This window comes from Catharus ustulatus, chromosome 1 (assembly GCF_009819885.2).
Source record: "Catharus ustulatus isolate bCatUst1 chromosome 1, bCatUst1.pri.v2, whole genome shotgun sequence".
NCBI lineage: Eukaryota > Metazoa > Chordata > Aves > Passeriformes > Turdidae > Catharus > Catharus ustulatus.
Genome location: NC_046221.1, coordinates 135576958 through 135721136, shown reverse-complemented (window position 1 = coordinate 135721136; position 144179 = coordinate 135576958). Strand labels below are relative to the sequence as shown.

The following is a 144179-nucleotide window of genomic DNA, read 5'->3' as shown; positions in this document are numbered from 1 at the left end:
ATTGGAAGGATTCCTCTTCTGCATTCTGAATTTAAGAAATCACCATGGAAAATTAAAGCATCTGCTTTCAGCAAAGCAAACCAATGTTTTTTTGTATAAAACCCACTAAACCATCACAGATCTAGAAAGTCCTAACATGATTGACAGTGTACTTAAGAGAAGACAAGCTGGGAATAGAAAAGGTGAGACTTCAAGGGCAATTTAACAAGCAGCAGAAAGACATTTGCATATGTAGTGTCTGAAACAGGAGTACAGAAGTGTAAGACTAGGCAAATCCAGCCATGGTCACTGACAAGCACGTCACAACATTTGGTTTCTGCTTTTTACAGCCCACAAAACACTTCTGTGTGCCCTATTACCAGCTAATGGGCTGCAATGAGAGAGAAAATGCCACAAGCATATCAGAGGATGAGAGCAGAAAATGGATAAAAATCATGACTAGTCTTGCCATAGCAGTTCAAACCTGCTCTTCTTAAGGCACAAGTTTTGCTTGCACTGGACATTAAGATCTTTGTCTCTGAGCCTCTGCCTTTGTGCCTGCATAAAAGGAGAGAGAATCAGCTGTCATTTCAATGCTAAAGTCCTTGGGATAGCAATGAGATGGAAAGAGTCACATGTATATTTGTCTCCAAAGGTTATGTCCTTGAATCATCATTTCATGGTAATGGCCAGGGGTTAGAGAAAATTTATATGTGCTTGTGATCCAGTAACAGATTTTTTATTCTTAAAAAAATATGATGTGTGGATAAAATTCATCTTTTATGTAAAACTGCGTCACTTTAATGATGTATTTTCAGAGATGAATTTGCGTCTACTCATTTAAATCAGACGAGCAATTTTAAATAAAAAAATAAGAACTGGTAAATAAAAACATCTGGTAGATGATTAAGTTCCACATATTGAGCTTTTAATAGGAATAGCCGATATAACTCCAAGAGAGATCTTTCATGTAAGAATTATTTATTTATATATGGCTCCTGAGCAAGAGTGGTAAAGAAACATGGAGGAAGACCAAAGCCTCTGTGAGACTTCTTTTACAGTGGGGTTGAAATGTGATTCTTCTTCATTCATTCCTCTTCTTTTGACTGTGATGTGATTGCAATTTTCAGGCAAAAAATTACAGTCAATTCCCTCCATATTTTTATACTTGGTGCATCTAAATTAGATGCCTATGCTGCCTTTGTGTAAGTGCACTGGTAGGGAAAGGGGAGGGAAGATTTCAGACCATCCGGTTTTCATCAGAAGATCCCTGGGAAGATTTGGACACCTCTGACCTGCCACATGCTGAAGGCACTTCATCTGTGGGATATGTCAACTTGAGAAGTGAGGTTGTTCCCAATTAGAAGTGACTGTGAGTATGACAGCTTGCACACAAGAGGTACTCTCCCAGTAAAAACACTACCATGAACAGTTTGGTTCCATCAAAAGCACAAAAATAAAGATTTCCAGCTGATCAGCAAACTGAGCAAGAGACCTGAGAGAACCTTTGTTATTCCTTTAGTGTGAAAAAAGACCCTGGACTACACCCAAAGGTGTGTGAAACTGCCAACATGCTCACTGTGTCTGTGTTAATTTATACATCCTTACCTTAAAATACACTTTGGACATTTCTAATTATGGAAATCATATATCTGTACTAACATGACTTATTTTACTAATGTTCTGCACACTATCAGAAAGTGGAAGGCGTTAGCCCTGGTGAAATGCAAGAGAGCTGATGATCAAGGTCTCTGCTGGATGAGCTGGCTGTGCAGCACTTCTGTCAGTGAGAGCCAGTGAAGGGCTTTGTGTGCCTGTGCTGTGGGTGCATGAGGTTGAGAAAAGTTCAAGGCAACAGCATCACAAGGATTTTTATAGTCCCAGACCTCCAGAAACCTCTGTCAGCAAGGACTGACATCCTATCTGCCTTCCCTTCTCCTTCTGCTAGACAAGGGCATGAGGGATAAGGATGTGCTGGAGTTGCTTCTCCTGGGCTGCAGTCGCACTGCAGCACAGCAGAGATGCACTCGTGACACGGCTGCTGAAGCCATGGAGATGCAGATGTCCACACAGATCATACAGAAGCTGAAGCAAGCATCACTCTACTGCACTAGAAACCTTCTTTGGAAACATTTCTGGGAGTGACATCTTATTTTCATCAAAAGTGGATGCAACTTCATTTCAGTAGGGCAGTCTAAGCCAGGGTGAAAAAAATGTTTTATACAATTTTTCTCTATTGTCTTTGTCTGGCAATGCTATCCCAAACTGACAACTTCACTTGCATTGCCCTTTCTCAAATGGGAGCCTGAAAGGCTTTTAGCTGTGCATGTTCTTGATTATTTTTATTTTAAGGCTTCTATCCTCCAGACTCTTATTTATGACAATAGTGACATTAATTATAACAGAACTGCCTTACTTGCATGATTAAGAACTACTCAAAGCTTTATCAGATTGTGTCAAAAGGCCCAAAGTAGAGAAGACTGTGTAAGCCAAAAGTTTGTGGACTTTAACACTTTCCTCACTTTTAGGCAACTAAATCACACCATAAATAAATAGACTAACAGGAAAATTAAACAGCCTGAGTGTAGCAAGGGGGAATATTTCAATAACAAATATTGCTACCCATATACCTCAACAGAATGTGCTAAAGTAAACAAAATGATAGCATAATTATAGTCATTCCAGTTATGTTAATTAGGCTATATACACGCTTCATTGATAAGCAACTGTGGTGCAAAGAAGTGCTGTAAGCCTGATATTTCCTTGGTTAGCAGCTTTGTTGTGCATATGCTGCTGTTATCATCTTAGTTGCATTAATGCAGAGCAAAAAAAACCCCACAGCCCAGACCTAAAAATAATAGCAATAGTAATGCTATGTGTCAGGACAGGCTTAGTGCAAGGCTCAAGCTGAACAGCCCAGTGTGATGTTTCTCTCACTCTGAATTCAGGTTCCCAGAGAAGACTGCCAGCAAGACTTCCCAAGACAACATCCCAATAAATGCAAATACACAGCAAACATCACAGTTAGTTGTGCTCCACAGAGGGAGCCTTTACACCTGTGTTTTGCTGACTCTGTAGCTATAATTTCTCAACACTCTGCAAGGTGTTTTGGATTGCAGCTGCTCAGAATTTAACATCACATCTTTTTTTTTGGAAGTATCACTTCTTTTTTGTGTGTAAGGATTGGGGGTTTTTTTCTCCCTGAAGTGTAATTATTTTACAAAAACTGCTGTCAATTTCTTAAAATAATTAACTTTTGTGTGAAAAAAAATCTTTTAATGGGAAGAAATATGGCTATGCTCATTTTTGATGATCTTTTATGGAGAATCTAAAATGAAAAAAAATTGAAAATGTTCAGAAACTCAACAGAGAAGAAAACTGCATAAAACAATTAAAAATAGGATCAACAATTTTGACAAAATGTTTTATAGCTGATAAAGGACTCAGTTTTTAAAACAAACAAAGAAATATTTAAGCATTTGCCTCTTGAAATAACCTAGGTTCTCTATCTGTTTCAATCTTAAACATGACCTGTGACACTTCAAGTCATTCTTTCTATTGATTCAATATTTTTAATTTTGAACACTTCTGATTGTTGAAAAGAATCCACCAACTTTGGTATTTTTACCAGTTTCCCTGTGTCACTAGACTTTTGCTACTGTTTGTTTGGGCTGCTACTTCTGCAGTTTAGGTATATCTCTACTGTGCCAATATTATGGCATCCCCAATGGTGTCAGCAATTCTGACAACGTGTTGCAGTGCTGTGCCATGGAGATACTCCTGCTCAGAGCTGCTCTCAGGCTTTCTCCTGCAGTGCCACTTTGCACTCTGTCCAGGCACAACTTTAGTGGAGAATTAGGCCCAAAATTGGAAATATCAGTGAAATAGATAAGATCAGGGCAGGATCACATTGGAATACAAGCACTTGGAAGAGGCTGGAGAAATCAAAAGATTCATTTTGAGATGCAGTTTGAGCAAATGAGGTTATATTTTTACCTACATCAGGCAATTTCTCTCTCTGTTCTGCTGGTAGGAGTCATGACCTCTGTGTCTTGGCCTCTTGACTACTTTGGAGAGGATACTGCTGCTAGTCTCACTTACCACCAACATTCAAAAACATTTCAAACCTTTAAAAATTTATGAGACTAGTTAAAAAAATAAAATACCCATACAAAAATAATTATTCATGGTCCAGTTTTATTTTCTTCAGCTGCTGATGTGGCTATTACATTTCAGAGTAATTTGTGTTTCATCAAGGAACAGCGTACCCCAAGTAAATGTCCCAGCTCACTCAGTTGTGACAGCCAGCTTTAGACTCAGTGTTGCACGGAAAAGTTTGTGGCACAGGAAACAAACATGACAAACCATCCCCAAAGGAAGATAGTTAAAGCAACTTTCAGAGACCTTGGTGTTTCAAACATTAAATAAAAAGAATTACAAGCCTGAAATAAAACATACTTTTGAAATCTCATTTTTTGAAATCTCATTTTTTCCCCACTCCTGCAGATTTACACTCCTCTTAATGGCTTGAAATAGTCAAGAATTAAAGTTTCCTGTCTAAGCATTTGATCAGAAATAGCATATACAGATAATGCCAAACTCCTATGTCCATTTCTTTCACTTTGAGAAGTAGTAAAAAAAAAATCCTGATCTAAACAATACCTCCAGAAATAATGAAAGACCTCTCCAAATTCTACAAATAGTGATGTTGAATTCTGCAAGACCTTCACCTAAGATTTGCTGAATACAAAGAACAACTTTCAAGAGAAACTCAGTAATGCCTTTCCATTACTGCAAGACTGGAACTTAAACGTGCATGTGGAATTTTTCACAATGTGTTGTGTTTGTGGTTTTAATTATCATCATAAGCGCCAGAGTTAATCTGTAGTTCAACATGTGAAAATGTTTATGTAGTTTTACATGCTGGCTTGGTAACACATACAAACATTTAGGTTTAAAGGAACATTGCGGGTTGAGTCCTCGTCACTTTATGAACCCTTACGTCAGCCATCTGGAGTTCCTCCCCAGCTCTTTTGCCACCTGTGACTCGGCCACCCAAGCTCTTTCTCCTTCTGACCTCACCTCCTGTCGCCAGCAAGAGAAAGAAACCCTTCTCTGTCCAAACACAGAGGAGAAGCAAGGATGAGAGACTCAGACAGAGGATTTCTATGGTGCTGAATCCAGCAGAAATCAGTGTATAAGGAGCAATTCTGAAATGGTCATGCTCTTCATAAATGGTTAATGCTGGAGATGGATTTTCCCCAGCACACAAAGAAGACCTTGCTGGAAGGGGATCTTCCTCTTCCCACCTGCTTATTCCAGCATATGCATGGCAGAGGGGCAGAAAAAGCATGGCAGAGAAGGGTGCAGAAGGGTAAGAAAAGTCACCAAGCACAGGCGCTTCTTCATCAACCCAAAAGCCACACATTGCACTGTGGTGCCAAGTCCAGGATAACCTGGTCACCATCCCATGTGAATGCCTAAAAGTCACATTCTTTACCCCCAGCCAAGGGATGCTGGCTCTGTCAGAGCATTCAGCTGATTATGACTGAACATCTGAAAGCACAGATTATTACTTTACAAAGGGATCACACTGAAGAAATACAAATTCCAATACTCTGAGTGATGTTGCTGCGATAGAGAGGATACTGAGGCACATCAGCAGATGTGCACTAAGAAGAGAGTGGGTTCCTATGGATCCCAAAGCAATGCTGTGAGATTGTGACATCTCTGTGCTTTTGTCTCTGGGGCTGCTCCACAGATTAACCTGCAGGACCAGATCTGACTTTCCTCTTCACCCATCTTTTCAAGCAGGAAAACCTGCTGCTCATCCTGAGCCCAAGAGGTCCATTTGTTGTCTGATGGAGGGCAGTTATGAAGAAGTATGACTAGAAATATTAATAAAGAACAAACCTTTATAAAGTCTGTCAGGTAGCTCTCAGCAAAGCTACTGTGCTCTGAGTTTCTCATGTTGGAGCCTTATGAAGAAAAAATACTGGTACTGACTTTCACCTTTTTTCTCAAATGCTCCTTTCCTTCTGAAAACAGACATAGTAAAACTACACAGGAACTGAAATTATTTTTACTGCCCATTTCCAGTGGTCTTCTAGATAAACTGAAAATAAACTGTAAAGAAAAATTGTTACAGAAAAGAGCATTAAAAAGTAATACCGCTAAAGAATACAACAAATTGAGTGGCAGCTTTTCTGTTTTTAGCAAGGAGTCATAAGCTTTGGAACAATCAACTACTTGTGCATGATCAGCTCAACTTCAGTACAGAGTTTAGTACATTTTTTTACTCAACAGGTTTGATGAAATCCTTGTTCTTTCTTAAAATTACAGTAATTTCACGAATACAAGCCGCACCGTTTTGACCAAAATTTTGCTCCCACACCGGAAATGCGGCTAATACTCAGGTGCGGCCAATATGTGAATAATTTTCTGACATTTTCAACCCCGGGAGTGCAAACCGAGTCAGTGCAAACTGCAAAGTCGAGCGCCTGCCAGTAAAACCCTGCATTTACGCAGTTGTTACAAATTGGTTACTCTGTTGCGTGGCGGGTGGAGCTGCTCTGTGCAGGCAGCACAGGGGGTGGGGAAGGTGGGGCAGCTCCCTCCTGCTGGCCTCGCGGCCCGAGGGGAGGCAGGGGCTCCGTGGTGCTGGCCCCGCGGCCCGGGGGGCTCCTGTCCCCGCGTGCCGCTGCCGCAGGAGCGGGGTGGCTCCATCCCCACCTCCCACCACCGCCGCAGGTGCCGGAGGGCTCTGTGCCCCCCCTGCCACCACAGGGCAGTGCCAGGCCGGGGCAAGCGAGCCCAGCAGCAGCGGCAGCCAGCCCCGAGCAGCCCCACCGAGCGGCAGCGCCGAGCTGGGCACCCAGCCCTGTCAGCAGCCCCGAGCCTGCACGGTTGAGACGAGCCAGTAAACCCCGCCCTGCCACGGTTCTGTTACTATTTGACAACTTTGTTGAACGCGGGTCCTCGCTGCGAACGACAGAGCGGCTTATACTCAGGTGTGGCTTATTTATGGACAAAGAACGAAATATTTGCCAACACCCGGCGATGCGGCTTATACTCAGTGTGGCTTGTATTCATGAATTTACTGTATTCTGTGCCAACCATGTGAGGAGTATGCTGTGTATGGCACAGCCAGTAGTAAACTATGACACATCAATAGAACTTAAAAAGCAGCCTCAGAATCTAGAAGGCCAAAATGCTTTGTTTTATCACAACGGCAATACCAAGCTGCTTAATACCTCCATGTCCCTTCCAGCATCTCTCTAAGGCTCAGATCATACATGGCACTTCAAAATGAGATTGTTCCCACTCAAAGGCGTTCTCCTAAAACACTATTCATTCAGACCCAGACAGACCAAACCACTTCCCTGAGTATCACAAACCCTCCTAATAGCCCTGATGTGATGAGAAAGGCAGCATAAACCTAAATATTCATGGAAGTTTGTAGAGGGCACAGTTTAAACAGCTGTGAAGAAGCTTATTCTGTATATGCATCAAATCAATACCAGTCTTCGGTGTGTGAAAACAGGAACATCTTCATTCAAATCAAAACTAGTTAACACATCAAATTCATTCTGCTTCCAGATAAATCACACATTTCTAGATCTGTCTCTCATAACATTTTAGAAGTACTCCTTGGTGAGAATGCAATAAATAAAGATTGTGCACTACTGTGCATGTGTGTGTGTGTGCTCAAAGCAACTGTATATTAGTTTCAGGAAAAGATTTGACTCTCCTTATGCATCCCTCCTGATTCCTTCATGGTTGATACGGACATATCAATGCCATTTCTTGGAACAGTTTATTCTAAGTTCCTCTTTCATTGCAGCCAACAGGCTATTTATTGAGTAACTCACTGTAGCAACAACAACATTTATTATGAGTCTGTTATGAGTCTAAGGTGATCCCACACACACCTTTTTTTTTTTTTGTCTTTTGCTAACAAATAGATGAAATAATAATCCACCAGAAATTGATGCTATTTTTACCACAGAAGGCATCCCTTTCATTCAGCAGTTTCACTTGGACAAGGACTAATGAGGGCAGCACAATGCAAAGAATGACAAAAAGCCCGTGGGGAATTTTCTGGGACATTTTAAAGCTTCTAGATGCTCAGAGTCACCTGCCAGCAGGTATCACCGCACAGCAGAGCTGGCAGAAGTGTGTGCTAATGAAGACCCCCCAGCAGCACCCTCAGCCACAGCACAGTCACCTTTGCTGGGCATTTCAGAGTGCCAGCTGCAGGAACAGCAGCCCTGAGGCTCAGGCATGTGCTCCCTCCCACTGTACCACAGCAGCCCTGGCAGAAAAGAACTGGCATGGGGGGACAGAGGGGATTTTTAAATCAGCACAGCAGCCTTCTGCTCATGTGGGCCAGCACATATTCATCATTGTATCCAGGGGACAGGGCCAGCTGGAGGAACAGGAACTCAGCTAGGGGGTAGGTAAAGGTGATCACCTCGTAGGCTTCCCAGCAAGATTCAGGAGAAGACCTGTATGAAAATCCTTGAAGACATTTGGTAAAATGTGTGTGACTGCTTTCTTAGGGATCAGCTCTGGACCTCAAATACTATGTGGTTCTAAGGAAGGCCACAATGACTATTATGGAGCTGAGAGAATTGTTCACATCCAGATGTGGCTGGCAAATACCCAGCCATTCTGGCCTTTCCTTTCAAATTAATACAAGTGTGGGATGTTTCACATATTAAAGTCAGGCATCAGCTTCCATGACATGCACAGGTCTGGCTGCACTGTTGGGTCTGCACATACCATCATCGGGGATCTCACACTATTTCTTCATTAGCACTTTCTATGTTAGACAACTGTTTGGGATATAACTTAATATAACCATAATATCTTACAAAGAATCTCCCAGCAGGTGAAGTTGCCCAACCACTGGAGGTACTGAAGGAGAGATGAGGAGAGGATCCAGCTCATCCTGGCAAAGTGTCATCCTGACACTTTGAAAACAAATAGTACATTGTTGTAAATGTGTTGGGAAACAACAGAGTGAATGATTCATGGTGAGTCATTTCTTGTTGCCTCTTCAGGAGAGGAAGGCAAAGTGTTTTCTTCTTTGCTGAGCCAAGCTAGACTAAATGGGTCAGTTATGGCAGCAACATCTTGTGGTTCCCAGTTAATATGGCCTGACCCAGGGCAGCCATTAGTTGACAATTTATATTTGTACACTAGAAGTTACAATACCATTTAACTGGCATTCTTTCCAATTTGTTAGATTTCAGGTCTTGCTCAAATAAATCAATCTGGAGGGTGCAAACTCTGTAAACTCAGGAGGCATTGGTTCAAGACAGAGTGAGAGATGGAGAATCTCACTTTTAGTCAGACATCCAAATATCTTCTAAGAATATTTAATTTATTGCCTGCAGTGCAACTGTTACAGAGAATTTTACTCTAAGTAAAGAAAAATTAAAGGATATTAGTGCTATCAGAACACAGAGGGTGAGAATCGATGGCAAGCTTCTACATGGGCTGACAAAGACCTGGATTTCCTCTACGTTTGAGCAGAGATAGGGGCAAAACATAATCAGTACCATCCAGTTAAAAAGTCCTGCCTGTGGGAAGAGATGTTTAATATACCTTTGCCCTTGCAAGTATTTATAATATTTCTGATGTTCAATTAACATGTTATCACCAGCCACTTCCAGATAGATTTAAATTTCAGAGCACAAAAAATACTTTATTATGAAAGTAAACTTCTAACTGCATGCTGCAGAAAAAGCAGCAAAATGTTTCTGCTCTCAAAGCTCATGTAAGAATTCTTCATGGGAAAGCTTACAAGAAGTATACCACCTCTTGAAACAACCTGAAACAGATGCTGAACTACTTGAGGTTTAGTTCCTCCAGGCAATTTTTGTTCTGTAAAGTAGCACAACCAGATGTCGCTACCTGGAAGGCCTTCAACATCCATTGTGCTTAACATAATGTGAAGATGACCAAACATTATTCAGAGCTGAAGACTAAATGCTGCAGAGAACATAATTCACATATTTCAGTATGGTCTTCTCTGCAGAATCAATGTTTGGAAGGTGACCTTTAAGGCACATGTGACTGGTACAGCTGAAAAGTAAAGTGTGGCTCCACAATGCTCCATAATCAGAAAGGAAAATACTGCAACAGAAGACTTCAGTGGAAAAAGTGCTAAGCCTAAGTGCTGGAGAATTCTGAACTCCAAAGTTACTCCTCCTGCACTAATAGTGTAATGTAATGTCATTGTCTAATTTTTTTCACTCCCTCCTAGGAAGAGGATGCAAGATCCTCCTGCATGTTCCATGTTCCAAATAGGGCTATTTATACATCTACACATAATGCTTTCACAGTAACTTTTGGGTTTTTCTCAGTTGCATTTTCCAATAACTGAGGTGCAAGAAGGTCTTTTCACCCCAATCCTGCTTAGAGTCTGATGATACTTCAGAACAGCATGCTTCTTTCACAGATCTAACTTTAGTATTTAAAGGAACTGCAGAAAATTAAGATTTCCTGTGAAAAATTCTCCTTTTGGAATTTAATCTCCAATCTAATTTTTATTTCAAGTAATAGCAAATCATGGAAAAAAAATAATTTCATTGTACAAATCACTGACTCGAAATTATCCCAAATGCAGCCCTAGATACTCTTCTATCATCTTGAAACAAATCAGAAAAAAAAATGCAAGAGGCACAAAAGAAAGTTTTAATATTCTAAAATCTTATTGAAGAAAATAGAAGGTCCATTTATTTCCCTCCTTGCTGATTGAAGTTCAGGGGTTAGCTATATTCATATACTACCTATTCAAACTGACTTTATTTTAATTTAAAGAAAAATTGAAAACTCATTTTTTCTAAGCCAACCACTTCAGGAGAGTTTGTCAGGCTTTCCAAGAAGTATCTGCTATGTAAAATCCAAGCATGATTCAAGATTGCAGGACCTCAGAAGAAATCCACTGACAAAGAGCTGCCTGTTGTAAGGACACCAAGGTTATTTTGTTTGTCAGAAGAGTGGATGGAAGTACAACCTCATTCCCATACAAAACAGTAGAATGCATGGTGTTGTACTTCCTGCATGCCACAGCAAGTCTCTGCATTGGTCATTTCCTCACAACTTATTTTTTCTAAGCTATAAAAAATGCTCCGAAATAAAACCCATGCCAAAGGCTCAGAACTGAGATGCAGTAATGCACAGAGCAGAAATCAGGGTCAATACTAGAGAAGAATATACCACCTTAACTGCAGCAATGTTTAATAAATGGCACTTCTAAAATACAGCAACTGAATTCTACCGGTGTTATTAGTAAGCTGTCTCCTGTACTGAAGGAATGAACAAGGACAATATTGTTACTTATAATTCAGAGCTAGCTTGTATGAAAAAGACATGTGGCATCAGGAAAATGTAATTAATTTGGTGGTGTAAGCCTTCATAAATTATCAAGTATTCCCAATAGCAGTCCTGCAAAACTTACAGAGAACATGAGCTGCCTTTAAATTACTTAGTTTGCTTGCTACCAGAATTCTTTTAAGGTGGTTAGATACTGACACAGTGTTAAAAATGCTCAAACTATTGCAATGGCTGACATATTGAGCCACCTTTAATTAAGACCATAATGTTCCTTTGGGCCATACCTAAGACAGTAATCTGTGTCCAGAGGCTGTCACTCTCTTCTCTAATGGACTACAGCACACAAAAATTAATTATAGGGGAAAGGTTGCTGCTCCAACTGGGACTGGAGATTCGAAGGCAAACGTTTTGCTGTTGATCAAAATGAGTAGCTCCTTTTGCAACAGCTAATACAGTTTCTGCCACATAGCACTTAACCCTCTCTTTCAGCATTAATATGAGCAAATTTGTTGCCCGAGGGAAAATTTTTTACATTTTTATGTATTCATTCATGTGTTCATTATGATGCCATCACTATTTTGTCCCTCCAAAAATCAGGAACAAAACTTAATTTGAAAAATTCAAAAGGAAACATCAGAGATCTCAGCCTCAAGATTCTTGTAAGCCTATGTCAATAGAAAGAGACAACAGCTAAACAAAGATTTCAAAATATTTTTAATTCTTAGTGTTTAAATTTTTAAACATAATTATTTAGAACCTGACAATGCTTTTTTGTTTGCTTTCAGCAAATATTCAATGGTAAACAATTTTATCAGAGAGGTTGCTTGCAGAAACAGTAGATTTTAAGCAAACAATATAAAATATTAGTTAAAAGAGAATTTCAAATCATGGATAGTACTGCCCATTGCCCAAGGCTGTTAATTTTTTGACTCTCTGAACCAGAGAAAGCAAAGCTGCAGGAAACAGAAAGAAAAACATTCCCTGACAAAGATACCTTCATGGTAAACTACATTTACTTGTGTTTATTAAAGAATCCTCTTGTGTTGTGAGCTAACCACAAAGATTTCATAAGGCACCATCAAACTCACTGAAATATTCTGCTGGGTTAAAACACATCTGCACAATGTTGACACTGTGTTTGTTCCTGCCTGCAAGAGGAATGAGGGAGAGGGAAATGTGAGTTATTGCAAATATTTAAGCTGAAGCAAGGGGTTAGAGATGGAGAGGAAAAAGGCATAACCTAAGTAGTAAGCTTGAAGACAAATTGCTGACTAAAAGGAGGAGACAGCAATGATTGTCTTGACACAGGATGGCCCACGCAATTTTTCAACAAACAATCATCAAAATTCAGAGCAGCGACTGCCAGAACATATCTGCAGATCCCCTCCTCCAGCCTCAGGATACAGGCAGCTCCCATGAACCTCAGGGGAAATCTTTCAAGCACCAGTGTTCCCTATTTCAGTAACACCTGAGATGATTAAATGAACAATGAAACTCAGCTGTAAATTTGCAGCAAGGTTGCAGTCTGCAATCTGAATAGTATTAAGAGGAATGAAATAAAAATGAAACCAATGCTCACAGGATAATGTAAATCAGATGCAAATAAGATTCCATTTTATTTGTCTTTTCTTTGTTTCTTTCTAATAGTCACATATTTAGCACATGAAGTGCTCAACATTTAAAACCCAGTGACTCCATTATTTCAGGAGATTTCTTGGGGGATAAGGACACAGAAAGTTCCCATTCCCATGAATAAAATGAAACCATATCTTTGTGAATAAGTTCAAAATGCAAGTTGGAATCAAATATATGAATACAAAATGACAAAAATACAATTCCTGTTGCCAAAAATCACAGTAACAGGCATTTGTCTATCAGGGCCTTCTTCACAAAAGCAATCTCAGTGTGGGCAGCATGGTAGAGTGCTGTAGCACCCTTTTTTACAAGCTCTTTGCCTGTTATTTTCAGCTCACACAAACACATATGTGTCATATATGTATCAGTGATGCATATACCATGTATCCTCATTTTGTCTGATCAAACTGCCTGCAAAGATATCCTAATCAATATCCTTTAAAGAGCAAGCTAAACATGCAGCATGTGTCCCTAGGATCTTAAGGATGTTGGTTTCAGGTTTGGTTCTGCCATCAAACTATGGTACTGATTTGGCCCAATTCCTCAATGTCAATAAACCAGCTTCCTATAAACCACCTATTTCCTGTATGGAAATATTCCACCATTCATTTTTTTTTTCTGAGCTGCAGTATAATTTGCCTCTCTAACAGAAGCCCAGCCCTTATGAAAGCTACCTATTCATCCACTCATACATCTGACCTGTAACCCTGAAGATAACGGCAAACAAAAAAAAGTCAAAGACCAAAATACCTGCAGAATCTCCTAATGTCTCTGTGGCATCATGTACGTTCTTCAGCCCTAGTAAAATTGTTTTGAAGCTAGCACTCATTTTTCAACCTGCTCCAGGCCAGCCTGACACAGTTGCCAGGATCACGCTGGAAAGTGTTGATGGGAGTTTGTGTTTTGGTAGACATACTGCTGCAGCAGAGGCAGTCTGTCTCATATTTCCTTACTTTCAAAACTAACCCCTCCTTTAATTGACCTAAAAGCATTAATAGCTGAAGAAACCAGCATGCAGCAAAACTGCTCTACATTTCTGTTCTTGTTTTCAGTGTTTGAGTAACAGACAAGACCACATAGCCAAGACCACATAGCCAGTCCTTCAAGTCCTTCAGAGCTCCATCACATCACTGGCTCATGGCATAGGCAGACATGACTGTGGAGCAAACATTGCACCTCTGTCTCAAAAATTCACTCTTTAACCCCAGTACATAAACTTTCTTGGTAAGGTGTAATCTGTTCTAGGACAAACACAAAAGCAGGCCCTTGGTCTACGTGGTGTTTTTTCACTCAAATAGCCTGAACAGTCGGAGGCCAACACAAGTGCTTTAAGAATGCCATGAAAACCTCTCCCAGAGCTTGTCAGATCAATATCAATAACCAGCAGGAAAGATGTTTGAACTGAGAAAATTGGAATCAAATCTGGTATGATACTACTTTAGTCTTTGAAGGAAAGTGTACAGCCAAGCTGGAAGCCAGGAGAGAGAACACAAACTTCAAAGAAGTTCAAAGGAACTTCTCTTTTTTTTCACTACCACTCTTGGCTCAGCTATGTGTTTCTGCCAGAACAGATTGTTCTGATACCTTGAAATGTGCAATGGCATCATCATATGCAGAACTGGTCTCTGTCAACTGTACACACCAATAAGTACCAAAATAAACAAAATATCTCAGAAAAGCAACGAGCTCCATCAGTCTGTACTCTTCTTGTCTTCTTAGTAGGCTGCCAGAAAAAAAGAATCCCAGACACAAAAAATACTTCCAAGCTTCTCTATATCAAATCTTTTGGGATTTGTATCTTCATCTATTATCCCCAATTGAAGAAATAAGGTAATAATGGAAAAGACCACCAATCTATTTCATTAATGTCCCAAGTGTATGAATACACTTTAAAATTGCTTTTCTCCTAGAGCCAAATAGCTGAAAATCCTGCTTTGATTAATCTTTGCCAGAAGTGTTGCTCAAAGTCAGCCTTTTTGATTAGCCCCCAGCACAGGAGAATAGCAAGGTGAAGTGTGAGCAGAGACACTGAGAAAGAGTGTGTGCAACAACAGCCCAGGTAGCTGGTATCAGCAGGGATCAGCATTCCTGCTGCCCAGCCCTAAGGGAGACTGCATGGCTAAAGAGCTGCTCTGGTCGGGGGCAGAGATAGAACAACTCGGGCCAGGCTCTACTGGGCTGCCAGGAACACTGGAGCAGCAAACAGGCAGCTCCTTCTGCTGGTTATTCCCCATGCAGAGCTGCTTTTCTTTGTGCCACAGGTACATCCTACTTTTCCAAAACCTTTGTATCACCTGATTCTCTCATTTTCCTGGTCTTGAATTCTTCCTCCATACTTTTTATTGAGTTATTCAAAAAGCAGGGATAAAAGGGCTCTTTCAAAACTTAGAAGGTTGCTGTGAGATTTAACACAGGCAGAGAGTTTGGGCTGCTCTAGATAGTGAAGTTAGAGTGGAAGAGGGATCTACCACCCATTATCACTAACATCCTATTTCTTTGTCATTACCGCTTAATTATCTTGTCTTGTTTATTTAAACAACAAGGCAATTAAGAGGCATTGTCAATGGAACAGAACCCTGGCACAGGCGAGTGGTCTCTGCTGTGAGATAAATACCAAGATATTTAACAAGCAGCAGCATAACACAAGAGAGATTGTTTCCAAAGCACTGGGCAGTGATTGCTCAAAAATGTGTGCCATTGCTACTGCAGGATACCTTACAGTCCTCCTAATAGTCATTAATTGCTGCTGGGAAGTCCCTTGGTACTTTCTCTTGATATGGTTGTACCTTGTGAATATACCTAAAATACTCTGCGGGAGTTTGGCATTACCAAAAGAATGCTGTAAATATCAAATGACGCAAGCCAGAAAGAACTCAGAAAATAACAAATGGAAGCAGCAGTGACTTACAACAATTATTTCATTAGAAGATTGCTTATGGAGCCCATGGGATGGGGTAAAGGCATTGTTCTATCTCATCAGACCAACAATTCATCTAATCCAGTGGCTATTCTCTGATAGCACCGAACAGCAAATTGTTCAAGGTGCATAATACCTTTGCACCAGGTAATGAAAGAACAGTATGCCTGTAGAAGGTTCTACCCAAGATGTAGAACTGGTGTTTTCCATCCTGAAGTAGCAAGAATGACTTGTCATTTCATTGTTTATTTTACTGTAATCATGCTAACCGCTTTCACAGCTTGATTTTTTTTGAGTAATTTTCATTTTGTCTGGATTTGCATCAAATAAGAGTGGAAATTTGCACCTAGTAGATCACCTTTGGTAAGCACAGAATACTTATGGGAGAGGAGCTGGTAGGTGTGAAGACACTTTAAAAGGGCTAAAGGGAAGGAAAAGAGAAGGTCTGAGGTTTTAAGAACCTTGAGAGAGAAGCAGCTGAGAGCAGGTAAGATGAGGTAAGAAGGTAAGATGTCCATGGGCAGCTGTCATGGTTTGACACTGGCCCAGCACCAGACACCCATGAGAGTTTCTTGCTCACCCTTTCCTGCCACAGTTGGTGTCCTGGTTTAGGGGACAGTATTGCCAGAAAAGAAAAAGCCGAGAGTATTTTTCCCAAAATGGAGAGTGAAAAATTCCCTCCCTCCCAGTTTGCTATAATTTGGAGATTAAGGAACTCTCAGGCAAAAGGTATGGGTTTAGGAATAACAGTTCTTTACTGTTATATATCTATATATAGTCTTGTATATCTACAAGACAAACAAGAACAACATCAGCTATGAACAGATCAGTGACAAAACAGAACGAAACTCAGTCTCAGTCTTTTGTCCAGTCAGGTGCCCTCTTCCTCCACACGGTCCCGGTGGAGCAGGGGCGGAGTGGCTTTTTTTCTCAGTCACGGGAACTGCAGGAGCAGGCAGGCGGCACCGGCAGGGGGGTCCCAGGTGGGAGAAGGGAGAAGGAAAAGAAACCTCCGCTCACCGTTTGCTTCCCGGTTCTCAGTGCTGTTCTCAGAAGCAGGAAGCTGGAGCAGTGTCGGAGTGCAGGGCCTGGTCACACCACGGAGAAAAAAGAAATTCTCTCCTCCGCGTTCGGGCCGGCGAGCGCGAGTGGCTCCTCACAAGGACAAAGCAACTTACAGCTATTCATCCCCACCCCCTCTTTTGTCTTGAGTAATTAGAAACCAGGAAGTTGCCCAGGCTAGGTTGCTTTGACATGCTAATGGGAAAAATTTTCTCCACTGAGGGAAAGAGTAAAATCTCCCCCAACAGTTGGGTAGAGGAGAGAAAAAAAATTAACAAATGCTTCATGAGTTGAGATAAGAACTGGGAGAAACACTTCAAGGGCAAAACAGGTTCAACTCAACATTGCAAAGTGAATTTATTACTAACAGAATCAGAGGAGGATAACGAGAAATAAAAGAAGCCCTCAAAACACTTTCATCGCTCCAGCCCTCCTCCCCACTGACAGCACAGGGAGACAGGGGTGGAGGTTTTGGTCAGTCCATCACTGAGATTTTCTTCCACTGCTCCAGGAGAGAAGTCCTTCCTCTGTGGGGCCGTGGGGTCCCTCCCATGGGACACAGTTCTCCATGAACTTCTCCAGTGTGGGTCCACTCTCACAAGCATCACTACTCCAAAAACTGCTGCAATGTGAGTCCCTCCCATGGGCAGTCCTCCAAAACTGCTGTGACATGGGTCACTCTACCCCGGAGTGCAGCTGCTCCAGCCTGGGACCAGGGCCCCTCTCTCCATTGGGTCTCCCACTGGACCACAGCCTCCTCCAGGCATCCACCTGCTCTGGAATGGACACCTTCCCCATGGGCTGTGGGTGGATCTCTGCATCCCCCATGGATCCCCATGGGCTGTGGGTGGATCTCTGCATCCCCATGGATCCCCATGGGCTGTGGGTGGATCTCTGCATCCCCCATGGATCCCAGGGGCTGAGGGTGGATCTCTGCATCCCCCATGGCTTCCCATGGGCTATGGGTGGATGTCTGCATCCCCATGGATCCCCATGGGCTGTGGGTGGATCTCTGCATCCCTCATGGATCCATGAGCTGTGGGTGGATCTCTGCATCCCTCATGGATCCCATGGGCTGTGGGTGGATGTCTGCATCCCCCATGGATCCCATGGGCTGTAGGTGGATCTCTGCATCCCCCGTGGATCCCCATGGATGCAGGGCACAGCAGCCTCACTGCAGTCTCACCATGGCCTGCAGAGGAATCTCAGCTCCAGTTCCTGGAGCAGCTCCTGCCCCTCCTTCTCCACTGACCTTAGTGTTGCCTCACATGTTCTCACCTCCTTCTCTTCTCTGATTAGGAATAAAAAACCTGTGACTTTGTATTGATTTTCTTCTTAAGTATGTCACCACAGAGGTGTTACCAACCTCTCTCACTGGCTCAGTTTTGGCCAGCAGCCTGTCCATCCTCAGAGCCAGCAGGGATTGGCTCTGCTGGACATGGTGGAAGCTTCCAGCAGCTTCTCACAGGAGCCACCTCTGTGGCCCCCACTACCAAAACCCAGGCCATGCAAAACAATACAGGAGCATTTCAGATACTCACTCTGAAGCCTACCTTCCATCCTTGCACCAGCCTCGTTCTCTGCTTTGTTGATGGAAAGGTGGTCTTTGCAGGAAAGGGTTTTCACTAGTCTAGTGGAATAATGCATATTTGTGGAAATTATTGAAAAGAATGGCCTGAAGATTCCTTTTCCAGTTGTTTTTAAGGGGTACAAAGTTCATGTTCTGGGTTTATGTCCATTTCTGTATGACTACTTTAATACAACAGAAATAAAAGCAGACTACTCTGTGGGTTAGTGCTTCAAAAATGAATGTATTTATTTATTGATATTTTTAAGTGCTTACTTTTTCCTTGTTGCTCTCTGGGACCAAAGGTCCATCCCTGGTAGAAACACAGCACTTATGAGACCAGTTTTGAGCTTAGAAAATACAATTGTAGAAATGGTGCACACTTTGGAACAGAAACAGAGAATAAGAAATGGAGCAGAGGGCCGGAAGGAACTGGGAGCTACCAATAAAGAAGCCTAATTTGTTCTTTAATACTGTTTAAATATTCTACCTATAGTTGTATATTTTCTTTTTTCATCACTTTTCTCAGTGATTCCAAACACTAGGGAAATACTGGTGTTGATGTTGCATAGATTATTATGACAAATACCACCACCACTTCTTCCTCCTCTCTCAGATAAGCGAGCTCCATTGCTTGATTATCTAAAGATCATGTACAGCTCAAATTATCATTACTTATTAAATCAAATTTGACTCAGAAAAATAATTAAATGTTTAAATTAAGGCATTCTACTTTGTCACACAATTGGGGTTTTGCTGGCAAGGATATGGAACAGTTGTTAATATTGAAAATGAGATGAAAGATGTTCTAAATTTATCTCCCCAACATTTCCATTCAGCATAAAAATGGACGTTTGACAGTAACACATAGTTGTTGAACCAGTGAAAATCATTTCTGAAATGAAGTGATCACACACCGTTGAAAGTAGTCTCACACAAACCTGGAATCATTCAGGGTGGAATAGATAAATTTTCATTCACCTGGGAGCTGTATTTTAGCTGCCTTATGGCTCAAATAAAAATGAACAATTTTCAAATGAATATAAAAATCATACTTAAAAGACTTCAAATGCAAAGTATATATGTATTTTCCAGCATCCATATATAAATTAATATGTACCATCTGGGTTACATCTGGTGATATTAAAGTGTTGTCTCATGAGCAGAATAGGTGTGAGAACCATGAAGAAAAGCTGAGCAGTTCTGGCACTTACTGCAAAGGAGACAGCATTCATATGTAACTCCAAAAGTAAACTGCCTTGTCCCTTCACTGCTGCTGCTTTTAAATCTCTGTCTCACTGCTTTTTACCCATATTTTTCCCTTTATTTTCATTTTGTTTGTGCTCTAGGTCCAGCTTTTGCAGCAGGCCTTCAGTCACATCAGGGAAATCCATGGGTCTTACATTTTCCATAGTGCTTCCACAACGAACCTCATCCTCTTCTCACCATTCTCTGAAAATTCTGCTCAGCATACACCGTTGGTTCCTCTGGTTGCCTTCAGCTGCTCAGTAAGCCTTCCCAGTGGCCTGGCTTTCTGTATTCCATTATTTTCTTTAAAGACTGTTACCCATCTGGACCTCACCTTCCCCTCCGTCTCTTCTGCCTCAAATTAGCCATCTTCCCCAAACCATATGTGTAGCTGCTTCCTTTCTTTGCCTGATCTATGTGGACCCTTAACATGGGCACTCTGAGGGTTCCCAATGAGCAATTGTTTGGCAATTTTTGTTGTCTCCTAAAGCACAAAGCACCCCAAAATTCTCAGCCCTCTCATATCACCAAGAAATCTCCAAGTACTTTACAAAAGGCTGTACTATGAATTCAGCACATTCTATAATCCCAAAGTAAAAACTGAAGACAAAATTAAAGAAGTCTTCATTACTGATTGTAAGAGTAATCTACATATGACTGTCCACAGTGTGGAAAGTGCAAGATAGAAACATGGAAAGGTGAAAGGATTACCTGATGTCTTGCTATGGACCTCAGATCCTGAGGGATGGTAGACTATACTACATCTCAGAAGTCAGTTCTACAACTAAAAGAGAAAAAATGTATCATCCTATTTTTTTTTGTTTTAAGAGAGAGTCAGATGAGGTGTTAATTTGGTAACATTGATCTTCCCATGAAGCAAGGGAGTGAATAAGATGTCTTTTTCTCCACCATTTCAAACCAATTCTTTGCTTCTGTAGGCTACACAATCACACTGTGAGAATGGTCTTTTGCCATGTGCTACAGACAAACCTACCCAGTCCAAGAAAACCTGCACATTTTAGAAGAAATGTGTGTAAAAGCTCTATGCACAAATAAAATCTCAGCCACTCTATAATTGAGCAAAGTGCAGGAGAAGATGCCCAACTTCTGATTTACCATGTGTGAAATTTTAGTACTACAGCACAAGTCCTCACATGAGCAAGGGAAAACAGCACAAAATTACTCACCTGAAGAGATTAATCTCTTTCCACACATAAATGAAAATTACATCTGTTTCTCTGGCTTTTCATATAGGGTACATTCATCTGTAGGATCTGCTCTAACCAATGGATCTTCAGGTTCCATGTGCAAGAACTTAAACATGTAAAAAATGTGCCTAGAAATGTGGAGAGAAAGCCTCTTTTAGCTCTGATTCACCAGACACTAAGATATAGACAAGTCTGGCACGTGTCTCTCTGCAATGCATGTGGCAGGCCCTGGGCTTTCCCAACATGCTGAAGCTTTGGAGATCCTGTTTGCTTGCTTTAGGTCCTCTCCCAGGAGCAACACTTAAAGAGGGAAATTGTTTGTCTTTAACAACTCAAGATACTATGCCCTTTAACTTACTTGATTAAGCAAATGAACACAGAAGTAGATTTTCAGACTGGCATTAACTGCCTTGAATTACGTCAAAAGGCAGGTATCTCTGAAGTTTTCTCTGCAAAACACATTACATAAAGACACAGTGACAGCCCAAATTGCTTCCCAACACACCTAAATGCATCAGATAAAAGGAACAACATCTTCACTGCATTTTATGCTCAAGTCTTGCAGTTGAACAGAGAGACTCATCATTGTTATGGACCAAGGACTGGCCCCAGTGCCTTTGCTGCTGTTCTCAGCCCAGAACTGGCATCTTCTTTCCACACAAGACAAGTTATCTTGAATTTGGGCTCACTGCCAAGTTATCTTGAATTTGGGCTCACTGCAACAGAAAGGGTTAAAATTAAAGATGTCTCTTTCACTTCGATGAACTATGGTACAGGTGGGAAAGTTACAATATTTTTTATTTTACTTTTAAACGAAGCGTTAAAAAATCTGCCAGGCAGAATATTTTTTCAGCTTTCTTTCCTAACCCTAGAGTGGCTGTAAAACCTCAGCAGTTAAAAATGTTTTCTCTGGCTCCAAGTCTAATGCATCCATAAAAATTACATTTTAAATAAAGAAAACATGTTTTGTTCCAGCTCCAGAGTGGCTCTAAGACATTACATATTTTCTAAAAATGCATTTAATTCTCATTTAAAAAATCCTTCAATACACCATGACTGAATAATTTGTTGAAAACTCTCTATGTGTTCTAATCTTCAATTTATCAACCTTAAACCAGCATTTTGGGATCTGGTAGAAGAAAAGCCTTAGATTGAAAGCCTTTCATAGTTCCCCCAGACCACATTTAGTTCATGGCCTCTCTGGGGATGTCTGGAGCTGGATTTTGTGTTCTGTGAGAAGTAGAGCTCCCTTGTTTTAAAGTCAAGTCCAGATATTTTTCAGAGAGCCTGAAAAGGTTTGAGACCTCACTAGGAGGACTAAGAGAAATGTCACCAAAGACTTCTGCTCTCTGACTAAAGCTGTGATTGTCCTTCTCTGAGCAGAAGGTGGGGGGTCTCATGAGATATGTGGCTCTTTCAGAAAGGATCCATCCTAAGAAATTAACTGCATGGTTTCCATTGTTCCTTCCAAGCTCCAGTAAAGGCTCCCTCTTCAATCTTGAGCAAGTCACTTAACCATTTTCATTTCATTTCCTTCTTTGCAGAGTGGGAAAACTAATTTTTACTAGCCTTAAGGCATATCGTGCAGAGATCAATTCTCATGCTTTCAGCAGGCAGCATTTTGCAAATGCTGTTTTAATGGAGCTGCTCTGAGTGAGGACAGGGGAGGAGAATGGATGCTCAGATTGCCCATGAGGAGAGGTTGTCAGGGTTTGCATTGCACAGAGCCTGTGCCCTCTCTCCCTGATGGTCCTTGAGCTTTACTGTGTCCCGCTGGAGGCAAGGGGCAAGGATGAAATTAGGAGTTAGAGGGGAAGAGCTCCCTCCAAGGATGGCTATAACTGTACAAAGCTGTTTTCTGCTTTGTTCTCCATTTCTAACTCTTCTAAGGGCCTTTAAAACTTACTCTCTGAGACATTGCATGCATTATGGATTGTTTTTCCCTTACTCTCCCTCCTTGTTCTTGCCAAAATATTCTTCTGTAAAATTCTCCCACAACACATCACAGGCAGCTTGGGCATTGCCTATCACTCACAATCATGTTGACAAGGTAACCATCATCCCACTCTGCTCCTCAGATAAAACACATCCCAACCAGCACAGGCTCTGGTACACAGCAGCTTCATGTGGGACTTTGGAACAAACATTTGGGAAGGGACTGATGAGAAGAGTTGCTCAAAAGAGTACAAGAAATCATCGGAATATCTTTAGGTTCAACCAGCCCCTTCCCACTGAAGCTGACTGGGAGTATTTTGTCTTTGGGTTCCAGGTCCAACTTATCTTCCTGACTCATGCCATAAGTCAATGAGGGCTGTGGGATTAAAACTGCTGCCTCACAAGAGGTAGCTCCACCACCAGCCCCTTTGAGCTCAGAGCACAGCAAAACATCCCAGGCAGCCTCTGCCTCTCCCCAACCAAGACACAGGGCACACACGGCCAGCAGCACCCTGCTTTCAAAGGTAGACTTGCTGCCCACCACTCACAGAGCTCAGCCAGTTTCCTGCTCTTGGAGCTCTTCTGGGCACTCCTGGAAATGGTCTGCATTTGTCTGCAAAATTTCTTAATAACCTGTATATATATTGAAAATAAAAAGTTGCCAGCAAGAGCAAGTGGACTACTGCCATCTACAATTGGAATATAGCAAAAGGCATACATCTTTATTTTTTTATATAAAGTAATTTTAATTTAATGCCTGGAAGAGCCTGCTGTCATCTTCTAAGATTCTCAGTTCTGCTTAGTATGAAGTGTTATAAACATAGTTAAGCAGAATCTGTTTATGTTGGAAGTCTAAGGGAATAAAAATATTTTCACAGGTCTGCTAAAAAAATGCCATGGTCAGCTCTGTCTAATGCTAAAGAGCACTGATCTTAGTGATGGCCATAAAAACCACAGTCTCTATTTAGCACAGAGGAGCTGGAATACTTATTTCTTCCCTGAACAAAGGACTGTCACATTCTCTCCAAAATAATGAGCATTATTTATTCATATAAAAATAATTCTAGTTAAGTGCTGAAGGAAGCCATCGCAAACATTGTCTATTAATCAAAGATTAGAGAGACAGCTCCCAGTTATCACAGTACTGTTTTGTTAGATTCCTGATTCCTGCATCCTAACCAGAAGCAGCACATTGCCACCTTTTTGCTAGAGGTGACTACAAGAGCTGAAGGATTAAAAGACCAGGGTGGTTTTGTGAACTGTGGACAGGGGACCCTGCATTTGCTGCTTCACCTGACTGGCTGTTTACGAGATCTCAGCAATCCCCCCGCTGCCATGGGGCAGGGTGTCCCTGACATGAACACAACCAACGGCAGTACCAAATGTTGCCACTGAGAATTAATTGTCTTTTGTTGCATCAATTTAATGAACTGTTTTTCAGGGACATCTGGCTTCCCTGCCCGAGGGTGGGGGAAAAAGGTGGACTCCTGAGAAGCCAGGAAAATACTGCTCTTCAGCACATTTTGTCTCTAAATATTCCTATTGTTATTCCTTGCTGATATGGCCTCACTCTTCACTGCTACATGTTTTCTTCCCAATCTCCTCCCACATTCCTCATGTTCACACTACATTACACTACAGAGTCCACCCAAGGCTTTTCCCTGGTTTTCATGATCTCTGCCAAGCTCTTTGTTCCTCTAAGAAGACCTCACTACAGCACATAAGAACTCTGACCAGGGTAGAGTGATTCTTGCCACCATTTCCTGCATTAGCATAGAGGACCAGTGTGTCTCTAGAAGTGGGACCTTATTTTTACTAAATGGCCTGTGAAAGCATTTCCATTAGAGATGGTTTGGTGTATTAGAACTAAGTGGACGGAACAGAGTGAGCGTTTATTTACCCAGGAAAATTTGGATCAGACAGCACATCTGGTTTTCATTGATATCCTCAACTTCACTAAAACAAAAAGAGTCCAGCTGAGTTAATAGAGACTCAAGGAAGGCAGGTGGTTGACATGATTGCAAGAGAGTTGAAACAGGACCAGAACACGTGCATCCTCCGAAGTTTCAGTTCAGGTCATTCCTGGAAAGCATTTTAGCATCCACTTTGTAGGCCTGAATGAGTAAAAGGATTGCTTGTAAGTGGGTACTGCACAAAGAATCATGTTGTTTCTCTGAAACATTTTTGTTTTCTTCCTTTCTTAGCAAATCTTAGTATCAGCTGGGTCAGCCTAACCACTGCACAAGTCTGAGAAATCCATGAGCCATTTGCAGTGGGTATCACTACCACACTCAGCTTCATGGCAGACACATTGGATAGACCAATGATAGACCTGTGTAGAGGCACAGGACATCCAACTCAGCTGTCAGTGCTTGGGAAGAGTTTTGAGAGGGATGAAGAATGCTAGGACTCAAGCCTGGCTGTAAGCTTTGTTCTGAAAGCAGTCACTATATGCAGTATTTGCTGCTGCAGCTTCAGGAAACAACAGTTACAAAGAAAGAAATTTTCCCTCAGTCTGATAGTGCTCACCACTGTCCCCAGTGATACAAGACCTCAGGGCAACAAAGTCCTTCCATTTCTAACAAGAAACCTTGTTTAAAGGTTGTTTAAACCTCCTTCGTAATGTGGGAGATGTGTCCTGCATAGTCTGCACAGTGGGCCCTGTGCCAGTTTTTCCTGGATATCCCACTAGATCTGGAAAAAAATTCATTGAGGAAACAGAGATGCTGCCACAGGAAAAAATATTGGGACTGGCAGGGACTGTTCAACATTTTTCTCAGACACCAGGTGCTTTGGAATGGTGTTTTGCACTTTCTATAGGTAGCCTTATGCCCTTGGCAATGTAATTAAGTGAGAAATAAAAAGGTGCTCCTGTGTATGGGCATATGTGCCTATTTTGCTGGCTGTGCTGGCTGTGCTGGGCAGTTAGCCTGGTCCTGAAACTTTGGGCCAGGACCAAGTACTATTTTGTGATTGGTGCCATCAAGCTGATATTTCAGTTAATATTTTTCACATCAGCTAAGACTTCAATGGAAGAGTCAAAGAAAGAACTAAGGCCCCTTGATCCTCAGTCCCTGCTCTAATAAAGGAGTGATTAACATTACAGTTCATTATTACTTTCAATTTCACCTCCCATATGAAGATAGAGGAACTGCAGTACTAGCCAGAATCCTATTTTCTGCCTGTCAGTTAAGCAAATGAAGTCCCAAGACAGTTTGACTCACCTTCATATATAAAAGAAAATTCTTTATTCCAACACACCTGTATATTTCTTAAAATGTGTCTTTATTCTGAAAACTGACTGTCAAAAAGTTGCATCCTTTCACTCAATTATCTATTCCCTGTCTGTATATTTATCCAATGTATTTAGTACTAAAATGAATTTTTACAACATTTTTTTCTTTCACTTGCTAGTGTTGACAAAGGTATGACAAAAAAGCTGGTTTCCATTTTGGCTCATATGTCATCAAAAGAGTTGTTAAATGCTTTTCATTTCCAGGACCAAAATGTTGTCTCATCAACTATTTGCAAACTCAGAGGAAAATTTATTTGCAAAGGTTTAATTTTGAGTAGAATTTGATGCAATGAAGCTCTAATGGCAAAGCTGTATGAGCCAGAAAATGCACAGCTTGACTTTCAGATCCCAAGCTGAGTCTGCAAGTGGAGATGCTTCTAAACTGAGAAAATGTCATTCAAGTCACTCAGGCACAATAAATGTGAATCCCTCACCACCTTTTTTATGGTAAAGAACAGGCTCATATGAACACTAATGGAGGCCTAAGACACTGATGGCTACTTCTGCATAACCAGGGTATCATTTAATGACAAGACTCAAAGAAGCATTGTGTAAAAATTGTCAAGCTCAATACACACAAATGGCCAAATGTGTTTTCTTCAGAGCAGATCAGCTGTGGTGCACCAAAAATGCCCTATTTTTCCAGCTCTACCAGTTTGTCTAAAGAAAAATTACTCCCTAGAAATCTTCCACTGGGCTCTCTCATGACTACAGTGATATTTCTACTTTTGCTTAAGAACTCATCTGGAGAGCCAAGTTCTAAGAAAACCTTAGGGAGTGATGGCCATAAAAATCTCTGATTTCATGTGAAGGATAGTGAAGTATGCCAGCCAACCAGGAGTTCAAGTCTGGGTGGCTGTTCTAGGTGAAAATAAGTACAGCAATGTTCACTGAAGAAAATGACAAAAATAAATTCTGTCAGCTAAAAGTGCTCAACAACATTTCCAATTCTTTATTCCAATTATTTATTCTCTTTACCAGTGTGACCTGAAGATTATTTTTGAAGCAAATCTGTATTTAGAATCTATTCACTCAGTTTTTCTGCGTTAGGTTCTTCCTCCAGGCAAAACCAGCCCAAATAAAGCAGCTGACACTGTTCTTGTTTACACAGGCAAGTACTGGGTGTCTTGAGTCTCTTGGCCTCCAGGAATGCTTCCAGGCAGAGCCAAGCTGGTTAAACAACCGTCTGAAGAGTCAGAGATGGAAGGCAAGAAGGTAAGGGTAGTCTTTGATAACTGGGAAGCTCTAATTGTTGGGAGAACATTTTGTTCTGCTATTATTTGTTGCTCACCACTGTTAGGCTGTTGCCAAGGATTGAGTTCACCCGTGCTGTAGCTTAATAATCACTTGTGTTCTGTGAGTCGAATCACAGAAAAGTTTGGGTTGGCAGGGACCTGGACATATTCAACTGGGTCGGGGTGCTCAGAGCTGCCAAAGCCTGACTTTGAATGTGTCCGGGATGGAGTATTTATCACCTCTTTGGGCAACCTCTTAGTGTTTCAGCTCTCATCACAAAAGATTAATCACTCTCATCTTCCTTATATGTACTCCGAGTCTACTGTCTTTCAGTTTTAAACCTTTGTCTATCTCAGCATGCCCTACTAGAAAGTCTGTCCCCACCTTTCTCACAAGCCCCATGTTAGTAATGAAAGGCTGCAGTAAGGTCTCCCTGGAGCCGTCTCTTCCTCAGGCTGAACACCCCCTACCTCCTCAGCCTGTCCTCATAGGAGAGGTGTTCCATCCCTCTGATCACTGCTCCTCTCTGGATTGCTTCAATAGGTCCATGTCCTCTACTGAGGACTCCAGAGCTGTGTGCAGCATTCCAGGCGGAGTGCCATGAAAGCAGAGCAGAGGGGCAGAGCCACCTCCTTGACCTGCTTTAGATGTAGCCCAGGATAAAGCTGGCTTTTCTGGGCTGTGAGCACACATTGCTAGCTCGTGTCCAGAACGAATATCAAAGGGTACTTCAGATAGATGCTTCTTGATGCCATATTTTTAAACAAGCACATTAAATAGAAAGAATTAAAGGCCAGCTCTGAATCTTGTTTAATTTACTGTCATCTTGCAAATTGACAAAAGATTTCTTCAAAATTGTCCCATAGTAACTCAATTCAGCTGTCATGCAGTCAGTTACAACTTGTCCTATTTTTTGCATAATTAATTTCCCCGAATATTTTGATTTCTTACAAACATGCCAACATACTAGTGTTACTGTATTGCTGACATATTTACTTGTTTCAAAAAACTATATAGAGTTCCTGGCTGGTTTATCAGTAATTTCAACAGAATAGGAGACAAAAGTGACCCCTGTATCTTCTAAGTGCTGTGTGAGGTTCTAGCACTCATCTCTCATTAAATTCAATGATACTCAAGCTAAAAGCATGAATAGTTCCCTCTCTTCACTGCCCTCTTACCTACAGCTAAAAGAAAGGCAAGCCTGTGATCATTCTTTTCTTCAGGTAGCCCATGTTAACCTGAAACTCAGTAAATAAAGTTATTATAACCCACTCTTTTCGAATGTTAGTCCATGCAGCACAGCGCTCTTTGTTCAGCTTTCAGGGACAGTGAGAGAAGTACTCTTGATGGATTTGTTCACAGTCTCCACATGGTTGTCAGTCCTTCAGTGGTGATCTGTTATATATGCTGTGAATGACAGGCACTTTACTGCATATGGATGCATGCAACTAGCACTATTTAAGTGGAGCCTCAAATTCCTCAGCATTTTCTAAATGACCACACTTCATTTAAAAGAATTCCAAAATCGATCAATGTTCTATAATAAAGAAAGAATATCTATTAGTATAAAAATAATTTCTCCGTGGGGCGTGTTTTGTTTTAATTTTTTAAAATTCCGTGTATAAAAAGGGATCCCAGAGAAATAATTACAGTAATTTCATGATTATAAGCCGCACCTGATTATAAGCCGCACTTTGGGTTCGGACCAAAATTTTAGTCAAAATGGTGCGGCTTATAATCGTGAAATTACTGTACCAATCTTCACCTGACAGAAAAACTACATGCCCTTTAGCCTTTTTTTACTGCCCTTTTAACCAAGGTCTTCCCTTTCCAACAATTGTTTTACACCTACCTAGGAGAGGAAGTGAGAGGTCCCCCTTTCCCTTGTGTTTTATTATTAAACAAGTGGACACAGAGGCTCAGAGGGATGAGCTCTGGCTCAGAGCAGCCTCTTAGCCCCCTGTAAGAAAAGATAAGCAGTCACTTTGCAGCTGATGTTGGAGGCAACTCTGACCTATGCTTTTCCCAGCTTGCTTGCCCAAGACTATAGAGTATGAGACCTGAGCTCAAAGAACATCTCAAAGTGAAGGGAAATCTCACCTAATCAAGCAGTTTTCCTCTTTCTCACCCCTTTTCAGCAACATTATTCTGTTAATGGCTGTATTTAAAATCTGTTTTGCTAATTCTGTAGCCTGCATATAAAATAGTGAATAATACTGAGTGAATTAGAACTGAATTATTCTAGTGCAAAAGCAGAGTTGAAGCCACTGGTTTTCGGCAAAAACTGAGCAGGAAACCTGGAAAAGGAACACAGAAGGCAAGTTCTCATCCCAAATCCAAAATATAGCACTATACCAGCTACTGTGAAGAAAATTAACTCTATCCCAGCCAAAACCAGACAACACTCATTTCAAAAACATAGAGAGGTGATGCTATGCCCAGCAATTAAATAATTAATCACTGGAAACCTTAATAAGAATGTGTTCATTTCAGTTCAGAGTAGATGCTCAAAGGCAACAAATTATAATTCTCTATCCCACTCACATCCCTTTCATGATTACTATACTGCTATGGAACTTATGCTAAGGATCAGTGTTTTCTGTTACCACAACTTTTAAAAAACCTTCTTAAACCTAACAGAAATTATGTGTTGGTTATGAAATGTGAATTTCTGGATTCTGTTATATAATCTCCAAAAATACTGATGGTAAACAAACAAGAGAGCCACATGAAGGAACTACAGCAGTAAACAGGGAAACAATTAGTTTACAATGTTTTCCTCCTGATGGTAAGAGCAAAAAACTTCCAATACTAAGGAGGAAGTATCTGTCATTAATATAATCTTTCATGTGCCTGACTGGATCTGAACTGATCTGGAGTAGAGCCCCAGTGTCACATTGCTTTTAAGAACACGGGAATCCTGGCTGCCCTGAAAACAACCTGAAAACAACAAAGGTGTTAGCAAGAGTGACACAAACACCAGAGGAAAAGCACTTTCTGCTCAGGTTCTTTTCTTGGCATTTTTGTTCTCCCAAACATTTTTCCACAAGTCCATATCCCCAGACCATTATTGCCCAGAAATACAAGAAAGAATTGGATGTTGATATGCTTTTCTTGCCTATTCCCTCCTTCATTCCTTCTCTTCACTCAAATAGCTCATACTATTGAATTAGAAATCAGTTTAAGGCAAGCTTTTGTCTTGCCTTTCTAGAAAACATTTTTAAATGGATAGCACAAGAAGAACCACTCTAGTCCTCTCACCTTTATAGAAAATACATTGTTCCCTCCAACTTTTCAAGTCGGTGACAGTGGAGATTCATTTCCCATACATTTTCACAGTGATGAGTAACATATATAAATCCATGGCTCTTGAATTTTACTTCTATCTTAAGGTATCTGCCATGTATCATCCAGATTCCTGGCAGAACTGGAAGCAGATGCTTTGGAAACCATTTGAATTTCAATAAAGGAAGGATCCTTTATTTGGTTAATAGATTATATACAGATTTCAGGGGTTGAATTGGAGTTATAAACCATAGAACTTGAGGTAACAAAATTCAGCTTCTTCTTCATTCAGAGACTTTCTGAAAGATCTTGAGCAAGCAGTTTAGTCTGATATAGAATGTAAGCATTTCGAATATCTTTAAGGAAGTGTGTCTAGCTTTTTCTGTTCTTTGGGAAGTAGAATCATCTCACAGCAGCATTCATAATTAAATTCTCTAAAGGTACAGAAGTGTCCAGATACTAACTATACTGACATCCCCAAACATCTTGTTGGAGCCTCCTTTCCTTTTCTGGGACAGTATGTGTAGGATAAGGAAAATTTTTTCTTCTTCCTGGCTACACTTCCTCTGAGTGGTATTTAATGTAATCTTCTTGGAAGAGTAGTCATTTACTGGCTCATGAGAAGTGTCTTCTTTTCCTACAGTCTAGACCCAGTGGGGCAGAGGGGCACATAAGATCTGAAGAGCTATTATATCTTTTACAGAACCTGACAAGTCTCCCATTGTACATATGTACCTCCTTCTACCCTACCAGTCAGCACCACTAACCATAGCACCCACTTGGCCACTTTCTTCACAGGGCTTTTTTCAACACCTGCGGGAATCTGTGTTCTAAAACCTCTTATTGTTTATTGTTGCAATGCCTGAAAATCTGACCAACTCAGCTTGCCACTAATGCCTTTTGCAGATGGAGAGGGACAGGCAGCAAATACAAATCAAGTCTTACGACCAACAGTCATTAAATAGCTTAAAAACACCCGAGTTTCTAAGATGTTTACAAATTGCAAGAGGAACATTTTGCAGAATAAAACTGCAGTCCTGGAGCTTAATACTCACTCTACTATTTCATTAGTGCTCCTGTTTTATATTAGCGTACTGAGCAATTTGTATGCGTCTATGGACCTTTTAGTAACACAGACCCAAAGCAATTGCCAAATGTTATTCGGGGCTGCTAATACGTAACAGTTCTAATGAATAATGTTTTTGTTAAGAATGTGGCAAACTGCTATTTATTCAGATGAATTCCAACCAACCATAATGCCTGGGTCTTACTTCTAAGGCATGAATGCAATAATTACCAAACAGTTCTAAAATACAATTTGTTAACTTGGAGGAGATTGTGAGATCGTGACATACATTTAAAGTCTCCCCAAAGGTGCTTTTGGTCATGTTTTTTTTTCCCCTTGTGTCTTCATTTATGCAAGCAGGATCTACACTTACTGAATCCACCAGCTGAGTGTCTCCACATGCATTTCTGCTGCATGCATCAAGATTCAATGACTGAATGTAAAGCAACCAATAAGGTTACACAAGATAAAGGAGGAAATTAATTTTAAAAACTGTCAAACTCTTTTTCATTTTTAGATTGAGGCTAAAAAGTAACTTACAGTGGTTTTGAAAATATCCTCAGAATAAGTCCCAGAATCAGCAGGTCCTTTAAGTTAACAAGAAGTAGCAGCAGAAGCAAAGGTTGTATATTGGGATTGAAAGCCACACAGTTTGCTTATGGGCTCGGGGACAGACCTGCACAGAGCTGCCAGAATCAAACACAACCATGAGCATCAGGCTGAGCCTGTGGGGGTGGGAGAAGAACAAGAACAGTGTTGTCATTGACTAGACAGAAGCAAATAAAATACAATATCCAGCAATTGTATATTTATTAATTTTAAGTAAGCATATTCAAGGTTGATGTCATAGTGTGGCAAGTAGATTGACAATTAATTTTAAATGTTATAAAATTATGATTGAATACTTTTACTGGAGATTAACTAGAACTAGCACTGACCAATGTGATCTAGAATAAAGCAGGTGAGCTCAAAAAAAGAATTACTGAAACTAACATATTACTGAGGAACTAACATTGTATAAGCATAAAAATATGCTGGACACTGGTCTAAAAAGTTTTAAATCACATTGTTTAAATCTAAATCTTATCACATGAACCTGAACAACTTGTATCACATTGTATGAATTTCCCATCAGTCAGGACTGTTCAGGACATATACTTTTCTTCTGTCTCTCTGCAGAGTTTCTGCTGAGCTTGCAGAGTTGCAGACATGTTTTATGCTGGCAGAGACTTATAAGCATTTCAACTTATGCACTGATAAGTGCGGAAATTTGCAGCCTCATAGCTGGGAGACAGATGATACTGCAGGTGCATTAGTACAAATATAAATGCCACACTATTTTTATCATGACTCATCTGGGAATTTAAAAAAGAGGCAGTCTTCCCTCCTGCAGCTGAGAAAGGCCAAGAAAAAACCTCTGGAGAATTCAAGCAGCTGGGCTGGAGAAACATTTTGGTTTTGTGCAACTTGTAACTTCAAGCATTTGGAAAGCACAGTAAATACAGAGATAGGGGAAGGAAAAGACTTGGGCATATAACTAGTTAGTAAAGGAAGAGTGTTCCAGATGCAAGGATGGGTAGTACTTCTCTGCAGTACATCTCTGAATGTTCTATATAGCCCTGAGCTTTTCCATTATTACTGCAGAGTTTTTTAACATTAGATGAAATGTTAAAAATAGATTGGAATAGCTTGTCACACAACCACAGAAGGCAATTAAGAGTTGAGGATGGCAGAATCTACTTAATGGAATACAGACATTCTGTGGCTGTGATCCTGATTATGCTGAAGCCAGCTCTCCCATCTTGGGACACACTGGAAGAATTTGAGTTCTAAAAAAGTGCAACATTTTTTAGGGAAGTCGTGTGTGTCTGTGTCATGAATCCTTCTCCTAATTGTTCGACATTGCTCTCTCACAATCCATTAGATCAGCACAAGTGAGGGCAAGTAGGCAGACAGATGTGGACAAGAGGCTGGTGGGAAGAGGGCGGAGACTTTTTAAAAAGTTGTGTCTCTTTAAAAGTGCTATGCGAAATGGCACCAGGGAAGACCTGATCTGGAGAAAGGAGATCTCTGCATCCCCCTCCAGGAAAAGGGCAATGATCTAGGCTTATCTTGGAGAGTCTGTGGCTCAACTTATCCTTTCTGCAATGAACTTTTGTGGCAATCCACTGAGTTAGAGAATGTGGTCCTTACCAGAAGAATAAATGGTCTCATGGTGTCCAGCTTTGCAAACCAGAGTTCACCCAGAAACAGCTGTGGTCAGAAGAGCAGAGTGGAAAAAATACTTAATTTTAGCAGAAAGGGTCAACTTTTGTGCATTGGTTTTGTATATGTGTGCAAAAAATTATTTTCTCAGTCACATTTGTACAAACTGTACATTACATGTATTAGCATAAACTTGTCAGAACATTTTCTTGCTGGTATTTTAAAATGGAAATTAATTTAAAAAATCAAAAGGAACAATGAGAAAGCTATTTCTGATAACATTTTTCTCTCTCCCTGTGAATACACTGCATGGACTGGGGCTCCCTCACAACCTGTCATGCCCCACGGCCCCAGTCAGGGACAGGACAGGACAGGACAGGACAGGAGGAAGTCTGGGCAGACCCAGCCCTGAGCCTGTATGTGGCATTCTTTTACATCAAAAATATTAATTTAGTAATGCCTTAGATTCCCTAATTTAATAAAGGCCAGGTGAATTTGGGGTGCAGATCTTGCCCAGGGAAACACCAAGGATGTCTATTTTGCCTATGAAGGTGTGACCTGCCCCTCTGCACACCCGCTGCACAGGTTTAGCCCTCTAATGAAGCAGCCACATTGTTTTCATCCTAGAGGATCCCACTTCAGTGTTCCCCATTCAGCACACAGCCAGGCACTACCTCAACTACTTTAGCAGACATCATTCAAATTAGATATAAATCACATCTTCAGTTCTCATTGAGCTCTTTCTGGTTCTTCCACATGCATTAAAAATGCCTGTTATATGGAATTCCTGCCACCCCTACAATTTAACCTCTGAGGAACTGAGTCATGTAAGTGCAAGCTTCTTCCTTTGGATGAACACTGGAGATGACGAGGTCCTGATACTTCAGATGATGCTGCAATTTTTAGCCCATAACCCATTCTCTCATGGCTCTATCAGTTCTACCTTTGTGAGCACTTTGCTTCTCTCTTAGCCTGGCCTTAAGAAATTTGCACTAGGAGACCAGAAAGCAAGGAGCAAATAGGTTAGTGAGTCTCAGCGGAAAATAAAGTTTTATGTGGCTTGTCTAGCATCACAGAGGAATCCTGGCCCATAGGTCTAGCTCTCTAAACTTGCATTTCATTGAACTGGCATGAAGTAATTTCTTTGCTGCAACACATTCAGTCAGATTCCCAAATTCATTAATAAGGGTTTTCCAGGTGTTGGCACCCTTCTTCACTACAGCATCACCTGAAACATCTTCAAAGTGCACACATAGTGCAACAAAATAGATGCAATCTTAATATATAAGTTTTTAACTTTCAAAGGCTAAAAACTCAAAGTTTTTTTTTTTTTATTTTGAAAGGCCTAGTATAATTTTAACATGTCTCATACAACAATTTTAAGTTGTTAAATAAATCCTTGTAAAATCTGCTTTCTTTGGTAATATGCATGCTATTATTATGTTCCACAAGCAAATTAAATGTGAAAGACCAATTATACACTGCCTTTTATGTTAGTGAGTACTTTTCAAGTGTGGGAAGTGTAATAAATACACTTCTTTCCGAGAGAGGATTTTTAAGTAGCAGTTTTTTACATCCACTCCATACTTACATTTCCTTAGTAGCAATGACTGAGAGGAGCTCAGATGAGACGAGTCAGGACCTATAATCTCAAAGACAGATTTCGCAATCTTCACCCTCTTAAATGTTCTTTCTTCAGTTGTGTCCAGTAAGACAAGAAACCTGAATTTGTGAGGTATAGCCATCTGATGAGTGAGAGATTTGACACAGGAGGACTCAGGGCTTCTTGGTATCACCTACACCAACAAGAATTTAAGACTTGAAATGTGAGTCTAGTCAGGACTAATAAATGGATGTAGAGCCCTGGGTGGGCTCAGCCCCATTGCAAGCAAGGGAAATGAACAGCTGGTGCCTACAGAAATGGCAAGAGAAGGTGCAGCAGGTCTGGAGGCAGGATGGAGACCCTGCCCTGCAGGGATGTCCCTGGCACCCTGCACACAGCACGCATGACCAAGGAGCCACGGGGAGTGCTCAGCTCCTGACACCCCATCTGCCAGCAGCAGGGTGGGGCTGTGGAGTGAAGGAGGTGCTTCCTCCCAACATGCCAGGTGGGAATCAACACCTGCACCCTCTCTGAAACAGTTCCTCCTTCTCCATGCCACGGTAAAGTTGTACACAACATGGAATATGCAGAGTGACAGCAGTTGGCAGCTGCTTAAGCCCAGGCAACTATTTCATCATTAGTCTGAGTGCACAGTCATGCAAACTGATCACGTTTATTGCTGATTTTGTTTATACTTCTGTGTACGAACGGGTTTTCAGCCAAGAGTAACTCCCTTGTTCAGACCCAACTCATTTGCAGCAGAAGTGATCCTCAACCCTGCTGCATCTGTGTGCACCCTTGCGAAAACAGAGGGTGGGTGGCAACAGCATTGGGAGCAGTGCCAATCTTGCCTTGCCAGCATGGATGTATACTCTAAAATATCCAGAGATACTGTACACAGACAACTGTGGTAAAAAGGACAAGCAGATGTGATTTACCTAATTGATGGCCTAATTTAGATCTGAAGAAGAGGTGGGTGATTTAGTGCTGTTGGAAAACAAGTTATTGAAAGGATTGAAAATTGATATAAAAGGTCTCAGTGGTGTTTAATAAACAGAATTCACTCAAAAATGTTTTTAAGTGTTCCAGACCTCATTTTCTACAACAGCTCTGCCAGACTACGATCACCACATTCAATACAGAGCCAAGAGAGCACAGCTGGGGTGAGTGGGGGTTGCCACTGTTTTCTTGCTCTCCTCTGTTTGATGTGATGCCTGTCCCTTAGACTATGGCATTAGTCAGTAGACAAAACAGTGTGAAATACGTCTCTCACATCAGTGAAACTCCCACGTTCGTTATAACATGTTTTGTTCAGTAATTTCCACTCATTTGCATTTTTAACTGCTTCAAAACAGGTCACTCTGGGCTGGATGGGGTTTAAAGAGCAGAGAATTGGAAGGCTCAGGCCTGAAGTGAGACTCTTGGAGATTACCTCCTCCTTCTATTTGCTAATTTGCCACTTTTTCACAACTTTTCTGTTTCCCACAAAAAGAAAATAAACTGCTGGATCTTCCACAGTGTTGTCAAATTCTAGCCATCAGTCATAAGGTGATGCTGCACCATGAGGGAAACCAGATCAGGCCAACCTGGGTCTTAGATTTCTAAAACAGATATTTGGGCAGGGGAGGCTGGGAAGAAAAAACTTCTGCTTACTTGCTTGGAAACTCATTAGTTTTTTTTTTTCAAAGATGATTTTAGATGAGTGAGGAGCAAAGGCAACGCGTAGGTGACAAGGATCTTGCACAGTCTGAATGACTTAGCAGTTTGCCCCACAGGAAAGGAAACCCTTCAGTCCAGGGAATCACTGGAGATGGGATCGCTGACAGAGCTACCTTTGAAGTCAGCTTTGGTGCCACAACTGGGTAAACGGAGTGAATGTGAGTGACAGCAAATCTGGCTGCCCATGTAAAATGATCCTACTTGCAAGTCACCTCTCATTTTGTATCTGGATAGCTCATCAAGCTGTGTCATGTTCATACCATACTTGTGTAGAGGAGAGATCCCACACCTGTGGGATACTGCCTTAGTCACCGCCAGCAAAGAATGGCCACCTCTTATCATTTAAGAAAGGGAGATTATTAAAGAATCTGGTTTCCTAAAAATAGACTCTGTAGGTGTTTTGCAAATCCAGCTTCCCACACAGACACAAAGGGTTTGATCCTTCTGGATTGATTCAATCAAATCTGACATGGACACAGGGATTCAAAGGTAATTAACATCTTTTAAAAATATGAGAAGTTAAGGAGAGAGCTTCTATGAGACAGCCATGTGAAAACAACCAAAAGATCTATTCTGGAGAGAGACTTCAAGATTCTATTGTTACGGGGGGAAGGGAGTGGATATGGGGAAAAAAAACCCAGTAAGCAAGAAAAAATTTTCCCCAAAATGTCAATCAAAATAACACCTTCTTAGATACAAATTCAATCATAAGACATAGCACAGTAGAAACTCTGACTCCAGTAGCTCAAATGTTCACAGGATATCTTATTCTCTGTGGGAATCCTTCATCTTTGAACCTGTTTCCTCCACTTGGACAAAAAAAAAGTGTTAATGATCTTCCCAGTACAGTCCTTGCCTTTAAAGACTTGGGGATTGTTGCAGGAAGGGCCTTGAAAAGAGTGAATGAAAAATGTTTTGCTGATGGTTGAAATTAGTTGTGGTTTAGAGTGATTTTATTTTAGTTTTATGACAAAGTCTGAAATACTTAGATGTATTTCCTTGTACAATTGTATTGGAAAATGAAATATAGTAAATCTATGAATAAGCATTATCCAGTTCTTATTTTAAAAGCCTATAGAGATCTAGCCCACAAAAGAAATGAGCACAATATCACTGAGTGCTGGACTTTGTTCAGAGTTAGCTGAAAGAAAAAAAACCATAATGAGACCTGCTAGCTTAAGCAAGAAGAACATTAGTATCCAGCCAAAAATACTATTTCCTTCTCTTCTGCACCCTGTTTATTTCAGGAAACCTGTGAAGTTCTGATCTTCCAAAATGTAGCCTGTGTACTTCTGAGGGGAGAGAAGTATGCAAAACTGTTGATGTGGCTTCATCGTGGGTTTTGAAGTGAACCAAGGTGTTTATTTTGTTCTCTTGCTATTTGTACCCAGTTGAGAACTGACATCATTCAGCACAATAGAAATGCCACTTTCCAGATGATTAGAAAGATTCAAACAGGAAGAAGGGTTTTTGTTGTTGTTGTTGCTGTTGTGTTGGGGTTTGTTTTTGTTGTTGTTTTTTGGCTTTTTTTTGTTGGTTTTTTTTTGTTTGGTTAGTTGGTTGGTTGGTTCTTTGTTCTTGTTCTTTTGTTTTTTGGGAGGGTTGGTTTCTTGGCAGGCTTTTCTTGGGTTTTATTTTTTTAAGACATCAGTTACTGATTCAACATACTCTTGATACAGGAGAAAAAGGAGCTGGGAAAAAATATTTATGAAATTTTCAGGTATAGCTAGAGTCAGGAAGGGACTTGGCAGCTATGTCTACTCCTCTTACTGTGTTATCTTGGAGGTGTCTGAGGTACTGAGGATACTAAGTGCCTGACACTGGGAATTGCTGGGATGCCATCAGCACCAAACAAATTTCTTTCTCTGAAGTTCTGGCAGAACTCCCAAGGAGGCAACAATCAAGCTCCTGTGGACTCCATGGGTTGGTACCAATGCTCCACTCCAAAAACCAGGGTTTGATCCTCCAGTTTCTGCCACTTAAAACCCCATGAAATCTGCTTCTTTTCAGCCATCACTCTTGGCTAGACTATGAGTCAAATTTAGGGTTTTTCATCCAAGCTCTTAATTTGCTTCCCCAATAACATTGGAAGCTCTAAACATGTGCTCTGGATCCTTTTTTATTGACTAAGACCTCATATATATTATCATCTGACACATTGCACAGCTGGGCACACATCTCCAATGCGATCTTCTAGTCCAGCCAAAGCGTATCAAAAAATCAATAGTAACTGTCCCTTCTAACCAGAACAGCTTTCCACACATCGACAAGATCACCAAAACCAGAACTCATTGGATCTTAAAGCCCTCAGAGTGCCCATTTGCTCAGATTTGGAGAGATTTTGAATGGTGCAGGTCATATTGACTGAAGCTGTGACTGTCTGGACAGCAGAGGATTGAGGAGGTATTAAAAGGAACAGCCCTATATAAAAAATATAACATTTAAAAAAAACAACCCCTTATTTCTGCTGGAAGTCAAACTAATTTCCTCCATGCTCATCTCCAGTGAGAAACACTCTGGAATTTTTGCTCCTGAAACGCTAACTAGCCTGCTATAAGAGAAAGCCCAGCTGACTTTGAAGTGGTAAGTATCCTTAAATTTGCTGCAGGCTTCGTTACCCCTGAGGGTCCTAAGGCCTACAGATTATTTTTATTCATTTAAAATGAAGTAGAAATTAAAAAAAAAATCAATACAGCTGCAAAAAAAGACACTGGAGAGTTTTGTAACCCCCTCACTCTCCCTGTGGTGTTTCATCTTCAGCCTAACGGAATCTCCCTTATCTTTTCTTCTTCAGAAAATTCTGCTTTCATTCAAAGCAAAGAAGAATTTGACACATGGTCTGGAAAAGACAAAAAATATTGCTGCCATAACTGTGTCTGTTGTGAATTAGGACTGTTGGTGTGTTTGTTTGCATATTCTGCCAGCAGTGTATATGGAGAAAAGCTCCAATGAAAGTGCTGTCACAGAACAACTTATTACTGCACCACAGGGTATGACTGCAGCAAAGATGCTGTGTTTCACCAGCCCCAGGAACACTGCAGTGGAGACCATGAGTTACACTTTGTCACACAAGAGGAGTGTTTAGTTGGTAGCCTGCGCTGAGATTCGTGCTTCCACGTCTTCCATGCTGCTACTTAGATTTTAGCCCTGCTGAGGCTACTGAAGATGCATCTGCCACACTTCTGTCAGACACCCAGCTAATCTGCAAGAGTAGCACAGGTTAACCCATGGCAGCATAGGTTTAGTGTTTGGAGGCAATTTTCCTTGCAGTTTGTGGAAACAGGAAGCTCAAGGAATAAGTATCATCCAACCAACTTGCATCAATAGATGAAACACCGTAACCCTGTTGTTCAGCCTATGGTTACCTCTGTGCTATTCAGCTAAATATTCTCCAAAATATTGAAATATTTCTGGGAAATGTTTGTCACCACCTGTTTAGTTTAGGTCCTACAAACCCTTCTTAATCTTTATACATTTTCCCCACATTTCAAGTGTATTACCTCTCATGGCAATGAGATGTCATTGGCATGGGAGAGCTCAGTGGAATTCATAAAACCCTTACTTAGGGGCAATTATAGATTCCATTTATAAAATAAAAAGTCATTTATACTATGGTTTGTCAAATAAAGAAAGTGTTTATGGGCCAGGTTTGGATCTGGTGATGTGGGTGGGAATTTTGCTACTGCCTTGAGTTGTATCCAGTATGGTCCTTATGCTGCACACCATATGTCTCGCTAACCACCACACAATCCCTCACCCCAAACTGCTACCTCCTCTACTTTTTTGGAAGAACATCTATGTAGACAGATTCATGCAAAGTACCCTCATTGTTTATAAAGAAGACTAAAAGCATAATTATTTTTAGGAGTTCCTCAGTGATAGGAAAATCTAGATTTCAGAGATGCCAGATGATCTAGTCACTGATTTCAGAAAAAAGATTTCTGCAGGTACTGCACTTTCTTCTGTTTCATGTCTCTGCACCCGCCTCTCACTGACTCCTGGCTGCCATTTTAAAGAACAGTATGGAAATTATTTCAGACATGTAGAAGATGGGGTGTGATTCAGTTCGAGATCTCAGTGGGCTGTAGGGATGAAACTGGCGATTGTGAAAAGTCTTCCTACACATTTTCCATATATTTTGCATGTCATCCCACAAAACGAATGAAAATAGAAGAGTCCATTTTACCAAAGCTGTGAGAAGAAGAGTACAGAAACCAGAAAGGTGAGTAAAATATGCCAGAATGCCTCCATAAACCATTCCAGAAAAACCAGGGAGCAGTCATCTTCCATACACAGTATTTCTTAAAATCTCTGCCACTAATGCAATTCCTTCATCATGTATCATGTGCAGTGTGCTCAGGATAGAGAAATAATTCAGAAAGAACAAAATAACTCCCTAAGAAAATGCAAAAGTCTAAAAGTGGAATCAATAGCCATGGTAATTTAAAAAACTGAATTTGGGCTTGTGTGAACAGGCAGATCAACATTACTGGAGTTTTGAACAAGGTACTTTTGGAGGAGATTTTAAGCAAGTGAGGGAGTTGCCCCATGTATTGCAATGAAAAAAGACTTGGATAAAATAAAGCTGATATATTGATTTAAAAGGTAATTTCTTCATGACACCCTTTTACACTACACTATCTGGGTCATTATGGAACCTAACAATCCTGTACTGATAGAAAGAGTATCTTAGACACATGGAAGTGTGTGAAGAAAGGCATCAGGATGACCATGTGAAAAGGATTTTATTCTGCAATGCCCTTAGACAAAAAGCACTACCTGAAGCACACTGAGATCTTAAAGCCTCTCTGAGCTAATTTCCAGCATCCTACTGGGACATCTAAGATGGGGAACTCTATATATGAAGGCAACCAAGGATCTTATGGAGGGATCATATTAAACCTCAAGAAGCAGCATGTGTTTGTCAAGATCCAGCTTTGTGGTTGCAAAGGGTGCTAAATTTTAGAAATTCAGTGCTAACTAGGGAAGGCTACAAGAAGTTTTAATGTCTTACATCAACTTTCGCCTGAACTCTATTCAGCTCTGCCTGACTCTATGCAATATGGGACATATTGATATGTGTCAGTTCTGTCTGGAGGGATGTACCAAAAATATATCAATCTTGGTACATGATGAGACTGAATTGAATATTAAATTGTTATTCTACATAGGCAACACATTGCCTAGATTGACTCACACATACAAAAAGAAATGTCTGACTTAATTTCTGTGCTTTTTATGTCATTTTTGTGCATTTCTGTAATTTTAAGAAGAATCTGGTCTACTTTCACAGCTGAAGTCTGTTTCTTGTGAAAGAGGAACAGTGACATCCTGTGGTTCAGCTACAGTAAAAACATATATTTTATCACTACCCTTTCTTGGATGTATTTTCTCTTTTTCGATATAACTTTACAAGAATAGAATCTAAATTTTGGCTATGAAAAAAAGAAGGGAATAGATAGCACTTTACTTGGCCAATAATTTTTCTGTATATGTGGGATTACAGGCATGAAGAAACTGAAGACATTTGATAAATGTGACATTTTAGCTTCATGCTAATCAAAATAGAGTTAAGTGATAATAATAATAAAAGAAAATAACTTAGAAAAAATATTCAAAAATAGGTATGAAAAGTGGTTTTTGAAAAACAAAGTCTCATCAGGCCTAGGATTTAATCCTTTCTTTCATAAGCACCTTTTGGTCTTTGGAAATACTTTGAGTATTCCTATTACCAGAAAGAATTCAAAGGAATATATTATTCAGAATATGATGGCATGTCTCCAGCTTAAGCTGAGAGCACCCAGCAAATGTAATAATAACTAGGCACAGCATGTTTTGCTTAGCATACACTATGTTATTTTGGTCATTATGGAACTTCTGATGATCCTGTACTGATAGAAATAGTGTCTTTAGACAGAGCTGTAACATGTTCAGGTAATGTACTGAAAATTATACTAAGAGAACTTTACAAAGGCCTTGCCATAGTAACATAATAATTTTCTGTAGAAGAAAAGAACTTCAGAACTCCTCCCCTTTGGCATAAACTTAGTGTCATGTACTGGTGACATCCTGAAGAACTTAAGACTCTATTTTCTTATGAGAAGTATGAATTACAAAGATTGTTTCTGCAGTCATCTTCACATCAGGCTCCCACTCTAGATTTTCTTCCCAATATATTTTGCTCTATTTGCACATTTATCAGTTGTGAGGTTGTCCCTTACTTAAAATTAGTTTGCTTTTATTAAGATTCTCAGAGACAGCCAGTGGAGCTGTTACATCACAGCTCTCCAGTTTCTACCACAGCTCTTGACTGTGGCAGCAATACAAAGAGCAAACATCCTCCTGTCCCGACTTCTCAAACACAAATGGCCGAGTGGATGGGTGACAGTGATGAAGAATGAAGTTGGAATAGAAAAAAAACCTGTTCAGACAGAAAGGCTGAAATGTGTTTTCTTGAGCATAAGTGATTTTCTCCAGGGCTTCAATTTCACAACTTTTTTCCCCTTCAATGCAAACAACCTCCAAAGGCAGGAATGTGTTTATAGGAAAGAGGACACCTTAATGTGATGCTGATGTTGCACATGACGCAGACATTCATGATGGAAGACAAGAACGCCAAGCCTTAAGCTGTAAAGAAAGCATTGTTGACAATACATTGTTTCTTACCTTTCTTATCATTCAAGAGGTATGAACTCAGATATGCACTGTTTTTTAAATATAAAGGGAAAAAAAGTAAATCCCCACATACAGCACAGAAATTGTTCACTGTAATTGCTAATTTCAGAGACAAAAGAATACACCATCTAACATTTGCATGTATTTCATTATGTTTGACTGGCATATGGTGATCCATAAGCTTGCTGCTAATATAGAGCCTGTGTTTTTTAATTAAATTGGTGGTCTTAAAAAAGGTACCTAGTCTCCTGAGTAAGGTATAATCTTTTCAATTTTGAATATTGCATGGTCTCACACCAGCACTGCAGTAGTCCTAAAATTGCTTCAGCCTCTAGAAGTTACTTCAGAATAATTTTTAAATATAGGCTTCTAAAATTGTAGTAAAGGACAGAGCAAAACTATAAGCAGGGATTTCCCCAAAGAAAAATGAAACAAAGAACAGCGCAGGCTATAATTCAAATTGTCAATTAGATTTGACTCAGAGGAGTTTGAAAATTAAGTTTTTAATTTCTATATATTCCTTCCACTAATCTGTTTGTGAACTTTAGACTGTCAGCTGAGAAACAAAGAGAGAAAAAATAGACTCTTTTGAACCAGAGATTTAACAACTCCCCCAGGTCACAGTGCTCATTATAAAGGGAATGAAGTGCTGGTTCTTGGGCAACAGAGCAAACATCTGCATCCTGAAACAAGCCAGGTGCTCTAAATCAGGGCAAAACCAAGGCAGCCCAAGCAGCAAAATCTGAGCATGTCCTCTGTCTCTCCAGCCTGCCTGAGTCCCTGCTATGATTGTATCTGCAGCTGCAGCGACCTCCCAACCGAATAAGCACACCTGGAAACACTGATGGGCAGCAGCTGTCTGGCACCCACAGCGAAATTCCCAGCAGGCATCAGGTGTTTGCCTGACTTTTCCTAGGGGAGCTGGATGCATGTGCACTGTGCAAGCTTTAAAATGTCATTGTTAGTTTGTGTGTCAGTGAATAACATTTAGGTCTTGAATTGAAATGACAAGGGAAAGAAACATTCTGCAAGAGGTTCTGCTATTGGCAAAAATACTCACTGCATTTTTATTGTGAATTTCCTTTCTGTAAATCTTTCAAGCTTCTCTCCTTGTGAACAATAAAATTTTACCTTACAAACAGCTGAAAACTGCGCACACCTATAAGCAATGCATCATGTCCTTTATATTCCCTTTCCCAGACTGCTTTACCAAAGTACAGAATTGATTTTCACACATTTCTTCAAATACTTCTGTTTACATGAACTGCTTATCTGCTCTGCTCTTCCAAGTCTGCCTTTGCTCATCAAAACCATATAGTGCCTGCTTCCTGACTCCTAAAATGAAGAGAAGCTTTCAAGAGAATCACTCTAGGAGATGCCTATTTACACAGGGTTTGTATACCTATATATTTTTTAATATCAGCTGTGCACATGTAGGAGTATTCACATCCCTGCAGATACTCTCATGAACAAAAGCTTTCACACTTGAATGTTTGCAAGCCAAAGGCAGAGCAAATGCCACCAAAGGCTGCTTTTATGAATGGGGATCATGTGGTTTTATTTTACTCCGAAGGTTTATGCATCTGGGAGCTATGTTGCATTGCTTGAATGGTACATTTTTGCTTTGATATGATTTCATTTTCAGCTTGGTCCAGGAGTCATGTATTAAACACTTTCTTTCAATGGGTGAAAAAAAGCAATGGTTTTGCTCATACAGTACCATGTCCCAGTCCATAAATGCACAACAGGTACTTTACAGCTTCTAAAAAATCACCTTTTGGGTAAATCATATGAAAGAAAGAACATTCCCCATGTGTCTGGGTTGTCCCAGCTATGTCCTCTTTTTACCTCCATAATGAATCTTAGGATGTAGGAAGTCCAAAAGCAAGCAGAAATCCCACACTGTGTACATGTGTCATTTGCCTGATTCCCCCGGTAGTTTATAGACTGTGCAGATGACAGTGCAAACGCAGTGTGCACTGGATCCATCTGACTGACTGTGTGTGCACAGCTGCACAGCACATGCACAGCACATCAGACATGCTGAGGCTGGGATGCACTTCCAGTTCATATGTAGGCCACCTGGGTGGTTCAGACACACATACTTCTGGCCAGGAAACTCTTGTCACAAATACAGCAGTCCTAATCTAATCCAGGAGAAGATCTGGAAGTAAGTGCCAATCACCACAATTCTTCTGCTTCCTCCCTTAGGCACATCTTTGGCATTGCAGATCAGAGATGAACTCCTACCTGTGCACACTGAACTCATATGATTATGTTTTGTAACATTGTTATTCAAGACATTTCCCACCTTTCCCGATTTTAATTCACTGTCACTTCTAAATTTATTAGCTCTATATCATACTTTAAAGGTGCCTATATGAAAGGAAATATTTGATGTATTTATTTTCTAGAGATTGTATTCAGCATTCCCAGAAGGGGTTTCCAACTCTATGTTCCTAACCATCTGAGAGACAGCAGCAGCCAGAAACCTAATACTTTCACACAGGCAGACAGGGTTCCACTCCTGCTTCCAGAGCCCAGGATCAGTCACGAAGAATCAGTTAAATGCAACATCTCCAGCAGAGTTTAGCTGTGTACTGGCAAAGCCACTCTGAAACCCTTTGCCACGCTGAAAGTCTTCTGTAAATGATTTGGCTTGTCTTTGACCATTTCACTGGATTATTTGATATAAACACTAAGCATTTGTTGCTTGCTGTTACAGCCATCTCCAATTAGCCATCCACAAATTAGTGGTCAAAGTAAACTAATGCTTTGTTGGTCTTTTCCTCTGGTTTTGTGTTCACTGATGAGAAGAACCTGCTTGTTATGGATGGATGAGTTTTTCTCAGAATCTCTGCTTTTTCTCAGGATACTGTCTACAGAATTGGATTGTGGTTTAATGTGACCTCAGTTCTGGATTTCTGTACTGTAAAAGAGGTTCAGATTTGATTTAACCTTTGCCTACATTTGCACATGACTTTTGGATCAGACTTTTTTTTCTTCCATTGTATTTAACACCAGATTATAAAGACATCTTTCAACCTTAGAGTAACCCAAGCAAATATATTTGCCAGAATTACAATTATTCATCAGCCTTTCTGGGAAGGAAGGAAGTACCATAAAGTGTGTGGCACTACACCTAAATTTACATCAGCTGCTCATGTTACAAATTTAATTTTAAAAAAACTGTATATGCATATGCATATAAATATGCAATGTTTTTCAAGAAAAATCATGCAGTTTGATGCAGCTTAATAAGCACTAAAAGAGATGATATTATAGTAACATTGCTACAGCTTATCCTACAAACTTAAAAGCATTGAAAAGCTAGAGCTACCAAGGCAAACTTGACTGTGATCCATATCTCCTTAAGTCACCTGGCTGTATTGCAATAGACCATCTGATCACTGTCTGCAAGTGAAAGGTCTGTACTACACATGAGTTTTTCTCAGAGAGGTTACACTGTGCTCTCAGCATGTGCAGCAATGGTAGTAAGTCAAGGGATAAAAATCAAGATGTTTTCTTTCTTCTCTTGGCAGCTGAGATTAGCCTCAATAGCTCCACCTCATTAGATTTTCATCATTGCTAAAGCATATTGATCAACAACATGGATATTTTCTGGAGCAGGTGGATCTAGTATAGCATGAGATAGGATACTTTAATGACTCTGATAGTGCTGCTGGTGAATATATAAACAGTATGTCAGTAAGTGTTGATAAAAGAATGATTTTATTTAAATTATCCACTCTATTTAATGTAATTTGTGTCTGAATAGCAAAGATTATTATCAGGTGCCACCTAGTTTTGTAAGTAAGTCCTCATGAAGTTCAGCAAGGGCAGGTTCAAAGTGCTGCATCCGGGAAGGAACAACTCCATGCACTACTGTATTTTGGGAGCAACCCCGCTAGAAATCAGTGTTGTGAAAGGGACCTGGGGCCGTGGTGGACATCAAGTTGAACATGAGACAATAATGTGCCCTTGTGGCTAAAATGACACATGGTAGCCTGGGCTGCATTAGGCAAAGCATTACCAAGAGGTCAAGGGAGGTGATCCAGCATCTCTACTTAGCAGTGGTGAAGCCACACCTGGAGTGCTGTGCACAGTTCTGGGCTCCTCAGTACGACAGAGACATGGACATCCTGGAGAGGGTGCAACACAGGGCCATGAAGATGATTAAGCATCTGGAGCATCTCTCCTATGAGGAAAGGCTGAGAGCTGGAACTGTTTACACAGAAGAGAAGCTCAAGGGGGACTTTATCAATGGCTATAGGATCTTTTCAGCAGTGCCCAGTGACAGGATCAGTAGAAAAGGCACAAAGTGAAGCACAGGATGTTCCCTCTGAATGGCAGGAAACACTCTTCTATTGTCAGGACGACCAAGCACTAACACAGGTTGCCCAGAGAGGCTGTGAAGTCTCCCTCTTTGGAGACATTCAAAAGCTATCTAGACACAGCCCTGGGCAACTGGTTCTGGGTGGCCCTGCTTTAGTGGGGTGAACTGAACCACATGACCTCCAGAGGTCCTGCCAACTTCAGCCAATCTGTGAATCTGTGATTTTGAAAAGAGATGAAAACTTTGCCATTTTTAGTGTTCTGCCATTCACTTTGATTAAATGGGGCTGTTCATAAGAGCTGTAACTTCAGGAAGGGATGCATCGATGGAGAACAATTTTAAGAAAGCTCAGGTCTCCAATCCCTGTAGCTCACAACCCAGCAATAAGTCAGGCACACACAAGGACCACTGCAGTGTTTTCCTCACAGTTGTTTCTAGCCCTCACTCTGCTGGCGTGCCTGCTTGCTCAGAGGAAAGAGCAGCACTTCTGTGCTGTGAGCACGATGAGAGTAACCCGAGGGAACGGGACCCCAGCATAAAGAACATGCTGTTTCACTTACACAGTTTTTCAGGAAAATGAAAAAAAAACTTAAAACAACATGTATGCCATCAAAGTAGTTTCCTTTGGATTAAAAACAGAACATTAGACACATATTTAATCAGTTTTGTTGTCCCTGGGGGTGTTAATATTTGGCACTCTCCCCCGTTCAATTAAGAGCTGGTTCTCCAATTCTTAAATAAAACTAGTCAGGAAATTTCCACAAATGCTTTCTCATATAAAGTGCATTTTCTGCAAAACTGAACTTTACTGCAAGGAAACAATAATATTCCTTAAAGTTTCTGAATCTTCACTGGGCAACAGTGACTCCAAGAAAAACATTTTGGCTGGTTAAAACACTTCAGACCAGATGAGTTAGATCTTACCTCATGGTCACAAAAGTCAAAGAAATGTCTTATGGTGGTTTAGTTCAGATAATACATGCTCTGGTTCTTTTTTGCAAAAGCTTCCTTGTCTGAGTAACACCAAAGACATTCCAGAAGCTGAAACATCAAGTCCAGTTGAACTGGGTACCCTAAACCACAGAGGAAAAATGGGGATGCTACATTGGAACTACAGTTCCCGTGAGCAGTCAAAGTCCCTCTGAGTCTTGAATTCGGAATGTTCAAGTAAATAAATCAAAATGAAACAATTTTATTTTGAATTGTTAAGAAATTGAACTTCGGTCAAAGGAATTGAAAGCATATACTGAAATGCATTTTAACTAGTTCTGTAAAAATTCTGTTATTCATTGGTTTTGCCCTTAAAATACAAAGACAAGTAATGTCTTGGGGTTGTTGCTCTACCTTTCTGTGTGAAGCAAGATGTAACAGAAACCTGATGTGATCCAGAAAATCACCTCCCAGTTTGCTAAAGTTCAAGGTAAGAATGAGTCAGCATCTCTTTCAGTCTGTTCTCCTGAACATCCCAGAGCACAGCATTTTATCCAGTGTTCACATATTGAGTGAACTCAATAATATGTGTGACTAAAGCAAAACTCACGTGAACACAAGTCTCCCAAAAATGCATTCAGACTTGTTTAGGCAGTATTTAGGCAGTGTAAGGTTTTTTTTGGTCTTGTGTTGCAGAAGTTTCTTGCCATTACTGCTCAGGGCCTGTTTCATGTTTTCTTCTGACTTCATCTGGCCAGAGCTTCCAGGCATAACTCTTGCTGTGGCCATATCTGATTAGAGTTTACTTCAACATCCACCTTTTCCCTTGAATAAACACACTGTGCTTCCAGTCTAGCTCTCAGATGATTTCTTTTACTCTTTTTCCTAATTTTCCAGAACTCATTTTTTCTAGTTGCTCAACATCTTGTTTAAATAGCTGACTGCAGTCCCATGTGTCATGTTCCCATACTAGTCTTAAAATGCACACATAGGAGAAAAGTAAATCCTGATTTCTACTTACCACTGACCTGGTTGTATACCTGGGGATGCCATAAGTCATCTGGCCTCAATATCATGGCAGTAAACTGTCATGAACTTTAATGAGTTTCCATATCCTTTGTCTTGTGATCCCTGCATTACAGCTACAGTTGCTTTCCAATACTTTCTAACCTTACTATGGCACTCAAACTTTATTTTATTGAGTACTACAATTCTCCCTTGACGAATTTACCACACAGGAATAAATTTAATATATTCTATGATCCAAAAAGTAATCTGAACTTTGACTTCTTCTTTCATAAAATATACAACCCTCCTGAGAAAAAGATTTTTATGAAGAAGTGCTGATATGTCCATACTTTCTTCCCTTTCCTCCCCCCACTATTTTTTAAGAGAACAACACAAAAGCAAAACACATAGAATACATTCAGATTAAATGGTAGTGGACATAAGTTTTCAAATTCTTCTATTTTTTTTCCCTTTTTTCCCCTCTTTTTCCCACTTTTTTCCCAAGCCAAATTCCCCCCTTTTTTAAAATTTTCATTTCTAGAAATTTATGTAATCTGCAACTATGGTCAATTCTGAAAGAACTGAAAGAAGCAAAAAAAAAAAGTCTGTAATGGTTTTCCATAGGGCAAGTAGAACCTGTGTTCAGCATACTTTCTGCTTTGCTGGAAGAATAAAAAGGAGTAATTTCAAAATATATAGGACTTCACCAAGAGACAGACTTGAGAAGAAAAAGAAATCTGTAAACTCGGAACCAGTCAGGCCAAAGAAGCTTGTATGCATCTTCTCAGAAATAACTACACTGCAGTCAGTGAAGGTAAAAGAGTGGGACGCACTGGAGTCCTGGTGTGGTCTTGCAGACTGAGGTGGGAGCAGAAGGGAGCACTGTGAATTCCTTCCAGATGGAGACAAACATCTCACTGTCCAGAGGGTTCAAAGATAGCAAGAGGACAGGAACTCTCTGTGAACCAACCCTTGTAGAATAAATACCAGTGGTTGGGCTTGCAGAGTGTCATTCTGGAAGGCGATCTAAATCAGGCAACCCCTGACTGCACCCCCAGAGCAACCCTCACTTAAGTTACTGACAGCAAGTATTCTTTCCATGCACTTGCACACCTTGCAATACAAACCAACTCCGCTCCCAAACCTTGTTCCTTAAAGCCTGGGCTCTAATAAAGCCACCAAGAAAATTCCCATAGATTTCAGTAAATACAAAATTTTACCCACTGTGCATTTATGCTGTACCACTATTAATAAAAATTCTAGGAGCGCATTCAGTAACATGAAAAGAACCCAGTCCCCTTCTATTGTTCTTTGTTCTGCATCTGGCAGGGATTAAAACCAGCAGCAGAGTCTCACTAGTCAGGGGGAGAAGCAAACATTGTGTGACAAAATATACACATGCAAGGCAGTGTTCTTGCATTCCTCCTTTTCAGCTGAGGCAACACAAAGTTGACAGACAGCTAAGAGTGACTCCTTAGCTTTTAGTAATCAAAGTATTTGAAGGGCAGACAAATAAGAGAAGCTGATGTTCCCAAATTTTTCCATGCCATGTACACACAAGGACCTATCCCTCTTCACCTAGTGTTATCAGGAAGCGGCTCTCCAGAATTTATTAGACCAGCTCTCTTGTACATCAGGCGGGAATCAAGCTTCTTTTGTTTGCATTTTGAATGTTAAAGGAGGAGCATACTGTTTATATGTTGACTTTGTGTGTGCCTGCATCTGTGTGTAAATCTATATAGAAAAGCTTAGTGTAAAGCTTGGAATAACCATTGGAATATCAGGCAATGGAAGCAAAAAATCTCCTCACTTCCTTCACTGCACTGAAAGAAAAGTATGACAAGGAGCAAAACCCAAAGCAATACTCGACCCCGGTTTTTGGATGCTGGCTCTGAACTAACTGTCAGTGGCCATTACATCAGATAAGCCACGAGCCTAAGCCAAAATCCAAAGCATTATAAGGCTAGGAAGGTAAAAAGAATCAGGGCCAGTGCAAGCTTTAAAAGTCAGCAAAGAATTTTAAAGCCATATGCTGCTTAACAGGCACCAGGGTAGAGGGAACGTGAGACTGGAGAAATACGATCTGCAGATCAAGTCCTAGTAACAATTCTGGCAGCAGCAACATTCAAAACCATCTGCAGCCAGTTTAGCAAACAATCTGGAACACCACCAGGAACAAATTAAAATAGTCAATCCTGGAAGTCATGAAAGTCTGTATGAACAAGAGCCTGAGCAAATGAAATGGTGTTTTCATGAGAATATCTTGCAATATTCTCAAAAAACATCAAAAGATTTTTTTTCCCTCTCTTTCATGTGAAGACAAAAAGCTGAAAGGAGAGTCATATGGGTAGGCAGAAAGAAAAACGTTTCAGCACTGGAGCTCTAAAGCAATCAAAATGCCACAGATTTCACTGGCAGCAGTATTAATACAAGTCAGGAAGAGTCCTCCTGTACACTGCAGGGCCTCAGACCCGGATATTCCACTGCACTTTGCAGCACATGTTGAGTGCAGGAGCTGGGAAGCAAATGTGCTGAGAAATCCCACGGAGAGGGGTGTGGGTGAGAAAACTGGCTAGCATATGTCGTGCTCCAACATGTAGCAATTGAACTCTCACTACATGGATCTCATTGTGCAGCACCTCCCCCAGCAAGTGAAAAAAACAGTGCATGTGTGTAAGAGGTTAGGCGTTTAGGATGCAGTGCCAACAGGAAACGGAAAAGGGGAGACAAGTAGAAAAACAGGTAGTTGTGGAAAAGGCAAGGAAACACAACTCCATTAATGCTATCCAGCAAGCATCATGAATTGTCCGGAGTGAAGAACAGGAGAGAAAGTGCTTTCACACAGCACAGTCAAGGACCTCTGTTGCGGACTGATCCCCTCTTTTGGGAAAATTTCTGTCTGCTAAGTTTCACTGCAGGAAGGAGAGGCATTTTCCGCTCCTGCTGCTCTAGCGCTGTGCCCCACTCTGCTCCAGCAGGGAGAGCAAAGACCTTCCCACCTACTACTCCAGCTCACCCTCCTTCCTAACCTGGGAGAGACAGGAAGGCTTTCAGATGTGAGTTTGTCTGGATTTTTTGAATCAAAGGGAAAGCTGAATTCAATCCAAATCCCTGGCACTTCAGATTCTCGCTAGTTGAGCTGAATACCAGGAGCTACTGGAGAGCTCTTTTCACAGAGCAGTTTGACCCACCAGCACAGATGGAGATGCAGAACATACGATCTGGGCCAGGTTCTTGTTCAGATTCTGTAGGGTGTGAACAGGGGAGTTTCGTGCAGTATCTATTAAAAGGAACATTAGCATGGTATTAGCTTGTTTTTGAGCAGCCAGGAGGACTACATGAGAACAAAAAATTAATTTCATGTTTATCCTGCTGTGACTCTTGTTTTTGTGACTCTACTCTTAGCTTTGTTCCTCCAGAATTAATAGATATTAAAGCAGAATTGTGTCCACTCTAATTGCAAGTCCTATCTCCTTGGCTTTGACAGGCAAGGTGAGACTGAACCCTTGGTCCCAGTCCTGGGGAGGGTTATGTTCTAGGGTTGCTGGCATAATAACAGAGCTGTGATGGAGCTGGCTCCTTCCCAAGCCCTGCTGCTCCTTTACTTTGCCCAGGAGAAGGCTGGTTAAGCTCACAGCAAGTCAGGGCTGATCTCACACTAGGTGATTGTCTCATTGCCATTCTGATTATTTTCAATGCAGCCCTAAATACACAGTCAGAGCAAAATAAAATAGAACAAAATGAACTAAAATAAAAGATAAAATTATAATAAAATTGAAATGAAATGAAATGAAATGAAATGAAATGAAATGAAATTATTATTTATATCCAAGAAAACATTTTCTGACAGTCTGGGGCAGAGGAGGGGAAGCCAAGCAGGCACCTATAAAACACCACTGCAATTTGTGTATCGAGGCTTTTTTTAGTGCAGCGGATGGCAGGCGGCACTCCGGGCTGGTGAAGCTCACAATAAAAAACCATACAGAGCATTCCCTGGCTTTTTCATTGTCCTTTCTAAATCACCCACGGTACGGATTTGGGAATTAAGTGGTTTAGTAGCTGACTCGCCCCAATGGTTTTGACGGCGGTTTTCTTTTCAGACGAAGGGCGAAGCGGGCCGGGCTCCCGAAGGGCCCGTGCCCCACGCCGGGCCCGCCGCGGCCGGGCAGCGGGGCCGGGGGAGCCGGGGAGAGGAGGGGGCTCGTCCCGGTACCCTCGCACACAGCCGGGGCTCGTCCCGGTACCCTCGCACACAGCCTGCCCGAGCAGGAGCCGGGCACAGCCGGTGCCCGCGGCATTCCGGGGCTGGGGCTGCCCGGGCCCAGGGAGGAGCGGTGTCCGTGCCGCTGCTGAGGGAGCGCCCGCAGAGCCGGCAACGAGAGCTCGCCCAAGCCGCCCCTCGGGGCCCAAACACCGTCATGGCCAATTCTACCGAGCGAGGAAAAATAGAAGGCAAGTTCCACTTCCATTCTCATCTGTATGCCAGCTCCTCATTTCATGCCCAAACTTCGATCCATCCCTAAACCATGCGGTAGCAAAGCTACCAACAACACAACCCATGCCAGCTGGCATTGATACCAGAGTAGAACCAGAGAGCAAGATGTGAGCCAAGACAATGCCTAGTAAAGCCAAAAATCCCTGTCCTTGCCCTCTCCTCCTTACAGCAGGAGCAAGAGGGATGAAATATTCCGGCAATATATCACCAGAGATGGGAACCTAAACTGCATAATCTGTTTTACATCATGTATGATCAATAGGAACCCCCAGATTCCCCTCCCCAGAGAGGAGGTCATTTAAATGTCTCAACTTGCCAGAAAAGACCTCTGGAGGTCTTCAAAGCCCCTTATCCTTTTTTGTCACCTCTTAAGGGAATATAAGCACTGAGTTTAGCAGCACTGTTTCACTAGGTAGCCACAGCACAAATCGCAGACCTATCATGCACCCTTATTTTGCTTTTTTTCCCCCCAAACTTAAAAATGCTTTATTCATTTCTGTGTCTGTTTTTCTTTGAAAGGACAGGGGACTTGAAGCCAACCAAATGAACTTGTGAAAATAGAGATGAGTGTAATTTCTCATGTCTTCTGTAAGGCTCCCAATTCACCACAATATATAACAGGTCACAGGGAAAAAAAAAATATTTTTCCACAGCTTTTAAATCCTCAGTAAATTAATTGAGAAGTAGAAATAAAAATAAAAATGCTTAATCACTTTTACCCAATGTTATTGTATCATCATTAGGGCAGAATGGCCCAGAACTTTCAAAAGCTAATAAACCACAATATTTAGAGCAGATGCCATGATTTGTGAGATATAACAAGTTCTCAGGAGCAAGACATAAAATGAAATGGAAAGAAAATTAAAAGGTGTAAGGAAGCTATAGCTAGAATTCTTGCCATTTTTATTGAATAAGATATCCTGCCTACAGCCTTCAGCACAAAACGGCCAACATAAAAGAAACCTGGGTTTTCTCACCTCTCTTTAAAGAATGGTATTTTCGCATACTTTATATGTTGAGAAAGGATGAATGAACTGTGGATGTTTTTAAAGAGCAAATGGATGACCTAGTAGGATTAGGCAGGGCTGTACCTCAAGAAGAGATTAGAAGGGAGATATCCTCCACCTGTTAAGACACACACAGAATTCATCACTGATCTTAAAGAGATAATTGAGATTCTCGTAGCCACCGGAGAAGGGAACCAGAAGTCCCAGTAGGTAATCTGTGGACAAATGAAGTCAACACCCAAAAATACACAAGCAGGTGATGGCAGCAGGAATACTCTGTGTTCACAGAAACATTGCATGGATCATGGGTGAAATTCTGAGGCTGAATGTAAAAATTAAGTATTCTTTATTCTCTATTATACTTTATTGGTGAAATAGTTTTATTTCTGGGGGAAAAAAATTAAACCATTTTAAATTAATGTAATTGAGTACTTATAAGCCCATTGATTAAGAAATAGACTAATAATAGTATTTCAAATGGAAAATATGTTCTATGGTGGAAATACCCATTATTTTCTTTTTTCAAAATTTTACTAGTTTTCTGGCCCCCAGAAGGGGCGATTATGACTTGAACTGTCCAGAGGTCTGCTATTGAAAAAGTACGTTAAACCACTGTTTCTCTTTTGTACTGACACCCATCAGTCAAGATCATCACTTGGTAAAAGAAATAGTGCTGTGATTGTAATAGCATATGATCAATGTCTTCTGCTTTGAAGATAAATCTCATTTCAGTAAACGCCTTGTCTGCCGCCAGCAAGAGACTGTTACTCTATGAAAATACACTGTTTCTTTCAGATTACCTCTTAATTAAAAGTTCACGGCTCTTCTATTAAAAGTATGGTCAGGAAGACAATTGCATATGAAAAGCTAAAGCTAACTAGGTCTATGGTAGAAATGGCAGGAAGACAGAAAAGTTGCTTCCCCAGGTCCTTGGCTCCAGATGCTGCCTCCCAGTTATCCTCACCCTCCGATTCCCAAGGATGATGCTTCACACAGGCTATCTAAAGGGCTTCTGATCACTTCTGACCAGCCAGGTACTTTGAAAGTGGATTTACTACCCTATCCTAACTTCATTTAAATCAAAATTAAAGAAAATGTTTAAACAATGAAATGAATACCTCAGAAATTGTTTCAGAAAAAAATATTTTCCGATTAATACGGAGTACTTTGTATAATGCTGTAATTATTTTTAATGGAAATTAGAGATGGTTTGGAATTAAGAAGTCATTCTAGAATAAGCAACATGCTTATCAGTGTTTCTCTGGATTCTTGAAATAATATTTTCAAGAAAATTCCATTTATTTTTTTTTTCTCACATGCTCTAAAGATTCCACTGGCAAGAAAGAAGTCCCAGCCCTTGAGTAGAATGAAACTCTGTCCAGCACAAAAATCAGTGGCAAAAAGTATATTGACTTGGATGGGGTAAGCACTAATCTGGAACAACTGGAAGTTTCATCACTGTAGTCATTTTCCTTGTAAATACTTCTCAGGTTAATACCATAGCCTTGCTGTTTTGTTATAAAGTCTGTTTTGTTTTAAAATGTTCCCCATAATATTGTAGAATAGAAATATTTTATGTGAGAGTAGACTCAGTTTAGAACTAATATTTTCCCCCCATAGTTGTTCCTTTCTTGGCAGGAAATCTAAATAAAACTCACCAAAAAAAAGGATTAGCACCATGAAATTGAAATATTTTATACAAATGGAGGTGTTGAGAGAAGCTGTGGTTCAGAAAATTTACAGGAAGCGAAAAGCTGTGTATCAAGTGTCCAAACTCTCCTTCCAGATAGTGAACTGGGGGTGATTCATCTTTCCATTAGACAATTCACATGATATATGTCCAATTACTTTCAAGATGTAAATGGATATAAAGTTAAGGGTACTCTGCAAGATTTCAAGACAGCTTTAATTGATTTCAGTGGGAATTGCATTTATGTATCTAAGGGGAGAATTCAGCTGTTCATATTTAAAATGTAGAATCTCAACATGCTAAAAAATGTTGCAAGAATCTGAAAAAACAGCTTTTTTCTTGAGAGATAAGCTTACATGACATACAGAACAATAATTTGAAAAAACAGATATTCACATTATCTAGGATGTGATTTTTAAGTGCAGTGATGCAATTCAGATAAGAGGCTTGAATCTCAGATCAGAAAGAATTTAGTGAGTTTATGCTAATTTCATTTCGGACAGATTTCTAGAAGATATAACAAAGCACATTTGGGAGAACTAAGGGTTAAAGAATGCTGCTTATTTATATTTTTTCTTTGGAGCAGTTTGGTATGCTGATTTGTCATACCCTCATGCCCCTCTGCAAGGAATGGACCTGCTTATGTGGTAATGAGCCTTTAGAAGATGATTTCAGCCAACTCAGAGAAGAGTATTGTGCTGTCCACCAGTCCAGTAGTTAATTCAGGTTGTGATTGGGGAACCTGTACCTCATTCAGTCCCAGATATTCTCTCCACTTTTTCCTCAATATGAGGAAGGGAGAAGCAGCAGCAGTGCAGACCCTGTCAGGGGTTTACACAGCCACGTGTTTCCTGGCTTTGGCAGGATGGCTGCAGGTCATGCAGACGTGTGAGTGTAAGGGAGTGCTCAGCACTGAACTGTGCAAGAGCCAGCAAGATTAGCACTTCTTAGCATGTGCATTTGTGCATTTTATCCTCAGCAGATGCCAAGTCAATGGAACTAATAGTTAACATTTTCTGCTCATATGTGTTTCTCAGTGTAATGTACAGTTAGTAGAATTACTAATTTCTGTCAGTATGGTTGGTGTCTGATGGGCATTAACTGAAGCAAGTGCACCATGTTTCACTTCAGGCTTGTGAAGGAACTTTATTTCATGCTATGTTTTCTTGCAAGAAAATCCAGAGAATGTATTAGAAGGAAATAGTACATTTCACCCTCTTGCATTTAGTCACTTGACTCTCTTTTGCTCACTTGTGACTTACAAAATCTCTTTGGGCAGTGGTAGCAGAGCTAAAAGCTCAAAGATTTATGACTTCAATTGTTTAGCTCGCTGACAATAATGCATCATGATAGAAGCAATTGTTGGAACAGGCAGCTATGATACCATTCTTTTATGAAAAACTGTAGTTGGAGATAAGGAAGGCGAAAGAAGTCTCTTGTGAATATTATTATCCTCTGGAAATTATCCCAAAAAGATTTGCAGTTTCTCTATAGACTGTGGCTAGAGTTCATTGATCCACAGACTATCATCCTGAATAGAGATTAAAAACAGATGGCTGCAGATCTCGGCTTGGTTACAAATCTCAAAAAGAAATGAGAGGGAGTACAGTGGTGACTGACCACAAATGAAAGCATTGAAGGGATTCTTCTTTTTTTTCCTTTAATTCCCTTTTTCATTCCTCTGTACTTTTATACAAAGTCCGTTGTACTTAAAATTCAAATAATAGCAGCACAGAGAAGGTATGCAAAGTATACTGAAGAAGATCAAAATTATATAAAGTATCCTAAAAATACACTACAAAGTCTTTTATGTGGGGCCTTTGTTAGGTTATTGTGCTGGAGCAGTGCATTGTCAATGAAAAGGGTCTTTGTATAAACTGACTTGAACTGATGGTAATCCGTTTGCTTTAGTGGCTCAGGTCAAGTGAAGAGTAGGTATAAATTATGTGCCCTCGTGAAAGTGATAAATATACTCTACCAGTTAAGACAATATAGACAGTAAACCCCCAAATATTTTAAATGTCAGACCACAATCCTTGGTTTTAGTTAACATACACACATATACAGATTTGTTAATAGAAGAAATATTAATCTTCATGCAACCTCATAGACCAAGATTCCCCAAGTCTACTTTTGCAGTTTTTAATTTTTATTATTACATAGTTCCATTGAAATTTTTGAGTCATAATTTCTGGTTTTTTTCTCCTTTGAATTAAATTAAGGGGAGAGATGAAATTCTGGTATTTCTCATTAAATAAAAAATCCAGAAATCTTTAGAACTGCTGATTGAAGCAATCTGTTTTGGCAATGTATCTAGTTGCCGTAGTCTAATCTCAATAATATCAGTCTAGAAAAATAAAAATCATTCTATTTCAAATTGTAAAAACTCTTGAGATTCCAGTTATAATTCCAGGTATTTTGTTTGGACTTTATGTTATATTAAAATCTGCTTTACATATAGCATGATATTCAATGCATTGGAATAGGATAGTAAATGAAACCAATAAAAGACTAATTTGACTTTATTTTTTTACTTTTTTCATGGTGCATTTGCTCAAAATCAAGACATTGGGCATTTTGAGAATAATGTAATTGCAATTTTATCAGGAAGCTCTTTCATAAAATTGCTTTCTGTTTCTCTCAGATAGCAAGTCACAAGTCTGGTTAGTCAGTGAAATACCCATAGGGTTCATTATTCAGTTTATTTCAGCTTTTTAAAACATTTTCAAATGCAAGTTGAGTGTAAAGAATTTTCAACAGACGTCTCTTAAAATACCAACAAATTATTGAAGTAAATAATGATAGCCTTGTTTACATAATTGATATTATTGTTATAAATATCTTGTGTAAATAGAGTATTGTTTCTATTCTTAGATTAAGAGCATTTCTGTTTTGCATTCATTCCTAGTAATAGAGTTCAAGCACAACTGTGCATTCTTCAAAACCACTGTCAAAGAAGTAGAGAAACTTTACAAGTCTGTTGTTCAAGTGTTATTAAGAATTATGTGCAAAATATTGACCAAAACTCACCTTTTTTCAATATTGACAGTCCATTAAATACATGGATTAATTAACGGAGTTACTGTTTATCATTAATGGATAATGAGAAAAAAAAAAACCAAGTCAGCTCAGTTTAAGTTCAGCATCAAAGTATTAAAAGGGTGTCAGCCATTCACAGTCTGCCTGTGTTAGCATTTCCTGGAGTGGATAACAGCTTGGAAACACAACACCACAGAAGTTTTGGTCAAGACAGCTCCGTCCTCTGAATTAAAATCTGTATCTTGTAAGCAGCTAAAACATTGAATGCAAATCAGACTGAGCCTTTGGAAGGATGTTAAGGGTTTTCTGCTGAACAGCCACTGAGGCTTTTATCTCCCATAAATTAAACTTGCTTTTCCCTGGTAAATTATAATTTCATTTACATCATTGTTATTCTCTAGCAACATGGAAGGATTTAATTCTCATTTACATCAGGCTGAATTGGCAACATTCTATCAAGATATTTTCCCCAGTGAAAAACTTTCGTAAATAACCTGAAATTTTACTAAAAGAATTTTAAAATGTTCATCCTTTTAATTAATAGCACAAAAATCCAAATAAAAATTAATGTTTTCTGTTACCAGTGGACAAAAACCACTTCACTTTCATGTTTCAGGTATCAAATCAGTATAACTCGTAGAATAAGGGGCTTGTATATTGAGGAAATGGGAATGTTTTGAAGTGAATGTATAAAGGACGTTACTGGTCTGGTTCAGACTTTTGTAAATTTGTACAAAGAGTGCTAAACTGGATGTAGTAATCCTAGAGCAAAATTAATTCTGTTTTCATCCTCATGAACTAAGAAGTCTGTGACTGTAAGCAAGAGCTCACCTACATTGGATGAATAGAGTGAAAAATAGGAATGCATAATCCATTGATTTCTCTGTTGACAAAAAAGTTCAGACCTCCTATACAAAATACTAGACAGTTTAGAGTTCAGCTACACAGTTTTGAACTCTGTGGAGGAGCTGGACGAAAACGAAAGCCTTTCATTAAAGCAAATGTCAGCCAAGTTTGCAATGCCTCTTTGATTAGCAAAAATGGCTTTGCATGTTATGCCTTAGAGTGCTTCCTTAAGGTCCCATTTCTCTAATTTTCTAAATGTGGTCTTATTAACTCCTCATGTACTACTGACTTGTTGTCTCTGGTGCAATAATGAGCAGTCTTGTTCCCTGGCTGTGTTGGTTACCAGCTGCAAAACACATTCATGATTCTCAACTGCCAAAGTGAATTCTTTGTTATGCAGTGTCGTTTGTTACAATTTTTCTTGTCCATTTGATAGAATAGCATTAAACAACTCCCCCCCCCCAAAAAAAAACCCAAGCATTATCCGTTACCATGACTAGTGCTGTTTTTTTAGTGAGTTTTTTTCCCATTTGTATTTCCATGCTCATGCAGAACAGCACATGAAATTTGCATGGAGATCTCAAGTGAGAGTCTGAATAGTCTCCCAAGGCTCCAGACCTTGAGCCAGATCAAGTGTCTGGCTCAGAATACCATTGGTACAATGGTTAAGAATTATTTTGAACCAAAAAAACTCTCTTCAACAGCCCAGACTCAAATCCTGAAGTGTTTATTATGTGAACAATGAATCAAAATATCCTGCTGTTAAAATGACTGCTGTATCACCATAGTTTTGAAGATAGCCACTATTTTTCTGTAATTTCCAATGTCTTACATGCTGCAATGCCCGGCAACTGTTCAGCCAAGAGCGGCAAGGAAGGTTAGCTAACAGTTTTCCTGTCTCAGATGATATTATGGATTACACTGATGTATAAAGAAAGAAACAAAGATGCCACATTAATTTTAGTTTTGTTGAATGGCCATCATACTGAAGGGTCAAAGAAGAAGGAATGCCTTATGAAATACAAGGGGAAACATTGGAAAGGAATAATTAGTCACAAGATCAGGATGGAGAAAACTACAAAAGTTGTGTATCTGTATGTTGTAAAAAACATTATAGACTGCAAATTCTAGGATGGAGTGAGATGTATTCAGAATATCTAACTTTCTTCAGAATAGAGACATAGATGCTTAGGGTTTTTAAAAATGCAAAAAAATTGACAGTAGACTCAGTCTAACTAGCAGTAAGTCATAGCTACATATATCTTCTATGGGAATGACACAGTGGGAAATGTAAACTATCTAAATAGGGCTCCCATTTCTTTCTATGGAATGCCCAGGGAGCCGGGTAACATTTACTGCACTCATTGACAGGTCTTTGAATTTAAACATCAGTTGGACATGCAAGTCCATTTTAAGCACTATAGTAGCTGGTTAGAACATGTCCTGTTACCTCTAACCACTTGTGTAACCAACTTGAAGGAGAATGTTCCCTGCAGAGTCCATTGGCAGAACTAGTGTAAAATAATCCACTGCGATCTCTGCGTGCAGATATAGGCCTGGCCAGGGATAGTGAATTCATTCTTTCTGGGACTGGGACAAATGCTGGCAAAATAGAGAGAGATTTGAAGCAACTTTTTTTGCTTTTGCTGTGTTTTTATAGGAGGCAGTCTAGATGTGGGCTGACATGAGATAATAATTGGATTAATCCTTTTTGAACAAATGCAAAAAATGAAATAAAATAATGAAAATGAAATAATTAATTAATTAAAAAGTTCTCCGCAAGGATCTTAGGGGATAGAAGCATTTTCGATAGTAGAGCATTTATTTAAAGTCTTTTAGCAAAACTTCTTTCCTCTTCTTTTAACTTTACATCTATTTTGAATCACAACATGGCTGGTTTACCCTTCAACCCTTCTACTGTCATTCTTTTTATCTGGAAATATTTTTCATCGGATAGGAGTGTCCTGTACAACAGAGAAAGAAAATATTTTTGCTCGTTCAAAACAAATCTAAAGGTTTCACTGTGGAATGAGAAAGGGTCTGATGACATTTTCTAGCAGCTAGCAAATCATGCTGTCATGCATAGGGAAAAAGCCACTAAAATATCCCCAGCTAAAATATCACAAAATTATGTAGAGCTCAATCCTAGGGAGCCATCTGCCATGTGAAAGCTCCACTGATTTCTAAAGGCGTTCATTGCAGGCAGGTTTGCAGAACTGGACGCATAATTTGTCCCTTTTAGAAACCATAGCTGTTGAAAAGAAATCCTCATCAAAACCACGAGTGGCACAGGATGAGAAAAGTCTGTACAATTGGGTGAAAAATCCCCACCAGAGCTTGTGTGCTGGTTGAAAATGTACCCCAGCTACAGGTAAGAAATGAGCTACTCGTGAAAGGTCTGATCCTTCCATGTATGTGCATGGAAATCTCCTGTCAGGGAGTTTTCTGTTCTGAAAATGTTCAGGTAAGGTTCATCCTCTGTAATTGCCTTTTTCTGTGTTATTGGCCCTTTAAAAATTAAAGGTGAGTACTACCCACCAATAAGGAAGAATTTTTGATGTACACTACACATATGTGAAGAGATGTGTATATGTGTAAGTGTATAATATTTTAGTATTGCCTTGTATTCTGTTGAGAAATAACTGTTGGAAATGGTTTAGTGGGTCCTGCCTTGAGACAGGGAGACAGAGAAGCAGCTTCTCAGGACCTTCTCCCAGCTCTGTTTCTGGAAGCACGGAACCTCAAAGTGGAGGAAACAATCTGCAGAGAGGCAGAAGGAGATGTGTTTTGCAAATTGAAGACTGATGAGCTCTTCAACAACATTAAACACCCATGGAGAATTTCTTTAACACAAATACTAACTGAAAAATCTCTTATGGCAGTAGTGAAAGCTTTGATATATATCTATAAAATAGATAAAATACCATTAATTTCCAACTTGGGACAGACGTTACATTTGAATTTACAGACATGCCAAATGGTAATTTTGGCTTCCAATCCTTGAGATGTGGCTGATCTATTACGGATGATAACAGCATATGCTACTTTCTGAGTCAATTTGTATTATGTCATGAGAAGCAACACAGCTAGTAATGGAAGGCATTTTTGCATTAGCTAAAATGGCAAATGAGGTCCATAACATAGAAAATAGGTGGGTTTCAGAAGTAGATTCAATATTTGAGATGGTTGTCAAATTCAGTACTGAGTAAATAACTCAAGAAAAGCAAATCTCACATGAAAAAATGAACATGGTATGTAGCTTGTAAGACTTTTTTTCTTTCATGATGTCAAAGGGTTGCATATCTTGACAACTCTCTTTAGCTAGTTATGCATGGAAGAATTGATGGAGACATTTGGCCTTTGTGTGGGTCTGTGTCCAAACTTGTATGTCCTGAGGAAGTAAGTGGCTGCTTGAGATGCTGTGGAGCAGGGGTGAACAGTCGAGAAATGGGAGCATCTGAGCGCAATTTGATGGAGCAGATGTTTCATCCTGGCCCTCCACAGCTGCCTCAAGGCTTTGTCTGGTGCCAACCCTTTCCTAAATGAGTTTTCATAATGAATTTTATCTGTTAATTGACACATAAAAATCTATGTTAATATAACATTAAGGACCTATCTTATATTTGCAAATGCCAGGAAATTGAAGGGAAAATAATAATAAAAAAAAGTTTAAGCTTGACCAAGACTTACCTGCTGTGTGCCATGGGGGGGAAATCACTGATGCAGAAACACTTTCCATACCATAGAGTTAAACATCACCTTCTTTTTTTTGTCCTTTTTGACAACTGTGTGTGCAGAGGAAATACCTCCAACATGTAGCAAAAGGTTTTGGCAGTTGCACATGACTTTAGGTATTAGAACACTGTATTTGCTTTTACCTAGTGTCCAAAACTGTAGCTCTGATGGCACCAGAGTTGTCCACAGCTGACCGGACCAAGCAGTGAGGCATTTCCCTTACCCCTTGCAGAAATACAGAGATATTTCTCATTGATATTTCTAGTGTGTCCATTGTGTTGACAGCAGAGAGCTAACATATTGCTAGTCCTCGTTTCATGCATAAGCTAGGACAGCACCTTTGATCCAGTAGCTCAGGTTTTGCCATGTGAGTTGGGAAATCCAGAAACAGCTTCCCTCTCAGGCTGACAAAATTCACATCTACCATTTTACCTTCAGGGTAATTAACCTTGCTACTGGTGGGTGAGGGTACCTTACAACAAAACTATGCTAAAAAGAATTTAAGCCTTAACTGGGCTGCCTGGCAAAAGGAGACACCATATTTTAGTGCCTGGGGAAGTCATAGGAGTGAGGAACTTCTAGGTACCATTCCCTCTTCCTAGGAATATATATATAAATATATATATATTTAATATTAAACCATCATTACAAAGACCACACCCCCAGGAACTTAGATCGCCAGCTCATGCCTTCTGCTGTCTTTGCCCTTGTCACCCGTGAATCTTGTTGCCCCCTATTCTATGCAGCCAGATAATGTCCACAGGAAGGAGAAATCATAGAAAAGTTAATGTACCTTCCTGAGGTAAGTCCAGACTTGGGCACAGTAGTCTTTGGCAATCTGGAAACACTTGGTTCAAGCTGTCAGAACACAACTTGATGCACACAGCCCAGGCAGGCAGGATGATGCCATTCTCAGCTGAGGACCATGTTAATGAAGAGACATTCAGCAGCTGGCCAATGCCACATGGATGTCTCTCTCTTGATGAAAGGTGCAGTAGTGTCTCTGCCTATGCTAACCTTTGGTTGCCCAGTGCTCAGTGGGTCACAGTGGTTCTCTGTGTATGCCTGCACGTCTCCAGGGCAATGCATCTCTGCAGCTCTGAAGAGCACTGAGGGTACTGAAGACTCTACTGCACTACCTGGTTTGGCCTTTCCCTGCACAGACAGAGTGGAGACACTCACCAAGGCACAGGGTACAGGATACCCCATAAAACTCTACCAACATTGCTCATACCTAACTGTTGATTAGCTTTAATGGACTGGTTATTCTAAAACTGTTATTCTACACTTGGAATTAATATTTTAACTGAAAGTGTTTCCCCTTTAACTTGTTCTTTTTGTTGCATACTTCTAGTCCTGTGCTAAATTTTCTTTGATTCATGACATGAATGAAGCTGCCACTACCTCAGGTGGCTCCTAGTGAAGTGTCTGAATGGGGAAAATGATGGAGAAATGATTGATATGCTTGAGCACAGTGTTTGCAAGGGCTGCCCATAACATGAAGGTGGCAATACTTGGGGTGCACCTGTTAGTCCTTATGGACCACCTGTCTCTGAAAAGGTGTAGTCTGTGAGGCTGAAAAGAGGCAGATGTGAGCTTTGTAATATGTGTACTTCATAGCTATATGAATGAAATACCTGTAAGTGCTGCACTTTTTCTGAAAAAGAGTCTGACTCCAGAAAAAAACCTCAGCTCTAACTGATATGAACTAATTGAAATGCTCTTAAAATCACATTAACAGGATCAATCACACTGTGAGAAAATTATCCTTGTGTGAGGCAAACTGCACTTTGGAAGAAAATGATCTTGTCTAGTGATCATTCCTGCCAATAGGAATTACTTCAAATTTTTGTGGTCTGCCCCCCTTTCATCCAGCACCTCCATGCAGGCTGACATCCCAGCTGCACCTTTGCTCTTCAGCTTTTTAATTCATGCACAATATCACTTGTTTGCTTGAGTCTTGTTCTCCTGTATGGCCCCTTCTCATATCCTGCTGTCCACCCTAGCACCCTTCTCCTCCCAGTCCCATGCACGACAGTCTCACAGCCCACCACCATCTTAGCCCTGGTCTCCAGCTCTGCATCTGCAGCATTTCACTTGTATTTCAGTCACTTCAGCAGTTTGTGGAGCACATTGTCTCCTGCTAGGAGAGAGGCAGAAGGAAGCAGTGAAGCCAGCAGTCCTCAGGCCTGGAGAGTGTCACAGGTAACCTACAAGTCACCACCTCTGTTTCATGGAGTTAGGAACTGAAGACAAGGTATACTGGAGACCTCTGAAATCAGGGCAACAATGAAGTCAGGTCAACCCCAAACCTGAGCTGTGATCAGCAGGTTTAAACACAATTTTATTACTAAAAATAAGATCAAAATTATCACAAATTGCAGATTGCAAATGTAATATTCCAAAATATGTTTAAAATCTGGAAGCACTCTAGAACCAAAGAAGAGAAAAAAGAACTTGAAGCAAAATGCTGAGTTTTTGAAATTATTAATTTATACTGGAGTATAAACCACCCACTCTGTAGTATCAACTCACAATTCCAGTCCTGTTGCCATGATCTCAGAGAGATCTCATTTCCAGACCCAATGAGCAGCAAACATTTTTTACTATACTACCTGCACCTACAAATCAGAGCAAATGTGCAAAAAAGCACATTCCCCAAAATACTGCTATTGCAAGTAGCAATTAAGGGAGCAGATAATTTTGCCTCTCAAATGGAATATAAAACAGATTATCCCAAATTAGTGGGATATATTTTGTGGGATTTAAGTGTATGTACAGGGTACAGCTTAATTCAGCATTGTAGAGTTTTCACAAATTCCTAAGATTTTGCTGTGCTTTTAAACTGCAACAGTATCACAATCAAAGCACAATGGGAATGAGAAACATTTATCATTATTGAGTCAGTCAGAGCAATAACATGAGCCACCCTCTTGTTTCTTCTTAAATATTAACCACCTGAATGTATCCAGCACAAGACACCTCTGTGTTGGAAAACACATGAGAAAAAGATTAACCTAGCATCTATTTCTCTCCTTTTGCATGCCATGCTCTCCAGAACTGCTGTGGAACCAGAGGATTCCCAGGAGGGAAGGAGTTGCACTTCAAGTTACCTTTCAAGTTCCTGGTGAGAGCTGATCTTGGGCTTCTACATGCCTATTCTGGGAATAAAAAGAATGATTTTTTCTCACTCCAAAGTGAGATAACTTGGAGGTTTTCTTGCTATTGTGTGAGTGTAATTGGAAAGAATAGTTCTAGAAAATATCCTATGTCATTAAGGTTATTGTTAAGAACATTTAGCTGTGTAGCATCTAGGAGTTTATGGCACTGTACATTGTTTATACTTTTTCATACCTCTGTAAAATCCAAAGAATTTAGCAGTTGGATTCATTTTGGTAGAAGCAAATGCTTTCATAAATTACCAGGCTTGAAAAATTAAGCTGCTACTTTCAAGGCCAGATTTTTAAAGATATGTCAATCCATTTTTCATTAATGTCATTACAGTTATTGGGAGGTGGTGGGAAGGTTTGCCCATCATTTCCTCTCTACTGGGATAAGCCACAGACTGTGTATAAGCAGTGCCATCCGTATGTGCCAATTGGATATGAGGTGTGCCATCTGTAGATGCAAATGACAATTTAAAGAAGACATATTCAAACGACTGTGCATGCAAAGAGGCAATACTGGAGAAATTGGACCAAGATTTCTGTATTTCTTACAGAGGTAAAAATGTCTGTTATGTGCCATGCTCCTGTAAGAGCAGTGAGGAAATAAAACTTCTGAGTGTAAGGCAATTTCTCTTTTTTCATTGTTAAGATTTAATCATTTTGAGGTTGAAGAAGACATCTCATAACAAAGTGGCTAGTACAAGATGTAAAAAAAAAAAAATGAAATAATGAGGGCATCTTCCTCCTTCTACATGCAAATTGTCTCATATGCCAGTTTATTTCAGTATAAATTTATTCTTGCATATGCTAATACACAGAATTGTAAAAAGAAAAAATATTTAAATGCATTATAAAACATATGGAAACATACAGATTATGTGATCTTTAGTAAAATCTATCTTAATGATGAAGGCGCCATTTAGCATGCACTCTGGAACTGCACTCCTTCATTTATTTATGAGTTGCTGTAGACAAAGAAAGTACCTTCCAAAAATAGGAATACCATATTTTCAAGGCATACTGTGTATTTTATTTTTGAAACTAGTAAATGTCAAACAATATTCATACACAGTATTGACACATTAATGTTTTCATTCAACAGTGAAGATACCTTTCCTTGTTACATTATATATTTATGACACACAGAGCTGTCAAATAAATTATGTCAAAGCAGCTACAGCCAGACCTTGTGACACTTGAATCAGAGAATCAGGGCAAATAACCTTTAAAATGAAAGACATATGACAAAAATTAGAAACATTCAATTTGCATAAATATAATGTTAACAATCTTTTCCCTATTACTTGTTTTATGCCTAATTTTTAATTGCCATTATACTCATTCTTTGACATCAGTTTGCTCTCTCCTTTTTCCCCCATTGCTTGCTATGTTTGGAACGTGTGAAATAAATTCTGTAAGAAGCACATGATCAGATCACCATTTTAATATACTCTGGTTAGCAAATCTTACATATTGAGAAAAATCTTTACTCTTGGGATATACTATTTAAAATGTAGAATAAGTTCCTAAAAATAGCTAAAAATTCCTAAACATGTCAAGTAAATATATAATCTCTTGATAACTTTGGACCATCTCTGCAAAAAACAATCTTGCATTAAAGTTATGCTCTGAAGTACAGAATATACCAAATGTGCAAAATTGAAGCAGTGATTTGCAAAAGCTTGGTGACTCATACATACTGACTTTTGCAAGATAAAATCTGAGCATCTAAGTATACATACAGGAATCAAGTGAATAGCTGGATTTTCAGAATTGCTTACTAAGAGTAGTAAATTCACTAGTTTCATTACTTGAAACCTGTTTGTAATTTAGAGACTTCCTCGAGCCTCTGCTGGCAGGTGCAGTTTCTTTTTGTGCCTTTAAAAAATCACTGAGGACAGAGGGAACTCCACAGTTTGCTCTTATTGCTAACACTGCATAAGCTCACAGATGTAACTACAGTTAATAAAACTTTGCATTATTCTGGAAAGTCCCTAGGGATGTTCAAGTAAATAAGGCTGAAGGTACAAAGGTCTGCCTCAGCAGGGCACAAATAACTAAACCCATTATTCTTCTTGACTGTGATTCACCTCCATTGGGGTAGTGTGGCCTGCCTGCACAGCCATAAGGACTGTGCAGGCTTTTTGCTTCTGGATCAGAAGAATAATTATGGTTCGTTCTAATTATGATATTCTTTTATATTAATGGCAGTTGGACTAGATGATCACAGTTGGTTTCTTTCAAATATTACTCTGTTCTAGTTACTTCCATTCCAGTGAAGCTAATTATGATGTTTTGAGTTGGGCTTCTGTATATTTGCATAATGATATAGAATGTGTATTTACATAGTGATTCTCTGAGAGCCAGAGGAGAGCCAGTGGATCATCTATATAAAAAAGCATTGAGGGAAGGGTTGAAATTGATAGTGGGAATTGCCTCCAAAACTTAATCCAGGAGGTTTAGGCTGTTTCCTTAAATCTTCACCAAAGAATTAAGCAGTTGTTTGCAAGTTGACTCTGTGAGTGGCACAAGCACTTCATCACCAGGGATTTACAGAGAGCAACTCAGGGAGGACATGAAGCAACTCCCATTCCCCCAGCAGAGTAACCAGGGATCTGGCAGTCCATGAGGGCTGGTGGCAATGGCATCCTGGCCATTTGAAGACAGGCAATGAAGAGTCAGATTTTTAGTAAACACCAGTAACTCAGAAGGATGGGGTGTGGAGAAATGGGAACTGCATCAGTAGTTTGTAACTTGCAGTTTGCTCTTCCAAGTAAGTGGTGAAAAAGAAAATGACACTCCCTCCCTCATGGCCCATAGTTCTATAGAGCAGTTCTGGTTTGGCAGAGCTTAAACTCAGTACAGGTATTTTAGAAGAAATTAAAGAACATGTGAAGATAGCTGCCCTTTCAAACACTGTTCTGAGAAACAACTATCCTAAGTGATGCCACTTGCCAAGACAGGGAATATAATTAACAATGCATACTCTCAGAAATGGAAAGTTCTTTAGACTAAATATATATAGCAAAATAGATTAGAGGAATATTATCCCAAAACCCAGTGCTCGAAGGTTGGAGCTAATAGGAAATAAATGTCTATCCCTAAGCCAGCCATTTAACTGGGCAAAATTCATTCCTATTGAAAGCAGTAAAAATTAGAAGCTATTTTGATAAGCACTAAAAAATAGATTATTTAATGCAGAAGGTTTCTTAAAAGGCTAATACTACAAGGAATTTTAGAAGTATCTGTGTTGTTCCATTTACAAGATCATTCAGAATAAAAGTGAAAGTCTCCTGAAAAGTGAAAGATGTTATCTTTGCTAAAGACCCTATTTTCAACAACCTCATTAATCAACTAATCTATAAATTTTCAGAAAAAAACATTTAGCTGACAAAGAACAAATGCTGAACCTAGTAGAAAAGATACCATTTATTCATTTATTCAGTTTGCAGTTAAGTAGAAATCTCCATTCAGCTGTGACATAAAATTGATGCTTCTACGATTAAAGTACATTGTAAATAGTTTCTAAAGTGTTAATAAATTACTAAAACTGTTTCAGGAAATTATTAATCAAATGTTATAGCCTGTTACTGAGTCCAGTGATGTAATGAGCCATTTGCAATCAACTACAGCATCTGAAATTAATGTGCTTGGGACAATATACAGAATTTATTTCTCCTGTGCATAATGAGTTTCTCACAGTTACTTATCAACCTTTAGCATAGTAATTACCAAAGCAGTCTCAGAAGTACTTGTACAGAACATTTCTAGTCCTCTGTGGGACAAAATAGGGAATAACTAAAAGAGTCACTCATAATTGAAAGGGCAAAAAACCCCATGGCTCTCTCCCATTTTTGTCTACTAGTGTGGAGTGACCAAGACTTGAGGAAAAGCTTATCAATGTCTTAACTATGTAGAGATGCAAAAGTCACTCCTTGACCCACCTCATCTGCAGGCAGCAGCTTTGGGCAGACAGAGCAAGGAAAGTCCAGACAGATGTAAGGTGCTGCTGGAAACAGAATGCTTAGAGCTAGATTTTGCCTGTATGGGTCAGCTGCACAAAGCATCCTTGTACTTCCCTCCTCTCTGTCGTGTAAGATGTCCGTTATGGCTGTGCTGTATTCATTCATCTTTAGTTTCTATAGAATTTTTAAGTTGATGAAAAAAACCAAAAAACCCTAGTCCCTTATCTTTCTCATTTGTTGATTCCTTTTTGCTCAACTCACATTTTACTGCTGGTGTTCACATAAGGGAACAAGGACAAGAGGAGAAAAATCATACATAGAATCATAGAATGGCCTGGGTTTGAAGGCCCCTTAAAGATCATCTGGTTCCAACACCCTGCCGTGTGCAGAGACACCTTCCACTAGAACAAGTTGCTGAAACCTCATTTTGAACACTTCCAGAGTCAGAGCACCCATAACTTCTGTGGTCAGCCTGTTCCAGTGTCTCAGCATTGTCACAGTAAAGAATTTTTCTTCTAATGACTAGTCTGAACCTACTCTCTGTCAGTTTGAAGCCATTCCCCCTTGTCCTATCACTATCACTCTTGCAAATAGTCTGTCTCCGTGTTTCTTGTAGGTTCCCTTCAGGTGCTGGAAGGCCTTAATACATTGCCATATAACATGATACTGATGTGATGGTATAATCCAATACAATTGCTGACAACCCATAAATACCAACCAAATACTCAACCTGTGCATTCCTCCATTCACTTTGTGTGCTCACACACAGTATACTGCACATCAGGATTATGGCTGAAACGTGGCACACACCTTAATGTGTCGCTACAATCACCTTTCAGCTGCCTCAGCTGAAGATTTCAACACCAAACAAATCACAGCTCAAACTGGAAATGCAGACTGGAAAAAATGTGCTAGAAAAAAGAATATGTTTTGAAAAAATATTACCAGTTTTTTCTCTTCAGTCTGAGCTAAAGAATACCTATGACTTTGAAAATTTAACAAACCATAATTGCACAAGACAACTAATAGAGAGGGAGGCAATCCAGTGTTCGTAGTCAACATTTATCTGCCTTCTCTGCATATACTTGCAAGTTCTCCTGTTGATCTGGGCAGGCATTTAAAAGCATACAAAACCAAGTACAAAAAGTGGAAGAATATGATAGCTGTGATATGATGCTGTTACTGCAAATGGTTGTCTTGAACAGAGGGATGAGTAAGTAAAACCACTGGGAAAAGTATGGACTGATATATGCCTTCCTACAGATACTGTATCAATTATAGCATATTCTTTTAAGAATTCATAATGTCTCTATTTCATACACAAAACTACAGATGCACATTACAACTAATATTACAATAGAAGATACCTAAAAGAATACACCTAACTGGTAAACACAGTACCTCGTGTCTGCTTTCTAATAATTTGTATCTAAATGTATATAAAAATATTTTATAAAACTACCATAGAAAAATTGCATAAAAATTCTGAGTGATTGCAGCTGAAAAATTTTCTCTCTGAAAGGCAGATCTGTCATTACTGAATGTACTAAAATATATATGGTATACAAAAGATCATCTATGAGATCCACTGGAGAAAAAAGTGAAGGAGAAGTCATGATGTAGTTCATTTTGAATATGAGCAGATGAAACTTGCTATGCTCAATGGGTGGGCATCACACTTCACTCTGTTCACTGAACTTGCTGTAATTCTAAATTGAGAGAAACAGAAAACAAAAAAGTATTATAATGCTTTCCTAGAATATAATATAAAATTAGGAGATGAAGAAGTGCTAGCTTGAAAATGCCACTATTGTAAAAAAACAATATTTCAAAAAATTATGATTAACTGCATAAAGTAAATCTTATCAATTTATAAACAAAAACCCGAGAATGACACATTTTCATTGGAGCATGTAAATAAGAACATCTTTGCATTTCTGAACAGCAGCAGAGATGAAAATGAACCACAAAGCCCCCTTACCTCTACCTTTCTGATGGTGGAAGACTATTACCTGCTATATGTGGAAGCTGAAATATAAATTGGAACAAATCACTTTCTGTCAGTCTTCAACTCCTTCCTTGTACTTTTTTCTGTCCTTTTCTGCTTATCTGTCCTGTTAACACTCCGAAGTCCTACTGATCTCAGCACCTTAAAAAGGCACAGGAGGAGTACATAGACTGGTAGCTACAGTGTGGTGCTGCTATTGCAGTCACCCTGCCTTTTCACTCCTGTCCACCTTACCTTCAGGTGTTCAACACAATGGACACAAAACTCCCTGAAGCACATACTGTGAATACTCTGAAGAAGCATTGGCTGTGTATATGCACTGTTCACAATTACATTTAAAATTTGAGGTTGCATACAAGTATTCCAGACTGAACTGCTAAGCCACTATGCAGAGGTTTGATTTGCCTAGCAGCTCTGGTAGAAACAAGCAATCAGTTCCTTAAAAAGTGGACTCCCCCTTTCATTATGAACATTTGTCCTAGTCTATTAATGTCTAAAGTTAATAATGTCAGTAAAAAATGCAGACATTTTATAACACAACAAACATCTTAATTCATCTAATCAGACCCAGACAAAATATCCAGTTGTCAATCCCATTATTTTTGCCCTGCAGTTACCATTTCAACAATTTTTTTTTTTTTTTTTTTGGTAGGACAACATAATGAAAAATGTTGAAAAGTGCTGAAGAGAACATGTTTTTCTGGTCAATTCACTAGACCAACTGTGCCAACTCACCTTAATCTGGATAAATCAGTGGAATGTGGTTTTGTCCATAGGCAAGTCTGATTTAATTAGTAAAATACAAAGTGAAGAAAAAAAGACAAAAGACCAAACCACAGACCATGATGAGTTTAATGTCTCTTGGAGAAGGCTCTGAGCCAAGCTCTAGCCATGTTTGAATCATAAATAAAACCACGGGAAAGCACACTGCTTTTAATGCACGCCCACTTACTCTGCCATGACCATGGAAAAGGATCACATAGTTCAAGAGGGGTTTACAATCTTTTTAAAAAGGAATGCAAGAATCATTGAGCAAGTAAACAGATGCTCAAGCCTCCCTTCTCCCTCTAGCTCTCTCTTCCACCTCATGGAATTCCCATCTTTCCACCAGTGAGCCAACAAAGCATGGTACAGTGCAGGACAGAGACAAGATTTCTAACTCAAACCAAACTCTAACCAAACGAGCTGGGGATCCAGAATGGTTTCAGTCAGACCATGCTGTGGGGTGTGAAGCAGCTTCAAGCACCCCAGGCTGAGAAACAGGAGTGTAGTTTCAGTAATGCAGAACTGGGTGTGAGTCAATTTGTCTCACAAGAGGCTGTGTTAGGTGTTTCTAGATGACACAAATCTTTCCAATGGAGAATGAGTCCGGATTAAAGCACCACAGCACAGTGCCTCTGGACCTACCATAGAAGATTGAGAAGCTGTTGCAAAAGGTGACATGGTGATGGGAAAAGAGTGCTAATAGCGAAAAAAATGGAAAATTGCACTCCTCAGGCTGAAGACCAGGTGTAGATTACAGACAGATAAAAGATTTCTACATAAAAGGTTCACTGAGTAAACAAGACTTTCCCAGATTTTAACAAATTTCTGTGAGCATCCAAGAAGCCCTCCAGGCTCCACCTACTTCTGCTTGTAAGCCTTACCCTGTGAATCTGAATGGCGTCAATTGCTGAAGAAATAGATTCAAAAAATACAGGATTTTCAGAGTCAAGATTTCCACCATACTGCATTGCTTTTATCAAGGAAGCTGCAATAAAACAAACACATGAACACTGAGAAGATAGTGAGGATATATAAGCCATCATGTTAAAATTTTTGCTGTAAGCTGATACTTGCCTTTGCAGTGTGCTAGCACCACATCGATGTATCTGTTTTTACAGTCCATGTAAATCTATGTTGGAAAAAGAGAAATTAAAAAAAAAAACAGCTGTTTTAAATACCAACAGAGAAGTGCTGCTGCAGTAGCTGTACTGCCAGCAGCCACCAGAGTGAGCCCTTCAATAATGCAAACATCACCAAGTCACGTTTATTTCCTACCACCTCTTCACAGTACTCTTCAGCTCTGCTGAGAATTACAACTGAATTTGATTAATAATTTTGAAGTTTCTGACTCTAATTTTTAGGGATATTATTTCAAGTTCTCTTTTTTCAGCACGTTTTCCCGTGTCCTTACCATATACTTATTACCAGTCCACGCAGACAGGAAGCAGACCTAGGAAACTGAGAGTTTTATCAAAAAAGCACCATAACTATCATGCTGCATTCAACAATAAGCTGTTATTTATTCTTTCTTTGAAAGTGTTCAACTCCCCAGAGACAGAATATTAATGAGAGAAAACAAAAAAAACCCAAACAAAAACAAATAAAAAACCCCAAAAACAAAACAAAGAAACAAAAAAACAAAAAAAACCACCAAAAAAACCCAAATCCAAAACAAACAAAAAAACCCACAAAAAAACCAAACAAACAAACAAACAAAAAAAACCCAGAAAGCCCAAACAAAAAAAGTGAAAATAACTCTAAAACCAGAGTAGGGCATTTTCCTGCCAAATGGGGAATATCCAAAGCAGTTATTGCTTCAAAAAATGTTTAAATAATCCATGTGAAGTAGAAAAATTCTGAGAGAAAGACTCAATGAGAACCCCATCAAAATATTCTATTTTTAAAATAAAGCAAAAATCTTACTCAGTTCAAAAATCCACCATCTCTGACATCAATGATGATATTTTAGGAAGGAGTGCAACAACAAGGACATGTTGAGTGTGATCCTCTTGGTAGGAGGAAGAGTAACTTGGTTTTGGACCAACAATTTATCCAGAATCTGCACTACCAACCTGTGCACTTCGCCATCCATGCTAGACATACCTCTTACAAATTTGCCAAAGGCTTCTTTGACAAAATTTTTAATTTGGGGGTCTTTAAGACCTTTTGAAAACAATTTTCACAATTTTTAAAAACTAATATTGGAGTGAATGTCGAATATTTCAAAGGGATAGCTACTAAAGAGTCATTCCCACAAGCATTATTTTTCCTGTTTTCTTTTTCATTATATCCCTGCCTATAGGTGTAGTTTTAATCTTTTAAGGCAACACTTACTTCACTCTCCAATCACTGCAGTAAATTGAGAAAATTGTTAGGACAAGAAGAGGCCTGGGCTAAGACCCAGTGCAAGTTATCTATCTTACTCAGAAAAATTATGCAAATGAATCCTTCTATACCCACTTAACTCTGTACTCACTACACAACCTTTGAACTCCAGATCTGATGGAAATGTAAGAAATAGCTCTGGAACATATTTTTTTATCCACCATATAGAACTCCTTATAGAATTTTTGGGGTTGGAAGTCCAAGCATTAACTTGGCATTGCCAAGTCCATCACCAACCCATGTCTTTCCAGGCACTCTTCCCCAGTCTGTGACATTGTCTGGGGTTGTTGTAATCTGAGTGCAGGACCCAGCACTTTGCCTTACTGAACCTCACACAACTGGCCTTGGGCCATGATCCAGCCTGGCCAGACCCCTCTGCAGAGCCTTCCTGCCCTCCAGCAGATCAACACTCTCACTCAACTTGGTCTCATCTGCAAACCAAATGAGGATACACTTGATTCCCTTGTCCAAATCATCAACAAAGATATTAAACAGGACTGGCTCCAAGGGAACATCAATTGTGGCCAGCCACTGGATTTAGTTCCATTCATCACAGTAACCAATGACTGCTACATTTGGTCTTCTGGGAGCATCGTGGAACTCCTGCAATGCCTGAACCCAGTCTGCAAGATATGTTGACCACAGGAGAAAGGATGGAGATCATGTTTTGACCTCTGGCTTAGAAGACAGTAAGATATACAAATAAAATCACAGAATTAAAGCTGAAATTTTAAAGTGGCAAATTTACATGTCTCTACAATTCATGTGGCAGGGTCAAATATGACCTAAACAAACTTAAAAATAAAAAGGAAAAAGTTCTAAAACTTGTCTTCATTACATATAGATACGTACATTTGTACTGTTATCCAAAATATTTAGAAATATTTTAATGTAATTTTATATTTAAACATGGTACAATTTAATACCAAATCTGTGTTCATCTTTTTTATGGGTGAAATATTTATCCACTGATATAGGTGGAGTGACTAGCAGTCGGCTCCAGTAACTCATATGTATAATTATAGCATAAACAGAATGTTTCCATTGTCATGAATACCTGAAGAAGCACAGAGACTCCAGTATAATCAAAGAAATTCAGTCCACTGCAGTCTAATATCAAAACACGTCGCTCACTGTGACATGACTGCACCAACTCACCTAGACATTTGATAAATGAAAAATTTAAATTAAAAGGAGAATACTCAAGAAATAGGCATAAAAATGATGATAGCTCAACGAAATAAGCCCAAACTATCACAATAAAATTGTAATTGTTGTGTGCTGGGGTATCAGGCAAGCATATCTTAGAAGAGCAAGTGAAGAACCCTTAGGACAATGGAAAGAAGCTATGACAGACAGAACATAGTAATTGAGATGTTTTAGGCAGCAATACTGTCTCAAGAATTAAGCAAGTGCTTCTTCCAATTAGATTTTCACATTGACTCATTGTGGCTACTTTGGAAGATTTTTCATGACATACACAGAAAATATATCTATTTCTCTTTTAAGTTCTGATATGACACTGATTTCCATAGTCCCTAAATGTCTGCCTATGCCTTAATATTCAACCTTAAGAAAGAAATCTATGCAAAGTAGAGTATTTAATTTTCCTAAGATTTTACTGTGCTGGTTTTTGCTTGGTTAATTTTTTAATACATGATGACATATTGATGCTGGAGAAGAAAATTGTGTTGGTAGGATTTGCAAAGTTGTTATTCTTCAGCCTCAGGCCATCTTGTGTTTAATCTAAACATACTCTGTTCTAAATGCATCCTGAACTGGCACATAGATAAATGATTCCTGGCTTTCATAAAGGGAAAACTAGAAAATAATACACATCTTATTTACATTGTTCTGTGAACAAATGTTTGTTATCATAATGCATGCAACTGAAAAAAAAAAAGAAAAATATGAAGGAAAGGATTTCTGTTTGTAAAGAGGAGTTAAGCTAAATGGCTTTGGCAGAGCAGAGGTAAAGATTTTAAACAATTGCAGAGACTTGGAATTTCCCCATGATGCACATTTATAATGGTGGTAATTCCTTTCTGACAGTAATCTGAGAGCCAAAGACTTTCGGACTTGCATCTCCAGACATTTACTCTCTTTTTACTGTCCAATATATATGAATAGATACATAGAAACAAAAATGCTGAATTGTAAAGGGAACCTCCTGAAAATTACTGTGATAGAAACCCAGAAAGGGCTCATGTGATTTCCCAGGCTCAGTGTAATAATTCCCTGCTGCATCCTGAATTGCAGTAGAGGCTGCCTGGCCTCTAAATGGGGGGACAGGTAAAGACCTGCACCCTCTTTGGATCAATGGCATAAGCAAGAGCAGCTGTTTCATTTGGTGCTGATACAGACAATATTCCCCAAAGGGAGAAAGGAAAGATTCTGACAAAGACATAAATGTCCATGCCTTCTTGGACAACTGCCATAAGGCTTAAGGATTGTGTCCTCATGCACCCCTCCTTCTTGAACATTTAAGCTCAGCATTTTGCTTTTATTTTTAAAGGGATTTTTCTTTATTCTCTGTTTGTTGTTTTAAAGAAGACCGCAATGAAGAATCACCATGGGCTGGTTGGTACAAGCAGCATTTAAGTCCTTTGGTAGGACTTTTCAGAAAACAGGTCTTGTGCTTTCTGTCACTTTTGTAACATGAGAAACAAGTTCATCTTCAATATGACTGAAATATGCACTGGTAAAATCTTCTCAAATGTAGTACTTTTAAATATAGTCAATAAAATACACTATAATCTTTAATAACCATTTTCATAGGTTGCTATGCTACAGCAAAGCTCTCTGTCACCCTCAAGTTAACTAAACACTGTAGTACCATAAAAATGTCTTGAGTCTAGTTAACAAGCACAAACATTCAGACAACAGCCCCCAAATTAGATTTTCTACTGCAGCCTTAATGCTTATAAGTGTTTTAAATAAACACTGTTTTAATTCTATCCACAATGAAGTCATCTGTATAAAGTATCCACTGCAAAAGGTTGCTGCAGCTCTCCCATGGGAATGTATATGCTCTGGTTTGATTTAAGTGTTACAAAATGTGGAAAGAGTGGAGTTTCCAGTTTAATCCTTAATTGAAAGAAAATCTCTAGGGTATCTTATTATATGTTGTATTGATATACTGTATAATATTTATGGTTGTCACATCACTAACAATTCAGTTGACATTTTCTGAGATTTTCTCCTATGTGGTTTTAAAGATCACAAAGATTTAGCATGGTTCTAGTCTTACTTTTACTTTTTCATACCAACATTCAACTCTGTGTACGTCAAGAACCCCAAGACCAGAGCTTAGCAAAACAGTCTCTTCAACCTAGTCTTAAGATCAGTTCAGGCAACCATACAGGAAGTGTTTCCCCCACTATGTACCTGTCTCTTCACACACACTCATTCCAGTGCAATAAGCAGGACACAGAATCAGAGAATGGTTTGGGTTGGAAGGGACCTTAAATCATCTGGTTGCAACCCCCATGCGATGGGCAATGAGACTTCCACTAGAACCTTCTACTCCTGTAGAAAAGGCATTTTCAAGGGGCTCCCTGCTTTTGAAATTTTAAAAAGTCAGTCAAAAACAGAATGAAAAATAGGACTTATTAGGCCAAGGTTAACATAGTTTAACACTTTTTTGCAATCATGCTTCATTGAATGTTTGGTCTGACTGAAAATATTTATTTCCACAAAACTTGTGTGCACCTAGAAATATATAGAAAAATATGGAGCTATTTTGCGCGCTTACATCCATCATGGTTTTAACACCTTTTGTAGATAAACTCACCATGGCAACTTCCATTGGAAAATGAACAGAGCAATGTGTTCTGCTCACACTGAAATAAAAGCAACAAATGATTAACACACCAAGGAGAACCAGTCCATTGCACAGTAACGAGAGAAAAATCAGTGCAATACATAAGAATTCTGTTTCTCAGAATCAAAGTAAACTCATTCTCTTCAAAATCCTATGCAACAGGCTCTTGGATATATGATATATAATATTTTCTAGTATAACTTTAGAAGCATACTGAGATAAATACTCAAACTGATATTTTGCGTTTCTTTTTAGCAGACTCAACCTCTGTCAAGTTTGAGTTTACAAAAAAGTATATTTTTATATGCATATTTATATGCATATTATATTGCATATTTTTGAGGACCCGGGGAGTGGTTAAGAAGTGGTCAAAAGATGGGAAAGATGTTCTTGACAAGAAAAATTCTTGGCAGTGATTTTATAAGATTAACTTTTGATTAATTTTCTACTTGCTGCCATCTCATCTGCTATGCTAATATTTTAGTAAGAACATTTTTGACATGTAAATTGATTAAAGAATTACACTTATCTGGATAATTTTAAAAATAATTATTTCAATATGTAAGTTCTCAGTAGAAACATGAGTTAAAAACAGAATATGAGCACAAACAAAATTGAAACTGCATTTTTTTCACTCATTATGTGCTACACAAAGACATTATTCATCAAAAAAAAAATTTTAAAAAGCACAGTATTTCAGGCAGCTGTACTGCTGAGTACCTTACAGAAGAGACAAAGGATAAAATCTCCTTTTTAAGTAACGTATAAATTAACTTATTAAATTAACTTATTAAATTGACTCTAATTAATTCCACACAAATCCTAAGTAATTTCTGTTTGGAAGTGTCTTATCATACTAATCCAAGTCAGCCTAGAAAAACCAAAGGAAAAAAGCAGCACTTTTCTAAGCTATATTTCCACCCATCTGAGCACATATGGGTAGCACAACTCTTTGTCAAGGGACAGCAGAGGTGGTAAACACATGTTACTTTCTTAACAAGCCATCTAAGGCGCAGCTGGGATTTTCTCAGCACAAGTTGCCAAACTGGACGAAATTGTCTACAGTAAGCATTGTATCGTATTAGAATGTCTTCATGGTACTGATAGAAAAATGATAATTTATCTTTTCCCTTTTAGGAAGTGTTGCAGGAAGTTTCAGTAGTTATGTGTAGATGAACTTGGAAAATACTGTACTTTCAGGGATATTCTCCAAAAACATGATATATGTCATTTGTATACTGTTTATTTTTCTAGTACAATCAGTGCAAAAGAGGAAAAAGAAGCAATACCATAGAGGAAAAAAAAAGCAGTCACTTTCTTCCTAATTCTCCCAAAATTATTTATAGTTAGAAATGAAATGTCCGTCTCTCATGGAAAAAAATCACATTTATTCAAATATTTTTATAGCTATTCATTCTCTTTCTAAAATCCCAACCTTATGTCAGCTGAGGTTATGTAAGTTCTAGAAATTTTGGCGTTTTGGATCAGTGTTTTAATGTCTCTTACAGGATCACATGCAGAAATAGAAAAGATATTATTTTCAAGTAATAATATGAAACTAGTTGATATTGAATCTGATTAACATTAGGATTATCTTTATTCTAAATTAATAATTTCTAATATTACTTTTTAATACCTGTTTCAGTATGTGATTGCATTCTCTAAGAAATGCAAGGAAAGCAAACACGATCGCCAACCCAGTCACAGTGATTACTGGAAGTGTAAAGCACATCCCACCTTATTTACAGTATCACCTACCTGGCTGCTCATGCCATCCTTCTGGATTATCTTTAACAGGTCAGCGTGAAATTTTCTGGCATTCAAAAACACTAACGGGCTGTTGACTGAAACTATTTTTACCTGTTTTAGTGATTCCTGGGGAATGAAATAAACATAATGCTGAAAAGTTCATCTTGGATTTGGAGAACAAACCCCAGACCCATTTCTTTAAAAAACCTGAAAATACCTGTAAATTAACCTAGGAAGAGCTTTGGGTTGTGAGAATGAGGTAATAGATAATTCTGTTGATCAGCCTTCACACATAACTGAAGTAAGAATGGAAACACACACAATATATAATGAAAATTTTCTATAATATTATTTAGCATGAAAAAAAGCGCACACATTATGAGGCATAGCGCTAAGAACTATTAGCTAACAATTATAACAACACTATTTTAGTTGATATGATCCCCAAGCATAGACAAGGTAACATTTACAGACAGGGAATATATTTTATTAGACAAACACATCTTCAAAAAAGTAAACCAGGACATAGGGCAAACACTGCAGGTGGTTTGGGGAAAGCTGTCAATGTTCATCTTGGTCATCTGAAGATGACCTTGGTACAGGGATAGTTCTACATGAACATACTAAGTAGATCCAGATCAACCTTGAGTAGCAAATTTAAAGATTCACCACCACATTCTGCAACCAATACAATATTCTACACAAGAACACTTTGCCACTCTTGAGCCCGTCTCTACACTTCTCTGAATAAGCTACAACCAGCTTACCAGTACCTTCAGTCAGACTGTGTATCTCAAAACATGAATGTTACACAGCAGAAAAATTTTGGAAGGACACCAGATAATTTTCAGAAACCCACAGCTACAAGTGGGAGGCATTTTGCACAAAACAAGTGCTATTTCTCCCAATCTCAAGGCGTATTTATAAAACACCTTCAGAGACCAGTAAGAAAATTAATATTTATATATAAACATATTGGACAGCAGCAAGACATGCTTAAAGACTGATTCCGTAGGAAGTAGAAATAAGTTAATTCTACTGAATTCCCAATTTTCCACAAGTTGTGTGACAATGGAAGTAAAAATCAAGAATTTGCAAGAGAATATAGGTCAATAAAGACTCTCCCTGTCAAAATTCATGTAACAAGGTCACAGTGAAACACAAGTATCTGGAACTGACACAGACCATTTTTTAAGTAGTTAAAATTGTTTGGGATTGCATTGAAGATATGCAGTTTTCCCAACAGACTTCCAAGCAAAACCACAATCCACATGAACTATCTCCTTATTGCAGACTGTTGTTCAGACTTCTGGGAAGGAGATGATCTTTCAGACACCACCACAGTGACCATGAAATAAAGGAAATATTTCAAACATCTCAAACTGAGGCAAAGAACCCCAGACTTTGTGCAATTTACCAATGACTATGATTGCCGCAAATACCATACCACCAACATGCCACAGTCAGACAAGTGGCAAAGCTCAACTGGCAGTTAAAATGTCTCAGTTTGTATGGAATAGAGCTCTAAAATAAGGGCTAAGCAGAAGATGGTATATGCTTGAATGGAGAAATGCTCTAACATCCCACAGGTTCCCCCAAAAATGGTGTTGTACATAGCTTGGTGTGGCGACAAGTGGACACTTCAGCGCTATGGCAAAGTAGAAGATAAAAGCTAAGGAACAGAGGAAAACTGATATGCAAAGATCAAATCCTGTGATGCTCAAGCTTCCGTAAGTACAAGGTACAAAACTTAAAAGGCTCAAATCATAAGGTCAGACCAAGCACATGGTAAACTTAGGCATAATTTTTGTCCAGAATGGACAAAGTCAACTGTGCCGAAATTTGACCAGCCAGTTATTCCTGGCTCTGGTTTGATTCTTTGTTAACAAGAACTGTTCAGAGAAAAATGAACTTCCTCTTTCTCGTGTCCTTGTTAAGAAAGCAGGAAATTTATCTCACGTGTCTGTCCCTGCCACCACTTGGAAGGCCCCGGGCGATTGCCCTGCACACTCTGCGCAGTGCTGGCTCTGCTCAGGTATGAGTTCAGTGCCAGTGAACACCTCGGATGAAATGTGTTTCACATCACCCTTTGATTTTTTCCACATTAAAGTGTCTTTTCTCTTTTTGATTAAATAACCCCTATAAATCCATAGACCTTAATGGCAGGGTAGATCATTAAGCTTGCATATTTTCATGTTTAAAAGTCCTGTTGTTTATGTATAATCTGTTATTTACCAGAGAAACTTGGATCAGTCTAACATTCATACATTAAAAATTACCCTAAATGACTGCTGCAACCCAGTGACTCTAAATTCAATTAAAGGCATATTTTCCTTCTTTGTTTTGTGTAATAAGCTCTTGAGCAATTTGCTTCTCTAACATAATGTTATTTTCCCCACTGTCTGCAGACACTAGTTTGTCATTACCAGGTTACTGGCATTAATCTTACTGAATTAAGGGGGAAAAAGAGCAGGGGAGCAGTAAGGTTAAAAAAACCCCAATGTATAGGCATTTGTACAAAGTGCTTCATGAACAAATATGAAAAATAGCAGGCAAATCAAATTTTGGTTACCCATCTCTGACAAAGTTATTCCAACATTTTTATTAAGAATGAAAAGTGATATAATAATTGACGGCTGGTCTAGCCTCAACAACGGTGTTTTTAATTCACATTTCAGACTCCTCCCCATTCTTATGTACCTTTCACATTCCAATGTTTCTCAGCATGCCAAAACAGTAAATGCCCTTGAGCTCTTGCAAGTTCAGATTTTTAGCCCAAGATAGCTCTGATGGAAGACGTTTGCCAGAAATAATAAATTCTTTAACGAAGATCTGCTTAATGGCAAAGCAGTAACTGCTGAGCATGTGGTTTACGGATACATAAGACCGTTCATCAGCACTAGGAAAGGAAAAAGGACATAGGAGAAACTTTTACAGTGGAGAAGGCAGGATGTCCTGGTGATGGGGCTCTGTGCCGAAAGGACACATGGTTCTACTTCTCTCTTGGCTGCTGACCTGCCATTTCATCTTGGAGGAGGGAGTTCACCTCTCTGGGTCATTACCCTTCTCTTCTTACCATAGACCTGAACAAAAAGCTACTTTGACAATAATTGCAATGAAAAAAACCAAAGGAATCTGACTGGTTGGTTTAAGTTTGTAAGAAGCCAAATTTTAAAGGCACAGTCATTGGGAGAGATTCTTCTATCCATTTCTCACATGCACAGAGTGATGAGATTTGTGAAGCAGTCTGTGACAATTTTGTGGTGCTGCCCTGCTTTGCCCAGGCTCGTGGTGTCCTCTGGGACGATCTGATCATGAGAGTTTGGTGATGAAAATAGTTTCAGAAGAGAGATTGGGGATGAAGAAATACCAAAGGACTTTTAGGAAAAGTGATAATAATACAGAGACTGCCATTGTCTGCTCAGATGGCCCTTGCCATTCCTGGCAAGATATTTCCTTAAAATTTAGGAATCAGGAAGCTTTAAGAAAGAGCAATTCATAACTAAAATGACAAATAAACTAAGATAAATCTAAAAGGACTTGCCTAATTTCACTTTTCAGACAAGCAGCAGAACCATGAAAATATTGCACTTTCTGATGGCCAACTAGTTTTGTTATTATTATATTATCCTGCCTTTAGATTTCAAGTGGTCATATCATAAAAGCATTCCTTTGACTCCCTGGTTATAATCTGGTAACTAACTAGAGAAAAGAAACAAATCTGAATTAGTGAAACATACACAAACAGAAAGTTTAAAAAAATTGACTTACACAATTATCTTCTGCTTTGTATTTATATTCCACCTCTTTCATATTTTTCAAATTCAGTGTCTTTGCTCTGTAATCAATATATAGAGAAAAATCTGTACAGCAAATCATTAGTAGTCTTGAGCAGAAACTAAAAGACACACACCCCAAACTACAGCATAGCAGTTTAAAGGTCTGACAATGCAATCTGTGAGTATTTTTGTGATTACACACCTTAACTTTTCTGATAATTGTCCTCTTAAAGAGTAAAAAGCTCATTTTAGAATGATGAGATTACTTTGAAAATATGAATAATTAAATTATCTTGTGAAGAAAATTTTAATTTTAATTTTCATTTGCTGGTCAGAGAGCTACTTTCAAATCAAGGTAGTTAATATATAATCTCCATATAATATAGCTTCAAAAGTAAAGAAGTTTAATTACTGCAAAATCATATTATAAGGAAATGGAAAATAAATATGTAGAATAGCTGTGGGTCATGAAAAACAAAGACATTTTATTTGTCATTGAAATTGACACATCTTTATATGATGAAGCAGAATATTGCACTCCAGCTACCAAAGTACTGGAAAGGGCCAGTGTTCCTATGTTCTGTACAAAATGAAAAGAGAAAGTTGCCTGGAAAGGGAGCTCAGCACAGGATCTTCTGATTCAAGATGCCATTTATAGGAATACATTTAACTGCAGAAGGCTGTGGAACTATATCCTCTGAGACAGATGCACCAATATGCAAGGAGTATTTGCAGGTATTGGGGCCAGATAAATGAGCCTTGCAAACATCAGCTGTTCTCTCATCTTTGCATAAATGAAGTTGTAGCTGCTGCTGGTTTTAATACATTCTGATACATTAATAGCACGCTCAGTTCTCTGACATCTAAACAGAAACTTTACAATAAATTATCTATGGTATTTTCCTTGCTTCACTTCTGCTAACACTTTTGCTCATGACTGCATGGCTTAGTATGTGTTGTTAACCCCATCTGTACTATACCATTTTTAAGGCTACTACCTTGTTCCATGCCTTTAGATGGTATGGACAATCATGTGCAGCTTCACTGAAGAACACAGAGATCACTGGGAAGAGTCTTATTTACATTAACAAGTCTGGGTTCAGACTGAGGTCTCCACTAGATCAGGCTCTTTTGTATTAAATATCCATCCCTTTCTACTGTTGGACAACCTCTAACACCCAGGCTCAGGACAAAAACAGCATGAAAACTTGCTTTTTGCTTTACTACCAGAATTTACCAAAATTTATCAAGTGCTGAGTATCACAATGTTATCACAAAAGTACTGGTTGACTCAAGAAGAAGCTGTCTCCCATAATTTATAACTGCCTTGAAACGTTGAACTGTTTTAAAGCTGTTTCTGCAATTTATTCTATGAGAACAGAGCTGTACACAAATGTCTAACACCATTAACTTTAACAAGCATTTAATCGAGCTGTCTATATTTGCTTAATTTCAGTGGGATTCAGTGTTCATGCAAACAACTGCATGCAAGCAGCAAGTCATTTCCAGGACTGGTGAGCTGTGAATTAATTCTGTAGCACAAATCAATCATGAACCTCAGCTGTATTTCCCTTTACTCATGATCCAAAGTAGCAACTGCAATGTATTAAAAAATAAACCAAACTTCTGATTGCTCTGGTTTATTTGTCCTGACTTTTCTAAGTCATACACAGAACTTACACTTTTTGTTAGACATTAGAGTAGTTGTACAGTTATGCTTCATTAATCTATATTAGCAGTGCAATTGTCAACTACCAACTCCTGTGCAACATAGTGCCTAGGAGTTTATAAAGGCTCTCAGTAACTAAAGCTTGATAGATGTACTTTTTTCCTTAAGGAGCAAATAAATATCTAATGGAAAAATATTCCTAATTTTCCTGTTGATTTTATACTATCTTCATATAATGAATCCCATAGATGTGTAATAATAAGAGAAATCACAAAAGAATGCCATTTTATAAAATGTTCTAGAGATTCCTTAGTCTACAGTAAATGGACAGATGTGACTTTTCCTTTTGAATTGCCTTATCTTGCAATTTTCTGCAAGCAGAAAACTGAAGTTTAGTTGTTAAATTTAGTATCCTGTATGTTTACCCTGACTGTGAAGCAATATGCAGAATGAATACATAATGAAGTGCTCGTAGAACATTTCAATAAATTGTTTCTTACCTGGGAAAGCGGAAAATCACGATTACTATAGTGCAGACAACGCCATACAGCAGTCCCACGTTAGCAGCAAAGCATATTGTAAACACATAGGTACTAACCCATATGCTCTTTAAGGAGGGGAGCAAAAAGAAGTGATTAGTTTCAAATTTTATAGCAATGTGCACTTTGTGAATCTATAGAAATAAAGTTTTTTAAAACCAAGATAGTTTCTCAGATGTGAACATTTGCATCTTTGAACTGGCAAATACTGAAGACTGAATTAGCAATTAAAGTAATGCCTCCCATGGGACACAACTCATCCCAGTGCTCACAGAGGTTCTTTCCAGGGTTACTTAAAATAGCATTTGTACTTGTGCTAACAGCTTAAGTCAGAATAAACTCAGTTGTTTTGGAAAAACCTGTATTTTACTTTTCACATTGCAAATTCTTGTCACCTCCTTCACTGCATAGATTTTAAATCCTCCTTTCCTTTCACATAATGAGGTACCCTAATGAGGTCACATACAGAGAGCTTTTCTTTCACTAATCATATAAGTGGGAATTATAATTTGCAAAGAGGCTGATTAAAAATGGGTGTTTATCAGAGTACAGTTGACAAAAGCAACTCTATATTAATTCCTCCAAATTAAAATGGTGAGATTTCATATTACTTTCCCATCTTTCAATATTTGATTACTAAAACTTTGGAGTCATTTTAAATACAAATTTAAAAAATACTCAGAAGCATATCTGAAACTAAAGCCACTTTAAAAAGAAATTTAAAAAAACTTTAAAAATCTTTCACGTTTCAATTTTTCCTTAATTATTTTCTTACCAGAAACTATCATTTTTCTTTCTATGCTACAATGATGTGCACAGCTAAGAGACATGCAGATTTTATAATTAAAAGAAAAGTACAAAATACTAGATTTCTTATACCAACCTAATTGGTATAATAAAGCACACCTTTCTTTCCTTGAGGGAGCCTTAAGTGAAGACTGCCATCTCATCTTTATATTGAAGGTATTAAAAAAAAAAAGGAAAGTATTTTCAGTTGTCTGGATATATTGATCCCCACAGGTGCCCATTTCAAGAATTGCAGTGCTGCTTGTTCATGTTTGCAGAATAACAGATCACATTACAATGGCACAATCAGTGTGGAGATTATCCTTTCTGATACTTTCACTTAACTCACAAAAGGCAGAGACAATAGAATACTTTCAGCCCAACCACAGGAATTTTGCTTGAGCAGATTTCAGAACTGTTATTTCATGAATTATAAAATGTAAGTCATACCATACTAACTTCTGCTTCACAGAAGACAGAGTGTTACCATGACTTTGTCGAGAAACCTTTTCCTCCCTCATCTTCAAGATTCCTAACTACTGCAAAAGATTTTTCAGTTTCTTCAACAGGAGGGTTGCTAGGTAAGGAGATAGTTCATCCTCTGAAACTGTCCTCAATCACTAGTTGCATTTTAACATGACATCTTGTATGAAATGTGGTACAATATACTTGCAAAGGCCACCTTTATAAGCAACAGATATTGATTAATGAAAAAGAAAGTAATGCTAATATTTATAAATCCAATATACATTTATAAAGAAGCTCACCTGGACACATCCACTGTTAGCCAAAAGGCTAACAGAGCTACTAAAAACCTGAAAATCAGTGAGATCAGGAATTAGGTTATCTCAATAAGGCTGAGTCCTGAAAACACCTGAATCCACTCCAGTGTAATCCAGTTCAGCTGAACACCTGAACCTCATCACATCTAAATCACTGCTACAGATCTGCAAAATTCTCGTGTCTCAGAAGAAAACAGAAAGCATAAAAATGCAATACAAAGTCTGCATAGGAAGAATGCCAGAAATGTTTAAGTATTGCTGACTACTGAGAAAGGCAGTCAAGTGCCTCTCCAGCAGCCTGGTATCTTACATCCTAACTGTAATCAGACACTGTCATTGTTGTAGAGGCTGAGCCAAAACAATCGTACTGTCATTAGTCAATCACCCTTTCAGTCCTTTGTATTGGCCTGGAATCAGTTCTTCTTTAATTAGGTAGCATCAAACTTGTGGAAAGATGTTGATCTGATAGACTTTTTTTTTTTTTAATTAATGGGTTATTGCAAAGTTCAACAAAGAAGTCATAAAAATATCAAAGTTTTCCTTGGCAGCTTACTTCAATATGGTTATTGCATATTCCAAGACAGACAGAATCTAATCACTCTTCAAATCTTAGCAATGATGTGTTAGAGGCACATATTAATATGAAAAATCAAAACAAAATCCACCTTCAAAGTACTGTACTAATTTTAAAAAAATCTCTAAAGAGGGAGAAAAGAAACAAGCAGAATAAATGGATTTATGTCAACTTCTGTATATATCAGAAAGTATCAGAAGCACTAAGAGGTACAGTGGTTGTGTATAGCAACTACCTCTGTCTAGACTTTCCATTTCATGGGGTCTAACCATCCACCATTGATGACAGTCTGAAATTGGCACTTGGTAGGAAAAAAATCATATAAATTAGTTGCAGAATACTTTCTGAACCTAGGGCTAAACAATGCTATGCTAAGGTGTGGTGATCATAAATATTTCTGTACCAGTTTGAAACCAGATTAGGCATTTCCCTGTTTCATTGTAAACTGAGATGATCAGCCTGAAAGGGTATAGGGCTCCTTGCATGTAACTATCTGCAACACAGCAGTCTAGTTTCTTGCCACAATCAATGGATTTGGTTACCAGAATGAAGAAAATTTAGGGTGCAGTTCATCTAACTCCTATCTGGTTATGCTGTTGCTTAATGGAGGAAGAGATGGACATGACTCAACTGACCAGTTCTGTGCTGTCTGTAATGTGAGGCTCTGGTGAGTTGCTCAAATAGAGGCCTTCCAACATATAGCCAAAAAGAAGAACTCCATTAAAGTCCTGCTCATTCAGGAACTGTCTCAGCAGAAGGGGCTAGAGTCCTGGAGGAGGCTCTGGCTCTAAGAACTCAGTGACATGGCCATGCTCCCACATCCTTCTGCAGACAAATGACCAATGTGTGCATTCATCCTCAGCACACTTGTCATCAGAACTTGGGATTCAATGAAGCCCACCACACTAAGGGACGTGGTTTAGACTTGGCAGTGTTGGTTTAGCAGTTGGACTAGATGGTCTTTAAAGGTCTTTTCCAACCTAAATGATCCTATGATAATGAAATGGTATGGTAGTTCTTTGATATAATTTTTCACAGCCATTTCATATGCAATGGTTGAGACAGTATTTGTTTGCAAACAGCCCTGGAAACAGAGGGACTGATAGAAATAACTCTCTTTTTAAATAATTTATATGGTAATCATGCTTTCAATGGATTAAGCATTTACAAATTCCTTCCCACCCCACTGAGACCAACTGCAGCACAAGTAATATAACTCACACTAGCATATTCACTAATGCAGGAAAAATAGAAAATCTCCCTTGGATGCCATAAGATAGAGTCATTGATGCAAAAATTATTCTCACAGAAGAGATGGTTTCCTACTTTGTGGAAAATTGTTTATATAGCAGAGTCCTGAGAGCTCTCAGAGCCCTCTCATGAATCAGAACCCATGTGTGATGAACAAATTTAAAAGGCCATCTTCCTCCTGAGTATATTTGAAGAAGTTCTCAAAAACCCCAAGAAAATCCACTAATGAGCTCCAAATTTCAAAGAAGACCCTTTCTAGGCCCTCTCCTCTAAATATTTTGACAAAATAAATTGACAAGGTTTTGGATGTGTGTCTCAGAAATTCACAATGGCAAGATCTTGGAGGATACTTGTCAAAAATTGATCTACTTTAATTGCTGAATTAGTAGCATTCCTTACGTCCTTTAATATTAATATCTGTGCATACAATTACAATTCATGCATCCATAATTGCCTCTCATCATAACACAACACCATGTTGGGAATGTGTAGTTTTTACCATTTTAAAAGTGTAGTTTTTGCCATTCTTCCTGCTTTAAAAGTCAGGCATACAACCTGGCTGTGTCTCAGCCGTTGTCACTTTCTGGTCAAGACATATGAGCAACTTAAAAGCATTTTTTTCTCTTTAAATGCCAGAGTATTTCATTGCTGAACTTCTCAAATCCCTGCTATATAATTAACTCATGAAAATTATCCTTAGTCTGTTACAATTTTTCATTTAGAACATCCACTTCTAAAATATTTTTCTCCCATCTTTGGTTACTTTTAAGTCCAACAGTTAATAGCAAAGAGAACATTTTTCTTCAGCAATCCATTGCCAGGCAGTAGTTTTTGCTACTTAAAAGGCAGCTTATCTGTGATCCTGGGCCTTAAAATCAAGAGTTCACAAAAACTTCACTTTTTTTTAGTAATACTAGGAAAGTATCACTAGTATCACCAGCATTGTCAAGCTGGAGAATAGAAACAGCAAGTTAGTCAAGTTGGCCTGCATGAGAAATTAGGCTTACAGAAAGGACAAGGAAATCATCTTTTGAATCATCTGAGGACTTGAGAAGTGAGATATATTTACAGACAAGGCCAGATTAGCTTCCCGGCTGTTCTCAGAAAAAGCGGAAAAACAGATCAAGACAAATCACTCTCACTTATGCAGGTAATATATATAGTGGAATAGTGCAATTATTAATCCAGTCAAGGTGTAGGGTGTGACAGAAGACCTTAACTGAAGCATGAGACATTTGAAGTTCATATGGATGCTATGAATGGCAGGAAAGAGACCTCTGGAATAAGGACAATGGGGTAGTAGCTGAGAAGTAATCGAATGTGATTTGAGAGGTGAGATGTAAATCTGAAAGAAAAAGTCACCCATGGCTTAAAGAAGAACTTTCATAGAAACACAGAATATCCTGTAATGGAATTTCCTCAACTCCAACCCCTGAACAACATCTTACCTTCTATATTTAAAAGGCTTTTGTTCATAGAGATCTAATCAACAAATAAATATTATTCATCCCATTTGTGTTTAATGAGATGCTTAAAGAAATGTGAAGGATGAAGGTAACAAACTGGGTAATATTCCATTTCCATGCACTATCATTTTCCAGACCTATAACCAAAAAAAACCTGACTTCAATTCTACATCACACACACCCTTCAAAGAATCAGTTCCAGAAAGGATAGCTGCTAATTATTTCCAAATGTTTTGCTAGGATTTTTCTATCTTCAAAACACTTTGGATAACCTGGGTGATGGAATGATTCATTTCCAGTGTTCTGTCAGTTACTGGGGTGATTCCTTTCAGGCCAAAATAACACCAGTGTAGTTACACAAATCACTGGGCTTGGTGGGGCTCCTCAGAGCAGGCAGCAATGCAAGATCAATGTTTACAGCCTTACTTTAGCTATGGTATTTAAGGCAAGATGATTTATCCTGTCAAGCTAAGGACTGATGGTAAAACTACTTGAAGATAAATCATTGCTCAAGTATGTTTAGTCAAAAAGATGAACCCAGCAAACTCCCCCGTTCTATGACCTCTCTTGGAAATGATGACAGATGTCAGAGATGTAAGAAGTAACTATTCACACAACCTTTTCTGCCAAAACCAGAAAAGCAAAAATCAATCAGGTTAGTCTATCTGTGAAGATGTGTCAAATCTAGTCAGATTCCAGAATATGCTGCTGGAAAATGTAACTACTTATTATCTCGATTATCTCAATCTCCATCTCAATGATGGAGAAGATATATATCTCTATCCCATAACTACCAATGGTTTTAAGTCCATTGTTCCCAAAATAATTCTTGATCCACATCATCCATCATTTTTGTCACTGGCAATATGGGTTAAGCTGAAGATCAAGTACAAAACACGAGACAGAAAATATTTTCAGAATTTTACTCTTTGAGGAAGAAACGATTTCAGGAAAGATAGAGCTTTTCTTTTGGATAATTTGAAAGAAACCCCAATAAAACAAGTTTTCTGAACCTCTAGTTTTCTGCAACCATGTATGAAAAATCTCACTGTGAAACTTGATGTTTTTTACTTGGCTCTGTTTCCCATACTAAAACTATACTCTATTAAAAAAAAGGTTTTATTCTCTCCATGCTACTGCTGTAGAATACTAAGTCACTGGTGGATTCAAAAAAGTCCAATATTAACTACAATTACCTGTATTTCCTACCACAGAAAAGGGCTATGTGGCCAACATAACTTTCTGAATATTGTTAACTCAAACATATGGGATGTCAGCATGTATGAATTTATGCGAGTGCATAGAAATTCTGGTTCCACTAATTGGCCATTACACCCAAAATCTCCCACAGAAGAGAAATCCAGGAGTCTTCTTACACATGCATTCATCTTTACCATTTGCTAGAAATCCTGTGCAAATTCTGTCAGGATATTTAGACTTTGCATTAAACTAGATTTTCATGCTACGTCTCTTCACCTATCTAGTTTTTCCGATGTATTCCTCCTCTCATAGCGCAGAACCTTTCACTACGTTCAAACCTTAGATACTCTGCAAAATCTGAAAGAGTTAAGGCAATGTACCTACAGCACCCCTCAATATATTCTTGATTCTTTCTGCCTCACTTGTTCTGTTTGACCTATGTGGTCATTCCCTATTCCCAGAGGACAATGATACCAAAATCTCTTCAATAATGCTACAGTAGCAAATGCATGTTAAACAGATAGAAAAGACATAAAAAATAGACACATATTTGCTCATATTTAACTTCATCTGTCTGTATGCACATCTTTAGCATTAGGTTTGATTCTTTATTATTTGTTAAAATGCTATTTTTTAATACAACTGATATTTCAGATGCTGTTATTCTGAGCTGATAGTGCATAAAAAACTGCTAATAATACCTTGCACTTATTTCTTCTAGGGCCATGGAACTATTAAAGTGTAGTTAACAGATGTTTGCCAAACGGTCTCAGGAAAACCTCCTTGAATTTATTTTTACTTACCCAGTCTATTTTATCCACATTCCAATATTTTTTTAAGTCGCGGAACTGCATTAGCATCCCCTTCAAGCCCACAACAATAATGCTTGCTAACACACACTGCAGAGACATAAACACAAAAGCCATTTGCAGAGTTGTTAGTGAAAACAAATGCTGTTTCTTTAATTTTGCAGTCAATACCATAAATTATAAAAAAACCTGGTAGGTGTTTAGAAAATGGGATAAGCACAGGTATTCTTGTAACAGATGGTAATAGCAACAAACCCCCTATCCCCTTTTCATTTGTGAAGGCAATCTACAGGCTACCTAATTGTGAGAAAAACGACAGAAAGCTCAGGACTAGCCAAGACTCTTCCATTCATCACCAGACCAAATACATTCTGCCACAGTCTGAAGGACTCAAAAGCAAATCATCACTCAACTTCTATACAGTGAAGAATTGTAACTCCCCTTCCTCACCTCCTTCCCTAGAGAAGGCCTCTAGGGCAAAAGTCCATTAATTTTGAAGCAAAACCATTTTTTTGTTCTTTGACTCAGGAAGGAGGAGGAGATGGATGAAGAAATCATCTAGAGCCCAAAAGAATGGAGTACAAACCAACAGACTTACAATGCATAGACAGGCTGAAAAGCATATTAGAAGAGAAATAAATTATCAAGAAAGCAAAAACCAAAAAGTAATTTTAAAATACGGGGGGGAAAGCCTACAGGAAACTGGTCAAAATTTATCGATAATCCATATAAAAACAAATGAAAGTAGGGAAGAAGTATAGCAAAAAAACCAGGACATATTGTGCACCCTTCTTCAAGTGTCCTTACTTTGCATGTATACTATAAAAGGATCTGTGTTTGAAAAGTGAGAACTTTCATGACATCACGTAAACAATAGCACAAAGCAATTTTAAACCATATTTGAGGCAAAACTTCATGTACATACATAGCAGAAGTTTGGATAATTTTGGAGCTGTATTTAGCAGATTTGACATGCCTCTAGTTAAAATTAACTATTAATTTGTAATACCAAAAGCTAGATACAGCTTATGTGAAAAGATACCACACTGCTTTGAAGAGTCTTAGCAGAGATGTATTCTATGACAGAGATATAAGAATACTTCGTAATCTTTCAGTAATTAAGCTTATATCCCTATCTAAAATAATTTGTGTCAAATTTATTTGAAAAGCAAAGTTGTACATCATATGCATATCTGGAGAAATATCATGAATCTTCATTAATTTCTACCACACTTTGTCAATTTACAAATCCACAGCAGCATGGGTGTATATTTTTCATAAACTACATTCCAAAATAAGTAGAAGAGAAATTTACTTCTATATGCTTACCTGATACCCTATATATGTAACTATAAAATCTATATGTCTTATGCTGCCAACTCTGTATTTTATGATTTTGAAAATTTTCATGCCCATACTATTTTTTCAGCCACTGAAATTTAATAGAGCTGCTTTAGAGATTGCACTATCTTTCTCTGAAAGAAACTGTCATTAGAAAATGTTTGACATCTTAATCTTTAAAAAAGATAAGTACCATACCATAGGAAGCCAGTACAGCAGAGGTCCAATTGTGTAGATCACCACTAGAATTAATACACAAGAGATAAGGCAAGCCACCTAAAAACAATAAACAAGAATCGCAGATCATTCAGTCTAACAGAAATGATAAAAGGAATTGTGAAAGGAATAAACTAAAATATTGTAGAAAAAGTCAAGAATCAGATGTTGAAGGTGTTAGCTATTAATGTATCTGTGGATTGCAGATGCACATAATTTCAACTTTAATCTCTGACTATTACCTTTAATCAACTACAGTAATGACATAGTGAGAAATCTCAACATCTGTGCTTGACCCTGCTGCCAGCACACTGACACAGATCAGAGCATCACTTACACACTTGGGTATTAAATGGAACGTGTGTGTGCAATATCTCATCCCAGAAGTTCTCAGCATCCACTGTCATTCTGCAACTTATTTATAGCCATGCTCCCTATGTTGGACTGAATAATAGACCTGTCATAGCACTAAGCAAGAATTATGTATGCTATCATTTTGTCCACAAGAAGACTTCTTTTGTTGTGAAAACTACTGTTAAACCAGAAACCACTAACAATTTCATGTAAATACCTGTATTTACTTAAGAAACTGCAGGTACCATTTAAAAATATATTAAAGAGTATAATTAATGCAAGTAATATAAATTCAGAAAAATATATGGTCTGATAGTTAAATATTTCTTCACAGTATGGTATTAATCTGATGGAAAACTACAGTAAAATTTCACTGTCCTATTCTGCTCTGAGTGCTCACTGAGTACTTCTGGTCTTATAAATATACAGTTCAGATTCACAGAAGGTTTTCGACGATAAGTAGACAGATGCTCACTATTTTTATATTGATAATATGTTTCTTTACTAAAATAATTAGATTTCATTTTAAGAGACAAGTTGTTAAAAACAAAACCAGACAAGTTGTTAAAACACTAGAAAATTAAAGTCATGGTGTACTTAAAAATACCATCAAGAAGGATAGACAGAGTGTTTACATAAAAAGGGACAGAAAATCTGCTGGTAAAGTCACAAGGAACTTTTCCCTCTTTCTGCCTTCCTGAAGAGCAAGAAAAAAAGTTGATTCTATTTGAAGGACACTTCTAGTCCATGATAGAGTTCCTCACTTCTGTTTTCCCACAGGAAAATATATCACTGAGGAACAAATGCCAAAACTGCAATGCAGGTACAGCCATTTGAGAAAAAAAAAGGCTTTTATATGCCTCTGAAAGGCTCTTTGCATTTCTTTCATGCCCTATGCCAAACTGACTTCCCTCTATGTTAAAGAAAGGCTTGTTTTCGCCTATGAGCTGACCAATATTTATAAGTGATGATCTTCTCATCTCCTCATTCTGCCTGGACAGCCACAAAGGAAAGCATTAAGCTATGTGTTGCTTTCCAGGAAGGCATGGGAGAGATTGTAAGGACTATTAAAATACTCTCATAGTGCTAACTCATAGCCAGACTCTTAACTTTTAGACACAGGCACTGCTATACTGTGAAACCAATGGATAAACCAAGCAGATTTTTATTGTGGGTTTGCTGTCTTGAAATCAAATCATAGTGACTTCTTTTTCTTTTATCAGGGTCTTTCCCTACATGTACTAGAGACAACATGCTGAAATACTCCATATGCCTTCAGGTTATAGGTCTGCAGGTTACCTCAAATCTTCCATGGAAAAGCCAGTACAACTGTAAATTATACAATAAGTACAGTAATTTCACGAATACAAGCCACACCATTTTCACCAAAATTTTGGTGGAAACCCGGAAGTGCGGCTAGTACTCCGGGGCGGCTAATATATTAACAATATTCTAAAAGCTGCCAACACGGAAGTGAGAGCCCGCGGCAGCCCCAAGCCAAGCTGGAGCCCGGCCAGCCCCGGCAGAGGTGGGAAAGCCTGGCAGAGGCGGGGTCAGCAGTGTGGGGGGCGGGCGGCAGAGCCCGGGCCAGCAGTGTGGGGGAGCCCGGCGGTGCAGGGGCCTGCAGTGCCGGCCAGGGCGAGCAAACACGGTGGCAGCTGTGCAGACGGGAAGGGGGGTGTGAGCGAGCCTGGTGGTGGCAGCGGCAGCACCGCCCAGCCGGCCCTGAGCAGCCCCGCTGAGCCGTAGCACCGAGCTGGGCCACCCGGCCCCGTCGGCAACCATGAGCGGGCTGAGCCTGCCTGGCCCCGCCCTGAGCCAGTAAACCCCGCTGTGCTGCGATCCTGTTACTAATTGGCAAATTTGTGAAAGTTACACATGGATCCTTGCTACGAACGAAAGTGTGGCTAATATTCGGGGTGCGGCTTTTTTATTGACAAAGACAGCAACATTGTCGACGCACCGGGAGTGCGGCTTATACTCCGTGCGGCTTGTATTCGTGAAATTACTGTACATTAACAGATTACAGAAGAGAATGTCTGTGAGGATGACAGCACATTGTATGACATCAAATTCAACTAAAATATATGAAATAACTAATGGTCAAATGGTAGCTGAAATATTTGTACATACTTTTCAAGATTATCATTATGATTGAGTTCAGAGTACTCTGTGGGCTAATTAGCAATTATTTAACAGGTAAGAGCACTGAAGTATAGCCCTGCATAATTACTTAATATTGTGGCATCTGCATGAGAAATAATTGCAAGACATGGTTGAAAAGAAACACTACCTATGGATTTTATTTAGTCTTGAACCTCATGAACCTTTTCCTTGCAGCTAATTTCCTTTACACAGGCAAGAGAAACAACTATAAAATTAAAATAGAATCATAGAATCATAGGACTTTTAAGGTTAGAATAGACCTTTAAGGTCATCAAGTTCATCTGTCTACCCAGCACCACCACCATGTTCACCACCAAACCATGTCATCAAGTGCCATATTCACACAATTTTTGAAAACTTCTGGGGATGGTGGCTCTGTCATTACTCTGGGCAGTCTGTTCCAACGCTTTACAACCCTTTCTGTGAAAAAAAAATAAAAATCCTGATATCTAATCTAAACCTTCCATGGATCAGCTGGCTGTGTTTTCTCTTGTCCTCTCACTTGTTGCCTGGGAGAAGAGCAATGAACTCCAAAGGACATGACATGGACATGGCAGGCTGCCACTGAAAGGCACTTGAGTTTGAGAGGAAGAGGCAATGCTGGGGGGTGCCCCAGGTGGTTTGCCACCTCTCTTGACAACTAGCACAATTTGGACAGAGGACAGGCTACAGGGTCACAGTTATAATTCTCAGCTATTACAGTCCCCTCTTTCCTGAGCTACTGTAATAACAGCTTGTGGGTTTAGTTTCCTACACGCTTTCCCCTTTAGTTTATTTCCTAGGAAATAGCAACAAATGTCCTCAAAAATCTAAATGTCCTCTCTGTGGGCTCAGTGTACCCTGAGGGATAAGACAAGTACACCGTGTCACAAGGCAGAAGCTGGGAGATTACTTGTGGGTTTTTTTAACAAACAGCTCTAAAGATTACTTTCGTTTTATTTTGGAAATCAGATAAAAGGTAAATTAAATCAGATAAATGAAATGTGATTTTTTTTTACTAAAACTTCAGTTTAGACTCTTCCATTAAATCTATTAAACACCATTAGAGGGCACTTTCGTTACAATGCTGACAAATTCACATAAACTAAAAGGGCTTTTATGTAGTTTACTGCAGTCTGAAAACACAGCTCCTAACTTCCTTGCTGCCACAGACTTTGCAGTTCATATTGAATGAAACAGGTAAAATTTAAAAAATGGAACCATTATCTTTCCTAGGAAATCATCACTGATCACATGCAATTTCATGCAGATTGTTAAAAATGACAGGGCAGAGTCATTCCCAGGACAGAGGAAAAGGGAGACAAGGGAAATACAATGGATAAATCAGTACAAATTGCAGTGAGCAGTATCACAGCTTTAAATCTCTGATGTACTTCACTCCAAGCCCTTACCTGTGTTTTGGCACCTGTGCTGTATAAAAGTGCCGTCCTTCCCATCGCTGCAGCACTTGGGATGCAAAAGAAAAATGAAGGAATCACGTTGCTGAGGCCATGAGCCAAAAATTCCTGCAAAGTTGTCAAATAGAAGATATTTTTTCCTATTGTTCTGTCATTTCAATGTCTCTTGCCAACAAAGGAGTCCCCTATGTAAATATTAGCAATGATAAAGAATGGACACATTTTTGAGGGAAAAAGACCCCACAGGTACATGACAAAGGGTTTCCCAACAGAAGAGATCTCACAGAACTAATTTAAATGATAGAGCTGTTGAGCAGATTCGTCAAAAGCAGGAGGGACATTTTGTTCACAGAATAAATGCTGTTGCTAAATTGTTCAATCAAGATATTTACATCTCCATGTCTGCTTTTTAACTGGCCAGAGCCTCAAGTAGTGGTGTCTGGAAACTGCCCAGATCATTTCTGGTTTATGGCTTACTGGAAAAAGACAGACACTGATTTGTCTTCCTTTAGAGCATGTTTTAGTGAAAGTGAAGTGTGATAGCCATACTATATGCATGCTGTCTTTCATCACAAATGTATTTGCTGTTTGTTCACAGTCAAAATGCAGACATGTCTGAACAAAGATTCATGGAAGAAAAAGTGGAGAAGTCACCTTGTATGTGCAGCCTAAGAAGGAGGATGAAAATGGTCAGTGTAGGAGAATGGTGCTGTATCCAGCCAGGAAAGTAAACTAGCTCACAAGTTTGTCTTCACAGAACAACACAGCACAGAACAGCACAGAACAGCACCCCCTTAAAGCTCACCCCTTAAAGCTCACCCACATGCCAAGCACCGTGCCTGGCCCCTGGAGGCAGTGCAGCCACACCACCTCACTGCTCTCCTCCCACAGAGGTTTTGCTCTTTTGCTCCATTATTTAATGCAGACATACACACTTTCCAAGACTTCAGAAATGAAGCTGTGTAGGCTATAAGACTTCTAAAGGTGCAGAAAGCCACACAGGTTGCTGTGTTCTGTGGAATGCCTTGAGACAAAGCAGCATGTCACCCTGGAGTCTGGCCTGCCCTGCGCTCAAAGCATTCTCTCTCTGCTCCATGAAAACATGGCTCTGAAGCATCAATAGAAATTCATGGCCCAGTGTAATCCAACTGAGAAATATTTCAGGGACCTGAACAGACAAGAATGTCCCCACTGTGTTTTCCAATGACATAAGAGCTGTGAAGGACAAGACCTGATGTAGCAAGACCAACCTGTCTAGATAGGGTGTTCAAATAGCCCTCCAGGTGCAAAACAACTGTTCTTCATTCAAAGCTATGTCATTTATTCCAAATCACTTAACGTAAAGGTGGAGGCAACATTTACAGCCCACAGTACTAGTACCAGTTATCTGAAATTGAGCCCTTCTTACCAAAGTGCTTGAATTAGCATCTCCATGGATTTCCAGCTGCCTTGGAGTTACCCACCCACCAAGACACACAATGTAGTAGTGTAGAGATGGCCCACTTTTATTTAAGCATGTCTTCTGCAAAGTGGAACTCAGAACAGAAAGCTCCTATGGCTGTAAATTTGGCAGCACTCACTGAACTCATCCAGCTTCTTAGATATAAACAAACCTTTATTTCAGGTGAGACTTCTACTTTGCATAAGTATAAATAATTTCTCAGTAAAACATGAGATAAGTCCTGGGGCTATAAGTAATTGGTTTTGTTTTAAAATGGCTTTGTTTCATTAATTGGTGGCTGATTTAACATCATAGCTTGTCTATAAGAGCTCAACTGCCAAAGGAGAAGCTATCTCATCTTAGACCATAATATCCAAATGCTGCACTGAATGTAGCATTACAAGATTATCCTGAAGGATGAGCTTCCCTAAAAGTAGCAGTTCAACCAGTGAGACCATTCTGCAGAGATAATTTGGATAAAATTTGGGTGTTACTGTAAACACTAGAAGGTGTCAGGATGCTACAGGGAACATAACTTTTCCTACCGGCCATTCATCCATAATACTTTCCCCAAATGGTGAGGTGATTTCGAAGCTCAGCGACACTAAGGAGAAAGAGCTTTACCTGGTTGTCATCCACACTGTATTTAAACTTTTTAGCAGAGCCTTGAGCAAGAGCTAGTGAGGCCACATAACCAACCAGTGCCACTCCAAAAGCTTCAGTGACTACTTCAGGCAGGACATTCATGGGTGGTGCTTTTGGTGATGGCAGCCTATAAAAAATAAAGACAGTAATTTTTGCAAAGCTTGATACACAGTCTCTATATACCTGCAATTTATGTGAATACCAGAGAAACAATCTCTGCTGGAACAGATAATTTTTTTATTACAGTAATTTCACGACTATAAGGCGCACCCTTTTGACTAAAATTTTCCCTGGAACCCGGAAGTGCGCCTTATAGTCCGGTGCACCTTATCTGATGGACAAAGTTCAAAAAAATTGCCTACCCGGAAGTGCGAGCTGCGAGCCACGGGGGGAGCCGGCAGGGCCATGGCTGCCAGGTGGAGGTGGGGCGGAGCAGGGGCAGGCACGCCCCGGCCCTGTGCAGGCGGAGCCGCCCCTCCAGAGGCACGCCCGGGCCCCGTGCAGGCGGAGCCGCACCTACACAGGCACGCCTCAGCCCCGTGGAGGCGGCACGGCCCCTACAGAGGCACGCCTGGGCCTCGTGGAGGCAGAGCCGCCCCTCCACAGGCACCTTCCAGCCCCGTGGAGGCGGAGCCGTCCCTACACAGGCACGCCCCGGCCCCGTGCAGGCGGAGCCGTCCCTCCAGAGGCACCCCCCAGCCCCATGCAAGCGGGACGGCCCCTCTAGAGGCACCCCCCGGCCCCGTGCAAGCGGGACGGCCCCTCCAGAGGCACCCCCTGGGCCCTGTGCAGGCGGAGCCGTCCCTACAGAGGCACGCCTGGGCCCCGTGCAGGCGAAGCCGCGCGTCCAGAGGCACCCCCCGACCCCATGCAGGCGGAGCCGCCCCTCCACAGGCACCCCCTGGCCCCGTGGAGGCGGCACGGCCCCTACAGAGGCACGCCCGGGCCTCGTGGAGGCAGAGCCGCCCCTCCACAGGCACCCACCGACCCCGTGCAGGCAGCACGGAGGGGCGGCGGCAATAGCCCGGCCCCGGAGAGGCAGCACGGAGGGGTGGCGGCCATAGCCCGGCCCCGGAGAGGCAGCACGGAGGGGTGGCGGCCATGCCCCGGCCCCGCCGGATACAGGTGGGCCTGGGGGCCCGCGGCACCGCCCCTGCCAGGTACAGGCGGGCCCGGGGGCCAATGACTGCCGGGTTGAGGCGGGGCCTCGGCCAGCAACCCCGCGGAGGGAGCTGGGGGCGGAGCCTCGCTGCAAAAAAAAAGTGCGCCCTATAGTCCGGTGCGCCTTATCTGATCTACAAAGTTGCGAATTTTGCCAACTCCCAGCGGGTGCGCCTTATAGTCCGGTGCGCCTTATGGTCGTGAAATTACTGTACTTGTAAAGTGATTTTTTTTTCCATTATTTTAAATTAATAAGATCTCAGTCTGTTTGGAACAGCAGAAGAGAATTTGTAGAAGATAAAACAGTTTCAGATGGAGTATTCCATTTGAAAACTTCAATTTGAGAAATTATAAAGAGATGTTGATAAATTAACTCCATGGCTGACAAATAAAATTAGCAATCATTTGCTAATTTTGTGATGTTCAGTAGAAGAGACTACTGTATATTTTCTCCTTTTATAATGTAGTTGGCTCTCCTGTAAAGTTAAATTTAAATCTTAAAAAATATTCTGTATTCCTGTCAGTTAGTGACAGTACAGACATTTATTCCATCTAATGGGGATTCCAGTGAAACTACTCAGGTTATGGAGCAAACCACCCTAAATTGTCCCTGAACTTTTCAAAAGACTTTGGTCTTTCCAGAGCACAAATCACACCGTCCAAAAATCAAATTGTGCTCTTAGGGTTTATGATGCTCTCCACTGACAAGGCAGTTAGGTATTTCAGGTAAATGCTTAAAAATATGCAGGATTGATCCAGGCTCTGCTTCTGTTTTACAACACTGCTTGTATGAGGTTAGACAGAAAATAAATTCCTGATGAAAACAGCACAAATACAGTTTACTTTTTCATTACACATAGAAGGGGCACACTTGGCTGTGTTTTGGTGTCAGATTCATAGCATGCTCTAAATACTTAAAAAACATTCTTTCTCAGAAATGTCCCTGATTTTATTTCTTTCAGTGCAAGCTGCCACACATGTGCTCATGCTGTCTTGGACTCGTAGTTTGTGAAATTTAGGGAAACCCTGCTATATCCAAGCAGGAGATTACACAATAACTGTACTCTTCCATACCAGCCAGGACAGTTTGAACATTTTGTCTGACAACTAATCTAATTTCTCTTTCTAGCTAATTATATTGCAATTTTTTTTGCCTTCTTTTCAAGGTCATGGAGGAAAGTGTATCATTAACTATAGTAAAAATTTTCTTTTCTAGATTAAGCATAATTAAATCTTTCAAATTTTCTCAGAAATCACATTTTCTAAAATTACTGTATGTGTGGAGAGGAATGAAGTGTAGCAATCTGCAAATCTTATCTCATTGGAAATCCCTTCTGCTACAATAACCCAAGGCAACTCTCAAAAACCAGCTTGCAATAATCTTGTAAAGAGTGTCCTGCCCTCCTGTCATACATCATCAAGTACTTAGTACCTACTTCTTATTCCACACAGCAAGAAAAAGCTATGAAAATGTACAAGAAAGCATTTTTGTGATGACATCTATGCACATATAACTCGTTAACGTGGGATTGAATTGTGAGAGAGTATCTGAGGAGACAGGAAACAAACAAAATAGATTTTTTCCATTTTGTATTTCAGAAACTGCTTTGACCTTTTCAGAGACTGTTCTCAGAAATAAAAATATTTAAAAGCCACAAGTTAATAGAACCCACATTACCCTTTAGGAATATTTCCCACAACTTCTATCCTGTAGACATATTCCATATCAGCACAGTAGCAAGCAATGGATGTAGCAATTATCTATTGATTCAAAGAGAAAAAGATGTTACATTTCTGTTGCTTCTGACATGGTCCCTATTATTGCCATAACTAAGCAAGTTAGCACATGGCACTGTTCATACATTTATCCTTAGATCCATCCAGTAAATCATCAATCATTAGGAAAGCATTATGGAGTTTTTGGTTTTCTTTTTTTTTGGTTTTGGTTTTTTGGAGTTTTTTTGGCAAATGTGGAATAGCGTCAAAAGCAACTAAGATTTGGACACAATAATGCAATAATGAAGTGAGACTATAGTGCAGTTTGTACATTCTGTGTACCAACCAACAATCAATTTTACCAAATACAGACGAAGCTATTAATTTCTCTTAAAACATCACTTCCATAGTTAAACTCATTCCCTCCTCACTAAAACTCAATTAATACAAAACCAGCACAGTTACTGAAAGAGGAACCCTGTCAATCAGTGTCCAAAGTCCCTCTGTGGAGCATGTACCAGTCATGTCAGCAGCTTAAGGAAGTCCATAATTTAGGTGATCCTGAGTAGTCTGATCCAGCTGATGTTCTCTGAGCTCATCTAATCCAGACTGGCAGTGTTGACTTCAGCACAGAACACAGCAGATGATGTGCCAGCCAATTGTTTTTATGTTCTAGCAGTTATGAATCTTGCAGAGGGAGAATAAAGTTTGACCCTGAGGAGGTTCAAACTCATTTCCTGTATTCCAAATGAGATGAACACACAAATACCAGTAGAGCAGGGTTCCAGTCCACAATCCTTAGTTTGCTGGTTCATTTTATCCAGTATTTTTAAAAAGGTAACAGTGAGACCAGGACCATACTACCTCCTTTTCCCAGCATTTTGCCCTTGTAAATATTTCCTTTCCAGTAACAGAAGAGCAATTGCAATAATGCACCCCGAAAAACAGCTGTCCTCCTTACTTAGTATTTTCTTTTAGAGGTTTAGAGAAAAACAGAAACTTTTTGATGGTGATTTGCTGCTGATCATTTGACTACAGATTAATCCTTAAAACAGGGCTTTATAATGCAATTGCTAATTTCAACTTAGTCTATACCATGTTAAAGGAAAACTGTCAGTAAAATGACAGAAAGCAATAGCATAGCTATTTAACTTTGTCATAGATAAAAAACAAGCAACATCTAAGGCACAACTACCCACTGCAAGACTTGCCTGGAGTTACAAAGTGCCAGTTACTTTTTATTTTCTATTGCAAACTTCTTAGACTTTGACAGTCTAGGCTTTGTGTCCTTGTGATTATGTAAAAAGTAGCAAACATATGAAATATATTATACAAATTGGGAGCTTATGTAATTTCTTTCTTAATTATTAAGCCAAACTACTTCCTGTTCTTACAATTAACTTACAGCCATGAAAATCAGCTGTCTATTTAATAAGTGGCAGGTGTGGGTGTGGGTAACTATAGAGAACACAGTAAACTTCAACAGATTGAGCCACTGAAAGCTTTGTAAGAAAAAGCCTGATACATAATTTTGTACTTACCAAAAGTAGATCGATGGGAAGGACAACTTTAATGTTTCTCTGAAATTTCTCATTCAGTTCTTTAACAAGAACAAGTACCACAATGCTGAGCAAGGAGAGAAGTAATGCCTCCAGCTGAACTGTTCTGATATTCTCAAACACATAGGCATAAATCTACAGTGAACAGCAAATCACAATCACAGATCAAAAAATATATTCTGGGTCACATGCCATGACATCTTCTCACAACTTCAAATAATGAGGGAGAGCTGAATCAATACTGCAGGAGCTGAGTCACTAGAAAAGTTTTTGGCCTGTATTTTAGATTTTACAAGGAATAAAATAACCAATCCTATGGAGTTTTAAAAACTCAAAAAAACTTGCAGTGAATATTTGTATATATTAATTTACAAATTTCTATTGGTAGAAGCAGGCTATAAAATTCCAATAAATGTGATATGTTTCCTTTTCTTATTCAGTCTCATTGAGTGTGATAAATGAGTGTTGCATAAAAATGTTGAGAAAGGTTTCTTGCACAAAGGTACATTTCTAGTGGCAACACCATATAAACATCCACCTACACTAGTAATAAAAGTTATTCCTGAGGGGGAAAGAAAAAAGACAGAAAAAAGTGGAAAAGAGAAGGAGAGGAAAAAAGTAAAGGGAAAGGAAAATGCAGCAGAAGCTGAATGGAAAGAGATGCAACAGGAATATTCTAAGATGAGCATCCTCTGCATCCTCTTCAGGACATCCTCTGCAGTTTGTGGGTGATTTTTCCAGAGTAACATTTTTCCAGAGTAATTTCAGCAGGATATCCTCAGTCTCCCTGTTGGCTGCTCTTGCCCCTTACACAGTGCTCCATGGAGCATGTTTTGGTCAGGTCCAGCTGCTGCACACACTAAAGAGTTGCCAAGCTTGCATACATATGCTGCTACTTATTTAAATAACTACAGTTATCTGCTTAATACATGCTGCAATTACCTGTAAAACAGGTTAGAAAAATGAAGTTCAATCTGTGATGAACAAAGGAAATATGGTTCTGAATTATAAGGAGCAGGAATAGAATGACCAGTGATGATGAACACAGGGGTCTTTGATGATGAACACAAGGTTGTAAGTAACAGGCTTAGAAGAGTGCAGTTGCCTTTGCACCAGCACAGATGACACAGTGAACTGTAGTTTTTGCTCTAGGATGAATTTGTAGGTTCAGGAAATAAGGCATAAATCAGTATGGTGGTAGATTAACAGAAAGTAATGAAAAAAATTAGAAGTGTGTTGAAACAGTTAGAAGGGGTGAAGAAAGTTAGAGAACATCTATCCTGATAAATAAAGAAATCATGAGATCTTATCACAACTTATTTTCTGGCCTCATGAAGAAAAGCAATAGTCTATTGCCTGAAAGAAAAGCCAGCCATAAAAATGGATATACAATACACATCCTTGCTAAAGCTGTAAGGGAAAAAAAAAGATAGGCTTAGTCCCTTGAGTTTTCTGCATTTAAATTCTATTGTGCATCCTGAAATGTAAACCATGGAGAGAACAGAAGTTAAGATTAGGATGTAGATTTAGCCATCATCACAAGTAACTTTTTTTTTAAACCCAACATAAAGGATAATAAAATCAAGCAAGTGGAGATTGAAATAATAATAGTAATATTTTTTTAAAAAGTGTTTTCTCTGGTTTTCTCTGGCAATGACTGAGAAGACCACTAAAATAAACCAAAAGTGACACTTGTAGTTTTATCAAAATCAAGATTAATAATTTTCTGCTCCAGAGAACTTATTCTCAAATACATATACAATGCTAACAGGTTGTGACAGTTTGAAGGTTAAACACATATATTTACATTGGATGGAAAAAGTTCTAGAAAAATTATCTTAGGAAAGAAACCTGTTCCAGCAGAAAGGTAGTCAATATGATGATAAAATTTATTTCTACTGTTCTGATTCTGTCACTCATTGAAGAGGTGATGCTCATATTGAAGAATGAGTAAATCAAAATAACTTACTATTTTTTCTCTCTGAGAATATTTTCATAATATAGAAAGGGAAAAAAACCCAACCTAAAAATGGTTTCATAAAAGTAACTTTCCTAATAAAGAGGAAATTTAGCCCTTGGAGTTTTGATTAAGGATGAACAATATAACCCAGCACAAACATTTATTTCTCAGAAACCCAGAAAATATCAACTTGTTAAGTAATATGATCTAGACATGGATATCTTAAATCTGAAGAAATGGCAATTAAACCACAGTTTTAAACCACATATTGCCCCCCTGTAATCAGAAAATATGTGGATTGTGTCTTAAGTCACTTGGGACTAGATCTGTACCCATAATTTTCCAAGAATTCATTTTCAAGAGGGCATAGGACTTGGCTCAGTCCCCAAACAGAAGTTGTGATTAATTAAGACAAAAGGAGGCAGTCTGGAAAACTGTGCCTACAAACTCACCAAAGACTGAGCTAGATCTAAGGTGAAGTGGCAAGAAAAGGGAAGAAAGGGGTTGATTCTTGCTGAAGTCAGAGATTTGTTTTGAAATAAATGCTGGCTATTAAAGTATCAACATTAGCTATCTGTGTTCATGACATCAAATCTAATTTTCCTAGAGAAAGTGAGACAAAAGACTGGGTGAATAAGCGAAATTTTACTGAAGAAATATACACAAGCTTCAACAATTTTTGTCCTTCAAACTGAGTAATAATGACATTGCTATTTAATTTTAAAAATACATAGCTAAGTCTTGTAAACCTTTGCCATAGGTTTTTCAGACTTTGCAACAAAATCTTTGTATGAACTGCCTAGTACATCTTTTGGTGTTTCTTTGAAGTTGTACCTTTCTGTATGTAGTCTATATCAGCCAATAAATGAAAAATGTTGGAATTACCAACACTTTGCAGCTCATTCAAATTCAGTAGCCTAAACAACCCTATCCCCAAACTGTAGTACACTAAAACAATTCAGGCAGTAATACATTAATATTAAATTAATTACTGCATTAGACTAAAGAGCTTCCAATGACTGGTTGGTTCCCGGGTAACCATTTCCTGAGAACCTGAAACCACACAATTCATGATATAACCAGTGAAACGAGGAGACTCTTGCACAAGAAAGAAAGAACATGTGGCTCTTAACAGGAATGAAATTAACATACACAATAGACATCTCTTTAGACTGTATATTACAGGGTATTCTGTCCAGTCAGTTACTGTACTCACCCAAGAGCAAACTATAAATCCTAAATCTAAGTACAGTAATTTCACGACCATAAGGTGCACTGGACTATAAGGCGCACCCCTGGGGAGTCGGCAAAATTTGCAACTTTGTAGATCATATAAGGCGCACCGGACTACAAGGCGCACTTTTTTTTGCAGCGAGGCTCCGCTCCCAGCTCCCCCCCGTGCGGTTGCTGGATGAGGCCCCACCTCAACCCAGCAGCCATTGGCCCCCGGGCCCACCTGTACCCGGCGGGGCCGGGGCATGCCCGCCGCCGCCCCGTGCTGCCTCTCCAGGGCTGGGCTATGGCCGCCGCCCCTCCGTGCCACCTCCACAGGGCCGGGGCGTGCCTGTGGAGGGGTCGTTCTGCCTGCACGGGGCCGGAGCGTGCCCGTCGCTGCTTCACCCTGCCTCCACCTGGCAGCCATGGCACTGCCGGGTTCCCCCACGGCTCGCAGCTCTCACTTCCGGGTAGGCAAATTTCTGAACTTTGTCCATCAGATAAGGCGCACTGGACTATAAGGTGCACTTCCGGGTTTGGGGAAAAATTTTAGTCTAAAGGGTGCGCCTTATAGTCGTGAAATTACTGTACATAAAGCTCAAACTTGCAACAGCATTGGCATCTGATTCAAAAGTAGTATTTACAAATGTTTTAATAAAAAATGTAATTATAAGTTCAGCATTTCGCATATTTAGATTATACACTTACAGAAATATTTTGGAGATTGTGCAGCAGAATTTAGCTTGATATTGAAGTGTACAAAGCAATCTTTGTCATTATATAATTTAAAATATTGTTTTAAATCAGCAGTAATATATCAATTGAGCTGTTTGCCTCTTGTGGTTTTAGTTTCATTGCTAGTGTTGTGTAAAGATTTTCAATAGAACCTATGTGACAATATTATGAGCAATCAGTGGACTTTTTGGTAATCAATTCAAATTTGGACCTAAGTGAAACAAGCAATATTCAAGCTTTGCACATCCATATACAGATACTGTATGTTCCTTTTCTCATGGGAAACCATCAGTTTTGAGGTGATATTGAACATTATAATGGTTTATATTCTAGAAAGAGTGTGTATTGGGATGTATTAATAAAATGCTCTGACTTGTCTTTTTCTTAGTGCCTCCATGAAACCAAAAAATTAGCTCTAAAACGTGTATAGAGGCTGAAGAAAACAAAGGAGCATGTTATTTAACGCAATACATTTTAAGAGTGGACGACTTCATTTCATTTTCAAAAATGTTTCATTCTGAGGTTTTTTAAATATGTCATACTGGAGGGAAAATGTATAGGCAAATACTGTAAGCTGTATAGGTTACTGGGTAAAAAAGGGGTGAAAAGAAAGGACTGATAGCAGAACATGAAGTTTGGGGTTTTTTTCAGAATTGCAGCAAAACCACACAAGGATTTTGCAACAGGCTTGCAACTCAACCACAAAAGACGCCGTTTTGCAAGGCAAGTTTCTTACATAGCAGTTCATTTTGCAGTGTTGTATTTTCTCAGAAACATGTGAAAAGAGAAATATATTTATACACAAATAAGGGGCAACTACAAGTGTGTTCTTCCATTTTCAGATGCCGAGTAAAACTTGATGACAGTTTTCCCTTGCAAAGTTACATCACATATGCATTATTCCCTCACTGCTTTTCTTCTTCACCTTCACTTTTCCATTTGCAAAATACCAGCTGATGCTGCACTGTGCAGCTCAATTGAAATGTGACAAACTATGTACAGGGAAAACAAAATTTAATAAGTTACATAACCTACGTGTAAACACAGAAATACCACAGGCTCAAGGCCAGTGTACTAGATTTGTTCTCCATATGCAAAGCTCCTTTCTACATGTTTAACCATGATCTCACATGCTATAAAGAATTGATTTCACTGGCTTGCTATACTTGCAACTCTCCTATCACACTTTATTAAACATTCTTATTCTTGCTTTGCCAACCCAAAGGCTGCCTGAGGCAAAGCAATTGGTTTTGTGAGTGGGAGGTGTTTTGGAGTGGACAAAGAAAAAAATGCAAGGAGAAGTACCAGTCTTTCGACTTTGAGAATTTGAAGTAAAGAACATGTCCAGAGAGATATGCCAAAGTTGCCTTTCACTCTCTAGATGTGCAAACTACCTTATATCTAATTAATGCAATTTTTACATAAAACTACAACCACAGAAAAAAAATATTGTTGAAGTCTAGCTCTGGTGCTTTTAACTGAGATATTGGACTTCCTTAAGTCAATTCAGAAGTCTGAACAGACAACAGAAATATTTGAAAATACATATATAGAAAAACTGCACCTTTTTTATTATTCTTTCAAGTTGCACAGAGTAGATTTTTTTGGTCATTTGTTTTCATACAATTTACAGAGCAATTCAGAACCTTAGAGAAAAAATCAGGAAAATTTTTCTTTGGAATATGTTCAAAGTGGTTTGATTTCAAAAGAGAAGAGAAAGGCAAGGAACTTGTTTCAAATGCATTAAAAATACAAGGGATAAGGGAATAGATTTCTTTCAGAGCATTTGAATGACTCATTTATGATATCATCAGCACACCAAGGTGGAAATATTTCTTCATATCACTGCTGTTCTTTATTATTGCTCATAATGTATATTTTGATTATGCCTTGGCTGCAGTACTTAGCACCAGTCATCTCTACAAGATGATAATATTCCTATATGTAAGTATAGTTTCCATGGAAACGTCATGAAAAAGAGGCTATTCACATTTTATATTAAGAATCATTTATGAAAAAGTTTTTAAATAATGAAAAAAAAATATGAAGAACAATTTTTAATAGTCAAATAAGCCAACTGACCGCTCATAAAAATAGCTATGACACTTCTACGTATCAACAAGATAAATTGATAAATTAGTTGTGCTTATTACATGCTCCTAATTTTCATTAATAAATTTGTCCTGTAAAAAATTTAACAAGTTAATTATTCATATGAAAAGCCATCAAATTTATAAAATATTATGAAAAATAATTCTAAAAAGCAACATCTTCTAATCAAGATTTCACATTAACAATTTTTCCAAATAATAGGGGGAAAAAAAACCACATAGTAGGGCATGAAGACATAGTCAGTGCTTTAAATAAGGTGTCCTAATTTAGTGGCTGACTAGATGAAGTCTTACTGTCAGTGCAATGTAAAAATCAGCAAGTAGATACAGTTTTATTATGAGCAAAATATCATTTTGACAGGTACTGTTGTAACACTAATAATGCCAAGAGATTATGCACACAGCACAGAAATTCAGGGCTTGCTGGAATAAGTTACCATCAAGAATATGTCTGTGACTTTTGTGTACTAAGATTATACAGCTTTGCTCTTTAAGGTTTCAGCCAAAAATATGTCCTTTCCAAGGGCTGTAACCACAGGTGGTGATGTGTCCTTGACTGTACCAGGTGCTTTCACCTGATACAGGTGGGAAAACACGGTAGCAGCAATGCCCACTGTGGGCCAAGGTGGGGAACAAAGGGTGATCAGTCATCCCCTGACAGCCTTGGAACATTCCCTACCTGAACTGGAGCCCAAGCAGAGCAGCACCATTGTCACCCAAGTTTTGGAAACAATTTCCAAATGTTTTGGAAACTCCAGTAGCTGCCAAGCTGGGTTATGGCCAGGATGGAAACCAGCTGATGACTAAAGCAAATCAGCTTGTGACCCTGCACACAACAGCCCTGAGTGAGGCTTTCTGAGCTTTTGGGGGCACAGTGGGCAGTGCCAGCACCTCCCTCTCTGTGGGACACCTCTCAGAGCTCACGAGCCCTCAAGTCTGCTATACTGGAAAGGCCATCACTGGGCTGACACACACACGCACACACACACACACACACACAGAGACTCCTTGAGGTGCAGACCCTGCCTGGTGAGAAACACTCAGGCATTTGCCATGAGTATATCCCTGAAGACAAGTGGAGTTTTTGATTAGCCCCTTTACACTCACAGACACACATGTATACATCTCTGCCTGTGTGCATGTGAAATTATTATCATGTGAATGTTGCTATTATGAAACTGTAATTAAATCACTGCTGTATTTATTTATAAATCCCATTTAATAACTTCATAAATATTACTTAATGATTAAATTCTGTTAAACCTTTTTGCACACCTTATTTTTTTGTATCCATATCCTTTGCACTCTTATCCCTTTTCATCCTCAGTCTCCATGTAATCCACTCTAAATTGGTACTACAATTTTCTTATGAATGCTTCATCCTTGGAGCAAGTGAACCTTGTTAAATTCACAATTTCCTAAGTTCATATTAAGCTCATATCTGCTTTTTGCCAATACTTCTGATGGTGATGCTTTAAGAAGCCTAACATTTGCAACAATACTGCATGAAATGCTGCATGCATTTTATAAAAATTACCTTAAAGCTGTCCCCTTGCTGTGTTTATGATGCAGTAGTATCATGTCATAAAATAATAAATAACATATCTAGAGTAATTTTTGCATAGGAGATGCACAAATCACGGGTCATTTTCCTTTTACTACAATAATGGTCAGATTTCATTCAGCAGCATATGAAGAAAATATGTTCAAATTTATATTTTAATCCTTCCACATGCAGACCAAGAGAGAAATTACCCTCCCTGTATGAGTGTATAATGACTCAGGATAACAAACGGAATGATTGATGTCCTAACAAACATTTTTTTAATTAATTACTGTACCCGTTCCTACTAGTTCTCTATCAGGTTTTCCAAATCTCTTCTTACAAACAGTTAAAGTAAGACGAAGGTTCATCTTTTGTTCGTTCACACATGTGCATAACAAATTCCATACTCCTACAAAGAGACAAATAGTGCATACAATAAAATGTTAGCTGATGAAGTAATGCATCTCTTTCACTGAACTCACATGAAAAAATGCCAGTGGTCCTGACATATATGGCACTTTCATTCCCAGCAGGTACTTCACTTGTGAAGTCACAACGTGTGTAGCTGCTCCTGTTGTCATCGCGCTTATTACGGGTTCTGTTAACAAGAACGTGGCACTGCCCAACTGCAGTGTGAACATCACTACCTAAAAGGCAAACACAGGAGGATCAGCAGTTATTACAAAATGCAGCTTCTTGTGATAGGACAATCAGAGTAATTTTAATAAGCTATAAGATAAATTAGCTAAAAATACAAAGCAAAAGTGCTTTGAAAGACAAATATGGCTGAAAATGGAACCCACTGAATTTCTGTGGGTTTACCTGCACTATTTTACTCACTAGTTTATCAGACCCTAACAATGACTTAGTAACAAAAGCAAATTCAAAGAAACTCTAAATATTCTCTCCTGCTCAAATACGTGAGCACAATAAGCACCATTAAAACATCAACTCAACACTGCCACAGGAAGTACAGCAACTCAGAAAGTGAGGCTGGTTCTGAGACTCATTCCTGCTCCACTGCTGTCCAGCCTAAATGGGCCAAGAGCCATATCTTGGTCCAGCTTTCTGATTGCCATAATGTCACTAGCAGGATTCCCAACATTTGTAATTTCAACAGATACCAAATTTGTGAGGTGCTATAGAGACTTTTGTGGTGACCCCTCTAATCCAGGAATTTAAACTACAGCAGGAGCTACAACTATTGCAGGTATTGATGTGTTCAACTGTTTGCTGCTGTTATCCTGGATTCAAACATTCTTTCCCCGCAAAGTATGAGATTTGACAACTCTTAATTCTTTGAACAAAGTTGTTACATGACTGCAGCTGCTACTGCGGTTTGCATAACATTTAATGCTTTTCTGATCCACATTAAGTTACGCTGACCTTATCTGCCCTCACAATGAGTTTTGCAGTTTCTTACCTTTGTGGTCTTTTGCATTTGCACTTCTTCTGCCTGACAAGTTACATGCTCTTGGCACAGAGTTGTTTGTTACAATGCTTTCTAAGAGGTTCATTTTGTGTTTACCATACTAAATATCATTTTGGAATATATCACAGTCTCTCTTGCCTTTTATTTTCTTTGTTTTGTTTTTTTTCTGAAGCTAAAACTATCATTTTCAGATGTTATCACTCTTTATGCCTAAACACCATTCATGTTCTCACCAAAAAACTCACCTGTATGCAGTGAGCTTTGGGCGTAGTACCACAAAAGAAACAAAAATATCAAAATAAGTGGATTTTAATTTACCATAAAACCTCTAGTGAGCAATATCCTCTTCCATTTGAGAGATTAAATCTGAGATTTTTCTTCTTCTTCCCACTAATAGCATGTAAATTGCTCTTTACTATGAGCCATTGGAACATTGATTGCCATTCAAGATTGGACTCCAATAACGATAATTACTGTATACCCTCAGTGAGTAGTAATTTAGTTATTCAGGCCTAAAACTGATAATTACTAATTTCAGATATTTTGTTTAGCTGTTTGTTCTAACAGTGTGCCTTCTAATATATTTAAAACATTGCTCACAGTAGCAAAGTTCAATAAGAATTAAATTCTTCCTTCCCTGGTGAATTTTTTGTTTGTTTTCTAAGATTGGTTTCTATTGTCTGAATGTGAAATTTCTAACTGTGTAATAGCTTAGTTTCCAGGAAATCTGATGTTTATTTAGCTATGAAATCAAAACCACAGAGACAATTCTATGTACTAAATAATATCACAGAGAAGTATTAGTTACCACTAGCATTTCAGAGAAAGTTATTGTGAGTTACAGCAAAATGATTGCTGAGCTTAGAAACTTCAGCATCACTCTCAGATCTACATTTTGGGTTTTTACTTTTTTTCCTTCACTCTTCAGCATTTTAAGAGGATGCTTCACAGGTAATAACTACAAGAACACATTTCAAACACAGTTTTTATGTGGGCTCTGTAAAATATATGCACACCATGAGTATAGTTTCAGTCAGACAATTTCTGTAGCCATTCAGTTAAACAAGGTAGCTCAGGACTTCCAGAAACAGAGGCAGTACTTCATGAGCATGAACATCCTACTCTATATTTACATGAAAGTTAATATGATAAAAATAAATATGGTGTGCACCTATACATCTTCCATGCAGAAGATCTGAAAATGAAGCAACCAGAACGGGAAACATTCTGGGTGGAGGGTAAAGCATAAACTGCTATGGGAACCTCATGTCGTTCTTGCAACCTGAATAATTCAGAAAATGCTTGGATCATGAGGAGGAAAAAAGTTTTGAAACGAGCCTCCCAAATCTAGTTACATGTGAGTTTTCTTGACAGATAAAATTATTAGCATTTACACAGCCCCAGACTGACTTTACAATTCACCCTCCATACTGGGCTACAGCCATTTAAGCTTGGCTGCCACTGCTTTTTGAATAAACATCATTTGAAATTTAGCTAAGCTGACAGCACTCAATTGCTTTACATTGCATTATGTCATAAAATCTTTCACCCAGTAACACTGACCAAACTGTAAAAAGTTCAATATTCTGAAAGAAATGTCTAACAATCTGCTGTATCTTGGCTATTGGTTGTGATGCTCATTTTTTCAGGTCTTCCACTTTATTTTCTGGTATTTTTTGTGATTTCTTTCATTTGTGATGCAGACTACAGAGAAAACTGACAGTAAAGTACTAGAACAGAAATCTTTTTTTCTTTTTATTATTTGTCATAATATTGAGATTTCCTTAAACTGTAATAGAAACAAAATTTTCACACATTTTAGAATTGCATCCAGAATTTTTAATTTTTAAGAAATTAATTCCTAGAGGATAAAAGCAGATTTCAAGGACAGAATATACACAGTATAAAAACGGTTTGAAAGGCACTTGGCTATTGTTTATTTGTGTGGCATTTTCAGTATGTAATGCCATGTAAAAAGGCTCATTAAGAAGTAACTTTCTTGAGATTAATTTCGATTTTGCCAGGTATACATTATTGAATAAATTAATGAAAATGAAATCAAGACCTTTCAGAGAAAAGAAAATACAATATAATAGAAAGTGAGGGAAAGCAGCAGCCTTGAGTTAATGCATAGTAAGGGAGAAAAGATCATGGAAACAAGATATACAATGAAGTGATTAGTGGTGGATGGTGTGATTTCTAAAAAAAATAGAAAAAAAATAAGTAAATTTCAAATTGGAAGAAAGACAACACAAAGGGAACCTTTTCTTGCAGCTATCTTTACTGCTCCATAATTTTACTGTGACAAATAGAAGAGAATGGGAATTCAGCCAGGAGAAGAAAAACGAGCAGTTGCAAAAAGCAAAGCCCTCTATGTTCATTAATTCAGAACCTTTGGTTCTTGTCCACTTTCAATACTTTCTTCCCATGACAACATGCTCACTTTATTATTATTATTAAAATTCCATTCAACATGTAGTCAATTTAATTTCATGGCCAGTAAAAATTTTTATCACTTCACAGCTCTTTGGAAATCACTAATGTCAAACTTTCTGCCCACAGAAATTGAGAGACTGATATCGTGTTACCTGCTGCACAGATTCAGCTTTGGAGAATGAATTTTAAACCCCTCAAAACCCCACAGTAGTGGAAGGGGTTTTTCACTGTTACAGCAGACAAGGTGATGGTGCCCTTTCTGATGCTCTGCTGCATGGGCTGGGTTGATGAGGGCAGACATGGGGAACATCTCTTGGAGGGAAACAGTACAGACTGTGAGCCTCTCATGTAGCACATTTAATAGGTTATCTCAAAATCTAAGGTTGCAAAAGTGAAGACATCTGTGGACCCTCTGGAGACAGCAGTCAGACACACTTCAACCTGGCTGAGCTGCTAATTTAAAACTCTCCATGGCCTGTTTCAGCAGACATCCAAGTGGCAGACCACTAGCTTTTGGCCTTCTGAGCTGCAGCTCTTGCATTCATTCTGGGTGTCTTGGGAGGGTCTGGTAGCTTCTGCTGATGTGCAGAGTGAACTTTCCTCATCCCAGGACCTGAAAAATTCTTTTCTGTGGTCTTTCTGTACTAACACACAACATTCTCTACCATAATGGTGGGAACCAGAGCTCCCACACAGCCTACCTGTAGTTTCCAAAGTACAGAACATGAGCCTGCAATAAGGTATTTCCACTGTAAAAGAAAAATGAATTTTGTTTCCTGATTATCACTGTAATAGACTCATTTTTTTATGTGTAACAGAATAGTGCAACATCATTTTTCCCACAGGGTAATAGAGATTTGGACAAGAATACTGCCTTACAAAAGCACCCTTCTTATTCAAATGTGCTTCTTTGTTATTAAGCAAATTGATAATAGATTGTGTAAATTTGTTCTCCTGAAAACCAGAAACATTTTTTATTTTCAACACTGTATATCAGCAACTAATTACATGTTAGATTTTAAAATACAGTAGATGAAAAATTTACTAATAAAAACACTACAAGACTGGAATGCAATAAGCAGCTATTTCCCCTTTACAGAAGAGTAGCCCAACTGAAGTCTGTAACACTACGGTCTTAAGAGAACTAATGTTTTTTCCCTAAGGTATTTTTTTTCTCAGTTTGATCTACAAGGAACTTTCCTCTATTTATTGAGCAAATCTTAATCTTGAGTTTCAGTTTAGTATGCTTAGATTATTTTAGAGACATATATTTTTGCAAGCATTCTTTCACATGCAATATATTAATAGGGAAAAAAATCTTCCCCAAAAGCTCTTTTGAGGATTTTTTTAATGTTAGAAAGGCAACATCCAATTCTAATTACAAAATTACTCCATAGGTGTCTCTTATGCTCCATTTTCTCTCCCCATTAATACATCTGAGGTACAGTAAATTCACAAATACAAGCCGCACTGAGTATAAGCCTCATCGCTGGGTGTTGGCAAACATTTTGTTTTTTGTCCATAAATAAACCGCACCCGAGTATAAGCCGCTCTGTCGTTCGCAGTGAGGACCCGCGTGCAACAAAGTTGCCAAATAGTAACAGAACGGCGGCAGGGCAGGGTTTACTGGTTCGGCTCGGGCTGTGCAGGCTCGGCCCACTCGGGGCTGCCGACGGGGCCAGGTGGCCCAGCCCGGCGCTGTCGCTCGGCGGGGCCACTTGGGGCCAGCCGCCGCCTCTGGGCTTGCTCGCCCTGGCCCGGCGCTGCCCTGTGGTGGCAGGCAGGGACGGAGCCCCCCCCGCTCCCGTGGCGGCGGAGGTGGGTGGGGATGGAGCACCCCGCCTCCTCCCCGAGCCACGGCGATGGCGGCACGGGGCTCCCCATCTCTCCCCCAGGCTGCGGCAGAGGAGGGAAGGAGAGAGCTCTCCCTCCTCTCTCCCCGCCTCCCGTGCTGCGTGCAAGGAGCCAGGCTTCACCCGCGGCGCAACAGAGTAGCAATTTGTAACAATTGTGAAATGCCGGCTTTTACTAGCAGGTGCTCGGCTCGGCACCCTGGCTGGCACTTCTGAGGTTGTAAATGTCATAAAATTATTCACATATTGGCCGCTCCTGAGTATAAGCCGCATTTCCGGTGTGGGAGCAAAATTTTACTCAAAATGGTGTGGCTTGTATTCGTGAAACTACTGTATATAATATGAGGGAAGAATTCTATTACCTTGATTTGTTTTCCATATTCTGTTTATAGAGTAGCAGCTACACAAACATTAAAAAAATCCTCATTATGCCTTCCATTTTGCTTTTAAAAATGAAATAATGAATGCATTATATTAAATGGTTTTGATAATTACAGTTTCTATTTTATGTTTATTTCAATTGTGATAAGCTCTACCTATCTTTGTCTTATGTTCAGAAAACAGTTCTCATTTATTTCATGTCTAGATGGCACTAAAATGCACAGATCCTGCTCAGAGTTTGCCTCACACATAAATGCACAGTTGTGGTCTGCACTAAAAACAAACTAGGCAGCAGCAGTTCATCTCAAAAACATTTCCTCCCCTGCCTTCCCTCCATTACTCACTATTTTGTATGTTTTCCCTTTTATTTTAACATTGGTTGCCAATTAGAATACTTAACCAGGCTACTGGAAAAATAACATCAAACTGCTTTTTAGGCCAAGGGTGTTCAGCCCTTTACCTACTCTTCCCAAGAAGGAAACTGCTGTTTTGGCAAGGACTTTTCATCCTTCATCTGGAGGCTGCCCAAGGTATGGATTAGTCACAGCATCTGTTGTTTTTGTGCAGTTAGTGGCTGATTATAGAACTGATTTTGACTGTTTTTCAGAAAAATTAAAGTCCTATAGTAGATAACATAAACCAGGTCTGCTCCCTTCCCAGAGCAGTACCACCCCAAATACCAACTGCATGGAAGATATTGTGGATGATACAATTCCTCCAAAGCCATCTTCCCCTGGCCCCTGGAACTTGCTATGATAGATAAAGTATCCTAGATACCAAGGTTGAGCCAAATTCCTTAAGAATTTTGTCACTCTCTAACACTTTGGAAGATAATTGGTTAGAATTTAGTTTGTGTAATTGGTCAGTTCGCCGTTAGAACTTCTCACTTAGATTGGCTGCTGTTCTTTGTATAAACTTTTATTGGCTGTAGTTTGAATCCTCCCTGAACTTGTAAATATGGCTGTCTGCCCTTTGTTCTGGGAGAACCTGCTTGATCACCCTTCACATGAAATAAAGGTTCTTGTGGAACTTGTCAAGTAAGGCCTCCAGTCTTTCTCTGCTGGCAAAACGTGAGCTTTTTGAGAGATAGCTAAATTATTTTAGCACTCTCTGGTCCTGGTAAATACCACCAGGGACCGAAAAGAAAGCCACAAGATACAACTGCTTTTTGCATTTCAGGACGTCTTTCACGAAAAGCTGTTGCCTCAAAATGCATCACACAATTCTTCTTGTCCCAGAACACAGATTAACTCCAGGTTGGTAGTTAATTTCTAATCTCATCTGATAAATAGAAGAAGGTGACTGACTTAGCTCTCCATTAAGAGTACTATGTGCTCTGTCACTTTATCTGGGGTTTCAGCAACTGTTAGTTGGGAGACTGGGATCTTGATGAGAAACACAGATCCCCACACTTAACAGCACCTGGGAAGATGGCGAAGGATAATTTCAGTCTTGATCAGGACTCTCACCTGCATATCACGGTATTAGTAGCTTCGAGGCACTTCTTTAGGATATAACTACTCCAGCCACTAAACTCACATAAAGGACTAGTGGCAGCACAACAAGCACCAGCTGTGTTAGTATGGTTCTAATGCGAGTGACATTATTGACCTGGGAGAGGAGCCCATGGCACAGTTCCCTGCCAGACCTGCTCTGAAGATGCAGAGAGGATTTGCCAGTTCTTCTCATTCCAGTCTGGATTAAACACGACATAGGCTGAAATAAACCAGCCAGTGCGGTTGGAGGCATGAAAAGGCAGAACTTCTCAGGAGAAAGAGGTCTAGAGGACTCACACACCTAATGGGATTCTGCAGCCACTGAGCAAAATAATTTCTGCATCAGATTTTGAAGTTACATCAGATGAATGCAGGCACCAACTTCCCACATGAAGCATTTTGGCCTCTCTGGGGATGACACAGGAGATTTCCCAGCTGTGAGCACAGAACTCCTGCATGAAGAGCTCCATTCATGCTCTGCTGTTGCAAGCACTCTGCGTAAGATGCAGTGCTTTGCTGCACATGCTGGTGCATTGGGACAGCACATGCAGGCACAGCCAGGCCCAATGTGCATCAGCTCTGCTTTCTTGTGTTGTTTGGAGGCTGTCCCTCATGCTCCTACCCCAAGTCAAAATCCAATAAAAGAATCCTCATCATAAGCCAGTAAAATAATAATAAAAATGAAACAGAAATAGCAATGCTTCTTGATATTTCCTACTGACTAACATAAGTATATGCCCTGGTTCCTGCCAAGCACATGGGCTACTGAAGATTCCATTCTGGGCTCTTTTGCTCATCCTCTGCATGGAAGAGGGATCCAAAGCACCAAGTGGAGAGGTCTGGGTTTCTTTCAGGAGCCCAGGTACCTAGGAGGTGTTGCAATGTCACATGCTGGAACATTTCTTCTATTCTAATATTTACAAGGAAAGAGGGAAGCTTTCACTGAAGACCTAAGCAACTGGCAATGGATAAAGCCCTTTTAGCCAGAATAAGAAAAAATAAGAAATTTAAAAGACCTCTGATCATTTAAATAAACTTTAGAGAATCGTTTGAAGACATCTGTTTTACTATTTCGCTTTAATGATGGGTGTGTGAACTCTGAAGAGAATTTAAAGTTTTCCCTACTGTTTTTAATCACTGGATATTGTATAGTCTTGCTTTTCAAGCCAAGGGCAACAGAAAGCCTCAGGAATATGTCAGTGCTTAGCAGGAGCTGATTCATGTTTGTTTCTGAAGGAGAAGGAAAGGGACACCAACTGCGAGTATTCCAGTAGAGCTGACTGAATGTGGTTTTGCTTCATGTTGTAAAACACTGGGAGCACGTATACAGATAATTACTACATCTCAACAAAGGAGTAGCAAATTCTTAAAGCACATTAATTTCATCATTTATGACCATTGAAGCAGATGTTTCCATTAGTTTTTCTCAGAGAAGAGTAAAAAGTATTAAAAATATTGTAGCTGTCACAAAAGCAGTACATCAGTAACACAGAGAAAATGCGATCACCACCAACCTGAATGATTCCTCCTAGAAATGAAACTGCTGCTGCAACTCCAATCCTCTGCATTTCAAATTCTGACAAACCCAAAATTCCTGAATTATTGCTTGCAGTGAAATTAGTTCTGACTGAAGGAACAAGACGCTCAACTGCATTGGCAGATATTAAGGAAGTTAAAGCGAAAGTTCCTGTAAAAAAAGCCACACATTAATCATCTATAGTTGGATATCTGTCTGTACTCATCACTTACGGTTTCTTTTTCAAAACAGCCATTATGAGTAAAAGTGCCATTTTGTACATTCCTGTCAACACAAGAACAATTTTTAAGGTAATTTTTCTATGTAACTCACATTTCTTCCCATAAAATACCATTTATACAGGCAAATTAAATGTAAATCCCTTTTTTAGCACATTCGTTAAGACAGGTTTACAAAAGAGATTCAAATACAACAATTTACAATTATTTCAAGTTATCAGAAATGCTTTTAACTCACCCTGGATGTGATCAAGCAGCTATTTGTCTGAGAATCCCAAGTGTTCACCATTCAGATTTCTAGGGCAATTAATTCACACTATATGTATAGTACCTAGCCCATTAAATAGTACCCAGCACTCTAATAAATTGAGGCAAATTATGAGAAAAACATTTATTTGCTGATCGAGGTAAAGCACATTTAATGACACAAAGATAAATGAGGATGACAATTCCACATTGAAAGAAACAAACATGCAGAGCTATTAGAGCATAAAAATATCTTGCTATGTCAGAGCAATGGCCCATCTCCCCCAGCACTCTGCCTCCAGCTGTGACAGTCAGAGGTGTTACCCAGGGAAAGCACACAAGCCTGGCCATTTTCTGTGGGCCATTGCCCTTACTGCCAGCATCCACAGCTGCTGTGTTAGAGAAGCACTTCCTTAGCTGGCCTTTTTTGATTTTGTGTGTGGACTAGCATTCATGGATTTGTTAAAGGTTTGTCTGAACTTGCTTGTAATTTCTCCTTCCACAATGTCCTCTGAGAACAGGTTGTGGAAGTCCAGTCTGCTGTACTCTTTTCTTTAATCTATACTTTAAAACTCTTTTAAAGCAATTTCTCTCTGAACTCACCTTTTTTTTTTCTACTGCTGCAGGACCTGGTGAACACAGTCCTGCCCTCAGAATAAAGCTCACAGCATGAATTCCTCAGGAACCCACCAGGGGTACCACCACCCTAAAAAATTACCATGACGTCCAGCCTTCTGCTTCATATCTTTCAACCTGCTAATATTTAATAAAAGGACTTTTCTTCTATCACAAGGACAACTGAGTTTCTTTAGTAATCTTTGGTGTGGAACCTTATCAGTAGCTGTTTGAGCATTCTGATATCTTGTATTCAAAGTATATCCCTCCTCCATGCACTTGTTGACATTCATACAGTAGCCTAGAAGGTAGCAAGGTAGGATTTTCCTTTACAGAAGTCACATTAACTCCTTTCCAACAGGGCCTAATTACACTTTTTATTTTCCCATCCCTGGAAGTGTTCAAGGCCAGGTTGGATGGGGCTCTGAGTAACTTGACCTAGTGGAAGGTGTCCCTGACCATGGCAGAGGGGCTGGAACTAGAATGTCTTCAAGGTTCCTTCCAAACCTGGCCATTCTATGGCTGTAAGATGTTTGCACAAAATTCTATTTGAAAACAGTTTACCTGAAATTCTATCTTAAATCAAAGACTTGTATGTGTTATTTGTGGCAGATAAAGCTGTCTCAGAGGATGGCTCAAAATCAATTATGTTAATAAAAGTCAAGAAAAAGGTGTATGTGTTTGTTGCTCAGGTGACAGAAGAGGCATTTCAAGGGAATAAAGTTAACAGAACATGGCCATTGATGGATTTTCTATTTCATATTAACATGACTGCTTTCACTAGCAAAGAACACTTCTACAGCCTGTGTACATATGGAAGGCATCATAGACCTTACAGAAAATTCTGGAAAGTGAAGAGATTGTCCCCAATGTCCATAAGGAATTATGGAGCATTTGAGGCAGGCAGTATAGCTCTCAGCTATGCACCAAGATGCCTTAATTGAGGCTGGGGAAAGAAGTGCATGAGGCCTTCCTTCTGAAAGATCAACAATATATGTCACTCAGATTTATTAATTTTTTAAAAATCCATGTGTGAAATAAAACCCTTTTTTTTTTTTTTTTTAAATGAGATTAATAGAATTATAAATGGAAGATGTTTTCACACCAAGGATCATGTAGAAATCTGCAGACACGAAGCTGTGGAACTCAGCAAGTCCTTCTCTGAACAGTATTCTAGTATTCTCTCCCAAAGATAAAACATCAGCTTGTACTTACCTATTTTATCATCTGTTTTCATTACTAGAACTTATGTCAGCCAGATGCTTACTCATCTTTCCTACATATGATGGATTCTTGTTTTCTTAGTAATCTTACACCAACAAACTTCTGACAATACACTTCTAAATATTTTAGTTTTGAAACAGCTTTTTAATATAGGCTAAAGTTTTAAGCTATCTGTATTCAAGAGTAAAATTTATTTTCCAGATTCTAAATTTCCATCTTGTTTTGGAATGCTTCCCTTTTAACATGAGTTGAGTACAGTCTCTTACTCATTGCAACATTAGGACAATAACACATCCACAGATCCTTTTTGGACATCAAAAGGCTCAAATACTTTCTGTGCATCTAGGGAAAACAATTATAGCTGTTCAGAATTTTATTTTTTTATGATGTAACTGAATATTTTTTATCAAAAAGGGTGCTCAAAATGTATTGCTAACTTCTTAGTAGAACATTGCATACACTTGTGCAATCAGACTCTGCAGAGTTCATTTTGGGTACAATTGCCCAGAACCATCTTTTCTCCTTTCAGAAGATTTTCTCCTCTTCAAGCAAGTGATACTTCCTCCCTGCTTAAATGTTCTGACAGCCACAGGGGCTGCTTCTCTTTACCCAGCCATGCTGTGTGTTGCTATTCTTCCTTCTTGCAAACTTCGGGGACCATCAAGTGCCCACTTCTGCACAGCAAAGAATTTGTGGTTCAATATAATGTGCATTATTTCCAGCTGCCCTCTATAATTTGATTTCTTTGGGCTCACAAGCAGAGCATTCATCAAACTATGAGGAGCACAAAGCCATTCTTCAGCTGCTGAGGGTAAACAAGTAACTCATAACTACCAAAGTAGCCAGGCAGCATTTTTCACTATCTACCCAAATACTCTGCAAGATGACAAGAGTCCTTCTTGGGAGAGTCTCCAGCTTCAGTACAATACTAGGTGTTGGGCTCAGAAGGTCGTTTTTGTTTTTCTTGTCCTGAGAAACGCAGGATTTGTGTTTTAGACAGGTGAGAAGTAATGTGTGTTTTCAATGGTTTAAGAGGCAGTCAAACCTTTTTCATTTCCATTTATACGCATCTTGTTGGCAGAGACCTTTGTTAAACTCTTAGCCTGAAGTAGATTTCTAAAGCAGAGTTCAATACAAAAGCTCTAACTAAATTACATTTACAAAGGAAGCGTCAGTGCAATATTTAATTATAATGGTAGGAGTAGCTCTAATGTAGTCTTAATGAGGCTCTTTAAAGTACTTAAACTGACAAAAGTAGTTGTAAAGAGAAGCACAAAACCATCTTATTTCTGTTTAATCATAAATAATTTTCCTTCCATTGACCTTTAAACAAGAATAAATTTCAGTATCCAGTTCCCTATTTTTGAAAATGGCTTTAGCAAACAGACACTTACCTGTTGCAACATGACGTCCCATTCCAAATATGGCATAAATAATGACAGGGAAGAAAGATCCATATAAACCAAAAACTGGATGGACTGAAGACAGAACAGCAAAGGCCAGCCCTACAGAAAGTTAAAGAGAGTTACTTCGCTGTATGAAGATAAAATTGTTCGGTTTGCTTTGTTGTTTTTATTTTTATGAGGAAATGCCTACAATTTTATTAAGAGCAAGAAAAATCTCACCTTCATTTATTAAAGCTAGAGTGTAAGTGAACTACTCTACAATAAGGATCAGAAATAACTGTTTTAAATTTCATCATCAAAATCGACATATCCTTCCATGTTTCCAAGCTGTCTCCATCAGTGGTTCCAAGCCCCTTTTATAGCCAGGCCTCACAGGAGGAGGTAGCATTGTTTCACCCCCACCCTCACAAACATGGGTTTGAGACTGCCAGGTCTCCAGGCAGTGGCATGGTTATTGCCTACAAATAATTCCAAACCTGTAATTTTGGTTTGGATGGAGCCCCTTCAGTCTGCTTTCTTCTAATTTCTTAAACAATAAAATATTCCGGAGTACATCCTCTTTAGGTGCCTGGGGTTTTTAAGCCTTTAGATATGAACATTTCTTTCATCATGCAAAGCTGTCATTTCAGAAACAGAATGTATTTGACTTTCATGTTGAGGTGGAGAATTAATGGAATTGGTTTAGGTTTACCAATTACCTTCATTGCTTGGCCATAGAGGACAGTATCCATCCTTTCCTTAGAAAGTCTTGGACAGGAACTTATCTTTCAACAGATAAATTCCTGCAAAGCAGCAGATTCAGTTGCTTTTCAACTTGAGATATCTAAGACAGCAAGTCAAGACTGCACTGGCTTCTTGCAAGTCATCAGAAGGAGAACACAGCCCAGAAGTTCAGATCAGCAGGCTCTATGGCTGTTTCACAACTCTTAGGACTGGAAACTGAGAGTAGAAGAACCTGCCTTGCACAGTTGCTCCATAAATTCTGGTGAATAGCTCATCCTGCAGTCTGGAAGAAAGGAATGGCCAGTGTAGCACACAAGAAGCCTTTCTGAGGTCCATCTTCAGCCTGAGTGTATTCCCAAGCCTGGGGCAGACCTGTGTGCACTGGGACAATGACCACATGTGCTCTGTGACAGAGGGGATTCACATCTGTGGAATGGAGTTGCCTCTGTGCACATGTGAAATCCCCAAAGAAAACCAAACCTGTAGGATTATTGTTCTCTCTGAGCTTCCCTAACTGCTCCAAAAGTCATTCTTTACCTGAAATGTTGGTGTTGTGGGGCTTTGATAATATGGACAGTGCCAAAGAGTGTGTTTATGGGCTTTCAGAAGCAACTCTGAACATTTTTATTCAAAATATCCTTCCTAAATTTTCACTTAAGTCTGTAACAAAAGTGCCGGAAGTGCGGCTTATAATCAGGTGCGGTTTGTAATCGTGAAATTACTGTAATCTGTTCTTAGAAAAACCTCACAGTGAAGATTTTGCTGAGATAAATCCTACATGGATCATTTTCATCCACATTGTGCTCAACAAAGTAGCACTATCAACTATAACTTGGAGAAGAGATATTTTAAAATGTATTTTGTTTTAAACTTCTTTTAAATAGAAATGGATTTGGTTGCCATTCAGCCCTGTAGTTAGTGCATTTACAGATAGTCACTTCTGCATTTTTTTCTTAGCACAGCATTACCATCAACCAGAAAGCTTTTTGAAATTGTAGAGCAACTTCCACGTTCACATGGTCAATAGAGGTAAAAGAAGATTCTGACCCAAGAGCAACACAAAAGGGTGTGCCTGAAGAGAATAAAACACCACAGAAGAGAACTACATGACCTTATCCAGACAAAATTGAGCATGGAGGAAGGGGCAGAAATAGAGAATAGGAGAAAAAAGTTCTTAAAGTTTGTTTAACACTGGAAAACTCTTCCATTATTACCCTTTTATGGAAAAAAACAAAAGGAAACAAAAAAATTGGAATTAATTTACTAGTCGAATATTACTCACACAGATATTCCAGCCTTGCAATTAAAGATTTATGCTAGGCTAATTTATTTTGCTCTCCAAAAAGTAAAGGAATCAGAAAGATCAGTATAATTTCAGTCCCATTTTAATTATAACAACATAATTGAAATGAAGTGACCTGTCTGTGTGGGCAAGCATAAGGGAAATACAAAAGCTTCAGTACTGCATGCTGAGCCAGATATGTACTTTAGAAGGTTTTTGGGAAGAGCCTGTTAATCCTGGTCATGGTTATTAATCCAGATGATCTACTGCTAAATATCCCTTGTTTACAGGAAGATAATCTGAACTTAAATTCAGTCCTTGTTTGTCTCCATTTCATGCCTAGACTTTTCACATTATTTTGTATTAAGTTTCTAGAAGCAGTGTGTCATTTTTTTAATGGTGAGGTCATGGCAATCAGGACAGAGTTAAAATTACCTTTGACTTGAGTCCTGGCTCTGTTTGTTAGGTTTTTTACTCCCATTACTAAAGCATGGCACTTACTGAAGTGTGTGAGAACAGAGAGGCATTATAAAATAGAATCAGTAAAAACTAGGCATAAAATGTTCTAAAGGTTCAAATACTTTTCAAGATGCAATCAGTAGTATATTTAAGCTTATTTCATTAATTTTCATATTAAGCTTCATTGGAATTAATTCTGTTAGCTCAAGAACTTTCCTGTCAAAAGACAGGAAACGTTATTTTCTTTTTTTATTCCAAATTGTAATACTTGAAAGAAATAGATCATAAAGTAAGGATCTCACATAATCTTCACTGGTGATATGGAGAAGCCCCCATGGCAGTGACATTAAGGTTTTCATAAAAGAATATGAATTCCATGAAAAGAAATGCAAACAAATATTGAACAGTAAGTTCGGATACAGTACATTAATACTGTTTGTTTTAACTACCTCCTTATCATAAGATAACATTGTGGAACACACTTGCAATGCAAACCATGACCTGTGGCTAGCACCAGGAGTTTAACAATCCTGTGGCACACCATGCTGAAAAGCCAGAGATGTGCTTGGTGTCAAATATAAGTAACTGCAAAATAACAAGACTGACAGAAAGAGAAACAAGGCTATCTCCCACCACAGGAGAAAGGTTTCAGTTTAAGTTGGAAGTTTCTACTAATTAGATTAGTGCCAAAACTACAGCAATAAAAAAATATTTTCCATAGGAAGAGCTATGAATCATCAGGGTACAGTCAACTAGTTAACAATTTTCTGCATCTGGAAATGGGCTCATGATACATACATCTGTTCTGAGGAAAACTCCACTATGTCTTTTGGAAATACCAGGTGAAAAACAGAAATTAAATGAAGAAGCAGGAAAAGTCTTAGGCCAATAATTAATTCGAGGACTATAATTTAGTATTTACTGTAAAAACTATTTTAAATTTTTTTCTGGTAGAGAGTATTTCCAAATAACTTTCTGTAATTGTAACCTTTCACTCTTAAGTGTGACTATACTAAGATGGTCAGACCTCAGGTTTATGAAATTACATAAATGACACTAATTCACCTTATCCCACTCAAAAATTCTGTCTGCAGTTGTGGTAACTCTCTGATGCTTTAGAAAAATACAATTTCTCTGTTTGCTCATAAAGCTCTATTATGTAGTAAGAAAGATGATTTTTGAGGATGCCCTAAAATGTAGAATTGACACATATTTATATATATATTAATCAATACTTCTTGGAGAACTAACAAATCAGATAACCAATGACTCATATCCCAGGCTTTAATTTCTAATTCCAAGATAGCTAACTTCTATTGAAGAAAAAAACAATTTTTTTCCACCACAGGAAAAAGATTAATATTATATGCCATAACAGTTTTCCTACACAAACCTACAATTCTGGAGAGTTCTTTGACAACAACGTCATAAAAGCTCTTAATACAAAATGACCCTTTGTAAATACTATCATTAACCTCCAAAAACTGGGAAGCTCAATATCAGTTCCCTCAGTGCGCATTTATCTCACACATGCAAGACCTCTGTTACTGAATGGCCCCATTTGCTGAGGCTACATAAGTGGATTGTACCTCATTTCTTACTTATCTGGTGACAAAGTACCAAGAACTTAAAATCATTCATTGGCTGTTCTGTCATTCAAAGCCTGAGGCAAATGAAGAATGTAAAGACAAAATGGAAGGACAGATGCTCAAAAATGAACCATAAATCTTTCAGACACCACACAACGTTGATTTGGCAATGCCCCTGTCTTTTGAAGGATCCTTCAGTGCAGTTAAGCACCTCAGCTGTGTTGGCCACAGCACCTGAATTCGCACTATTTCACTGATTCTGAAATGCAGCTCTCTCAATGTACCATCTGACAACCACATCAAAGATAGATTTGAGAAAACACTGCTTTATTTTGCCACTTTACAGATCTCCAGGTACTGACATTTGTATCTTAATGTTCAGAAAGAAAATATGCAAGCATTATGGTACAAGAAACAAGTGGATGGCATGACCTGCTTATGATTTCATTATTCAAGACAGCTTGACCCTTCTGTATGTAATAGAGTTTAGATACATACAAAACAGAACATTAAAAAAAATTCTAGTGTTTTCTTTTCTCTTAATAGAGCTCCTCAATAAAAGCTATCCATATTGATAGACAATTTGAGATGAAACATTAAGACTCCTTTAGGATGAATTTGACACAATGTCTGAACACCACAAAGATTTTACAAACTGTTTCACAGTGAGTTCTGTGAGCTATTATCGACTACTCAACCATAATATCAGAAGAATTTGGCCACTTCCAGAATCAAAGTATTTTGAAAGTGGATTTTAGGTAAATTTCTCTGTATTTCATAAGAATAAACAGAGAATGAAGCCTTCAGAACTTTGTGGGAGCAGGTAACTATGAGGTAATCTTTTGAGAAGCATCAAAGCTGTAGAGAAACAAAAATCTGTTGAGTCATTACAGGTCCTAACCCAGATGAGCTGGACTTTCTGAAATCCTTGGAAAGGGCATCCATTTTGGCAAACCAGTGGCCAAGGATCTGAACACTAACAGCTTTCTGATCTGGAAGATTATATGTGGGGCCATTTCTTCCTGGAAGAATTAACATTTCCTGGGTTTCTCAGTCTCTGTCCATGGTGCTCAGGCACCCCAAGGCACAGGGATCCACCCAGCCCATCTGCTCATACAACATACAAACACCAGAGTGCACCTGGACAGGAGCCCCAGGGGAGTCAGAGGTCATCCAGAAGCTGAATTCACATTTCTAGCAGTCTGTTAGACAGGTCTGTATTAGCACATGTGCAACTTGGAAGAATTTTTGTAGACATTAGAAAAAAAGTAATATTGCATGCACAGCAGCCTAAGTGCTTTGCTCCTCCACTGGAAAGTTGTAAAGTGTGAAACATTGCCCCATATTTACTCACTAACATATTAAATTTCATATTCAGCTTACATCATTATTCTTTGCATGGAAGAACTATAACAGAGTTCAACTGGATACTCTCTTACACAAATCATGAACTACATGGATTCTCCAACACATCCTGGAGGAGTTTTTCTGGCTCTGTTTCCAAATGTGCCTATTCAATTTCATCTGCACATGTTATTTGTAAGCCAGATGTGTATTTACAAGGCAGCTTTACCCCTTAATAAAATTATTAGCTCCAGTTAGTCAGCTCAGAGTATATTTATGTCTACATTTATGATCAGAGTATGAAATAAACCCCTGGTAACTATCACCCTTGAGAAGACACAGCTGGGGTTCCTCCATGAAAAGCTAAGAAAAAAAAAATTATATAAGTTTTTGGCATCATGCCTTCCAAAACACTGGGCACCAGTTCTGGAATGTAGGAAGGCAGTATAGTTAATTTTTTTAAATGTCAAGGTCTCCAGCCAGTGTTAAGGAATTAGTTGTTCAGCAATAAATCCAGCTCCAGATTAAATTAACTTTAATTAAAACATACAAACCACACCAAGACTCAGTGAGTTATTATTGGGCTTGAAGAACGAAAAAGAAAAGAAGTTGGCAGAAATAACAATACTGATTTCATCAGATGCCATCTACATATTTAACTTTTAGAGGAAATATGTCTCAAGGGCCCTCCACCCTCCAAAAAAACAGCCCACCAAAATCCACTTGGGCCAAAGCATTTCTTGTTCATGATAGGTCATAGGAAAGGCAGCAAATACATAATACCACATATAAATTCTACATGAACTAGCTGCCTACAAAAAATATTTTTTAAAAACTACAAACACTGACATCATTGTAATCTGATAAGTTTGAAAGTCCAAGTCTTATACTCTCATGCTTCCAATGGGCAGCTAGTGAGTACACATGCAATGTAATACACAGAAAATGTCTATGATTCCACAAACTTAGCAAGAAAAGACTAATCAGAAATAGAGTGGCAGTGCTTTAATTTTGAAACTCTCACACATTTGTCTTAACTCTTTCATATATATACAGAAGTTCAAAACTTCACCTTTTTCAAAAGAGAGCATAAAATTGAAAGGGAGCATAAAATTGTGAAGACCCTCCTTGTGGTCTGCTCCCCCTCATGACAGCCAAACACAATTGTTTGTAATTTAGCACATCCATGAATGGAATTATGTGATAAGGAGATCCATCTTCTGAACACAATATTTAAATACAATATTTTTAGAACTACTTCCAGTTTTAAATCTAAACATATTCATGTTGCTTTATTTTCACTTCTCCATGTGCTGCATCTGTCTTTTAATTTAAAAACCTTTCCTGATAAGGAACAAACCTTCTCATGTTTTAATTAACCTGTCTGAGCCATTTAAGTTTTCTCCCAAATATAATCTTTGTTTTTCTGCTGCTTCTTCTAGCCTTTTCTTCTACTGAGATCATCTTCCATGAGCAGAGGCAAAAAAATGACAGACTGTATTTGTGATAAAATGCACTGCCAGTTGTCATCGGTTTCTTTGCACCTCCTAACTCACACAGCGGCCTATTTTTTTTCCAAATAGGCTAATTATTTTCCCACACATCATTAAAACCACCTCTACCTGAGAGTAGCAGATTTGTCTTTAGAATCCATGCATGAATCTGAAGCAAAACCCACCAGCTGTCCTAGAGCCTTGCTTCAGAATTGCGTAGCTGAATCAAGCACTGTCGTCCTTTATCGCTCTACATTATTATTATTATTACTAAAGACAAATACAACTCTTAATCTAGCATCTGGTCCAGTCCCTCGTCTGCTATACAGACTTGTAACTGGGGTAAAACACGCTATTCACTATCAATCACAGAATATAATTCCAAATTTGACAGAATCATCTAGGGTACGTGTTACCAGATATGCAATCACACTTGCCTAACTTTTCAGAGTCCTGAGATGGCAGTTCCCATCTCAGCCTTCAATCTCAATGTGTTTCATTTCTCTGTTTGATATCAGTTATATATCCATATTCTTGACCATTTCCCACATGGCAAAGTCATCATCCTTCAGGAAACTGAGTCAAAGTTCTAATTTTGCACTGAGGCGTCCATTCAGACCAAATCCTTCAGCAGAAAGTACCATGCCTTTGTTTTTTATTCATTTTTTAAAGGTCAAAAAAGTTCTTGTAGGTTTGGGGTATCTTGGAAGGGTTTAACTCAGTTGCAGTTTTAGACATTCATATCAGTAGCAAACTACTGAAACCTGAATTCTTTGCACCATAAACTCTCAATGTAATATTGCATAAGTAATTTCTCTGTTTCAAGCAAAAATATTTTGTGTGTCTTATTTCCCTACCCATACACTTTTCTATTACTGGACAGCTCTAAATTATAATGAAAAGTGCAGGGTATAAGTACTAGCATCACCCAGAAAATTTTTTAAAAAATAATAATTAAATTGGACATTTGCATAAGCAGTCTGCTGCATATATTTGCATAAGGAGTCTGTCTGGTCATTAATAGCTTGAAGATAAGGTTTATAATTACCAAAACCTCACAAAAGATCTTGGAAAAAGCCTGAGAGAAGAGTTAGCATTGTCTGAAATTAGGTACCTAGATTAGGAATTTACATACAGAAAGAGTAAGGCAACTTCAGGTGTTATGCAGAGCACTTAATTTTCACAGCATGTCATGACCAAAATGCTTCAGACATATTTGGGTCCCCTACCTGTATAGAGAACATAATTAAATTACATACACTAAAATACATATTCAAGCAGACTAACTTGGGTAATAATTCCTCTGGCAATGAACTCAGCTGCATGATAGAGGGTCTGTTTTATAAACAGTTTCTGACAAAATTTGACTTATTTCTGTTGTATTCAGGGACATTCAGGGAAGCTTACTGATGGGTCATGCTACTAGCTACATGGCTTCTATATGCCAGCCTTTAAAAAAAAACCAGCAAAACAAACAAACAAACAAAAAACCGCACAAACCCCACATTCTAAATAGCTAAGTACTGAGATATAACTACCAACAAATATACATTGCAAAATTTAAACCCTGAGGCAAAAAGCTGTTTGTTTGAAAAGACAAGACTGAATGAAGTGGATTAATGGTAGATGGATCAAGAGCTTGATAATGAATAAATAATGTCAGGAAAGATCACCTATGAAAGGCCTTGAAAGTAAAGATGAATCATTTTCTTGGTGCAATAAAAGTTACCACTGTGAAACCAGCTAAGCAGCTGCATTCTGAAGAGATATGATGGGACTATAGCACATATTCAGAAGGCTACAGAAAAAAACATGATGACAGTTTTATGAGATTTAGCTACATGGAAAGACTGCATCATAATGCATCTTAATTTTATCATGTAAGGAAACCAAGAAAAATTCAGACCCAGGTTGGTCAAAGTATTATTCTTCTATGAGTATGGAGTGACCATGTCACACAAGGAAACCACAAAAAATTCTATTGTGACCGGTCAACAGATGAACTACAGAAAAGAAAACAGCCACATCTGTCCTTACCCATGAACTGTTAAACATTAACTGCTTATTACACACTGTATCATGAAAAAGACACCTCAACTTTGATGTCTGCCTCATCAGTGTTATACACCTGAGCCCATCCCCTGTTACACTCAGAGGAAAATTTATTAATATAATTGATCAACCTTAACAAAGCAGATGGTTAGATTAATTCAGATGAATCATGCCTGTGGTGGGTTGATTCTAGCCAGCAGTTAAGTACCCAACCAGCCACTCACTCCTCCTCAAAGGATGAGGGAGAGAATCAGAAAAGCAGAAGTGAGAAATCTTGTCAGTAGGATAGACAACTTAATAACTGAATGAAAGAAAAGAAAAAAAAGTGATGTAAACTCAGTCATTCACCACCTCTCACAAGCACAGAATCACAGAATAACTGAGTTGGAAGGGATCTAAAAAGATCAAGTCCAACTCCTGTCCCTGCCCAGAACACCCCAAGTCACAACATGTGCTTGAGAGCATTGTCCAAACACTTGATCTCTGTCAGGCTGGTGCTGTGAGCACTTCCCTGGGGAGCTGTTCCAGTGCCCAAACACCCTCTGGGTGAAGAACTTTTTCCTGATATCCAGCCTCAACCCTCCCAACTCAGTTTCCTCGAGTCCTGTCACCGGTCACCAGAAAGGAGAGATCAGCACCTGCCTCTCCACCTCCCTCACGAGCATGTTGACGTTTTTCCCCTTAGTCTCCTCCAGGCTGAACAAACTGACCTCTGTTGTTCCTCATTTACCTTCCCCTCAAGACCCTTCATCATCCTTGTTACCCTCCTTTGGATGCTCTCAAATAACTTAATGTTCATTAACTCTTACCAACTAAGTCTTCATTGACCAGTAAAGAACACAAGAGCAGCTTGCTGAGAGCTACTTACCCGCACAGCAGACCCTTTGTTTTATGAAGCATGATTTCAATTAGGAAAAGAAAAAGGTTAGGCACTTATGAGACATCTACATGGATCTAGTAATTGATGGATCTAGTAATTGAATTTGTTTGTAAGGATGAGAATTAAATGGAAAGAAGACTCTTCATAGAATGACTGTTGATGGAGTATTAAGTTTTAAAGGGAAAGGGAAAAGAGCAGTGAGTGCTAATCCAACAAGAAAATTAGGGATTTAGTTTGTAATTTAGAGACATCTTGCTCTGGTCTATCAGTAACAGAGTTTTGAGAAATTTTTGAGACAAATTATGTAGTGATTACCAAAACATAAAAGCTCAAATTTCTTAACTACCTATTACATACATAGCAAACTTCAGGATAGCATGATTTTAGATGTTCATTTTAGATTCCAGATTGTTTTTTCAACCTTAGGTGTCAAAGTAAGAATAAGAATTCTATGTTAAAATTATTAAATTACATTTTGAACTAATATTAAATACCTGGAACTGATGAAGCCTGATTTCCTTTACTGGTTTTGACTTGTGGCAGACTGACTTTGCAGTCTGAGACTGTCCAGCAAGCCCAGCTAGACCTTTGCACCAATTGCTGTATTTGAAAGGGCTTTTTTTTGTTACTACTTGTAGGGCCTTTTTCCTACATGATATTTTCATAAAATCTTTAGAAATATAATTATCTTTGACTTTCTTTCTCCACATTCTGTAGAAGTAGATAAAGGATAAAAACTTGAGGATACATGAAGAGACAATACAAGTGCTCTCTCAATAGGTAAAGAGCATTGAATTTTGGGGCTCTCGAATTAACATTTATCTACTATTTTTAGCAGACAATTAAACAACTATAGGAACATTTTCAGAATGTCTGCTTGGTTTCAGCAATGACTCTTTCATCACAAATGCCCAGCAGCACATCATGATAATCCCATGCCCTTACTTTCCATCTTGCTACACTCCTCAGTCTCCTCTTTCCCAGCCTAGTTTTGTTGCTTTCACTACGACACAGTAAGGACAGTGACTTCCATCTTTTCTTCCTTTCTATACAAAGAGAAACTATCAATTTTATCTAAAATTTAGATTAGAAGCTGGAACACAAACACCAGATCAGAGCAGTTGCCAACCTGATTAGTGTGAATATGACCAATGCCAGATGAGTAAGAAATCCCACAGAAGGCAATTGTGAAAAACACAGCTCAGTTAGAAGACCTTTCTTAATTATTCTCGAGCTACTGGACTGCTCTCCACCCTGGAGTTTGCAGCTCTCATCACTTAGAAAACTGTTGCATACAAATACATCTGTGCATTTCTCCAAATCCTTCCATAACTCAGGTTTATTTCCTTATATTTGAATTTGCTTAAACCTGTTGCTGAGGTCAACACTATGCTCAACAAGTCAATTATCACCTTTTTTCCCTACTATTATTAGCATTTCTGCCTTGCATTGCATTACAAAATTTCTTGGTTTATCTTGTGGCTGGAAGAAAACAGTCCCAATAGGACCTTTCCAAACCTGGAGTTTTTTGCTTTGTGCTATATGAAAAATGGAACTTCTTTTCATGCATAAGTCTTCCTGTGAAAACATTAGGATAGTTCTGGAATGCTTACAACACTAGGGAAAGAGCTTATATTTGCATTGAAATTAAAGCACCACCAACATGATGAAATGCTTTTGTGTCTAACTGTCTTCCTATTTCATCCCCTAAAATCATTCCAAAATCTTGAGAGCAGTAAGCAGAGGAAAAAAAACAAATTAAGAGTTTCAAAGTATTTTTTTTTAAGCAGCATAAAATAAGGATGATTATTTTTTCCAAAGTATTTAAAATAATCTTGAAAACACAAACCTGTATTTTCTGTTTTTACTGAGTCTTCTTAAATTTATCTGTTACCGTAAACAACTTATTGGTACAAGAGTCAAACATGAAAATCCTGGCTAAAACTACCAACACTGCAGAAATGCTGTTTAACATAGAATTTTTCAATTTGAGCATAAATTTCAACATAGTGCTATTAGCAGCATTTTAATTAAATTGTTGTATACACACATACCAGTGAAATTAGATACTTTTCAGAGTTATGGTTTTCAGGTTCTTAAATCATGCCAATGCAGATGTTCCCAATTACTTTAAAAGCACAAATACTTACACAAATCAGTTGTTTCCAGTTCCAGCATAATTCAATTACAGGAGTGTTTAGAATGTAACAGCATGAATGATAGTTAAGCATATTTAATATGGAAGAGAGTTAGGAAACAATAGATGTCATTCACATGAAGGAAGGAGTTAAAGTGCATCTGAGATAAGAAGCTTGGATTTGTCTGAGACCAATGTAAGATATTGTCCTAAGAAGGTGACACTATCAAAGAACACATCAAAAACTGACAAAAGCATTTATTTCTTTGTAGCAATCACTTTACTAAGCAAGATGACTGGAACTTAAAATTTCTGCAGGTCATTGTGCAGGGTTTGGGAAGCTTTTTCTTTTCCTTCCTTCCTTTTTTTTATCTTTTTTTTTTTTTAAAGCTGTATAATGGAGTATAGCTCCACCCCTACTTTGTATTGCCGCTAGAAAAGAGGTGTGGTAGGTAATGCAATACAGCATTCAATCAGCATACAAATTATGGATGCCACAGATCCTCTCCCTGGATAATGTCTCTGGCAGTAACACTCTTTGTGCTCAGAAAGTTGTGAATTTTTCCTGCTGTGCTTTGGAATATTACAGGTAACAGTATCATGCACATGTTTCTTCCAGAATAGCATATCTTATAGTGTGATTATCATTTAGTTGTATTTTATTTTCCATGTGAAATAGATGAAAAGGTGGTCATTTAACTAATAAAACACTGTATATTACCATATCCTGTATGAAGGGTTACTGCTCTCTCACCTTCCAAACTAAATGTTTGAAAAATTGTCAAATATATAGGATAAACAGAAAAGTTCCACAGAAATTAACTACAATATCACAATGTATTTCTATCCACATTCGCCCATCCACTCTATAAATGAGTTAAGACTATATATTTTTCCTTATAATTTTATTTACATTCAACCAACATTAGATATGACCAGACAAACTTAAAATATTAACCTGAAATGAGTTAACTGTACCTTGTGTCACCTGTTGGATGGCTAGCATCATCCCAGAAACAGCATCAGGAAGCAAATTTTCCTTCCAGTTGTAGGCAGGCACCCATTTCAAGATAGGCAACCTTCTCAAACACCAGGCTTTGATATCCTCCAAGCGAACAGCCTGGATCTTCCTCCAGACTGTGCTTCTTTTCCTTTTTGCCCCTGTCATCATTCCTACCCCACAAAAGCAGTGCCTCTGTCAGGAGAGCACACAGCTGAGGAATCAGCCTGATCTCTGTCAGTCTCCAGTTTTCTTCTGAGATTCTTTCAGTTCCAAACTACAGAGAAAAAAAAATAAAATGAACAGAAGCACTTAAGATTTCTGCAGCTGTTCTGTAACTATACTCAAGGAAAACACTTATTAAGTGCTTCAATCATATAAACAGCTACATTAAAGGCAAGAACCATCCACAACAAAGATCACATTTTCTGCTGTTTGCAAAAATTTGGTCTAGTCTCACGTTAGTTTGTGATTCTTTCCAGTAACTTCCCGCTTTATATCCCTGTAATGCTTGTGCTTTTGGCCTCATTCCAGTGGCAAAATGAGGTATTACTGGGTGTGTGTGTGATATAGGCTGGGCTATGCTAATCTGAGCTACAAGTGCCCAGCAGAGCAGGAATCTCCCTGCCAAGCTGCGAGAGCAGCCTTGCCTCTCCTGGGGGGAGCTTTTCTGGACGCGGGAGGAAGGCATTAAGACCTCAGTAAAGCTTGTGCTAGAAGGCTTGTCTTATTCCATCAGCATTCTGTCCTCTAAATGACAGTAAAAAACTTATTTATGTAGCAAATGCAGAACATCAGGTAGCAGTAAGTCCTACTGGAACATACACAAACTCTCTCTGTAGGCTGAAACCTCAAGAGTAACAAGCTCAAAGTGCAGCGAGAGACTCCAAGGTATCGGCTTCACATGGGCAGTGCCAAAAATTCCTGTGACAACCATTCTTGTTCAAAGCTAGTCCTTTCTGCTCTTGGCTGTCCCCTCAGCAAAGGCTCTCTCAGCACAGACAGTTCACCAAGTAACATTTGTTCTTGCAATAATGTCAGGCACCTTGTGTACGATACAAAGTGCTCAGACGCAAAGTGATAAGGGCATGGAAGAACTTTAAATGTTTGGGCATTTAAATGCCTTGACTGATATGGAGCAAGGACACAGTAAGCTTTTCTCTTTTTTTTCTGTATCTGTGGATGGCAAAGAAATTTAAGCGGAGATGCAAGATTCATCATATGGGTGAAGTGTCTTCCCAATCACTGTTCTGTAGTAAGCAATAAAAATAAATCTATTTTTTAAATATTTCCTTTTTCAATATAAATTAATTTACATTTTATTGTTTAGATTAAGGAAAAAAAACCCCAAAAAACTGAAGCATTTTCCATCCAAAACAGCTTTAGAAAAATGAGACTGCTTCCAAATGCAAGAGGTAGACTGGCACAAAGACAAATGCATCACTTCATTCTACTGAGTGACATTCAGTTATGTCCACAACTGTGTCCCATGCCATCGCAAAAGTAAAAAGAAAACAGAAAGAGAAGGAAAGAATTTCTTAGCCTGAGACAGACCCTTACTTTTAACCATTCCAGGCATACCTATTCTTTGGTCTGCCCACCTATTAACAGCACACACTTTTTAAAGATAGGTAATCTTACTTCTGTTCATTAGAATAAACCTCTAAGCATCAATTCTTTTTTTCTTTTCTTTTTGTGGTTGGTGTTTTTGGTTTCCTCTGTTTGGGTTTTTTTGTAATTTAAAAATGCAGTTCAGGGACTTCATAATTGAGGCATTTATGTCTGCCAAGTGTTTCACAACACAAATCTTTTCCTTCTTTCGATGGTCAGAAGTGGACAGGAATCCTCACAGCTACAGTGAAAGCTACTCAGCAGTCAGATGCTGCTTCATTTTGATGAAATGTTCAGTACCTCTAACTATATCAGTATTTACCATGAAATAAAAATCAAAATACATTTCTACACATAAATATGTGTGAACAAAAGCATACCCAAATATAGGTAATTGTGTAAAAGAGCCTAGCCTCTTTTTTTTTTAATCATTGTTTGCTAGAAGCTCTGAATATTCTGAAACAGGCAAAAAACCTGCATTAAGAAACCAAAGAACCATCACTAAACACACAAGAACAAATTCTCCATTTCTCAAAGTTCTTGCACCAAAATGGTGACAATGTTTGAAAAAGTCTGTAATTGAGGTTTTCCACCTCCTAATTGTATTCAGCTAAACTGGACAAGTTTTCATCCATCCCAGATTAGTATCTGAACACCTAGAAGTTCCATTATCAATGGACTTTTGTCCCCCACCACCACCAAGGGATGGTATCTCTCTGTGGGTGTGTGCATATACGAGTGCAAACACTCCACAGGGGCTGTAGGATTTTTGTAGAAACTTTGTTTTACCCCAGCAATTATTTTGATAAGTAAAAAACTGCATTATCCATAAATCTGATATGATTGATAACGTCATCACTATTGAAATACGTTCTTCATTTTAACTCTGAAATTAATAAATTCTCTTAGTTAGCTATGATACAAAGCAACATTTCAGTTACAAACCCCCAATGAAATCAACATTTTTAAGGGAAAACTGGTGCCTAGGTATGTATAACAAGCCTATACCTCACTACATAATATCACAGCCCTTGAATCATAAAGAAACATAAAAACCTCTCCACTTTCTTAGAACACTTCAGTATCCTAATGGAAATATGTTGTATCACACACATGATGTTCAAACTTTTTCCCATCAGGTGGTTTTCATTAGTTATAAATCTTTAATCTATACACTCCTAGACTATGCAGGCTTCTCACAGGTTGAATTGTAACACAATGTACCTGAGTTATCAGGACCATGAGATCCTCTCCTGCACTGAAACAAGTGAATAAAACTTCATTTTCTGGAACACCAAAGGATAAGTGTGTGAAATCTTAAGTTTTGTACATTTAAGTAAGTGTATTCACACACACGTTTGTAATATTTGATGGATCACAATTAGCTTTCTTGATAATCTCCTATAGGTAAAGCCTAT

General features: G+C 38.9%; 1 protein-coding gene across 1 annotated transcript; it reads right to left on the bottom strand.

Moving 5' to 3' along the window:
- Nucleotides 1–72567: 72567 nt before the first annotated feature.
- Nucleotides 72568–141592, bottom strand: SLC26A7 (solute carrier family 26 member 7). Its single transcript, XM_033081882.1, has 18 exons — nt 141129–141592; nt 128180–128290; nt 124460–124632; nt 115830–115994; nt 107763–107915; nt 106184–106266; nt 103324–103471; nt 101253–101366; nt 97324–97401; nt 95779–95874; nt 88878–88984; nt 86701–86767; nt 82939–83055; nt 81151–81199; nt 78415–78515; nt 76047–76101; nt 75854–75957; nt 72568–73908 (listed from the first exon to the last, which is right to left on the bottom strand). The coding sequence occupies exons 1-18, from the start codon at nt 141319–141321 to the stop codon at nt 73873–73875; spliced, it is 1950 nt and encodes a 649-aa protein (XP_032937773.1). The 5' UTR covers nt 141322–141592; the 3' UTR covers nt 72568–73872.
- Nucleotides 141593–144179: the final 2587 nt, after the last annotated feature.

Excerpts from the sequence above, each read along its gene's own strand:
- SLC26A7 (XM_033081882.1), bottom strand. The coding sequence starts at position 141,321 with ATGATGACAGGGGCAAAAAGGAAAAGAAGCACAGTCTGGAGGAAGATC. Across the intron at positions 88,985-95,778 it reads ATGTGGATAAAATAGACTGG|AGCATATGGGTTAGTACCTA; the intron begins GTAAGTAAAAAT and ends CCCTCCTTAAAG. Across the intron at positions 78,516-81,150 it reads TTCCAATGGAAGTTGCCATG|GTGAGTTGGTGCAGTCATGT; the intron begins GTGAGTTTATCT and ends TCAAATGTCTAG.